Raw genomic sequence first — 144,179 nt, 5'->3', positions numbered from 1 at the left:
CCAAAACTTGCAACTGAGAATGACAGGTATAGTTCTTTCAGTTTTTTCATTTTTTTACCCTGTCCTCAGTCCTCCGTCATAGTTGGTATCACAGGACAAGTTTTTTTAATGGAGGTACAAATTAATGACTTTTTAGATGGTTTAAGCCAATTGGTTATCATTCCAACTTGCCTGACAGGTATTAACTGACTATTGACAAATGTCCCTCAAGATTTTTCTTTTAAACTGTGGTCTACCAGTATAGTACGTACTCAAGGAAAGGATAGAATTTGTTGAGTCTCTGGCAAATAAAATAGATTTACAGACACAAGATGCTGAGCCACATTGCTAAACGTGATACTGTGACAGAGGACAATCTATGGAATACTGTTTGCCAGTGGTCGAAGGTCTGAGTCAACAGAAATATTCTCTACCTCTCTCCTGATCTAGATGAATAGTGCCATTATAGGTTAATAAATTATAACACCTGATGATACGATTTCAGCACATTAATCTCTCTACATTCACATTCAAGATAAAATGGGGATACACATTTTCTAATTGGGAATTTCTAAATCAACAGTTATTCTGCAAAAGGAGCTATGTTAAGAAATGAATTTGGGTGGTTGGCAGAAAGCAAAATTATGCCTGGAAGAGCTTACAAATCACAAAGGAAAGCAATCACCTAATTTCTGTTGAGTGAGTAGCAGTTTAGCAAGATAAACACCACACTGTATCAATTTATACATGATTAAAACAAGGAAAATGATGAGAGAAATGCATGGAGTATAATGAAAGGTTATGAAACACCGGAATATTAATTCTAGGGTAAATAAATAGTGGATTTTTCTCTGAGCACAGTGCCTAACATGAGACTAATCACAATACAAAGAGTAAAATTATTATCCAGTTCCTGTGAAAAAAAGTCACAGTTTTGCCATTAACTGAATGGCAATGTGTCAGGTACCTTTACAAAATTTTAGCATACTCTCCAGCTGTGAAGTTAATCCACACCTGAAAAGATCTACAAGTCTAGCTCTGCTAGATAAATTAAATCCAGTAAAAAACTAACTGAGAGGTGAGTTGTTTCACAGACACAGATGTCTCTCTCACAGTTCATACAGACAGGTGAGCACATATTAAAGAATTACATTTCCAGAGTCAAATTAACTATGAGCTGAAGATTCAGGACTTCCAAAGTTTGATTACTAAGAAACTGTTTTAAAGCCATGCCCATTGTCAGACTGTCCCCATACTCACACAGATACATATTTGCACACATGGACTAATATAACTTTTCTTAATTCTGTAAGATTTTTAATTAGAAAATAAATGGGAAAGAAAACTAAGAAGAAGGAATACTTCACAATAGGATCAAGGTCCCAGAGCTGTGAAGAAAAACATATTTTCATAAATCAAGTTTGAATATTGATTTAAAGTTTAGAATATTCTTTTCTTTCACTAAAACTATATCCAGTTTTTTTTAATGAAGACGTAACCACTGAAATTTCAAAAAGTTTCTTGAAAGAAAACCAAATTTTACTTGGTTTGGTCATTTTACTTCAGGGTTCATAGCATCTCTAAATAATCACTTCATACAACACATAAACTCTTTAAAACAGAGACCTACCTCGTAAAAATGGGCCTCTGTCTTTGCAGTGGTGTTTCTGTGCATCGTTAGCTCTCACAGCAACCAAAGTTTACATAGGATTCCTCAAGGACAAATGATGTAAAGGGCAGCAGCATTGTTAATCTGAGGGTTATGGATAAGGATTGCTATATTCACTAAGTTTAAGAGACCTCTCACTTAACTTTTTTCAGTCGTTCCTCACAGAATGTTTTCAATACACCGAACACGCTTTAAAAAAAAATGCTATGAGCCCCTAGAGGCCACAGTGCAGTAGAAACAGAGACTAGATTTTTTTGCCTAGGAAGAAGAGTAGACAAAGTACAAAGCAAGAAGGTAAAAAAGCATCATAAAGAAGTTTTCATGCCCTTGTCAATCTGAATCTCTGATTAACAACTTCTTGTATTTTCCAGTTCTGGTACTACAAAGGAAAGTGAAATTATCTGGATTTTGTGCTTTTCCTTTAATGGTAATAATGTAATCTCACTAAGACAGTTTTCTTGTAAGCGTTTGAACTATCCTGTCAATGTTAATCTATCTAGCTATATGTCCCGAAGAAAGAACCATGTCTGTATGACCTTGCACAAGAATGTTCATGCTTTTCACCATACCCGTAGATACTTTAAGTCTGTCTCGAGACTTTTAAGCCCTGCTCTCCTGTACTGAACAGCTTCTGTCCTTGTCCAATTGAATGTATCTCACTGAAGGAGAAAATATAAGAAAATAATGGCCCTTAACTTAAAGTCAAGAAAGCACTTGGCCATACGATTTCTGCTAATTAGAGCACAGATTATTTCTGAGCACTTGCCTGTTTTTGGTCACAAACCCCTGGTGCCTACACAAGCAGAAGAAGCAACAGTTGAGTGCTAGTGACAGTTGAGTAGTTGGTGTTTTCTCTGCTAGATGTCAGCAATGGTTGCTATCTGATTGCTGCAAGCAATGTTTTCCAAACAGTAGGCAAAATCCTGTCTCTGCAGATTTCAATAGTAAAACTCAGCTGACTTCAATAGGCTCAGAATTTCATTTACTGACACTGTTTTTTAAAACTCAGAATTTGCCAGAGGCCAACAGTCCTTCAGAGAAAAATAAGTTTTAAAAAAATGTAGAACAAGAAGGAAAAATCCATTTCTTTCCTAGTAGCTAAAAATCTTTCAGTGCAATGAGTACAAGAGCAAATAATCTTTCTCACTGTATCTTAAGGGAGTTTTTAGTGTATATGAAATGCAATCTCTCTTTGGATCACAACAGCCTCTTCATTGCATCCAGTCAAGAGCTGCTTTTCCTATATATGCCATTGGATGATTCATTATAAATGTTGTCTTGGAGTCTGATGCTGTTGATAGCTCCACTTCCCACCAGTAAAACTTCCTTCAATCAGGGAGATTAAGGTTTTGACTCTCTCTTAGTGAAAGTGCGTTTACCTTTCTAACACCTCTAGTCTAACTATAAAAAATATTAAAATTATCGTTAATGAGGTAAGACTAAGTGAACAAATTTAAAAAGACATCACTCGCACTGTCACAAAACACAAGATCCAAGACACTGACAGTCTCTAGTAAGTCCCATGACGACTGGTTAGAATGGCAATAGATACTGATCATCTGGAGAAAGAGGTATGAACATATATCTCAGCAAAATTTGTATTTTTAGGTGATGCAGACATCTTTGATGTAAATTTTTAAAATGTAAATGGAATTCATGCCAAAAAAAGACTAAATACTTCCTCCTCATTCTTCTTCAAATATCACTACAACATCTGTGATTAAAACAATTTGATAATGCAGACCTCCATATGTTTGGGGGTTTTTGTTAATATTAATGACATAATATCATCCATTACTTAGCTTTAAAATGTTCTATATGGTTTATAAGAAGTTAGAACATTAGACAAGGCAAAGTTACTACAACTTTACCAGTTTCTGCCTCTAAGGCAGAAATAAAGGCATTAAAGTTTTCTTCATTACCCTATGTTGGCTGTATTTTCCACCATGGGTTTTGAGTACATTACAAGGTAAATGCAAAGAACTTATCCCTGAAAAGATACTATTTATCTATAAAATTGTATTTTTAATAGCCCAGTGTTTGGTTGGGCAAGTATTTTCATGGGATCATAATGTGGGATTGTTAATGTAGAACACATTTTGTTCCCCTCTTTGAACATGGTAGGATAGATTTTCTTCATTTTTAAAAATAATTTTTTATTTTCATTCAATAAATATGGAATTGTTGCTTAACTTGATGTTAACATTTAATTCTTTCCAATTACGTATTTCTGCCATGCATAAAATTGATTAATTAATAAAAAATATAAATAACAGCAAATGTAAAAATCAACAATTTTCACATGAATATTTCTGTTTCATTTCATGTTAGGATTTCCGTGGTTTAATTGTATGCTCATAAGCACAGAATGCAACAGGTTTCATAATTAATTTTACATGATATGCTAGGCTGCAGTCTTAACATATCTTAGGAAACACTTAACATTACTTGCTTAATAATTTTCCTCTCAAGAATTTAAATTTCTTCTAATTCCTGAGTTTATTCATGCAAAGGAGACTATAGAAAAAAGTCAAACAAATGCACTCAATTTTTTTTTTACATGATCTACTCTAATTCCACAAGTCAAAACAAGAAGATGAAACAAAACAACAAAAGAAAGCATAAAATCATCATTAAAAGATAGGAGGAAAAATAATATCATATACATGATTTTGGGTAGTTCTCCAACCATAATCCTCAACATCAAGTAGTACTTAAAGATTCTGTAGGGAAGTGGTTTCCAAAATGCCTGGATTGTCATGATACTGTGTTTGAATTCTAACTATTACTCATTTCAGTTAGGCTCAGTTTCAGGAAATCTGAGAAGCTTTGAAACATATGTGCTTACACTGCTAACTGTTTTTCCCCCCACCCTCCGCCTCTTCCTTTCATTATCTTCTCCCCACAATCTTTTCTTCATTTCCCTTGACTTCATTCAGCTTTCTCATGCTGGCATTCATAATGAATAAATTCACTGGTACAGCTAGGAATATATTACTATTGAATATTCCCTGCAGCAAAGTTCCATCAAAATTGCTTATCACTGACAGATGCCCACTCAGAGATGCAAAACTACCTAACTCAGTTCTCCCTTTCCTACCCAGTTTTGTGATATGTGAATGAAAATGGATATGGGAGGATGACAACCTTTGCCTCTAAGGTACAAATCTCTTAAGAGTTGTAATTATTTTGATTCCCATCCAGGCTGCTGGAAGTTTACCTATTTCATATGTGCTGGCATTCACCAGCCAGTAAAAATAAGGCCAGCTTGAATAACCTCATTGTTTGAACTGCTTTCCAAAATTAGTACTCTCAGGACATTCTTTTGAAAAACAGGAAGGAGATGGGAAATAACACTCTCAAACTGTATTAATAGATCTTGTTTCACTTGTGTTCACACACACACGCACACACACATATGCACACTCTGTGCAACCCGAGCACTTTCTCTAGTGATGGATTCACTTCTTTGCCTCCTCCGGTTTTTTATATAAGATAGGAAAATGCTTCAACTGCTAGCATCACTAAACCACATTATTGAAAATTTGGCCATCACACCACAGATGCAGTGTTTCAAGTGTGATACTAATGTCAAAAGACCTGTTGCTCTTAGCAGACGGCAAGGCATTTGGGATGTGCTGGTGAAAGCTTGCACATGACTTCTGCCTCTGAGAAATCAAGAGGATGGATGTACCTTTGCACTCTGCTCGTTTATGACTGCAGATTGTTCTTGGATGCCTGCAGGGGTATACAGAACATTCACCAAGTCACCAGCAAACATGGACTTCTTAAACAGTTATCCATGCTATAACACCCAATAACTGGGCAGGGTTTCAGGCAGTCTTCCCAGCATTCACTGATGTATGACCTTTGATATGGTCCCCTACTACATCCTTCTCTCTAAATTGGAGACAGATGGATGTGATTGACAAACTGTTTGCTGGATGTTAATTGGTTGGATTGTCACATCCTGATAATGGCTCAATATCCCACTGATCTCCAGATCCACATGGAGATCAGCATCAAGTGGTGTCCCACAGGGGTCTGTACTGCTAATATCTTAAAATTTGCTTAATATCTTGACCAGTGATGTGAAGTGGGACTGAGCGTATCCTCAGCAATTCACAAATGACATCAAGCTCATGAAGGACAGGATGCTATTTCAGACTCTAAAAAGCTCAGGAAGTAGGCCCTTCTACAGGAACAAGTGTAAAATCCTGCACTGGCGTTGGGGCAACCCCTGCTATCAATAGAGGCTGTGGGAGAAATGTATTGAGAGCAGCTCTGCCAAGGACTGGTGACTGAATAGCTGGACGTGACCCAGCCATGTGCACCTGCAGCCTGGAAAGCCAATTGTATCCTGGGCTGCATCCAAAGCAGCATGGGCAGAAGGGCAAAGGAGGGGATTCTGACCCTCTGCTCTGCTCTGCTGAGACCCCACCTGCAGTGCTGCATCTAAAGGAACTTAAAAGAAAGACGGGAACAGAATTTTTAGCATGACCTGTTTAATAGGACTAGAGGTAATGCGTTTAAACTGGAAAAGGGCAAATTCAGTCTAGATATAAGGAAGAAGTTTTTTACAATGGGTGCAGTGAAACAGTTATCCAGAGAGGTAGTGGATACTCCAATCCTGGAAACATTCACAGATGGGTTGGATGGGGTTCTGAGCAACTTGACCAAGTTTTAGATGTTCCTGCTCATTGCAGGGGGGGCAGGCTTGGTGATGTTTAAAGGTTCCTTCCAACTGAAACTATTCTATGATTCTGAGTGTTCATGGAAGTACAATACACATCCCTGCTGTGAGGCACAACCTAGACCCTGCTTGTAAGTGAAGTAGAGGTATGAAAAACTGGTTTATTGAAACTTAAAGGAAGAGAAGCTCAATCCTGCAAGTGTGTCAATCGAGTCTACTGCCACTACTTGGCAAATTTGAACTGCTTTGTATTTTTTGGGAAGGAGGCTAACAAAGTGAGACTTCTACCTGTTTTTATTATATACAAACCACATGAAATCTGCTGAAATTAGATCCATTTTCCCCCGAGATTCAGAAACTAACCACATACTGTCTTTCTTATTTTATATCAAGACTGCAGAGCAAAGAGCTGTCTCCAAAGAAAACAAGGTGTCAATAGTTTTTTTACTCTACTATAGAGGCTGAGTCGTAATGGGAAGAAGTACCTTTTTGCACTAAAGTGTTTTGCATGACCTCCCTCTTTAACTAATCATTTCTAGGAAACAGACAGGACTGCTATAACATCCACAAATCCCCACTGCAAAATAGATCCCATCTCCACTTTTTTTCTATTCCAAATTTTTCCTCTTTCTTCAAAGCCAGACATGTGATGTAAACTGAAGCAAGAAAACCTACATGTATTCTACATCTATCTTGTGAAAAGCACTGAATTCTGCACACTTTTAACACTGTTGGTTGCAGCATGCTGTGTACCTGGGTTCAAAGTGAAATTTGTACTTTTGTTCTCTTGCCAGTACTTTTGATCTATTCCAGAAGACTATTGCATCCTTCTTTGCCACTGTATGTCTCCAGCATGCTGTGTATATTTGAGCTTGGAAAAAAAACATAATTTAATATGAGTATGGAAGAGAGAGAAAAAGAGACTTTACAAAGCATTGTTCTGGGCTTACAGTGCTGAGGAGACAAAAAATAGGCATACATGAGCTCTTCCATTGGTTATATTAAAGACAGTTTAAAACACAGTCCTCCAGACCAATTTTTTGCAAGCAAAAAATGTTGAAAACTACTGAAAACAACTTTCTCTTTCCCACTCCATTTCTCTCCTTTCTTCCCCTCCCCCATTAGCACCCCTACGCCATTAATTCAGCTCAAAGATATTTTGCACAGGTGTTTATGTAACTGTGATACACTGGGAAAATTCCAACTCAAATTGATTCAGCTCAAAGACCTCCTAACCACACTTCCATCAGCACAGTGGGGTGGTCTAGATCCATAGTAAATGGCCAGTTCAAGAAATTCTGCAGACTTTCTCTAACCTCCTAAACCAGGCTGCTTAGCACTGGTGTGCATCAATGAATCCATTGCTGGTAATGAATTTCCCGTTACGAAAAATATTGGACTGTTGAAGCAAGCAGGGCAAAACCCTAAGTGACCGTCTTGCTGTTTCTTTTCCCTGTGGTTTGCTTGGAAAACACATCTCCAATTGTTTTACCATAAGCTAAGTTGGTTCAATGAGCTGCCACTAGACAATTTTAAAATGGTTGAGAAGGTTTTAAGTTTCAGCTATTTAAAAATATTACTTTGTAAGGTTGCAAAAAATTAACATCTAGAAACAAAGTTAGTTTGTATAGAAAAGGTATTTATTTAACATTATAAATGCTAAATGCTGAATCATTTTTTGACGTGAAATAAAAAAAAAATATTTGGGGAAATTGCTCTCTTGGCAAAGTTACATACATTCATTTAAAACAAAGGATCATTTAAAAGCAAAATAAAGGAATCTGTGGTGCACATAGTCATTGAGAGTCTTTGGCTGTAAATTCTCCTCCCTTTTCTCTGTGGAAGCACATGTCTTTGCCTGCTGTTCATCAGCCTTGATTTTGATGGGGTGATTTTTAGTCAGCTGTCTCTATCATTTTGGCGCAGACAAAAATCCTTTAAAAAATGTTGCACTTCATCAAAGTGTATCATGAGACTTCACGGTCATTATCTCAATGGTTGCTCTGATGTGCTACAATTGGCAGGGCCACAGACGGTGGGGGGTGTATTAGAAGCAAACCAGTGTTTCATGTGGAAAGCTGGCAAGCCTCTCCAAGCTTCTGTCAACAACTCAGCGGTCTGATCCGATGCACTGAGTGCTGATTATGTTCTTGTTTCTGTAGGAAGTAAACAAGAAAATGAATTCCACAGCACAACACAGCCTCTTTGTATCTTTAAAATGGCGCGGCTGGAAACCAGCCAGCCTCGTTGAAAGTTTGGCCATTTGTGTCATCAGGGCCCTGGTACTGATGGAGGCTTTGATTACAGCTTGGATCCAGCACGGAGACCTTTCACGGACAACCACTCAGCAAATAAAGGCATTGATAGGTTGTTGGGTCAATTTAGCCATAAGGGCGTAGAGCAAAGTCTTTTTGAAAAGACTAATGGATTAGCTACCCAACCAGTCCCACTGTAGGGCCTTATTTCTCAAGTAACTTCATGACTGCTTTCCAGCTTGGCAGGGACTCTCTTCCTCTAAAGCTAGCTCCAGTGTGTTCTTGTTATCAATAGTGCAGCTCAAAGGATTAGACACAAAGAGCTTTACAATTTAATGAAAACAGCTGTTGAAACAACAATTAAGGCAAACAATAGTTTGCATGAAAAACTATTAATTATGCAAAGTTATGCAGAAAGTAGAATACTCTTTTATTCATAACCACCTAATGTGACTGACAGAAAGTTAGACACCTTCTCCACTGTCTATTTAAATGTTTCAGCAAGTGGTGTTGCTTATAACAATATTCACCATTTTTTGCTTTGTTAACATTTGAGCAGTTAATGGTTCAGGGCCTATGAATTCTCTGTAGTATGACTACAGCAGGAACAAGTAAAACAGTAATCTAACAGCTAATATTTCATGTTGAGGCAGTACTGATCTCTGAAGTTTACAGCACTACTTTACTAGGAGCAGTTCTTCACAAAAGCAGTATGCCATATTGATATTTCCATGTACTTCTCCTTTTTCTGATCCCTTTACACACTATCTTCCATCACATGCCTTTGTGGTGATGCCTTGAAGGCAGGCACTTGGTCAAATCACTCACCACATGTTACTTCAGCAGTATCTACTTGACACCCCCTTCCCACCTTCAGTGAAGGGCTAGCCCCCTGTCTCCTTGTCTTCCTTCTCACTGACTCTCAGAAATTCATTGCTTCTCTATTTGCAGTCTCCATCCTTGACTAGCAGTGCTGAGAAATGACTCACAGTCTTTTGAATACAGTATGTTCCACATCTTGCCTCCTTCCAGCACCTTGAGCCACCGTACCAAGAAGTCCTATTTAAAATGTTATTAGCTTTGCAGATATAAATACTGTCTTATGCTTCCAACTACTGTTTATTTCAGCAGCCAGTTAATTGGCATGCTCTAACACCCTTATTAAGCCAACTTGAAAATATTGCTTCAGAATGCCTTGGGAATATAACTAATTTCATGCTAGAACCTAATAAGTAGGATCTGACACTCTTTCATATCTTCAGTAATCCATTAGGTGACTGTAACTTCTTTCAGTGACTGGATGAAAGCTTTATTAGTCATAGGGTCTCTACTCCAAATACATCACCGGAATTTAGTACAGTATCAGCACTAAAATGCAATTTCTGAATTTCTGACTAAATAGACTTTTAGTGATGTCCCAGAATGTAGTTTCAGATATCTACTTTAAAAGCTTTCTGCTAAACAGGATTATAATTCTATTTGAACATTTATTTTTGTTTCCTTGAGCAGTTTTAACTTAACAACAAATATATAGCCGTGACACAAATAAAATATAAAATATAAAATATAAAATATAAAATATAAAATATAAAATATAAAATATAAAATATAAAATATAAAATATAAAATAAAATAAAATAAAATAAAATAAAATAAAATAAAATAAAATAAAATAATTCCATACTGAATCAGCTCCTCAAACGATACAAAAATAATTGTGCCACATTATTTACGAATCTCATACAATATTTCAATCAATGTCCTGAAAAGCTACTTCCTACTAAAACCCAGTGCACTTGCTTCCCTCCTCCACCTCATCTGCTGAACGTCTTACTTCTTTCTTTTTTTCCTTTCAGTTCCATAAAGTAAGGATTTTTTTGTCCATACTGACTGATGCCTAAAAGTGGGATCTTCTGTTCTGCAGCGGACTGTGAAAGTTCATTAGCACATTTGCCGGCAATAATCCAGCTAATGTATATTTGTTCAAAATCTCAAAAATAAATTTATCATGAGGAAATGCAAGCTCATTTTCCGTTACAAAGTTAGATGGAAAAAAAAATGTCCTATACAGCATGATGCAATTTATATTTTTCACTAGAGACTTCTAAACAGCATCTGAAATTTGAAAGCAATTACGACAGTTATCCAGACGTGATTTTTCAATCATTTTGGTGGGTATTTTTTTAATTTAAAAAATTTCTTCAGCAGCTCTTATTCAGTGATACTTCTCATAGCTGTCATGCTGGCACAGCGTTCCTTTCTCTTCATTAGTCATTCAGCTCATGGAGCTTAATTGGACAAGGCTAGAGCGAATTTGACAAACATCACAGCAGCAGAAAAAGCAATCACTCTTTCAAGATGAAAATTTGTTTGATGTCTTACTGTGTAACTCATTTACTCTCCTTGGGTATTATGTGACCTGAATGTTAATCAGCCATTGATTGGCTTTTCTCCGTGGACAGTCACATAGCAGGAATATTAATGGACTGGGACTGGTAGCGGTACTGGTAGGCAACCTTTGGATTGGCTGCCAGGTTAAGATAGGGAGATAAGTGGGTGCTTGATGAACACTTGACAGAACTTCACAGAAAATTAAGGCCCTAAAATAGCATGAGAAAGTCTTGTCAAATCAAGCATGATTATCATTGAATGCTTAAGGAATTCATCATCTGCATGAAATTGATACACTTCAGTACCAGCAGGCCCTGCAGTCAGCAGGGACTCATCAGACTTTTATTTATATGTGTTCACCAAATCACATTAATTCTGAGAGCTAAAACATGCTAAGGATGAAGGTTATTTTCTGTTCAATCTAATTTATCTCTGACAATAATCGTCACTAATAATATGTCAAATTAGATTGCAGTCATTTTATGCATGCATGCTGATTTGGAAAATAGTGTTAAACCATCCCATAGTAATTAACAATTGCTAAAGGTGTGCAGGGCTTAAAGTCATCAGCTTATCTAGATAGAAAATTACATTTTATAGAAGGGATTTATAGATACGTATCCTTATCTGACTCTGAATATAAATTACAACCTGTAAAAGTAGATGTAATTTTTTATTAAGCAATTAGGGCTAATAATCTTTGAAAGAGGTGTGTTCCTCACTCCAAATTATTTTGGGCCAAATTCTGCTACTCTAGAAATGGAAAGGAGTTATACCATTGCTTTGTTAGAATGAATGATTCCTCGTTCTTCATATTTTCTTTTTTCTCCTTTTTGTGTGGGTTAACTTTCTAAACATTTACTAACAGTTTCTAGCTTTTAGTACAGATTTAGCAAGGTTTTGCAAGTAATTATACACAAGTCTATTCAGTGTACAAGCATTAACGGCAGCAGTTGTACAGTAATTACATGTATTATAACAATGCACATTCCACAACATCTGCCAGTGTTATTAATTTAATACATTCTGATCTTGATGCGATACTGGTGGGTGGGGGTTGTTGGTGGTAATGTTATTGGGTTTTGCTGCTATTTTTTTTCTTTTAGATGAAAGCAAGATCAGAAATTGTGCATATTAACCCACCTAGAATCCCCTATTCTTAAGGAATCATTAAAACAAAAAATTGCTTCTGCTGAAATGCTGTTAATGGTTCTTTTTTTCACAGTAGGTATTTCATGGTACTGATTGCTTTAATAATACTTTTACAGTCTCTTGACTTATTAAGTATTACTGTATTGCAAAATACTTCATTTAAAACTGTCTACCTGGTAATGAAGTTGTAAGGGAACACTTATATCCTTTTTGGCTGTTTTCTGCACTCACACATACATGCACAAAAGCATGCTTTGGCATACAGAATTACATTTTAAAAATAAGAGAAAAATAATCTGTTGTTTCTTATTTTCCCTACTCTAATCTCTCGTGATCCTGGTACTGCCTGTCTCTCTCTTTGGAGACCTCTTTATTGATTAAATGAATCTGCTCGAAAGGCTCGTTCCCAGGCTCTTTGATCTAATCCGATCTGATCTTATCCGATCACTTCAGCAGGACATTGGGGAATTAACAATAAGCAGCTTTACCACAAGTGTTTAATAACTCAACACAATCTCCTTATGGCTCCGAGCTGCTCATGTTCTCATCCAGTCAACGGCTCGCGGTGTAACAGATTGGACATCCCTCTGAACCTGAGGAATTTTCATGCACTGTGAAACTAATCGCTTCAAGTTCCTTCATAAATCACACAAAGCAGATTTCAGCATCTTAACAAATTGAAAAAAAAAAAAAAGGGAAAAAGGAATGGGGGGAGGAATTCATCCACTGAGCTAAGGACTTGGAAGGGGTACGAGGAGGGGAGGAGGTATAATCTAAATTCTGTCATCTTATTTAATGTGTTTCTCATCTGCTTAACTTTCACAAGCATAAAATAATTCAGGCAGACTAAAGCTTTACAACCCTTCAAGCCCACACTGACCTTATTTTTTCCTTCCTGTGTGATGGAAAACATGTGGTTGCTGCAGCAGTTGCATTATTTTGTCCCTGTAAAAATCCCTGAGTTTGCTGTTGGCATGAAATTAGGTAGGTAGCAACATAGCACAGACAGGCACGGTATTTTAATTTCCCATTGCAGGTGGCTACTAACAGTGAATGGTTGAGCAGATGGGATGCCTTGATGCTGACAGGAGAATCAAGGTTACTATTTTGAAATTCAAAAGCAGTAGTACATCCAAAATGGATCCAGTGTGAGAACTGTTTAGCCCTTGCACCTTTTCATGTCACAATCCTCCAGACATATAGAGTTTTATTTCTACTTTCTGTGTACCAGAAGGAGAATCAGCCATTAACATTTGGGTTGTCCAACCCTAAACAGAATCAGAGAATTAGCTGAGATTGAGAAGAATCAAGGAGTCCAGCTCCTGGCCCTGCACTGCACCATCCTCGAGTCACACCATGTGTCTGAGAACACTGACCAAACACTTGAATGCTGTCAGGTTGGTCCTGTGACCGCTGCCCTGGGAAGTTGTTTCATGCCCAAACGCTCTAGGGTGAAGAATCTTTTTCTATCATCCAGCCTAAACATTGCCTGACAGCTTCAGGTCATTCCCTCTGGTCCTGTCACTGGGTACGGGAACCACAGAGGAGAGATCAATACTTGTATCTTCTCTTTCCCCCTTGAAGAAGATGCAACTGTGATGAGACTTCCTCTCAGTCTCTTCTTCTCCAGGCTGAACAGATGAAGTGAGGCTTCCCCACAAGGCCCTTCACAGTCTTTGTTGCCCTCGTTTTGATGTTCTTTAACAGTTTAATGTCTTTCTCATATTGTGACTCCCAAACCAGCCCCAGCACTGGAGGTGAGGCTGCCCCAGCTCAGAGCAGAGCAGGACAATCCCCTCCCTTGCCCGGCTGTGATGCTGTGCCTGATGTCCCCCAGGACAGGGTTGTCCCCCCTGGCTCCAGGGCACTGCTGACTCAGGTTCACCTTGCCATCGACCAGGACCCCCAGGTGCCTTTCCATGGCACTGCTCTCCAGCATCCCATTCCCCAGCCTGTCCATACATCCAGGGTTGTCCCCTCACTGGTGCAGAATCCAGCACTTTGCCCTGCTGAACTTCACATGGTTGGTGATTGCCCAGACCCCTGATTTATCAGGGTCTCTCTTGCAGGGCCTCCGTGCCCTCAGGGGAGTCAACACTTCTACCAATTTTGCATCATCTGCAAATTTGCTCAGTATTCCTTCCAGTCCTGTTGTGCTGGCTGTGCTGTCTTTCAGCATTTTCAGTATTTACAAGAAAAATCTGCGTAACTTTAGGTTTTGTGATTATACCAGCTACCTCTTTGAGGATGCTTGAATGAATTTCATCATGCCACATAGGGATTCAACTGAAGCAGTGAAAAAAAAAAAAAAAAATCACTAGTCAAATGTTGGAACTGGGTCTTTTAGACCCAGGAACAAGGCCTTCAAAAATCTGGCAGTTTTGTTGTACAGCCAATGCATGTGGCCAATGCCTTTGGGATTCCATTAAGCAAGTTTAGCATTTATCCAATGCTTAAAAATTAAGTTCACTAAGTCCCTTTGCACAATTGTGAAGAGTCCTACACAGTAAACAAAAAGTATTAACAATACAAACATAGATATCAAATTAGATTCATCTGGAAATATATAAACCTGATTTCAACAGTTTTATTAGAGTTTTAAGGAGACATGGAAGGTGTTTGATAATTGGTTTTTCTGCCAACATATTTGGCAGAATAACCTGGCTTTGCAATGCAGGTTCTAAATAGTACCAACTGTAAAAGTAGCCTTTAATTTCATGGTTTCTTTGGAAAGCAGTCATCTACTGTCAGGAAGTTCCTTGCCATATTTCTTAACACTTCACGTTACTCTACAGTATGGTTATAAATGAGAATGGATGTCTAACCACAGTATCTCAGATTGCTCAGACTAACTAGAAATTCTAAAATTATAGAAGATGCAGTTCATTTTCAGCTAACGTATTTGAAATTCAATTTTTAAATTCAAACATAGTTATGATCTTCAAACACAATTCAATTATTCTCTTACATCATAAAAAACTTACAAAAGAACAATCTCACTTATAAAGAAAAATCAGAGTATCTCCATAAAGGATTTAAGGGCAATTGCAAATCTTTTTTATCTGTAGTCCAATCAAGAAGCATTAAGGAAGGCTTGAAGGCTATGCATGTCTAGTTGAATTCATCTGAATCTTTGAAATTATGGTAATAAATGGAAAAATCTTCTATAAATAGAGTTTTGTTCGATACATACAGAATTGCTTTCCTCCTATGAACAATGTTTCTTGTCTGGTTAATGCCATGGGACTATCATGTTTGGGTCCTTTAACTTCTCTTTCTTGCTCAGTAGTAAGCACCAGACACCAGAGACTTCTTCACTCAGTATTCACTCAACTTTCATATCAAGCAGTGATGATGGCAAAGTCATGGACAACTTTGGTGAGAGTTATTATGTGTTGATCATTTGAAAATCAACCATAGTAATCCAAAAATATTGTGGGCTATTCTTGGATGATTTCTGGAAACCAGTCCAAGGAAGAAACAAAACCCAGTGTAGCTTCTTAAATTAATTTAGATGGAAATATTTTCCTAGCAATGAAGTAATATTTATAGAATTGATATTCTATACAGTTGCTCCAATAGGGGAGTTAATTCTGTTGCTGTTGTTCTTGGAGCTCACTGGGATTAAATATTGATTTATACCATTTACTCCTAAAAATTTCCAGAAATGTTTCATTTGACAGCTGGATTTTTCAAAATTCAACAATTAACATGGCTGACTTGTGTATGTGACCATATGAACAATTTGTTTCACTATCCTCCTTCATCCAAATATCCGCAAAAAGGCCACTAAACTTGGAAAATAATTCTGAAAAATATTGTTGTATGACTGTCAGTTTGAGGCTTAACATTTTCATACAAAGCAGCTTTTTCAGAACACTTGTTTGATTGAGGCATTGTTGTGTCACAGGAAGAACAAAAGTTAATTTTAATGAACTTTTGCATGCCGTTGCAAAACTATTTCTTCTCTTGACATCACAGCTGCTGTGGTTCTTTACAACCTAAAGCCAACTAGCTTGGGTAGCATACCTGTTGTACCATTTTCCCCTAAGGTGCTGGATTGTGATTCTGTAGACAGCTTGTGAACCTTGCGGTTTTGTGAAACCAGAGCATGAAAGTCCGAAAAAGGCCAGCAGCTCAACAGGAATGTTGGACACCTCAAGAATGAAAGACTGAAGTGCTACTCACATGACTTCCATGCTTCCTTGAAGAACTGAGCCACAAACCTCTTTTGTGTTTACATTTTCTACACAAAATATGTCTATTATAATTCAGAAATAGTATAACTTTATGGATTATTTTCCCATCCATATTTTGTTGGGGTTTTTTTTTTTCTTTTTGTTTAGTTTTTTTTTTTTAGATTAACCCATCCATTTTACATTCCAGATGTTGAACTATGTGTAGTCATTTTGGGGCTTAACTTTTATTTTTCAAAAATTCCAGGGAGACAGTAATGCTGATTTTTCAACACTATGTTTGTAGCTGTTTGATGCAGCATGACTCCACGGTTATGTCACTTTTATGTCTTTCAGAATCATAATAATCAGATCTTCTTTGGTATTCCCATGAAGGACTGTAATGGGAATGGATGCTTGCCTTTAACTGGCTTCCCTCTTGGCTTGCTACAAAAAGGATGAAAGAAGACCCAGAATTTTGCCTTAGTGTGAGTGTCAAATGTTACTTGGAGCATTACACTCCAAAATTATACCAAGGTTAAAGACATCAGTCTATGGGTAAATCTGCGTACTTAGCCGCACAGGCTGACATAAAGATAAGAAACACACTCTGCTCATAAAGCTGAGTTATCAGAGAATGTGGAGAAAGGATAAATGTTTAGACCTTTATCATGCTCATTGCACAGTCTCTTGGTATCTAAGAGAAATATGTCAGGATAAAGACCATGACTGATAGCCAGTACTCTGAAACAAAGTAACTTTAAAGCCTATTAGTCATTATAGAAATCCTCTTTGCATAAAGTAGTGTAAGAGTAGGAAAGAAAACTAAAGGTCTTCACAATTTTTACCATTTTCTGTTCCTACTTCCAAGACCAAGAGCTTTGATTGCACTAACAAATCAAACTTTTATATGGATACATTAAAAATAAATAGAACCCTGACAGAACCTAAGACTGTATTTTTTATGTAAGACTAAGGCTAAGAGAAAATCACAGAGAGCAGATATCAGTCATAGCTCTTTAATGACCATCTGAAGGCAATTAAGATCTCTAAGGATGAAAAATGTATGAGAAATAAGTGCAGAAGTATTCAGAATTTATCCATTTTTACTGACTTTATGCAGAAGCTTTCCGACCTTCACCTAGGGCTGCATACTAGCATATTGCAATGGATAGGGCAAATCATGAACTGCAAAGTATGAAGCAGTGACATACAGTGATATTATAGATGAAACTGAGTCAATGCAGTGCCATCACTTCCCTGCAGCACAGTCTGTCAGTAAGCAGGTTATCTTGCAAGATACCACATTGTCTGTGTTGGCACAACGCATCTTTGATGGCACAGGCTCTCCTTGCAGAGCTTGTTATTTCTCCATAGGAAAGTACAGTAATTTCACGAATACAAGCCGCAGCAATTTGACAAAAATTTTGGTGGAAACCCGGAAGTGTGGCTAATAGTCGGGGGCGGCTAATCTGTGAATAATTTTCTGACATTTACAACCCCAGACATGCCAGCCAGGGTGCCGAGCAAAGCACCTGCCAGTAAAAGCCAGCATTCCGCGATTGTTACAGTGTTACTGTGTTGCCCTGGCTCCCTGTAGGTAGCACGGGGCGGGGGGAGAGAGGCGGGAGAGCTCTCTTCTTCCCTCCTCTGCCGCAGCCCAGGGGAGGACGGGGGGGGGGGGGGGGGGGGCGCCGCCATTGCCACGGCCCGGGGAGCCGACAGGGGCCCTGCGCCGCCATTGCTGCAGCTCCGGGAGCCGACGGGAACCCCGCGCAGCCATTGCCGTGGCCCGGGGAGGGGGGGGAAGTGCACGCCGCCATTGCCGCGACCCGGGGAGGGGGGGGAAGTGCGCACCGCCATTGTCGCGGCTCAGGGACGGGGTGGAAGTGCCCGCCACCATTGCCGCGGCTCGGGGAGCCGATGGGAGACCCGCGCAGCCATTGCCGCGGCTCGGGGAGGAGGCGGGGTGCTTTGTCCGTGCCCGCCACTGGCGCCACGGGCGGGGGAAAGCTCCGTCCCCGCCCACCGCCGCTGCCGTAGGAGCGGGGGAAGCTCCGTCCCTGCCTGCCACCGCGGGGCAGCGCCGACCCAGGGTGACCGAGCCCAGTGGCAGTGGCGGCCGGCCCCGAGCGGCAGCACTGGGCTGGGCCACCTGGCCCCGTCAGCAGCCCCTAGCGGGCCGAGCCTGCACAGCCTTAGCTCAGCCAGTAAACCCCACCCTCCCGCGGTTCTGTTACTAATTGCACGCGGGTCCTCGCTGCGAACGACAGATGCGGCTTATTTATGGACAAAAACCGAAATATTTGCCGACACCCAGAGATGCGGCTTATACTCAGTGCGGCTTGTATTCGTGAATTTACTGTAATAGGGTATAAAACCCAATAATACTTCAGGCTCTGTAGCAATAAAAATACATTTCTATAATGTAAAGTATCATTAAATTAGATGTGCTTCAAAACAGAACACCAGGTTTCATTGTCAATTGCTTTAGTTTTAGAAATGCAGCATTGTAGGCTATTTCCTTTTTTCTAGGTCACCAAATAGGTATTTTCAAAGAGCATACATTGTAACTATGCAATGAGTACCTAAAACCTAAATTCAAAGAAGCAGGTCTGTTCATATCACAAATGGTAATGAATGGTACTTAGGACTTAGCGCTGAGTACTTGAGAAAACCATGAACTATGCCACTACTTTTCAAAATTTTTCTCTATGCCAGGCTTGGACATCCAGAGTACTATGTTATGTTTGTTTATATTTTCATTTTTATTAACTTTATTCCACTGCTGACATCAATGAGCTCCAATGTTTTCAACTGAGGCATTTATCTGGTCAGTAAGTTCAAACTTCTTTAGTCTTTAAAAGGACAGAAATCATGGTACTTGGGTGTTAGCCTAATGCCTGTTAAGTTATCTAAGCAAATTCTTTGGGAAGTGTAGGCCAGATCTTTTTAAAGGTGTCTAGATGCCAAAAAATATGGTAGAAATAACCATATCCTACAGGGACCTTGCAGTGATGAAATTACTCTGTCCAACATTTCTACAGAAAGGTTAGTCTCCTATGCTTTCCACATAGACAGTAGAGAGGGGCAACTCTAGATTGTCATTCCTTTCGCTTTTTTTGCAATAATTTTGCAATAATTTAGATGCCTCATCTTCTAGAAGTTCCAACTTCACTCCATTGTCCCTCAGAGGTTGCCAGCTAAGAGTCTGACACTTGCACCATAAGCCATCTAGGGTGAGCCACGTCTTCCCCTTGGTGTTTGCGTGCATTGCTTGATGCAAAAGAAAATCTACAAATCACTGTGTATGTATCCTGCTGTGCTTACACACTCTCAAATTCTGAGTCCTTGCACACTGGGTAAAAATTGTTTCTACTCTGCTGTGTCCACAGCTGGAGTACTTACAAAGTTCACAAATTATTACAACATGTAAACACATGCTTAACTTCAAATACTGCAAAAAGCCTTCATTCCTGGCAGGCTGCTGCTATCCATAAGTAAAAGGGCATACTGTGTTATTAAAAAAATGCTTCCCAAATGAAAGCCACAAATTGGAAAAGAAGACTTTAAAATAAAAGTGCATACATTTTGTCTGTTTTTGAAATATTGCCAGACTAAATCATTAAGTGCAGATCTGGTTGCACAAAGTCTGCAAAATCCAACCACGAAGCCACCACACCAAGGCTGTTGTGCCAAACAAAACACGGCAAACTAGTTATGGTCAATAAAATCTCTAAATTAAATAAATGTTCTTCATGCTTAGAACACTTCCTGATGTCAGGGAAAATGCATATGAGTTTTCATAAATATGGGGAAGTGTGTCAATTTATTAGTTAAAAAAAGTCACAATTCAAGATTGAAAAACAGAAAGAGCAGGTAATCTTTTATCCAGTTTTATAGATTTTTAGTGGTTAAGTTTACATCAGTCAAGATACTCACAGGCTTAAGGTTACTGTTGTAGGCCCAGAATCCTTCTTTTCTGATGAAACTCGAATATAGGGATATAGGAATTATAAGCAGTTTCACTAAATTGTTTGTTTGAAGATACATACATACGTTTGTGTGTGTGAGATCTGGGGAGAAGGCACACAGGCTCACACCTGAGAAAAGAATCAGGTAATCTTCATGTGCCATGATTTATAACAGAAGTACACTGTGTGTTTTCAAAAGACAAGAATTTCCTGTTTCTCCAATAAAATCACATGCCACTGAGAGAGCAAGAAATCTGTTTTGCAGGTGTAATTTCTTTGGACTGGCCCTGGTAAGCAGCAAAGCACCCACACTTGCTCACTGCTCCCTGGCCAGTAGACCAAGAGGAACAGCACAAGGACCAAAATTAAGAAAACTCATGGGTTAAAGAATAAAACCGTTTAATAAATTAAGGAAAGACAAAAAGCAAGCCATGCAAAGGTAATGAATCAATCCCACCTCCCACAAGCACACTGATGCACAGCCACTCTCTGAGTAGCAGGTGTTCCAGAAAACGTAAGATCCCCAAACAACAATTTCTTCTGCTACACCAGCTTTATTGCTGAGCATGACAATACATGGTATGGAATACCCCTTTGGTCAATTTGAGTCAACTGCTCTGACAAGAGAAATCCTTTACATTGTGCAAGGACTACTTTGTAATAGACAAAATAATGGTGGGTTTTCAACAGTGTTTTAGTCCAAAACACAAAGTATAGCACCCTAATGCTTGCTAACAAGAAAGTTGACTCCATCCCAGCCAGACCCATACAAACTCAAGCAGTCACATGGCATACCGTGCAATGCATTCAAATAATTTCTCTCTATAATAACCAGTATCCAGTTGCATTACTTTTATCAGCAATTGTTACTATGTGTCATACTATATGTCACACTCAAAAGGACTCTGGTTTTCTTCAGTGCAATGATACTAGAAAAAACTTCTTTAAAATACTGCTTTGCAATAGATAAACTGTTTATCAGTGTGTTTCACGGATTGCTGCCAGTTACCCAAACTGTAATGATTAAAGGACTGTATTACATTAAACACTGTATCTTTCTTTGGTCAGCTTCAGGAGCACAGACAGCAACGTTTTCCTCACTTGGAAAGGAAACTGAGATCAGTATTCACCTCCTTGTAAAATTCCTGTTCCTGGTAGTCAGAAAGTTGACCTTCCTACCTAAGCAAGACCTTAAAATGGTTAAGAGATTTTTTGGAAGTGACTGGCAACAGAAAATCTACAATTAAGATGATCTTCTTCAGAAAGCTGTTTGCTATGCTAGCTCCAGTAATCAAGGTTGTCATTTCAAATTAAGTTCTTGATTATTCTTGTATAATTTTATACATCATCACAGGTCCAAAAACAAACTGATGATAAAACAGTTTAGTTAAGCAAAATTAACTTTATTGGATAATTTATGCCTCTAGCCCCACCTCCTCCACAACCCAGACACACAGATGCTGCCTTTTTTGAAAAAAAACCAGAAAGCACAGACTTTGTGGGTGATTATATTTTGATCTTGGGAAAGAAATAATTAAAGACTGACTATACATTTAAAATTAGTGTGTTTGATTCTATAAGCCTTTTTGAACTTCACAAAGAAGAATTCTTACAGAGCCAAATAAGCTTCTATAGGCAGGAATTTGTAGGATGGGGCTTTACTAGGTGAATAGTTTCCACACGCACAGTACAAAGATCTATTAACATTTCTTTAAAATCTTCAAAGAGTTAGTGACCAAAACAGACTTTTACAAGCTCCTATGCAATAAACACTATACTCTATTTTAAGGATGAAACTGCTGACAAGCAATATATTAAGCTGCTTCACTCAAGCTAAATTTAATCATACAGCAGTGATCCTTTTACCGTCTTCAGGTAGATTATCACGAAAAAAGGCTGCTATAGCCTTCTTGATATGAAAACCTGAAAAAATGTAATAGCCAATCTTAGAACATCTATTGTATTTTTCAAGAAAAGTTATGAAAATGCTTGTGAAGCATAGTAAAATTTCTCTGTGGTGCTTGGAAGATAATTGCCACAAGACTTTTAAAGTTTTTGACTTCTCTTTGCCTTCATTTTGGAATGAAAAATAGAAATTGTATAAATATTTATGAATTGAAACCCTGAAGAAAAAAAATATTAGGCTGTGATATGCCAAAATATTCAAATTAGTCTCTCTTCCTCTGGTTATCCATCCATTGGTTACGTGTGTTGTCTTTACAACGATTTCTATTCAATGGTCATTTTGACTTGAAAGTAAGGATATTTCTGAGGAAATCTGTGGTCAATTTTCTATGAAAAATCTTCAGATTCAAAATGAAAATGCTACAGTGAGGAGGAAAACCCCTGCATTTTAAAGCAAATCCAATTTTATCCATCAGAGATTTGAAATGGACATTACATTAATGGCACAATAAAGGCCACTATACCTCACCTGCACCTGTATGTAAGAAATTATTTTCTGAGAGCACATATTATAGAAGTTCTTCAGAGGTTAGTAAAATTCATACATTTTTAAGCATATCTTGTACCTGCAATCCCCCGAAACAAAGCCTGTTCTTTTGCAAGCAATTTAGTTTTATGCATGGTTTGCAAAAGATACACAGAAACTTCACACAAGCTATTGCAGCCTATTTTTAAATTAATTTCAGATGAAGTGTGTTTTAAAAATAGTTTGTGTAGGCATATAATTTGAAGATAAGTTATGAAGTAAAAGAGAGAACCTTTCAGGGAAGATTCATTAGAAAATCTGAAGTGCACAACTTTCTTGAATATCTGTTTCCAAAATATTGCCAACTACAATCTTTTGTGACTAGCTACTAATTCTATAACCAAGAGTCTATTTTAAATCATCCATGTCAAATGCTGATTTCCTATAATCTGTAGAAAACAGAGCTAAGGATTTATCTTGAAGTTACTCTTCTGAGAAGAAAAAACAAATCAGAAAACAATGAGTACTAGTGTTTTTTAATACATATTCTGTCATCTTAACCTTGTCCTTATGTCTATTGAAATCGTACAGAGAGGAAAATGTTTGGAATAGTTATTTCATTTGCTGCTTTGCAAAAATCAGGAGAGGTAAAGAAATATTAGCAAATTAACCTTTTCTGCAGTATATTCATGTAGAACTGCAATGGAAACTCCTGGATCTGTTGTAATCTCCCTTTTGTATGTGGAGGGAAAATAATTCAAATTACTTTCAGTAGGAAAATTGTTTGCACATTTTTCTGCAAACTTCGATCACTCTGTATGAGGTGGTATTGTGATCCAGTTCATCATCTGATCTAAACTTCAAATGATTGCAAAGATTTTTTTGATTCCTCAGTGAAAGGAATTATGTGTAAATCAGCCCTCTAAGGAATCCACAGCTATTGCAGAAGTTTTTTTATTCCATTATTCCAATGCAATAACTTCCCTGCTGTTACTTCAGACATTGTAAATAATTTTAGTTCTTTTACAGTAATTGGAAACTTATGCAATTTTGTGGTTTAATATTGCATATGTAAATATAGGCTAATTGAAATTTCCAACTAATAAATGTTCCTAATATAATATTCATAAATCCAGGATATTTCATACAAATATTTGGCCACATATAAGAATCTGAATTAAATTTTGGTTTGAATTAAAAAAAAATCCTTCATTTTATTGAATTAGGCTTAAAATGTCATACTAGACATTGGAAAAGTGAATGAATTCACAGAGAAAGATTAAGACAACTATAATATCAGAAAATGCATAATTGTATTGCTATTCTTCAGTCTTATTAACAATTTATACCATAAAAATTTACCTCTGGATAAGAAACTACAATGTTTGGTGATGGCAAAACAGAATCATATTTTCCACGTCAATGTTTCAAATTATTATTTTTATTTTAAAATAGGAACATAACATCATGAAACTGTAAGTCCACTGCACTGTTTCGTATACTGTACGCTTAGGAAGAAGCGCTGTTTCATGACAACCATCAGACAACTTTATCAATAAGCACAAAAAGCCACTAACACTGTAAACACAAATGTGCCCTATCGCTTAAGACAGCCTTTCCATCACTGCCCACAGGGAGTTGGTAACTGCAGGTGTCTTCTCCACACTGAGAGCCCCAGGTAACAGTGCTCAGAGTTTCTGCAAGAGAACTAGCTGAAATAATAATTTCAGCTGGGTGAATAAGACATTAACCAGGCAGCTGAGATGTTTGAATGGGGTGGAGGAACAAAAACGAGTATAAAGTGGAGACATATTTGTGTCAATAGTGTTAACTGTAAAGCAAAATGACAACTGTGGCACAGCTTTATGCATGTTTCCCTGTTGTTTCTCCTGTCAAATGTGTTGAAAGGTGATACAGATCCTACAATATTGATGTAATTATGAAAAATATCTAAAGGGACATGCTAGGGATCTTGAAAGCTCACCTGTGCACCAAGAGCATATGGTTTTTTAAAATCGCTCTATATTCTTTGAATGGGTTACAGTATTTGATTAGTAGATACTTTTAGTAAGCCAGCCTTTGACATCTCACTGGGAGGTGCAACATGGCTGGCTGTGACTTTGCAATGGCACAATACTTCTAGTCATATACCCTCTGGTGTTTCTTCCCCATAGCCACATCAAAAAAAGTGGTGAAGAATTATTTGACTTTTCTCTGAAACACTTTCTATGACTGAATTCTCTCAATTTGATCTGTTGCTGGCTTCCACACCACAGAAAAAAATTAACTTACATCTGTACAGACATAAGGGTTGTGTTTGTGTACACAGACCTTTTTCACATCCTTCTTCCCAGATAGCCTGACTTTTTTTTACTCCTTAATGCACACGGCTTTGAGATGTCAGTTATCTGCCAAAAGCTGAAGACTTGCCCAAGCCGACTTTGGCTAGCAAATTAGTCAGCATGTGTTTCTACTACGTATGCCATTTGGTTTAATTAGGTTTAATTAACAAGTGCTTGTGTCTGTTGTAGGAGACAATGGCTATCTAGTGAAGGCTTATTTATTGGCAACATATGGTATTTCGGTGAATGATTGTTAGAAGAACTATAATGAACCATTTAAAAGAACTTGTTCAGTTCAGATTTGGAACACTAAAAAGATTTTTCGATGTCTTCACAGTTCTTATTTCTTTGAAAATGGGCCTGGTGTTTCTTTCAGCTTGTTGTGACCTAAAGAGATACGAGGTGGGAAGAAACTGTCATAATATTGCATTATTTCAGCAAAATCTTGCATGTAATACAACAGAGTAAAAAAACCTAAAAACATAATAGTAGTATTGAAAAATAACATAATTTTTAAAACTTACTAGAATTCCCACTTTGTATTCTAGTGTAGTTATGTGATAACCAAAGAAACAGGATCTGCACTTCAAAAAACACAAAAATTTAGCATTAACTTTAGGTAACTTGTAAAGCAGGATAGAGTTAGAAATGTACACTCATGGACTTTATACATGCACAGACAACAACAACAACAGTTAAAAAGATTTGCCACAAAAATTTATCTAAGAGAAAAAAAGCAAATCCCACATAATAAAAGATGCTGGTCTAAGCAAACATGGGCTTTGTAATAGAATGCTTTTTAATAGGATTGGCCAGTAAAAACACAAATTCAGAACAATAGTTTTGCCATTAAAGTTAATCTTCTGATACAGGGTCGATGCTGACAGTATTTCTGTCTGGATTTTAGCTAGGAGCTCATTGGCAGTTTAACCACCTCTGAACAAAAATCCTTATTCTTTCATGGAATTATCTTGAATTTTGCTGGAAACAAAACTCTTTCCTTTTATTACTTCTTTGAATTCTTGTTTTCAGGCCTATACTTGCAAACCAACAATGGAAAAAAGAGCAACACCAGTCCTGGCACCCCTTCGGCATAAAGTGGCACACAAAGTGAATTTACAGGCTTCTGAGAGGTTGCCGTATAAATGGAAATTTCCAGGACAAAATTTTAATTCTGAATTAGTGTTCTCAGCATCAATCCCACGTCTAATATTACTGAGGGGACTCTACACCATTCCCTTCCTCACCCCTCAGATAAGGAATGATACATCTCTTATTGTTAGGCAGCTTTCATAGCTCCTTTTTCCCTGGAGGAGTCAGGACCAGGAAGTTATATTATACAGCTTCATGTCATTGCCAGGGATGGGGTAAAGGGAATCTCTTCCAGAAAGAAGGGTCCCTTTAATTGAGTAAACATGGCAAAGGGAGCAGAGGAGGACCCCACTTCAAAGCAATCACTTGTTCACCTATCCTGTAGATTTCATTATTGATTGTGTTGTTGCTGCTGCTACCTTTCTTATCTCATTGCTGTTTCCAGTATATTGGTATTATCTCAACCCATGATCTTTACCTTTTCTATCACCAGCTCTGCTCTTCAGCATGCCACATCGAGAAGGGGAAAAGGAGAGGGGGGAGAGAGTGAAGGGGAGTGAGACTGAGGGGGAGAGATATGTAGAAACAACATTTGTAAGCCACTACAGAGACAAATAAGATACATCAGTTATGAGGGACTGTATGGTTCAGGAATGTTGTAATAGAACAAATACTCAGCCAATTTAAAGTTGAAGTGTGGAAAAAGACAGACCAGAAGTCCTGTGTGACCATTTCCATAGAAGTGTTTTATCAGTATATAATTTAAAAAGAAATGTCACAAAACTTCTAATTCATTGGTATTTAACCAAGACTGGCAGAGCCAGATAGCATTTCAGCTTCTAAGAAAATATTATAAAATACTCAGAGTGTGTAAAAGCTCACTAAATTAAGTTTTATAATGCTAGCAATATGCTTTCAAGAGGAAAAAGGAGGGACTATTTTTTGACTAACTAAAATGTTATTACTTAAATGCAGCTCATAGGACAAAGTTGATTTAAAATTATCCAGTCTTTCAGTACCTGAATGATTCACATGAAGTTTGTATATTCAGGGCCAATGCAGCCTTAATACATCCCCATAGAAATCAGTGATATTATATCTCCTACACTGAATTTGATTTCCATATATACTTTCCTGCTTCAACAGTAGGTCAACTGCTTGGTTCGTACTGCAATCATGAAAAATATAAACAAGCATATTAAGGAAGTTGAACAGTGTTTTTTTGGAGGAGAGTATTTCCAACATTACCTTTGTTATTGGGCCTCCGCATGTACTGTTGGTGAAATCCGGGAAAATCTGGGGTACCAGTTTCTACCCAGAAAATGTGGACATTAGACAGGATTCCTCATCAAAGTTTTATGAGTAGGCTTATAACAAAATGCCTTCTCAAAATAAAAGTTTGCTAATAATATGGTAGACAAGAACAGCTCACCAGCTCTGATACAACAGTTCATTTGTTGGCCAAGGCCTACGTGAACAAGAGAAGTCTTGTGAAATATATTCATATTTGTGGAAGGCTAAGATGCATCTTCCCAGAAATGCTGCTGTGGTTATGAAATAGTATTTCATCAGAAGATGCAGAAATACTTAGAGAGCTTGAAACGTACCTAGGATCTTTTATAATCCACCCCAAGAATGGCAAGGTAAAATGAAATATGTATAAGAATTATACTTGAAAGCAACATTATAGTAATATTAGAGTGGAAATTCTGCTTGTCCAAAGAAGTAAAGAAGTGCCAAGTCAAGCTTCTCACTGAAAGCATGATGGTGTCCCTCATTACTTCTGAAGTACATGACTGTTTTAATTATTTATGATTTTCTAATATACGCACCAAGTGAAGTCTCATAATGTAATGATTGACAAGGAAAAAAGGTGCTCCTTCCTGCCCTATAGCCTGTGAACATTGTGTCATTGTGACCTTTCGCATATGCTGAAGCAGAGAAGGTAGAAATAAAGCACCCTCACAAATCCTCTATGAGAATAGATATGAAATTCTCACGACTGGTACACAACTGAAACAGTGCTATGCTGGAAAAACAGGGGATGACATTCTTCTCTTTCTCTCTCCCCTCTATTCCTGCAATGCACTTAAGAGACTCTGGCTTTCCCAGATGTCTCAGGAAAAGGCTAATGCCCTCAGCTGTGGATGTAGGTGTTCCTTGCAAGAAAAATAGCCTCTCAATCCAACAGCTAAGCAGTAGGCTGAGATACAAATTAAGGCATCAAGCTGCCCTGAAATTTCCCTATGTCCAGGTTCAGGCAGCTGTGTTTTCTCTCTAGGTTTCTCCATAGGCCTCACACTTCGTTTGTGTTGTACCAGTAGCTGCAATGCATAACACAAAACTGCATATTCACCAAGTACATGGTGTAAGCCCAAGGGCTGTCAAAAGTCCCAAATCTCCATACGAACTGTGGCCCCAGCTCAGGGCCAGGCCATACCCCTACACAATTCAACGAGGCATCACACTGCAGTATGAGCAAGGCTTCAGTTGCAGTTGAAATGGTGGAAAATGTGGCTGAAAAATATTGGAACAATTTTTAAATTCAGAATGCCCTTTAAATCATTCTCCTTCCTACATTCTTCAAAGTCCCTCTGACTGTGGCCTTCATCTTAGCATCAAGAATTAGATTGCACAGAGCCAAGATTAGCCTTGTCATAGTGAAAAATAACCATCTGGCAGTCCTGATACAGTATAACAGTGTTCTGATCAGAAAAGAAACAATACATTTTCACTATGGACAGCTAGTCTCATATATAATACCATTACTCTGCTAAAAAGTAGCTTTAATTGTTGTCACTTCCCCTAGAAGGATCAATGACATTTTTCCATGAGAAAGTGGGTGGTGACAAACTTGAAGGGGTGTGTGCAATGACATTTAAATTTTGTCCCTCTATTCAAAAGTCTCTTTGCCTGCAGAAAATTATTAAAAAATCTGTATTTTTATAGTATCTGCCAGAAATTCATTCCCAGGTGTCAGCTATCTGATTCAAAGCAGTATTTCTGTTTGCCACTCCTCTTCTGAACATGTCACACAGTAAGAAAAGCACTACTGCTGACATGACCCTGATAGGCTGACATACAAACAGAAACGAAAATTATGATGTTCAGTCTCCTGTACATTGCCAGAATGCCCTTATAATGGCACTACTCAGACTGGGTGTTTGCTGTGGAAAGGAAACGAAGGGGTTTGCTCTATGTCTTCCATAGGAGTACCTTCACATTTTCTCTGATGTAAAGTGACTTTCAAAAGTTGTTTTAAACAGCATGACAATGAAGAAACTACTTTCCTTCTATGCAGTGAGACAAATAAAAATTGCACAAGAGAAAAATCTCCTTAACATTCTTAAACTACTTCTTGTAGGCCATAAAATGCAAAAACATACATGTGCAGATAAAAAGTAATTATAGAAAGAGTAGTTTATTATATTATTCATCAGATAATATACTATTCATCAGATTTTCAACTGCATAGGCCTTTAATTTCCAACACAACATCTGTTGCAGTAAAAGCTGGTGTTAAAAAGCAATGACCTTCAGCTGGGCAGAGCTTTAGGCTCCACGCAGTAGCTGACCAACTAATGCAAAATCATCAAAAGACAAAGTCAGAATAGACATAAGAATAACTCAGAATTCCTTTTCCTCTCCTATTTCTTTTCCATTTTAAAATAATTTCACTCCTCCATAAAGTTTAATAAAGATAACCTCCTAATTACATTATAACTACACACTTTTGCCCTTGTTTTGCCACTGGATTTCATAAAAATGGTTGATCTGGATGTCAACAGTATTGTCAATTCTAGTAGAGCTTACACAGCCTTTCTTCATCATATGCATTGCAGAATTGTCCATGACAGCAGGATATGGAATTTTGTCATGAATTTTGTTTGTGCGGTTCATGGAAAGACACTAAGAGCAAGCCTACCTCTCCCTTTTCTTCCCCCACATTGCATCTTCCACACTGATCAGATTTTATTTCTTTGTTAAAAGAGACAAAATATTCCAGGAAGGAAGAATGCAAAGTCTAATTTCAGTTTGCAAGCCTCTGTGAGTCTTGTTTTTTCTTTCTGATGTTGTGTCTCCTCTCCTCTCCTCTCCTCTCCTCTCCTCTCCTCTCCTCTCCTCTCCTCTCCTCTCCTCTCCTCTCCTCTCCCCTCCCCTCCCCTCCCCTCCTCTCCTCTCCTCTCCTCTCCCCTCCCCTCCCCTCCCCTCCCCTCCCCTCCCCTCCCCTCCCCTCCTCTCCCCTCCCCTCCTCTCCTCTCCCCTCCCCTCCCCTCCCCTCCCCTCCTCTCCTCTCCTCTCCTCTCCTCTCCTCTCCTCTCCTCTCCTCTCCTCTCCTCTCCTCTCCTCTCCTCTCCTCTCCTCTCCTCTCCTCTCCTCTCCTCTCCTCTCCTCTCCTCTCCTCTCCTCTCCTCTCCTCTCCTCTCCTCTCCTCTCCTCTCCTCTCCTCTCCTCTCCTCTCCTCTCCTCTCCTCTCCTCTCCTCTCCTCTCCTCTCCTCTCCTCTCCTCTCCTCTCCTCTCCTCTCCATCTTACAACAAATATAAACAGAGATATATTATTACTAATAAAAAGCTTTGAGCAGCAAGGAAGTTAATTGTTTTTTGTATGAAGGCAGGTTTTTTAAAAACAATGTTTACTCACAGAAGCAGATTACTGGAAATGAGAGTCAGGTAATTGTTTCTCTCAGTGGTAAACATGAATTACTACTTTGTTTCCAAAGGAGTTTCATACACCCTTTAAAAGTTGAATGGCAGGTCAGGTGAAATGCAATATGGAGAAGATAGAAAAGCTCTTTGTTGATTTTAAGCTTAGTTGAGAAGACAAAGAGACAAAAGAGCCATGGGTTGACATCAGACATGCATGATGCAGGAACATTAGTCATGCAAACAAGGCAACCTGAAAGGATTACTAAGATAAATTATACCCTAGCTATCACCATCTGAAAATCTGAAAGAAAATATTCTATTTAAACATCAAATCTCACGTTCCACAAACAAAAGATAAAAGTTGACAATCTAGATAATAAACCATATTCTTGTAGTTACGCTGCTGGTTAAAAAGGAAGGCGATCCATGCTCCAGGTTTTGCAGTAGCAATCATCTGCCTACTTGTGGACATTTCACTTTTAATTAAGACATAATTATTTTCCTTGCACTAACAAACAGTTTGGGTCTGAAATTTCAGGTACAAAACCTCCAAATAATCAGTTTTGCCTAGTCATAAGACTTGTTCTCCAGACCTTAACCAGCTCCATTGCCCTTTTGTGGACATGCCCCAGGTCTTTGTGTCTCTTGTTATGAGGGCCCAGAACTGAACACAGGATTGAAGGTGTGCCTCACCATTGCTGTGTATGGAGGCATGAGCCCTTACCTAATTCTGATGGCCACGCTGTGTTGGATACAACCTGGGAGCCTCGTGTCATTGGCCTTGGTCCATGGATCTATTCTGGCCTAGAGCTTTCCTTCCTCCAGCAGATCAACGTCTGACTTGGAGTCATCTGCAACCTGTATAGGAGGCCACTTCATCATCTTGGTCAGTATCTGCAGTCTGACAGATTTACCACAAGAAACCAAGGCTGGTTTTCTGCCAGCCATGTGCCTGAGTACGTACTGCTCCTAAGCCTTCTCCTGCACTATGAGAAATTTATCAATATTTTGGTGATGGACCTGACATCTTCCATCCACATGTACAGTAATTTCACGACCAAAAGGCGCACCGGACTATAAGGCGCACCCCCCGGGAGCCGGCACATTTCGCAACTTTGTAGATCAGGTAAGGTGCACCGGACTTTTTTTATGAAGTGAGGCTCCGCCCCCAGCTCCCCTTGTGCGCTTGCTGGCTGAGGCCCCGCCTCAACCTGGTAGCCTGCCTGTACCTGGTGGGGCCGGGCTATGCTCGCCACCACTCTGTGCAGCGTCCCCAGGGCCTCGGTGCTCCACGAGTTCCCTGGCGCTCCAGGTGTCACGCGCCCCCTTGGCGTACCGGGAACCCCGCACTGCCAGTGCACTCCGGGAGTCCCCTGGCGCTCTGGGTGACCCGATGCTGGCACGCTTGCCTCGTGCCGCCGCTGCCCCAATTCCGGTGGCTTTCGCCCTCCCAGTGCGGCAGCCGCCCCAATTCCAGCGGCTTTCCCCCTCCCTGCCCCGTGGGGCCTCCTCCCCGATGGTGGCAGGCCCACCCCGCACGTGGGACGCCCCGATGCCAGCAGGCCCGCCCCACACGGGGGACACCCCAATGCCGGCGGGCTTGCACTTCCGGGGTGACAAATGTCACAACTCTGTACATCAGATAAGGTGCACCAGACTATAAGGCGCACTTCCAGTTTTGGGGGAAAATTTTAGTCAAAAGGGTGTGCCTTATAGTCGTGAAATTACTGTATTTCTGCTTTTTGAGGACTGCCTACACAGTCTCCAGTTAGTTAGGACTTACCTGTCCTCTCTGCACAAACCCTTCCAAGTCTTAAGAGGTGTTTCCACCTAATAGGAAGGGCCTACAGGCACATGCCTCACCTTGCCTATTCAGCCACCAGCCACCTGTGGATTTTCAGCATGTTTTTTATTTTTCATAGTCTCCTTACTTGACAGCCACTGCTTGGAAATTTTCACAGAAATCTCCCCCCACAGGGGACTGCAACTGGGAGGCATGCTTGTGACCAAAGTGAAGAAGTGGGTACTCAGCTTTGTTGAAACTCATCCCACTGCCTTGGCCCATCAATGCAGCCTGTGCAGATCCTCTGCAGACCCTGCTGGCAGATCAACGCTCTCCTCTGCAAACTGTCTGAGGGTGCTCTTGATTCTGCTTGTTCAGGTCATCAATAAAGATATTAAATAGAACTGGCTTCAACACTGAGCCCTGGGGAGCCCCACTAGTGAGCGGTTGTCAGCTCAGCTCTGGTAATTCCATTCACCTACACCCTGGCCCAGGTGTGGGACACCCAGTCAGTGGTTTTTTTTTTTTGCAAAGAGTGAACTCATCCAAGACATGGGCTGCCTGTTCTCCAGGAGAATACTGTGGGTGAGAGAATCCTTTCAAGGCTTTACTGAAGTCCAGGTAGACCGCGTCCATAGCCTTTCCCTCCTTTACTAGTAAGGAATATAGCATGCTATAAAAGAAGCATGGTGTACTTCCTCAGAAATAACTTACTTTGCTATTTTGTTGCTTTTAAATGTTTCCTTCTACTTATAATAAGAAAAAAAAAGAGAGAGAGAGAGAAACCTTCTTTTTCTACATTAAAGCAAGTGGATCTTTTCAACTGGAAACCTTGAACAACGGCAAAAAAAATCTTCAAAATTGTATGGAAGACATGGAAGCAACCTATGTTTTCAATCAAAATATTTACTTCTAGAAGACTTTGCCCATGAAATGCTGTAGATTTTCTACAGTTAATGTCCTTCTTGGGCTACTGCATAGGAGACATTGCAATCTTTCTGTGTTACTATGTCATTCCTGGTATTTCCTCATATTAATGTGCATCAATGGTTCTCACATGCAACGATAACTCAAGGGAATATAATAATTTCAGAGAAGTTTACCAGACCACATTAATATTAAAAAAAACAAAACAAAACAAAACAAAACAAACCACCCAGAAACCTTTAGGAAAAGAGATATTTTTGAAAATAATTTTTCAATTGTAAGTGCTTTCAACTTTCACAATGTTCATATCTGCTGGTAGGTATAATGGAAACAGGTTATAAAGAACCAATGGCATCACAAAGATGCAGAATTTCAATGTCTCATCAATTTGGATGCACTTGCACTTCTCTAACAAGCCATCGTGTGGGTTTTGGTGGTGTTTTTTATTTGTGTTTAATTTAATTTTTTGGTTGGGGTTTTGTTCAGTTGTTTGCAGGTTTTTTGGCTTTGTTTATTTTTATAGTAAAGAGACTGAAAGTAGTTGATTTCTAAAAGACAAGGAAGTAAATTTAAGGTAGAAGCAATAATGCAGCAGAAAACACAATCAAGATTGTTGAATACTGGAAGCTGTGATCATTTGTTGACCGATCTAAATTCCAGTTGAGACTACTATATAAAGTGTCAGTCCTAAGGAAACATCGTATGTGATTGACAAAGAGGGGTTTTTGCCCACCAAAAATAATCGGAATATTCAGACTTTCTTAGGGACAGACTAGGTCCTTGCTTTTGCTCAGTATACTACATTTCAGATGCCAGAAACTAGATGAAGAAGGATACCTGGTAAAGGTTCAAAAGAGTGTCATGGTAGACAGAGTATTGTCAAAGTGAAAGATAATTAATCTGACTTCTACCACATAACAGCAACTCACAGCCACTGGGTTTGTGTTCTTATTTAAGACAAGCTTATTAATTCCTACTAAGATACATCACAGGTCTAAGAAACCTGAGTCAAGATTTATAAAATGGCTAATATGAAAAAAAATCCAGAAGTTACTTTTATGAATAATGTAGGACCTGAACTACAGCATAAAGTAAATCACATTAAATAAGTTTTATCATTTCAAACATACATACAAACATGTAGAAAAGCCTGTGACTTGCTGTTTATGAGAAAGCTCAAGATATATTTGATTTAAAATGTAGATTGATTGATTTTTTTTTTATACTTTCCATAGTTTTTAATACTTAAGCGTAGATAACACAGAGCTTTTCAATATATATAAACCAAACAATGCACTCTGTATAGAAATGTAGGATTGTGCTCCCCAAACTACTATGACTTCTAGCAAAAGATTGTTTTTGGCTAAAGATTAGGAGAAACTCCACCAGAAAGAAAACACAGCTTATGACCACACATTATCAGTGTCACATGTGGTAGTTAGCATCATATCCATTTGTCTGTGGATGTGGCTCCTTCCTTTTGGAGTTACTGCAGTTCTATCAGATCTATTAGATGTTTAAGAGCACAAAGCTGTGATTTGTGTTTCTTGGAGTTCTTTCTTCTCATATGGGCTTAGTTGCTAAATCTCTGGGTATACTAGATGCTTCTTACTATTTTTTAAGTTGCATCTGTTTTCTGTCATGAACTTCTGACTAAAATCTTAATATTTGACAAAAACAAGTAACCAAAAGATATCTTTGTGGTTACATCTGACTACACACCCCAAATTTTTTATGAAGTAAATGAAATTGGGGCAGTACAGGCAGTACAGAGGAACCTGCACAGAACTGTCCTACATCAAAAACAATATTATGCAGATACCAGATGAAAGTATCAGATAATAGCATTCCCCTTGACACAAGGAGGAGGAAATCACTGGCAGTCTTCCTTTAACAGAAATGTCAACACCACTCTCTTCTGAAAAGCAAGTTTTTCTTCTTGGTGCACCTCTTGGCTATCCCTGTATTTTGTAGAAAGCTGAGAGATATTCCCAAAGGCTGTTGTTGGCCCCTGTTGGTGCTTGTCGGCACTTTATCGTGTCGTGCTAGTGCCATTTCAGCAGTTTGCATTGATCAATAAAGTATGATTGCTATTCCTGTATTTCAGCAGTTGTAAATGCCAAATGAAAAATTCAACTACATGAAAAATTCAATGTTTTGACAGTTGTTTTTTTCCAGTGGAGGTCTGAGTGTGCTCTTTGAAAATTATATTAATATATCACTACCACCCAATTATATTTCTTCAATTCTTCAAGGTTTTGCGGTTATTACAGCAAGTTCCTTATTGCGATAGGTTGAACTACTTCACCTTACTCCAGAAGGGATCTCAGTATACTACAAGCAGCCACAGAATATTTTTTCCTAGCAGAAGCACTTCAAGGACTTCAAGTTTCTGCCAAAATATTTAGCACATGGTAGATAATAAGATCTAAATGAGATAGCAAGGACACTGGAAGTGACCTAGTTGTGACCACTAATTGCAAGTGGGCCCCTTTACTGTTTTTTAGCATGCTACCAGTTCCATCTTAAATCCTTTCCACAAGCCATGTGAGCATAGAACCATATATTTTGAAGAAGAATCTTAGGGTTTGTGAAGAACAGTTTGGTCACATGAATCTTTGCTTTTGCCCCTTAAATCACATCTTTGATGACATGGAAGAAAAATATAAATTCAGTAATTTCATGATTACAAGCCACACCGATTATAAGCCACATTTCTGGGGTGTCAGCAATGTTTCATTTTTCCTCCATAAATAAGCCACACTGGATTATTAGCCACACTGTCGTTCGCAGCAAGGATCCATGTGCAACTTTCACGACGTTGCCAAGTAGTAACAGAATTGCGGGATCACAGGGTTTATGGCTTGGCCCTGCTCAGGTAAGCTGCCAGGGAGCAGCCCCAGCCCCACTCACTGCTGCTGCCTGGAGGCAGGGGAGTGGCGTGCCCAGCCGGTGTCGCCGGGAAGCGGGAGAGGGGCATGCACAGCCGGTGCCGCTGTGAAGAGGGAGAGGGGTGTGCCTGGCTGCTGCCGCCAGGAAGAGGGAGAGGGGCGTGCCCGGCCGGCGCCTCTGCCGCGCCCCCTGGGGCCAGACAGCGCTGCCGCTGCGCTGCCACTGCCCCGCTGCCACCTGGGGCCGGGTGGGCTCCACCTTGGCTCGGGGCTGCTGCTGCTCGAACTTCCCAGTTGGGAAATTTCCAAAATTTATTCATATATAAGCCGCTCCTGAATGCAAGCTGCACTTCCGGTTTGGGAGCAAAATTTTAGTCAAAATGGTGCGGCTTATAATCGTGAAATTACTGTATGTTCCTACAAAGATCACACAATAATCAGGTAATTGAAGCTAAAACCTAGGCACTTTGCAAAATACTCCAAAGCAATTATTTAAAAAGTACTTTAAAGAAGTACTCAGGGGTTTTTAGCCAACGTTTTTATTGCATTCTAGTTGAAAGAGATACAGTCCCAAAATAGATTCTAAGAGGTTTCTTTTAGGGGAAAAGAGAAATCAAAAGGGATAAACTCCAACCTTATTACTGTGACTGCTTCCCTCCAATAACACCTATGGAACCCTGCTACTCAATTTACAGACTACAGACTTCTTTGTCTTCTGCCAAAAGACCTTCTCTCAAAAGGAGGGAACTTTTCACAGGGAGCTGTAGCTGGATCTTTAAGTTCTTACTGAACTGGAAAGAATCACTGGACATAACCAGCCCTATCCTCACCGACAAAACCCCTTTAGTCCTTAAGATACCCACGGATAAAGGGTTGGGTTTACCAATAGCAGAGAAATGACTGGGCCCAACCTACTTGTAATAAAATAATAACTCCATTTGACTTTTTCTTAAAATATCTTTGACACATGAATATTCAGCAGATTTATGTAAAAGATTAGTTTTAAGTGGTAACACAAAAACAGACACTTTCATCTAGACTGACTAAAACAAAATTTTGAATTAGAATATTTTTAATGTAAGGAAAAAAGTTATTTGATTAATTTATTCTTTGCTTCACAGAAACATTCTGACTTCCCTTTAAAGTAAATGCGATAGACATCAAGCCAGACTTTTTTCCCAATCTGGAATTACAAGACTGGATGAAACAGGGTTTCATATTTGTGGCTGTTTTTACCCTGAAACCTGGGAGTGTTACTTGGTATGTTAAATAAAGAAGCCAACCAATGATTATTTTGTGGGACCAAACCAACACCACTGTACACGTGAAGTGGTGTAGGATTATCTGAATTTATTGGCTCCAGTGTTCTTTTATAAAACTTGAAGACTACATCACAGTGGAAGATTTTGGATTCCCCTGGTGAACCACTAGCACTTTCATTTTGTTGTGCAACAGCTGAAGAGAAAGATGTAACCTCTCAGTATGTCCTGTCATCATTTTCTGCAGCCTTGAAAGACACATCTATTCCCCATCTCACCAGTAAGTAGGCAGCAGAGGTAATTCAAATGGGAAAAGAGACAATGGTGTGGGAAAAAGAGCATCATGTATTCTAAAAACAGTAACGGAGAGTTTTAAATTAAAATAGAAAATACAGATATATCACTATCCTCCATGAGCTCCAACACTAGTCTGGCAAATGCAAAATCTTCACTATACAAAAATCTTTGCTCTTGGTGACCAGACCCGGTGGGAACGACATGTAAGATATCTACAATGTACCTAGACAATGTAACAATCTATTCTCACGCTCTCCTTCAGCCAGGATGAAGATAAGTTCACAGCTTGTTTGCTTCCAATCTATAAATGTAAAACATCATGTCAGCCTCCCATCTAATAAGCCAAAGGACCAAGTATATTTATCAACTAGAAAATCCTTTTCAAGAAAACACATGCAAAATCTTTTTGTAATTTCTTCTATTCTGCATAAATTGATCACAAATCCCATCTCCATACTTATGAAACATCTTTTGATTTGTGATACATTTGTTTGTGTCAATGCATGCGAATGTGCAGATTTGTGTGTACAGAGGAAAAGTGGAACCACAGTCTCATATTTAAAAACACAGGTGTTAAAACTCACCTGACTGAATCATATAGCCCCAGAAATGGACAGAGTGACTTGTAAGAAAAAAATCCACAAAATGTCTAAAGCACAACTTTGAATTAGTTAATATGGTGTCATTTTTACAGCTCAGTTTGCATTCAATAAAATCAAATTGTTTAATAAAAGGAAGCAATATATGTTGCCTTACTTTTGTTAAAGCTTTAGAAAAAAATAGAAACAGGAACTCAATCTGCAAGAAGAATGTTCCACCATCTCCTTATCATATGATAAAAAGTTGAGGTCTTTTGGACTCTTAATTGCAGAATTATCTCCAGGACCCTTTTTCCTCTTAAGATATCAAAAAATATTTATTATTTAATTTAAATTATTCTCCATGTATCTATTTGGTGGTAAAAGCTACGTTAATATGTCTATTTCACAGATATTCACATTTGCAAACAGATGATCTAAATGAAGGTGATATTCCTTCCAGCAGACTGTTTGCATTTATCAACGTCATGCCAATACTTCCAGTGTGTTTTAACACTTTTTTTCAGGTGCTAGTTGCAGTTTGCCATTTATACTAAAGAACAGAAGATACAAAATGCTGAAAACAGAAGACAACAGTATTTCCTAGCATCTGATGCTCTTAAAAGGAACATTTCTAACCAGACTGTTAACATGCATTTGAATAATGGTTTGGAACGGGAAAAGAAAGAAAAAAAAGTGAAGTTATTTTGGCTTGGCTTCAATGGATCATGGCATAAAGTGAAAGTTTAACACCTCTGGATCAGGTTCCCTTCCCAACTTTTCAGGTTCACTGAATGCCCTGCCTGGGAATGAAACAGATCCGTAGTTCTTATCTTATGGTGTTGTATATGTATATGTTTATATAGATGTAATTACGTGTATATGTACATACATATATATAGATATATATACGCATAAACAACTTTCTGACTTACTGAAGGACAATACATCGTTATTTTCAAAATAATCAAGAAACAAAATTATATCCTGTATCATACAATATTTTATGTCTTATCCATGATTTTGCTACACTTAATGCCCTAAATAATACCTGTGAGTTGACTTTTTTGCTCAGTTAATGCAAGAGAAAGCTGGGAATAACATTTATACATTTTTATATTATTTCATATGTTCAGGATATTTATAAAATATATTTTTCCAGAAAATTTGAGAAAGCAAATAAATTCATTTTTTCATTCAAGTGATGTATCTTATTCCTAAGCAGGCAACTAATAGTCACATACTAGATAGAAGATATAGATCAATCAGAGGCTCAAGGTAGTACAATCTGCCTTCTATAAAGGAAAAATCTCCCTGGATTGGCCAGATGATAGTAGCCCAGTTCTCTGTAATAATTTCCCACTCAGTAGGAAAATATCTAACCAGGTCTAAGACACTATATAAAGGTTTCTCAAATGTTTTCAATGGCAAAAAAATAATAATCCAACAAAGCAAATATCTAAGGCAGTGCATAAAGATAAATTAAACTCTATTTTCCACTCTCTCATGTTTTTCAAATACTTACTACACCAATAAATGTTTTCTTCATTTTTACTGGAGATTTACTGTAGATGTCTTGCAATGATATATAAAAATTCAGGGCACTATCAATATAATCAGCTGATTGATTTGAAGATTTATATTTTTTAAATGCTGCTATATTCCCTTTAGAAAACTATGTGAAATAACAAATCCAAACAAATGAATGAGAAACTGAACCAAACCAAACAATAAGAACCCAACCCTCTCCCAACCCTCCCAAAAACAACCTCCCAAAAACAAAAATAAAAACAAAAAAAACCAAAATCAAAAACCCAATAAAACCTCACCCAAACAAAAGCAAGTAACAGGACATCTTTAGAAATAGGTTTTTTTTTTTGTGAACTCAAGAGCTGCTTATAAATATTTTCTAGTACAGTATTCTAGATAAACCATGTTCTAGCACTTCTTTGTGCAAGTAAGTAAACCAGTCCCAGATGTTCTTCATAGGCCAAAGAAGAAGATATTAATGTAGAGCAGTAAAATTATGAAAGACCTTAAAATAAGAAAGAGTGGACAAAGAGGGGCAAATATTCCCTACAGTAAAATTCTACACCCAGCAATACTTCTGCAATTGCCCAGGTTCCTTGAAAAGAAAGCTATGCTTCACAGTTAGATTAACATAGGTGATTCTGGATGATTGCTTTTCTCTCTGAGACAAAGGAAAATTCTCAGTGTATCTTAGAGCATTCAGTATATTTTACTGAAAATAAAACATGTTAGACACCTAGGATGAAATCCTATCTCATCTGAAATGAATGGGGCCCGTTGAATGCATAGAGCCCTATAGTTAGCCCTGTGCCTCATTCGTTGAAAGTCTTTCATGCTTTATGACTCAGGGGATGGGGACACACATCAGCTTGACTTATGCTACTAAACAAAGTAGGATAATGTGTAAGGCAGAGAAAGACAATGAGGTTTATGGCTGTGCTGCAGTTGGCAGCCCACATTCAAGGGAAACCACTAGAAGACAACCATCCCGGTGCAATAATCCGTAAATGACCTGCTGTACTCCTTGGGCCTTTTGTGAAGTGTCCGACAGCTTGGGATAGAAGTAAATTGGAATAGAAGTAAACATATTTCTCTCTCCTATTGTTTTCAAACACAGGGGCAAAATATGCCAGGCTTTGTTGAGCAATTTGCTTGTGGGGAGTTTCACTCAATTGAGAATTCAGAAATTGTCTTGTGGTTTGGCTGGCTAGTTCAGAGAGAAACAACCAATACTCAAAACTTATTTAAAGACATGTGGGACCTTGTCTGCACCATCTGACCAGACCAGCAGGAGCCCTATGTGAATCACTTTAAGAAAAATCCTTTAGAACACAGCCTCTTCACTTCCCATAATACCTCAGACTAAGACAATTAAACAACCCATGATCTTTTTTTCTCCCTACATTTATTAGCTTTCTTTTTCCTCCCAGTGAAATTGATAGCTTAAGAAAAGAAAATGTATAGCCCTCTAATTCAAACTAGGTGTGATTGAGACAGGCATTCAGGGGACTTTATACATTCAGACACATCAGAATTTATAAGAAACGCAGGCAAAATCAAGTTCCTAATAAAATAATGTGAATAAAACCAAAAAGAACAAACCTTTACCATATTAATTAAATGAATTAAATACCTCTGCTCTTTTAGAGGAGCTTTATAGAAGTAACTGCTCTTCACTGCAGGTAGAACATTTCTCTTGAAAATTGAATGCCATATTCTGAACTGATTTATAAGACTGTAGAATTTATCACACAAAATGTGTGCAGGAAATACCCTAAATGTTTACATCATCCCTTTGTTAGAAATGTTTCTCATCTTGGTTGACTCAAGAAAAATCTAGAGGAAAGAAAAGAATTGAAGTGAAAAGAAAGAGAGGAGAGGAGAGGAGAGGAGAGGAGAGGAGAGGAGAGGAGAGGAGAGGAGAGGAGAGGAGAGGAGAGGAGAGGAGAGGAGAGGAGAGGAGAGGAGAGGAGAGGAGAGGAGAGGAGAGGAGAGGAGAGGAGAGGAGAGGAGAGGAGAGGAGAGGAGAGGAGAGGAGAGGAGAGGAGAGGAGAGGAGAGGAGAGGAGAGGAGAGATTTCACTTGCAGATGTGAAAAGAATCGATAAAAGTCCTCTTGTATTGTCCTATCACCTTCAGAGACTAATAATATATGTCCTTCATTTAAGTGAAACACCTTATTCAAAAACAAAATATGGGCAATATAAGAATACTTACTTCAGTGTATAATAATGCCTCGTGCTGCATGTGCACCTCCATTCCTGCATGCTTGTGCTGCTTATTCTCTGCCTTATGGAGTTTACATGGGTGAGATTAGCAAACTATTTCATTGCAAAATTAATGAAGATATAATGGTTTCACTTATGAGATTCAGTCTGTTCCCAAAGTACAATCTACTGCCAGTTTTAGGGCACAGACATTCTCCTGAGTTATGCTCTGAGGTCATGTTGCATTCAGATTTTCTTCTGCATGGATGCTACTTAACTCAGACCACCGAGCACCTGAGCATGCATAAGCATATTAACAGACAGTAAAACTACAGCAGAAAATGTGAGAGGATGGGTAGAAAACGTCTTACTACCAACTATTGAATTTATAAGAGTAAATTATGAATATGTGCAATATTTTTTATTGCTTTTGAACTCAGGAGGACAGAAGGAAAATCCTTCTTGTGCAGAAGATACACACAAACCCAACCAAACAATAAAAAAATCCAACAGAGACCAGAAACAATGAAACACAACCCCTCCCTCTCCCCACCATCCCCTCCACACTCAAGCAATGTTCAACATCCCACCTATACCGTACTTATTAGGTCTCTTGTTTTCAAAAGATATCCTTCCAGTGACTTTGGCTGCTCTCTTCTCAACAAACAATATCAACTCTTCATCATGTTTTCTTACTGATAAATATTCAGATATTTGGACTGCTAACCATGATTATTCTATTGCCTATGTAATCATGATGTGGTTTTCTGCAATAGAAGGTATATGAGTATTTTAAAGGAAGTAATATGTAATTGGAATTGAAAGGGGTGGATCTATTTTTCCTTACCTTACCTTACTTTTTACTGAGTGATGTTAATGATTATGAGCGTGTCAGTGTATCAGAATAGATGCAAAGTAGCAAGACATGCCTTTTTGATTGGATGCTTCAAGTGGATATTCACTTGAGCACTGAGTAGATGATACATATTAGTGACAAATTTATGCGTATGTCAAATGGTACAAAATTATTATTTTGTATTTTGGAAAATGGATATACTCTATTAATAATCACAGTTTTCATTACATGTTAGCCCCTCAGGATATAAACTGAGACTCCTGCATTGAATGTAGTGGAAGGCCACTGTAAGTAGAAAAACAGAGAGGTAGACAGTGCTGGATGACTCAGGCAGTTATTTATTTTCTTTTTATGCTCCGAGCAACTGTTACTGTTTGCAATATTGCCTGAAGTTCAATGGTGTTTTACTAAGGAAATTTCCACATTTGTTAAGAACTGTATCACAGTGGTACTGAAACATTCCCTCCCAATTTAATTCCCCTCCATAGTTCTCCTCCCTATCACTACCATCACTATCCTTGTGTAGCAACTGTTTTCACATAATTTCCCCACTTCTCATTGGGTGCTAAGAGACATATTTGATAATTCCATTCCCTCAAGAATATGGGAGCATGGGGAAAGTTGGAAACAGACTTAATGCCTTTTTGCCACCAGTGCTGGAAGAGCACCTCCACAGATGCTGCAGCCGTAGCACACCAGCACATTACAGCATTTGCATTATCAAGAGACAGCAGGACAGGACGATCTGCTCTCATCTAGACTCTAACAGACTAAAATCTGAGGTCAGGCGTAGAAGGTTGGTATAACAGCAGCTCATACAGTGTTTATAACTTCAATAGGCAAAAACTTCTTCTGAAGGACTGGGAGGCAGAATTATTACAGGAAACAGCTGCCAAATTCTAGTCAGCTTTCAGCTGAATCTGCTTCCTGTTGGTTGACAGAGAACCATGGCTCCACACCCAATATTTCTGAACCATATCTGTACTTTAAAGAATCCTAAAGGCTGCTGCTTTCATCTGTGGAGAACAGATACTAGGGTGAAGGATAGAGCTTCACGTACCCTAGCAGCAGCAAGTTAGTTGATGTTCCAAATACTGAAATACCAATGCACTTGGAACCATCCTTCCCTCTCACACAATCCTTCTTTTTGAACAATGAAACTTCCATTAGCCATTTCAACAAATGGTTTGAAAGCATCATTTCCACAAGACTATTTGCCTCAATGCTATTTCCCCTGCAGCTTTAAGTCTAAGGGTCTTTGGTGATCTGCAGACTCTTTCTAATGTTATTGACAGCTTAGGGGGGAAAAAACTCCATTCAATTCTGTCAAAATACTACATATATGGAACCAAAACAGGATGGAAAAGTTTTAGTATTTTGCCAAGAGAGGAAAAATAGTATACCACAACTAGTCCACTGAAGTGCAATGATTAACTGTACCCTTGTGGCAACTTTCCGTTTTAGGTAGCTCCCGAAAAGGGGGATAAAACTTCTACACTTGCATGGCGTCATTGGTAAAAATACATGTGTTTTGCATATGTGTATCACACACAACCTACTATTCTGTACGCATGGGCCTGATCTGGTGAAGTCTGACAAAAAGACATCTCTTTTCAAGCAAGTATTGACATGGACTTCAAAGGAACTATTTCCAGGAGTAAAACTTTGTCGTGTGTGTGATGACAGGATCAGGGAGCTGGTATGATCATGCGCTCTCATTTACTGTACAAAATACACACACACACTTCTCCTTTAGTTGTCACCTCCTGCAATGGAGGCCTCATTCTGCTGTGGGCTGAAGTGTGATACACTGGCAAGTGGTCTTTATTAGAAAGGTCATTGACACTGTCAAGTACCCTTTGAAAGGTGACATTGCACCTAGAAGGTTATCAGGCCAGAGCCATGAAGTCTACAACAATTTCTCTGTCAATATTGTAAACAGGTAATACATCTGACCTCTTTTTGGACTTAACAAAACACAGATGAATAAAGTTCTGTGCCTCTTTCACCCTTCCGTCATCCATGTATACACTCTCCTCTCCCCAAGCTTTGTCTTGAAGTACCCTGCAGAAATAGTGAAGTTGAGAAAGAGCTACTTTAATTATAAGTACCACAGTAATGAATTCAAGTACACTCATTTATCTTAAAGGGCTTCCCCATCTGTCTCTAAAGTATGCTCAAAAATGCTGCGTATTTAATAACATGAATGCTGTGAATTTAACACATTTTAGTTTTAAGCACTCCATTTTGTACAACTGAATTTTGACTAAAGCAGCAGATTGGGGGTGGAGGGGGGAGTGCGTGTGGGGACTCTGTGTGTGTGTGTGCGTGCATGTGTGTATGCCTGTATGCGCATGTGTGTGGTCTCTTCCTAATTTATTTGCACTTCAACCCACTGGGATCAAGCTGCAATCCCTGTAGGCAAAAGGAGATTAGGCAAAGCGACTGACTGTTTTTTCCCAGACACAGAAGGGAAAGCGACTTCTCAAGTACCGCAAGTTTTTCTGGCCACTGTACAAATTGTTCCTTAGTATGGAGAGTTTCCAAAAGACCTAATTAGCAACTTGCTACAAACATTTCTTTGCATTAGCTAATGATCCGGCTACACTTGTAAGCAAACAGTACCAACATATCTAATCAATGCAGAAAACCAACAGAATGCCTATTAAACATCTGGATGTAATTTTCTAGTTAGACTTAGAACAAAATGAAAACATATGCAGGCTTCTTTGATCTATGCCTCAACAAAGAAATTCTCGATAAAAAAAACCACAGTGGCCAGTCAATGTGTCGTTTTCATAAAGCCTGGTCATTTCTTTTCAAATGTTCCTGGTTTAATTTTTTTGGTTTCCTGCAATCTCTAATTTTACCATATTGTGTGAAGCCAAAAGGGATTCTTTGGATCTGATTCTATTTGAGGTTTTACTGCTGCACAATCTGCTACTGACTTGTTTTTGGTTTTTTTTTTTTTTTGTTTTGTTTTGTTTTTTGTTGTTTTTTTAAATTCAGCTTGGGGATTTTTTAAGGCTGAAGGAATAAGGAAAGTGAATACAGTCATGATAGTAAAATGACCTAGTGCACCTTTTTGAACATTCTTGCCTACAAGGAAAGCTACTAATTAAAAAGAAATCAAGTTACTAAGAGGGTATGCAATGGCTATTAGCCAAAAGACAGTAAATAATTAGGAATGTAATTGCTTTACTCTGCTCATATCATTTGCACTTCACAAATAAATAAATATTTTAAAAGTGATATTGTTTTGCATGCCCTTATAATAATTATTATTCTTTCAACTGTATAGACAGTCACTACTATACCACATGTACTGTATGATTCAGGGTGGTTTTTTTCTCTTTCACCTGCACCACACTGGCATCAAAAACAAACCACACCCTAAAACAATCCAACCATGTACATTTACACATGCATGTTTTTCTTACAGGTGAAAATCCAGTGATCCATCTAAAACTTTGAAAGCATAAACTCTATTGAATTTTAGAATTGCTTCCTCCATTGACTTGCTCTCACTATATAGAGAGTAGAAGAGTGGGACAAATCACACTAGATTGTTTACTGCCCATCTGCAGCTAACACCTAGTGATTAACATTATCAACATCTTTGTTTTATGTGCCAGTTTGCACAAAGTTAAAAATATTGTTCGTAAATAGTATTGTGAACAGTAAAGGAAAAAATAATAAAAAATGCATTAGACAAAACATCATACAATATATATTTTTGCTAAAGAATGGGTGCTACATCTAAAATCCTTTCAGTATTTTGGGAGCTACATCTAAAATCCTTTCAGTATTTTAACCTACAAGAGTGGATTTTTTTCACTCAAAGCTCCAAGTGCCTCCAGTGAGAATTTTCAGTATATAGCCAGTTTAGGATTAGGCCCTTTTCTTTATGAGGTAGGAAGACAACACAAAATTTTTTACAGTAAAAAACAACTGATTTCAAACAACAGCGTAAAATGAATAACTGGACAGAATGGTTGGGGGGGTTAATACTGAAGGAAATATTTTTGTTTTTGAAACATGAGACAGATATTTAAAAGCAAGTCTTTTTAATCCAGTTGGAGAACTGTGTAGAGTACATACAGTATTGTGGCAGAATGATCTGGTATAAAATGCTACCTAGCTGAATACAACATGCTTAGCCATATTTTGCTGCCTTTCTACTGTGTACATAGTGAATATTGCCATGGAATGAGAATGTTCAGTTTCCTGGAATTAATCCAGATTTATACCCATCCAACAAAAATATATTTTTTTAATGTTTTAATGAGCCAATGATGATGCATTATAAATTAGTTATACATCTGATAATGTTGGTTATTATTCCTGCTATGTAATGTCAGTAGCTCTCATTGGAAAAAAAAAAAAAACAGTGCATTTGATTCTGCTTCTGCTTGTACAGCTCTTCTATCTCAAATATAATGGATAAGATTCAAAATGCCCCTAAGTGTCTGATTCCAGAATCAAAGTAGGTTAAAAGCACTTGCTAATAAGAACCAGGAAAACAGAGATTTTCTCTTTCTGTTAAAACATGCCCTGGACGTTTTAATGTTGACAAATACAGGTAACAAGACATTTCAACTTTCATGTAGGTGAGCAATTAAGAAAAAAACAAACCCCTTTTGTTTATGTTCCAAAACACAGTGTTGTTTTAATGTCATATCTGTCAAAATCTCATTAACAACTTGTGCCAGCAGGTTAAGCAAAGTACAGTGAAAGTTAGGTAAGTGTTACATTATTATAGACTCCATAGCTACTAGGTACACACAGAGTATATAATCATAGTTTGCATTTTTATGGCACCTTTCATCTGAAGATCTAAGTACTTTAATAAGCATTAAGTAATGAAGCTTTCCATTGCCATGAACAGAGCAGTGAGTTGGCTTGTCCAAGACAAGGGAAAAGCTGGGAACAGAATGCAGAATTTTTAGCTTTGCTTATGCAGGTGGAAGACCAGACAAGTTTACACTTCTGTCCTGGGAAGCACAATCTATCAAAGCTCACTATCAAGGATACTTTGCCTCATCTCTTACAAACCATTAAAAGCCCACATATTTATTTACGCATTCCCCAGAATGTATGCACATATGCAACATATACATAAACAGAAACATGTATACATGTACACCTATAGGTACAGACACCATTAAATGCAGAGATACAGATGTACACAGACATGCACAGAGACGTAGATGTATCAGTGCTCACTGACAATACTCAGCAGTCCTGGAATGAAGTCCAAACTTTCCATTTCCTTTCAGAAAAAACTGTCTCAGTTTCACTCCCTTTTGTGTTGGATGTTTTTCAGTAAAACTGGGAATACCAAATATTCTGGGAATAATAATGGGACGTTATCACTCTGAATGAGGAAAGCTTTACCTTGATATTGCAAAACAATAAATTTCCTATAAAAATTTAAACACAGACTGCTCATTCTTTAGGATACAAGATGAAGCACAACACAAATTCTAAGAAAGTAATCTGCATCTAATAGAAAGATTAGTGGGGAATCATAAGAAAATGCAGATTATAACATTACCCTTACCGTGTTTAAAAGAATGCAATTCAACATTCTAAGACCCCTTTTTAGATAGCACACAAGTGTATACCAACAGGAAAAGCGTGTCTTAAAGCACTATTTTAAGTCGAAGGGCATTTCACACTTCATTGTGGAATTCTGCTATGAAAAAGGTGCTTGCGAATAGAGGACACGTTTTGAAGTTTACTTCCCACTGCAAGCTATGTCACCATTGCTGTCTCCTCAGCAAGCACACGCAGTCTGTGGAATTTGTTTGACCCTCATCTATCTCAAGTGGGCCTATAAACCAAAGTTATTGACAGTTTTCCTCTCTCAGGCCCCTCTTAGAGAGAAGCCAGTTTTCCCCAAAGGACAACTTCCGTCTGATCAGAGGGTCATTCCAACCAACGCAGCAGTTGGTGTGCTCTGAGCCCCGCAAGCACGCGGGATGGCTCAGCCTAGTGCTCTCGGCGTTTTCCGCGGCGCATTGTCAGCAGGTGCCACGGCCCCGCCGCTGTCGCCCGCCCAACGAGAAGGGCCGCCCGCCGCACTGCCAGCGCGGGGCGCCGTGCCGTATGGGGCGGCGCGGAGAGCGGTGCGGTGTGGGGCGCGGTGCGGGCAATGCGGGGTGGGCAGTGTCGGCGCGCTGCGGGCAATCCGGGGTGCGGGGCGGGCAGTGCCGGGCCCGGTGCGGGCAGTGCAGTGCGGGGAGGGGCAGTGCAGTTCGGGGCGGGCAGTGCAGTGCGGAGCGCCGTGCGAGCAATGCCGGGCCCGCTGCGGAGCCGCCTCAGGCCCGCGGCTCCAGCACAGGCAGTGGAGGGGCGCGCGCAGGCGCCGCGCGGCCCCCACCGCAGCCCCGCCCGCCCCGCGCGCGGACCCCACGTTACTTTGATGGACAGCTCGGCCTCCCCGCTCTCCTTCCCGCCGACCTTCCCCGCCCCCCCGCGGAGCCGCGCGCCCCGCGCCCTCCCATTGGCCAGCTCCGAGCGCTCCCGCCGCTCCTCCCCAAAAACGCTTCCCAGCGAAAGGCGAGAGGCGGCGCGACTGCGACTCTTGCCATTGGCCCGCGGCGCCGCCGCGCGTCACGGCCCCACGTTGGCAGCGGCGCCAGCGATTGGGCGGCCTCCCCCCCGCGCGGGGGCGTGGGCGGGGCCGCGCGGCTGGTTAGCCGGCGGAGTGTGAAACCGCGTGCTAATGTAAGCGGCGCGGGCGAGCTCGGCGTGTCCAGCTCGGCCACGGCCGCGCTCAGGTCCCGCCGAGCGCCGCCCGCCAGGCCGCCGCCTCGGCTTCCCCTTGCCCTTGGCCGGCGCGGAGGGGACGGGGCAAAGGAAGCCGGTGGTGTTCCCGTCCGCTCGGATTCGGATTTTTCAGCTGGAGAGAACTTTATCCTGGGTCGACGAGGAGCGGCGGGCCACCGCGGAGGAGAACGAGGATGAGGATGCTGCTGCTGATGATGTCGCCGCGATGTATCGCGTTCGGGGGGCTCTGGTGAGACACGCAGCTCCCAGATACGCGCCCGCCTGTAGGAGGCTGTAGCGGTGCCGTTGCACGAAGGAGCTTCCCGTCTGATTTAAACCTCAAACGGACGCTTTCCTTTCTATATTTTTTTTTTCCTTAAATCTTCCCCAGCGGAGCTTGTTGCTTGGACGCTAAGGCCAGCGAGCATCTTGAGGGGTTTGCTTTCCTTTTGTTCTAGGGACTTCTCTGCAACTAGCGAAGAGTCTGTTCTGCGAGTGTGGTACCCTTTCCTCTGCCCTCCAGCGTTTCGTGCATGTGCTATTGGAGCTGCTCCGATCGGGGACGGCTGTGCAAGAGCCCCCGCCCGCCTCCTTCCTCCTCCTCCTCCTCCTGCCTTGCTCCCTTGTTCATCGCTCTGTGTCTTGCCGGTGTTTTGGCCCCTGCGCCGACGCCTGGGACCAACGCGTTCCTCACTGGAGACTTTTTTTCGTCCCCTTGGCTTACGACGGTCCCACCGCCGACACTGCGACCCTCTTCCGCAGGCTGGATTTTTCCCCTTTTGACAAGGGGCAGAAGTGGAGAGAGGAGTCGCCTCCGCTCGGGGTTTCCGGCCTTACAGTCGCCTCGACCACTTGCGAGTCCGTGAAAGGGATTATTCGCTCCCGCTGAGGGGCGGCTGTCGCCTCCCCCCGTGCCCCGTCGGGTCCCGTCCCACCGCGCCCGGCCGTTGCGGGCGCCGCCCGCCGGTCGAAGCGCCGCCGAAGGAGCGCGGAGTGTGGTGACCGTCCCAAGCGCGGCCCGTCCGCCTTTCCCGGGCACATTCGGCCCTCCTTGGAACGACAGCAACAAAGGACGCCGCGGCTGGGGGATGTCCCCGCGGCGGGGGCACTGAGCCGCGCCTCGCCCCGCTGCTGCCCGCGGCGGCGGAGGGAAGGCGGCCGGCGGGTGTCGCCGCTCCCGTCCCCTTGGCGCACCGGGTGTGAAGCCGGGGCAGGGCGGGGAGTCTCGCCGCGAGAACCGCGCTGTGAGAGAGACCCGCCGCGCCGGAGCCATGTTCCCCCAGAGCCGGCACCCCGTAAGTACGGCTTGGGCCGCCGCTCCGCGGGGCCGGGGCGCACCTCTGGCTGGCTTGCTCGGCTGGACCTGGGGGAAGGGAGAGGACGGCGCCCTCACAAGTTCATTCCCTCCGGGGTAGAGCGGCTCACCCTGCCTGCCGGAGCGAGCCCCCTCTACTTTCTGTTGCATGGGTAACTTAATTGCCTTGGGAAGGACGGCGGGGGGTCGCTGCCGGGCCGGGCAGCATCCGCCGAGCATTGCTCCGGGAATGGGGCTGGCTGTGGCTCCGCGCCGGGGGTCGGTGGGGAGGAGCCGGCACGCCCCGCTTTCGTGTAGACGGCGGCAGCAGGCGCGGGTGGGTCGGAGCAGGAGCGCGGTTAACTTCGGCCCACCGCAGATGAGGGACGGGAAGGTGGGTAACAAGTGCGCAGCGCCCCGGGGCAGGGGCGGGCCGGGCCGGGCGCTCTCTCCATCCCTCCCCTCCGGCCCGGCCGCGATGGGCAGCGCCGCCTCTTCTTCCCTACGGGGCGGCCGTGCAGTGTCTGAACGTGCATCTCTCTCCCGTGCCGCCACCGCGCCAGACCCCGCACCAGGCTGCGGGCCAGCCTTTCAAATTCACCATCCCGGAGTCGCTGGACCGCATCAAAGAAGAGTTCCAGTTCCTGCAGGCGCAGTACCACAGGTGAGCGCCGGCGGGCCGCCCCGGGACCAGGGACTAGCTGCCGGTCCCCGGCCGGGCTCGGGGGGCTGCAGCGAACGGGCGCGTCCAGGCGGTGGCGTGCGGCGTCGCGGCGGAGCCCCGCGAGGGTCCCCGACGGCCCCGAGCGGAGCGGGCAGCCCCGGTCCCGCGGGCGGGGCCTTCTGCAGCGCGTACGGGGGAGACTGCCCTGCCCTGAGCGGGCCCATGCTTCCCGGACTGCTGAGGAAGCTGGGCAGCCGAAATTGGAGCGATTGAAAACATACACTTTGTCCTGGGAGCCCATATGTGGGGAGGGGTCATTCCAGTGTATCAAGAGAAGACCCGCGCCAATTCTGTGGCACAGCGCGTTAAGGAGACTGCTTCTCACGTTTGCTCGTTTGCCTGTGGTGTAAATACAAAAATTATTAAAATGCCACAGGTGTCCTGTGGTTAAGAGCCAGGGAGGACGATTAAAGCACACAAGTACTTAAACCAGTAACAAAGTTTACCAGAATCCATGGAAGTTGTGGGATGTGCTCCTTGTTGCTGCTGCTCCCTTCAGAAATTCTTTGTGGGTGTGCTGCTGAATTCCTTCCAGAGATTTAGGTAGAGGTTCTTTCTGACTCTGGGCATCTGGTGTTAAGAAACACTAATCATTGATTTTGTACTTTTGTGCACGTGGAGTATTTAGAGAGGAGTAAAAGCTTTACAGGTTTCCCAGTCAGGAGTCGTTTGGTTTTAGTTATTCTTCCTCTTCCTTTATCTATAATACTGTATTCTTATCAAAAATCACTAACTAGCTTAAGCCATTTATTGCTTAAGAAATACAATGTAAACTCTAAACATGTGATTTTGTAGCTGTGAGTGAAAAATGCTGCTTGCACACTAACTGTTCCATAGGCTCCTCACAAGTGTCATTAAAAAAAATCCAGTGTGATAGAAAACAAAGGAAATGTTGAGGCTCTCAGGGAAAATACTTAGAGTTAAATCACTGCTTGTAATGAGATGTACAAGTGCCAAATGCAAGTTATTTTTGTTTACAAAAGCAAAAATGGGAAAGAAACTTGCTGGTAAATGATAGTCAGAATTACCAGTTTTCAAGCACTGGGCAGGGTAACATTTGCTAGAATGTATTTAAGGTAAGAATTATTCTCAAGTTGTAATTGTAAACGTGAGCAATGTTACTTAGCATTCATTTACTAAATACTGTATAGTAAGAAATGCCTCTATTTTATCTTTTTTACTTCTGAAAACTACTTCAGAGAAATTCAGACCCTATTCTAACTTGTAAGTTGCAGCACTTAATAGCAGCTCAAATAGCAGTCAAAGTATGAAGAGTAGGTATGTGTAGATTCTGTAGACAGTTCAGGCCTCATACATGAATTGTTCTTTAAATTTCTTCTTTGGCCTTTTTATTTCAAGTATGAGTTAAGTCTTCTATATTGCAAGTTAGTTCATGAGTTTTGTATTTTGACAGAAGCTGCTAATTAAAAAAAATAGGGAGTGTAGATGTCAAAGAAAAAGTGTTACATTAAAACATGATCTATTTTGTAGCCTTAAATTGGAATGTGAGAAACTGGCAAGTGAAAAGACGGAAATGCAGAGGCATTATGTGATGGTAAGTATATTTATCTTTATTTCAGTACATATCTCCTATTAATACACTATAGGTCAGCATCAGAAAATAATGTATACTCGTTTATTTGCAGTACTATGAAATGTCGTATGGATTAAACATTGAAATGCACAAACAGGTAAGACATTTTGTTTTCTAAGCCACAAAATCTTCAATCTGTCTGGTGCATTTAAATGTAGCTGTGGTGTTTATGCTTAGATGACTGTATCGTGTCTTAATCAATAGCCTGTTTTGTAGCCTGATTAGTAGACCTTTGCCTACCTCCTGTCAGATGAGGTGTAGATTGGGTTAAGCAGCAATGCCTTTTTTGGTATTGGTCCTGAAAGACTTTGGCATAATTAGGAAAGGTCTTGTATCTGTGGTTTTAAAAATGAAGTTCAGTACTTTACAAGTTTTGGGTTTTTGGGGGTGGTGTTTTTTTTTGTTGTTGTTGTTCGTTTGTTTTGCTACTGGTAGAGGCTCTGACATGAAGAACTGATCCTATGTCTGTGTAGCATATGTAGTCATAGTTACTCAAATCCCTGCCTTATAAAGGTATGAAGAGATTAGTGACTTGGAAAGCTCTAGTTATGACTATGAGTTTGCAAGTTCCCATAAAATTCACACTTATGACCACTATAATGGTGAATAAAAAGAGTATTGAACTGGAACAAGACACTAAGGACCTCATAAGAGAAGAAAAGCTAAATGATTGCACAGCCCAGAGGACCCTCAATTGAGTAGTCATTGTCTGCCAAATAAAGCATTAATGGCAGGGTGTAAGTATTCTGTAGATATGCTGACATTCACTTTTTCATCAAGATCCTAGTACAATAAGTCTTTCAGAAATCTATGGCCTCTTAAAAAAATTATCATTAGATGAAGTTGCACAGTTGGACACATTTCAAAGTGCAACAATACAATTCTTTCTTGATGTGTATGTGCTATTTCATCTAAAACTCTTGTTTCATTAAATTAAAGAGCATGGCTGACCGGCTAGGGCACAGCGAAGAAATTGATTAGTTCAGGCTTCAGATCTTCAGTATATTCAAAGACATTCATTAAGCAAGTGAATTACGGAGTTGAATTTTGCTTTTGTAACTCTGAACTCTTTGAATTTTTTTGTTTGTTTGTTTTGTTTTCCCCTAAAAATACTATATTTGGTAAGGTGGCATTTTAATTCCATTCTATCTGCAAATCTGGGTAGGTATTCTTTGGGGTTTTGGAGATATGCTTGTTTCAATTCAAAATCCCTTTAAAAGGAGTTGTATCATGACAACCTTTTTTGTTTGTTTTTGGTTTTCTTTTTTTTAATAATACACCAAATAACCAGATGGAACAGCAAGCTTAGTATTTGGCTTACATCTGAACTGTAGCTTAACTAATTTTCTTGTGGCTACTGTTCTAGAAGAATGTCAGTTTTTCTGTGAAGTGGCTCTTTATGATTTTGAGGCATTTTTTCCTTCCATTTTTTTCTCTTCAACTTCTTGGCATACTGTGATCTGTGAGAAAACCAATATATGTATAGGAAGCTCATTTGCTGAGAGATTGATGTTATCTTCAGAAGGTCTTTGGAGAGAATGTGTGATTTCAGTTAGTGTACTAGGAATTAATTTTAGATAAAATCAATTAAATCCACAGGATTAAAGTGAGTGAGAACTAAGGTTTCCACTTTGACCTTAACATATGTATAAAGGTTTAATGTTCTGTATGTATGGCAATTAGAATTATGTACCCAGTAGGCAGCTGATGCTTCGGAAGCTTTTAAGATTTATGACAGAGCATTATATCTGTGTTAGTTGGGAAGAGTAGTGCACACTTGCTCAGTGTGTGCTGTTAAGAAAAGAATAGGCTTTTGAAGGTATAAATGCATTTCTCTGGATGTGAGTCTCAGATACTATGCTTTTACATGTTAAGTAAATCTGATTTCTGGTAAAAGTAGCACCTTCGTGTTAAAGGCTATTGGTTTAGATGCCTGCAGTGAGAATGCCAAATGGTGTTGCAGTTCAGTATGTAGGTGGCCTTAGATTACAGAAAGCAAAAAAAAAAAAAAAAAAACCAAAAAAAAAAACCTAACAATGACATTCTTCTGAATTTCCACTGCTAACGATAAGTTCTGAGGAGGCTTTTGACAGATAGTAATCATAATTCTTATTAACCGGTGACGTCTACCCCCAAGGGTGTAGCCAGGCTCAAATTGATGCTTTTTGCTGGCTGATCACCAACATGGCCTAAGTGCTCATTATGTTGTAGAAAGGGCCTTTGGAGCTCTCATTACGTTTGACAGGAATTCTCTCTAGGGGAAAACTGGGCATTAGCTAGACTCCTGACAGGCTGAAATTATTCCTGCTTTATGGCTTATAACCAAAAGCTAGCAAGGCGTCATCAGGGGACATGAAAAATTGTCGTTTCTGACAACATCTTTGTTACTGGAAAATGCAGTGATGGGGAAATTCTCCAGTGAACAAACTTTAACATTTTTAAGGTCTTCCTCCTATTTGGATGCTGCACTTGCTCTGTGTGAAACTCCTCAGACTGGTTAGGCTGCTGTTTGAAAAACAAAATTACACTGCAACTGAGCTTATTTATGGAGTGTGGTGTGTACATCGCTGTTAAGGTACAGTCACTTAGATAAAATGAAGTACTTGCAGCTAGCCTGCATGTAAATGAGTTTGAGTTCTTGTACTGATGGATTTGTGTCAGCAGTTCTCTTCATTTAGTTTAGTAATCGGTTATAATTTAACTAAAATAAAGTTAGTCAATACTTGAATGTTGTTATAAACAGACTTAACTGAGGTGAACTTTGCATACACAAGCATGCTCTACTGGCAGAGCTTTTCACTTGAATATGTTGCATTTAAGTCCAGAAATGGCCATGGAAAGGCTTCCCTCACAAATCTAACTCAGACCCTTTACAGTGTCTAACTGCATGATATGTGCTTAAATCAAGGTGCTGCTGCGTTTCAACCTGCAGACTGAATAGTGGTCAGGAAATCATCTTTTTGACACATTTGTGTCTGGTTTAGATTTAGTTTTGTTTCCTTCTTTTTCTGCGTAGTTTTTAAACTTCTTTAATTTAGAAATTCCAGAGATTTTTTCTTAAGAGCATGTTTTATGTAGACACTTATACCACATTCTTAGAAATTATTTTAGGGTGAGTAGTTACAGACCAAGTTTTGCATTCCTGGAACAGAAACAACCACCTGAGGATTTGTTTAGGTAGATGTGGGTTGATTTAGATGTTGTTTTCATATGTGTCAAGGCAGAATGAATAAGAACAGTGTGTGGTCTTCAGTTTCTTTTCTGTGTTATACTGCCCAAGTGAGATTTTCCCCAATATGACATCTGTGTCTTGCAAAGCAGATGAATCAACTACTGGTGCCAAGATGAAGAGTTGGTTGGGTGTTAAAATCCTGCTGTACTTAGATTTGCTGCCCTTGGCTCCTAGGGCACTGTGTCTTTATTTTCACCCGCTCTGCTTGTCATCTTCTGTCATAAGTCAGAAGATAAGGTTTCCTGTGCATTTAATGTCTAGATTGGTTAGGTGCAAGATTATCTTTTGTTCGTTGGCAGGCAGCCACAGGAAAAAAATCATCAGTGCTGAACCATGTGCTAGACTTATAAAGTACTGCTGTGTCTGGGTTTCTGCAACAGTTACGGCAAGGTTTCCTTCTCTTTGGGCGGGTCTTTTTGATCTCTGTGACCTGCCTGGAGGCAGACCTGTCGTTCAGTAGCTTGCCTGTTATAGAAAAGTATACAAACTCCAAAGCTGTGTTGGGTTAACCAGTTGTACAGGAGTTACATGTCCGTTTTATCCTGGGCTGTTCTGTGGAATCATTACTAATGCTTCATGGCAAAGGACAAAGTCTTCTAATGATATCTCATTAGAACATCAGTCTTCAGGAGAGGGTTAAACAGGAGGGAATTAAGGAGCTTAGTTAGCTCTCTGCAGCTCTTGAGTAGGATGGCTTTGCTGTTGAAAGGGATTTAAAGAATAAATTAATTTTCTTATTTTTTCCTACATTTTAATTATTGGAATGAAAAACTCCTTAAGGTTTTGATGGTGTGCAGTGAATGTTTCAAGAGCATTTTACAGTTGGCACAGCCACAAAAGACAGGCAAAAACCGTTTTTATTTAAAAGATAAAATGGTAGGATTGATTGTGACAGTATTTTTCTCTGAAAAAAAATGTACTTATTCTACAAATATTTGGTTTCTAAATAAGTACAGTTGTGTCAGCAGCCTAGCCATTTCAACCACAAATAGAGTTGCCAATTTGAAAGAGAAGAAAAGACTGGAGTAATTACCTCAACTTTCGTGACTTTTGAACCATGTTTCAAGCTCGAGGCCAACATTATTGTGAAGGAGTTATCTGACAGATTTGGGGCACTGTGAAGTACATCTCCATGTGGCTCTCGCATAACTGTGTTGTCAGATACCATCTATTATGTCAGCTCCATATAGAATCTAATTCAAAAGTGTGTCACAGTGTAAACACTGTACATATGTTAAATAGTGCCCGATCACCTCTCATTTTAGATTTAAATCTGCCAGATTTCAGGTTCCTCACCGAGCTGCAGCGAGCAACACTATTCCTACCAGCTACATTGTTATGCTCCCCTTGCATTGCTAGAGCTGGCGTTGCAGAGTCTGCTTGATGTACTTTGCCTATCTGTTCAGTTGTGGGGAAGGAAAAAAATAGTAAAAAAAGTTCTGGTAACTTTCAGGGTAAGGAGAAGAGTAAGAGTGGAGATGCTTTTTGAATGTGCAATATCCTTTTGTCGCAACAGATTTTGTGGGGAAAGCTTAATGTTTTTCCTCCTTCTGCTGGTTGTTATACCAAATCATGCTGAGCATTTGAATTCTCTTTCGTCCGTCTCTACTTAAGTGTTTGCAGCAAAGTGCTAAAATTGCAGTGTTTCCTGTGCAGAATGGAAAATGAGGGTCCTTTAGACTTGATAGATCACCATTGGCATACAATAAAAGCCTTTAAAATCAATTTTGGATCAACTGGCACTTATCAGAAGACTGCATAGTACCTACTTTAAAAATGATAACAGCTTTGAATGAAACTAATGAAATTACTTTTCCACTTGGGGTAAGATTAAAAGATATCTAATGGCAATTATGTTGAACACTACTATTATCACTTTTTGCATCCCACTTCTGAGTTGGATTCTTGAGTGTAGGTATTTGAACAATAGTTGGCTTGCATAGTTCCTCTCGGGGGAAAAACAAAAGCAGGGAGAATTCATAATTTTGTCAACATTTAATTGTCAAAACAGCTAGTTTAAGAGATTAGTCCTTATCATTACTTGGAGGCTATGGCTTTTAAAGTTCTTGCAAGCTGATCCTGTAGTCAAGCTGAATTTAGAACCTGTGTTCTTGTAAGTATCAAATTTCTGCTTAAAACAGTTTTCTGGAGGTAATATTGTGTGACATGCAACACTTTCTAGTGTTTGACCTGCCCTTATTGTGAAGAATTTTATCCTTCACCAACTGGGAGTTTGCCTTTCCGCACTGGTAACCATTGTGTGCCTTTTGTTCTTCTATTGTGCACCTCTGAGAAGGAACTGACATAGTCCTCTCCATAATCACTTGTCAGCAGTGAGGTCTCGTCTCCTATAAATCCCCTTCTTTCTGATCAAATCTATTTTCTCCCTGGTATGATGTGTGCTCTGATTGCCTGATCATCTTACTGGCGGCACTTAGAGACTTGCTCCAGTTTAGCAACATCTTTCTCCTTGCCAAAACAGAAAGGAAAATTATTTGAGTCTGCCAGTTGGTTACAGTCATTCTCCTGTGTCCTCTCATGAGGTGTAGCCTTCATCAGCATGAGTGTGGGGCTGATGCATATTCAACTTGTTCTCCAGAGCCCTCCTCTGTGAAACTGCTCTCTATGTGTTTCCACCATTGCTGTGCTGTTGTGGGGAGAAAGTTGTTCCTGATTTTGGACAACCCCCCACCTTTGTTTGCTTTGAACCTGGTTTCCACTGTCTTTATTTGATGGCCACTGCTTCTCAGGACTGAAGCTGTTGGTGCTGCATCTTCAATGGAGTCAGAAGGTTAATACCTTTTGCAGCCCATCTGACTCCTTTTCAGGTTGGGCAGTCCCAGATTAAACAGTTGTGTAGCTTTCTTTGAGCACTTTCCTTGCTTTTCACTCAACCTTTTTTAATTTTTAACTTAGACTTTTAAAATAAAGAAACTAGAACTATATGTAGTTCTCAGGATGCTGTTAATCCATTATTACCATATTTTTCTGTTTTCTGGATGTTTTTTGTTTGTTTTCTTACTTTTTATTTATTCTTCAGTAAAATTTCCGAGTTTTACCTTTTGACTGCCATGAAATTCTGAACTGCTGGAGACTCCTTTCACGTTTGAGTTCTTGCTCATGAATGGTAATTCTAAGCTCAGGAGCCATCATTTTACATGGCTAGGGATATCTAGTGTGTGAAAATTTTATGTACAATTTAATGTAAATTTTATGTACAATTGCTTCATTGTCCATTTGCTCTTGTAAGATCTTTGCAGTTCTTTAACCATTACTTTCACTTTCTTACGGATAAAAGAATGTACTTCCATTTCCTTGCAGCCTTTGTATTTACTTTCTTTCTAATTCTATGGAGCAAGTTTTCTTACTTGCCGGTTGCTGTCTTTTCCAGGCTGTGCTGCTGATCATATTAGTAAAACAGGTTGCAGTAAAGGCCCCTGTGAAACTCCACCAGTGAACTGTTTCTGGCATAGTGCTGGAGGTGATTGAAAATTGGATTAGAGCTTGCTGAAATCGAGTTTAATCTTAACCGAACTCTAGTTAAATCAGGTTAGACTTAAAAATCTGTTATTTCCCGAGGTTGTTTCTTTTAAGAAAGAAGCACTAGTGCTGTACAAGCAAATAAAAACCTCCAAGAAACAAAACCTTAAAATACTGCAAATCTGTGAAATAATGCTCTAAGCCTTTTTTTATTCCAATTTCACTTGAAAACTTTGTGATTATATTTTCAAGTTAGAGATTTTAATATTGGTTTCCATAGGTTTATATGAATCCTGACAGCATCAAGGTAGGCTGTTTGGGTTTCTTTTGTTTGGAGTGTTGAGTCTTATTTCAGTTGTTAGCAAGCCTACTTATAAAATACGCTTCTGATATGGGGAATCAGTTCAGGAAATGAATGTGTTTGAGTGTCCCTGAATGTTTTTTGTAATGATAATAATCTGTGTCTAATGAGAAATTGCAGAATCTGTTGGGAGAGTCTAGTTGCTAGTTTGGGATTGGCTAAGTTGCTCCCACCTTTTCTTTGTTTTTCAGAACATTTTCTCCTTGTGAACAAATTAGCACTGATGATTAAATTACAGATTAAAGTTTTTTGAGGGATGTAGGGTAAGCTTTGTGTCAGGGCTGCCTGTCTGAAAGTATTTTGTGCTTCTTACAGGATCTGTTGAGCTAACTAGCTTTTTTGGCTATGTGAACAAAACAGAAAACTGAGGTTAAATTGTGTTTTGGTTTAAGACTTCTTAGTTTGTTTGCGTTTTTGTTTTTTGGGGTTTTTTTTTGGTTTTTTTTGTCCCTCTCCCTCAGCAACATGGATGTTCTCTTTTTCTTCTTTGGTCTTTTTTTCTTTGTCTTGAACCTTTTTGATGTTTGTGTAAACAGTTGGTCAAAGTAACTTACTTGTAAGGTGACCAGTCACTGTATTGACAAGAACAGACACAATAGAAAGCTGCATTAGAAGGCAAGCCGTTGAGATTTGCAGTAAATATATTATAGGACACAAGTGCATTGCCGATACTGCTTGTTTAGCAGTTTGCAAGGGCAATGGTAGTATGGATTTTTGAATTAGAAGGGAAGGGCTGATCTTTCTGTGTGCTGGAACATCTAGTTGATGGCTGAGGATAAAATTGATTTAGAGAACAGAATGCTACCATCTCTATTTGTGGCATTTTAAAGGCTTCTGTGGATTAGCAAGCAAAAACAAAAGATAGCTATCATTTTGGAGAATGGGAGCAAGAATGGGTATGCTTGCTGAGCTGCATCTTGATAAGATATTAAGTCTATGAGAACCTGCTTTTATTAGCTCAAGAAAAAGAAAGGACATCTGAAACCGAGTGGGCTATATGATCTCTGAAAATCCATCTATTTATGAATTTGTTTTTAGTGTTCTAAACCCCTTGAAATGCTGTGCTCTCTGCTTCAAGATATGATCTCAGCTTTAAGTATAGAAATTTGAATTAAGCTGGGGAGGATAACTCTATACTTTCTTGGAAAAAATGACTTAGAGAAAGATCCTTCTTCTGTCCTTTTCTCCAACAGTTTCTATTTACCACAAAGTTTTTTGTTTCAAAATAAGGTAAAGCATTACTCTTTCTTTAAGGTGTAAAGTCATTCTGAATTGCTGTTGTTGTGACTGGTTATAAGATTTCCAGCCAATGCTTTTTGGACAGTAAACTAGGCTAGCTGTCTGTAGCCTCAGATGGTGACTATAAATTGTCAGTTAAATAAATGCAAAATTTTCAGCAAGACCTATGGAAAGCTTTTAGGTTGTTTCTTCCAACTGAAATATGAGCTCTAGAATCACATCGCTAGCAGGATACCTAGTACCTCACTGTGTCCTCCTAGCAGGATCAGCTATACCAGTGTCATTGCTGATAGGATGTTTGTTCTATATGTCAGCAAAGACTTCAACAGTAGTGGCAACCCTCAAGCTCTTCAGGTAGCAGATTGCTTTTATGTCCTTGCTGTTGAAGTGCATCTTCAGTTACAATTTCAATCTTTTCTGTTGTAGCTTCAGCTATTTGCTATGCATTTGCTTCACCCTAAAAAAGGAGAGCAAATAATTCCCCTGCCTTTCCAGAACCATACTGCATTCCTCTAAAGTCAAGTGTTCATTCTCTGAATGGTGTTGCCCAGCTGAAGTACAGTACTCCAGGGGAGGAAATGCCATGCTGAGTGGCACAGAAGGTTTACTCAGAATATGGCTTACTGCGGAGGCAGCCTTTTCTGCAACAACCTGCTATTGACTTATGTTCAACTTCTGATCCTCTGTGACCGAGAGATTCATTCCTAAGACCCATTATTTCCTTTTCTTTTATGTTGCTGTCTAGGCAAGCTATGGGCCTTTATCCTGATCCTTTTTACTTTTCAGTCCATTTTTCCATTCACTGTAAAGTGAGTTCTGAAGCTGTTCTCCAGCATATTCTGTCTTTCTCAGCTTGAAACTCTTGCAAATTGAGGATTAGGGTAAATGAAGAGATCTTTATACTTGTTAATGGGAAGCACTAAAAAATACTGGACCCATCATGAATGCAGAACTTCTTAGTTTAAAAAAATCTTCCTAAATGATTTTATCCATACATAGTTTAGTAATCAAGCAGTTTTATCCTTGTTCCCATGAAGTTTTTGCTGTGCTGCTCGTGTTGTTCCCTAATAATGCTATGACTGTGAGATTCTTAGCTGAGATGTTAACATCATCTGCCTCTCTTATCTGTAATTGCTTTATCTTTTTGAACTTTGCGTAATTCTGGAGTTTTCTGCTGAAAAAATTTTGAGCTGTGTTTTTAAAATCTGTTTCACTTAAATTTTTGTGGATAAGAGGCTTTTTAATGCCTAAAATTGAGTATTTAAGCTGGAGTTCTTTGCTGTTTCATTTACTGTGTTTTGTTAGGCACTGTCCTCTCAGTTTCCTATCCGTTTGTCTTTTGTGGCTCTGCAAGGTGTCCACTATCTGCTCAGTCTTCACTAATGTGCTTTTTGTGTTTCATCAGATCTAGTCAATATTAAGGTATTTTGCATGGAACTCTCCCTCACATTTCTTTGCAGTTATATGCCTTGGAATGTTTACCTGGAATAGAGGCTAGGCAAGATTAGGAGAATAGAAGTGGGTATTTATTAAAGGTCTTCAATAGGTACACCTTAGGCAGTCAGAAACCTCCCAGAGGGGCTACACTCCAGATGGACCATGGTCATGGGTGTTTCAGACAGGTATAAGTTTAGTCCATTTACATATCAGGGATTAATTGTCCAATTACAGCTTCAGGTAATGTAGTAATATACCCCCAGTTTGCCCTCCTCCCCCACCCTAGCTCACTTTTGTTTATACTTTTCAGGGTCTGAGGCAGTAGGGTGTCCTACTTGAGTTTCAGGCCTAGAGGAGTTGTTTTGTCTGACAAAAATGTGAAGACAATAATTAACACTCCATATAGAGTTTAGAGTTATACACTAAAGCAGTACAGGATTTGAAAAATATAAAAGCTAAAATCCTAAGGCTTCAGTTTAAGATGCAGTGTTGACCTCACATAACTAGTAATTTATAATTAATGATTTGTAATGATTCTAATATAGTTTAGATGCATGCAAAAAAACATGAACTTTCTGGCCCTCTTGATCTCCCTTGGCCATATCTTCCCTTTTCTAAATGAGGTGATCAAACCTGACTATTCCAATATGCAAACAGAAGCCTTGGTTGTTTCTTGCTACTGGCATATATGTTCATGTGCTGTATATGTTTATATAGCCTTACTGAATTTAGTTTCCACTTCATGTATGCTTTCCTGTTGGTGTGAAGTCAGTGAAGAATCTGGGACTTAGTCTCGGTGCAATTCCATGCTTCCTGTTTTTCATCTCTCCCTTCCCTTCCACCTCCATATGTAGATCTATTAACTGTCATCCATGCCCTTAATATTGTTTGTAAAAGAAAATGTTGTCTCTTCATAATGCCGTCTGATCTCCCTTGTCAGAGCAGATCCTACAAAGCTGACAGTACTAGCTGGGATGTACTTTTCTGAAGTTTTACTTGGTTTTCATTTCCTTCCTTTCCCAATCATTATAAATTCCAGTGATTTCAGTCTTAATCAAATTTCTTTCTATTTGGGCAGATTCAGTGCACTCTTGTTTATTAGAATACAATTTAAATGGTCTTTTTACTATAAGCAACAAAATATATAAAAAGATAATAAAATGACAAGGAATTTGCTGTCATGTTGCCAAAGTTTTGTTGAAAGATCTGGGAACATTTTTCCCTACAGAATGAAAATATCCCTTATGTTCATTCACCTTCCTTGCAAATCCTGTGTGGTGGGTAGTTCCACTAGTTGCTGTCAAAGGAGTTGTCAATCCTTTTAGCTTGTTATTCATTAGTGACTCACCTGATGGCACCTGAAGCATTGATAGGAATACGTGTTTAAATTGTTTTTCTAACTTGGTAGATTTTTTTGAAACTGAGCTGTGAATATACTAAGTATTTAAAAATGGTGTAACTATGTTTAAAGTAGAGTAGTACACGACTTAGTTGGTATACTTAATTTGATAGTTATTTCTAATGTCTGATTGTAGTATAGTGATTAGTTTTTTCCCCCCCCATAATTCAGACCCTTTTTAAATATTTCTCTTTTGTTAGATGGCATGCTTATTGTTCTAGTAAATAAATTCTAGTCCTATTGCTCTTGCAGTCTTACTTGAATGTTGGTAAGGATGGAATCCTGACTGGGAGCTTTGTTATTGACTTGTATGCTGTAAACGTATGTGCTTGGTTTGAGGAACTTAATGCTCTAATTTTTTAGAAACTGTTATTCCAGGTACTTCAGCACTGTAAAAGCCTTGACTTTCTGTCCCAATCAAGTGTATCAGTGTGACAAGTACTGAAAAGATATTTGCAGAAATTCCAATGTGGCTTAAGGGAGTGAGAGCGAAATAGGAAGTAGTTTTAAAATAACATCCTAAACTAAATTAAGAGCCACTGGTGCCCTTTGCTGGTAGGAGTGTAGCAGTTAGATATACTTTTTATGCTTTTTATGCTCTTTTATCTTTCTGTTCTGTTTCCTCCTTGTTACTGTGTAGCGCAGTGTTGTTCTGTTGTCCAGAGTAAATCAAGTTCTTACTGACCTTAAAGATAATACTGCAAAGTGTGCTGGATAATTTTGGAGACCATGGTGCTTACAGAGCAACATAACTCTTTAGAGTGTAATCAGATGAGAAGAGGGGAACTCATCGATAGCTTATGTTTCTCCCCAAAACCTCTGCTCCCATCTTGGTTCTGCAGATACTTTGGTCTGTTCTGCTCTGAGTTTATTTAGCTCCCTGATGTAGTGGTCTACTAAGCTAGCCCTTTCCCACTTTGTATTATAGAAATGTTTTCTGCCTGACTAGTTGTTGAGATGTTTGCCAGGTCTCTAGGTGGTTTAAAGAAATAGTGTCCCTGGTGGCAAAGACCTCTTCTGGATTGGAGTCAGCCTTTGATTCGCTCAGCATCTCGTGGAATCTAAATAAAAGTGGGAACTCTGTGTCCTGGAAAACGGCTTGAAAGTAAAACAAAGCTGTGTGCTCACTTGGGAGATTTAAATACTTCTATGTGTATTTAAGGTTAGCTTAGGCTTGGAAACTAAACAATGGAACTAAAATTTAGATAAACGCACCTTCTGTAGTTGTGAGTGCTTAAGCAAGATGGGCTGAAGTTAGATTAAAGGAGAAATGTAGTAACTGCCCTTTTAACCAAGTTTAAGAAGAGTCTTGACATAGTGAAGATATGTGAAAGGAGCACTTTGACATACTGACAGCAGAGTCTGTGTTGCCAGATGGCTTTGTTTCAACAGGATTTACAGCTGTAAATGGGATGGGCAGTTGTGTACAGTGCTTCACTGAGAGTTACAGCCTCTCTATTATTATAAAGCATTGAAATTAGACATCTGAAATATATCCAGTCACTTTACAGTTGAATGGGATCCAAATCTGTAGTAGATATTTGGCAAGTGTAGCTGTTTTGTGCATCATATGTAGCTTATGTTGAAATTAATGTGACCTTTCTGTAATTTAAACGAACATCTAAGAGGATTCAGATAAAAGTAGTTTAGGCACTGAATTAAAACCCTCTAACTTCACTTTGGAAACTATGTAGCATTCTGTGGCTTTAAAATTTTGAATTTTTATTCTGTTAATATTTCTGCTACTTCTTCCTTTCTCCACTTCTACTTGTGATATGGTAGTGTTTTGTGTTTTTCATTGCTAAAGATTTTTCATCCCAGTCTTCTGGGGTTTTAATATCATCTTGTGGGTGACTGATCTCACAATTAAAATGAGTAGTTCAAATGTGAGGGAGAAGGAAAACTGTGTTTATTAATTATATGTTGTACTAAACTGAAATTTATGCCCAAAACAGAGAGATTATTTCTGTTGCTGAAATGAACGCTACCCATTGCTTCTTGTCAGATTGAATATCAAGTATCTGTTGAGAACAAACCTTTCTATTCCTTCCTATTGGTGAGAGTATTAGTGATGACAGTGTTTATAATTTAAAATACAGTTGGAAGGTCGACTTCCACAGTTTGTCACAGGTTGGTTAATACAGCAGTAAAGGGGAGATGGATGTGGCTAGTTGTGCAAGTCTATTACTCAGGAGGCCTGTAAATTTGATTGGCTGCTGCAGTTCTTCCAGAATCATTGGATTTGAGAGCAATAGAAAGATAAGATATCCAATTAACCAAATGATTTGCAGGGGTAGCCAACGTTGTCATGGAAACGCACGTTGGAGCAAATTAAATTTTGAGCAATAAAATAATCTTAAAGCACGTCTGGGAACAAGAAAATTTGGCAGTGGCATTTACCTGAATTGAATCTTAGCTTGACACGCTGTTGTTTGACATTGATATACTATGGGGGCCTAAACTTTTAAATGGCATGTTGCCTTTATTTTTTTTCCTTTTGCAGCCATTGCCAAAATGGAATGTAGTGTATTAATTTTAAATAAAAGGGCATTCATAATATATGCATATCTCTGTGCTCAACCTGGATTCAATAACTCATGAACAGCAAAGTTCACAGAATGCTAGCCTTAATCATTTGAAGCTTTTGAGTGTTTAAGTTTTGAGATTTAATTACGACTCCAACACCTCCTCATCCCCTGAATTCTTAGCAAAAAAATTTTGGAGATGCTAGAGTCTTGCCTACAGCAAGTAATAACAAAACATGCAGAAAGTTAAGCACAGCGAAATATGTCTTTTTCTGTAATTGCTCTCTGAATGTGTGTGCTTTCTGTTTTTTTTAAGATCTTGATCACAAAAAGAATAAGGGCTTTATCATTTAAGTGCACTGCTTGTTTAAATAATTCTGTTGGAAAAAATTGAAACACTAAACAGATATTAAACTTCAGCATGAGACTAAAATATGCAATTTCTTACTGCATTTCACAAGTCTGTGGGTATTAGAATTTCTGGCTTGCAACAGGGATTAAAAAAAAATGGTCAACCATGCCCCATAAAGAGGGCTTTTATTCACATACCTTACAGACAGAGGAGATGAAAACTGGGCTGAGGTCAAGCCATTTGCAGCATTCTCATAGGCTTCGATTTTCTTCTCATCTCCACCACAGATAATCTCAAATGATTCAGTAATGACCAAAAGTGCAACACTGACCTTTCCTCCCCAGTGGATTACTGTGTTACATGCTGTAAATGGCAGGAAGTCCATTTTGTCCTTCCAGGAGGAATTCAGTGTTGTACTTGGCTTTCTAAGTCTTGAAAGTGTAAGCAGAGGCAGAGTGCTTAAGAATTACCTTCTAAAGGTTTTGTGAATGTGTTTTAACAGAATATTCCTTTCTGTGCATTAAAGACTGATTCTTTTGCTTGAAGGGAATGAATTAGGACATGCTTCTTTGGTATTACCAGAACATTGGCGTTTTTAGCTTTACTTTTAATCATGTTGTCTAAAGCTGTATTTTTCTGAATTTATTATAAATTTGATTTTCAAAATTTGATCAAAATAATAGCATAAAGAAAAATGTAATAAATAAGAATATATAAACCCATCCTTCAGAGCTGGTGCTTTCAGATCTGATCTAACTTTGTGATACTGGAAGTTCAGTGCAGGAAAGAATAACAAGTTTCTGACATAAAATGGACATTTTTAGCTAAACATTGCTTTGTAAAATAAAATCTGTACACCTTTGAATCTCGGCAATAATAATGGGACAGCTGTTGCAGAGCAAGTGATTGCTAAAATTAATGTGTTGTAAGATTTAATTTGTCTTAAATCACCATGGATGCTCTAGCTGAAGTTACTGTTGGGATATGTATTGGTAGATGCTGGTTGGAGCAAACCCAAAATTATTCCTGTCAGAACCTCTGAAGCTGAAAGGAGATTAACTAATTCTCCTCAGAGGAGCTCTGTGTTCTTCACTCAGAAGTTAAACTGCTGGTTCCCATAAACTAGAGTTTCTTACATTAGAGCTAAAATACATGAGTGTTTGTTATGCTGTGAAATGGAATTTGGATATTTGTGTTATACATCCTTTTAATTTCATTGCAAAAATCTGTAGTTTTCGAGAAAATGTGGTGATTTAGGTATGATATTTTATGTGGAGCTTTGGAAAGTACAGGTTATCAAAAAGCAAAATTATCTGGAGTAGACTCATGTAAAGGAAAACTTTACTTAGATGTGAAAAAATGCTCTTTTCTAACAATGCGGAAGGAAAACAAAATTCAGTTCTACAAACAAGCTTAAGTCCATAGTAAAATGCCTTATTTAAATGAGTGCTATATTTAGTGACTAATCTGGCTGCTTTGTTCTTAGTCATTATGTTAAGAATTCACTTTAACAAGTGGGCAAGACAAACTTAAGTACAAACACTTGAGTTTGGCAATGGTTAGGTCAAAACATTTAAGTCCTTAACTAAATGGAACAGAGGCAAAAAAATTGCACAAGTGAAGTGAAAAAAATCCATCAACTCAACTTCATTTTACAAAATGCAGCTGAATTGCTTCTTGTTAATTTTTAATGATACTTCAGAAAGGAGGGTAGCGCTTCAGTCAGGGGTCTGACAAGCTAGTCATTTGCAAATAAATCAAAAGACAATCATTACAGCAGCAAGTTTTGTAGTTTTGTTATTCTTTGATGGGCCTCACACTCAAGTTCTCTATTAAAAATGAATGTATTCAAGAGGCTCTGCATTAAGAACACAAACAATTAAGGGCACTTCAGATGCTTTGCTAAGAGCTGCCGTAGAACTCAGAGGACTTTCATAAGAGGTGCAGGCTTTGGTAGCCTGTTTTACCAAGGAGCCACAGAACATGGGCAATTAGTCATGTTTGTCTATGTTTGAGCAGCTTTCTGCAAAGTTTCCTTTGTTCTTCATCCTTAGGACCTCTCTACATGTCTCAAGATTAGCAGTTAGATAATAGTTAGGTTATATTCCAAGGCCTCTAGAAAGAGGAGATAAGTACCTTTTTTTTTACAACTTTCAAATTCATGAGCCCCGAGTCTGTAGGCTTACTCTAATGACACCAGTTACTGATGTCTAGGAAACTGTCCTTGACTCTTTCAGAAAGAGGTTTTGCTAGCCAGAATGAATGTGTATACACTCGCAGGCACATGCACATGCATACTCAAGGGTATTTCACCTTAAGTAGCAAACGTCCATTGTCTATTGAACTGTTGCATTTACATTTAAAGTAACAAATGTCCCTTTTTCTCAATTCTGAAAGCAACCTCTTGCAACTTCTGATCAGCAAAATGAATTATGCATTGCAACCTAACTTTCATTACTTGTTAGACAACAAAAATATTTAACATGTTTGCAAATGAAAATATTTTTTAATTAATATTAGAGGACAGCAAACAGGAGGTGCATGAAACTGCATAGTTGCTAAGTAATTTCATGACTATAAGGCGCACCTCCGGGAGTCAGCAAATTTCACAACTGTACATTATATAAGGCGCACCAGACTATAAGGCGCACTTTTTTTTTGCCGTGAAGATCCATGCGGTGCGCAACAAAGTAACGAATTAGTAACGGAATCCCACGATCGTGGAGTTTACTGGCAGGTGCTCAATTTGCAAATGTTTTTCACAGGTTGGTGTAGCCTTTAAATGCAGCCCCAAGCGCCCTCCCCGTGCGTGGGGCCCGGCACTCCCGCCCACCCTCAGCTGGCGAGGCAGGGCTCAGGGCGGCCGTGGCTCGTGGCCACCGCAGTTCGGGGTGGCTCGGGGCTGCCGCGGCTCGGGGCAGCCATGGCTTACACCTTGGGGTTGCTGTGGTTCCGGGTGGCTTGGGGTGGCGCGCAGCTCCTGCTGGCCGGGGGCTGCCCAGTCCCACCCCACCTCACAACTCGGCTCATGGCTCGCACTTCCGGGTTGGCAAATTTCGCAACTTTGTACATTATATGAGGCACACCGGACTATAAGGCACACTTCTGGATTTGGACCAAAATTTTAGTCAAAAGGGTGCACCTTATAGCTGTGAAATTACTGTACTTGAAATGTATGTGAGAACTTAGGCAAACTACCTTTTAAATGCAAGCAGACATTTTTTGTGATTAATAGAATAGACCTTCCAGTTTTCAGTGTAGATGTCTCTTAACTGGCACTTGTAACAACAGCAGGAAATCTCAAAATAAGCTTACTTTGTGGCATGTTCATATAAGTTTATCTAGAACTGTAATTGAATTAAGGTTACTGTTCATACATGGTCATCAGTGATGTCCAGCTTTGGTGAAGACAAACTATGAAGAATACACTTTTTTTTTTTCTGTTCTGATGCTAAATCAGGTATGATAGTACTGAGACAATAACTTTAACAGAAGATTGGTGTAGAAAAGGGGAAAGTTGATTATGCCCTCATTTTTTAGAAAAGTAAATTAAAGAAAACATCTAACTGACCTTCATTGGAAGTCAGTTATAACCTAATGCACATGATACTGCGTTCTTTTATGTTACTGTTGATGCCATGTATGCTATATTATTACAGTGAAGCTCAGATATTTGGGGCTTGGGGCAAAAAAATCCAACAATATGCACAACTTACTTGCTTTACAGACTCTACTAAAAATAGGATTGCAACAATAATAACATTTACATTAGAATACGGAGACTTTTGTGTAGACCATACAGGCCAAAGAACTTTTCAGTAGACACCAAGTGAGTTTCTTTATTTTATTCTTTCTCTATCCCCTCTTGCCACCTGTTATGATTCATACTTGTTTCTGCCTGAAAAACAAAGTTAATCCCATTGGTCTAGGGCAATTAAGTCCTTGGATCCTAGACATCTTAGCTAAACATCAGCCAAACAGATTGCTGTGCAACAGACTGCCTTTCCACAGCTGATGTACTCTGCTTTCTGGTGAGATATACTAGGTATATGGAAAAATACAGTAATTTCACGATTATAAGCCGCACTGAGTATAAGCCGTACTTCTGGGTTTCAGCAACTTTTTGGTTCTTTGTCCATACATAAGCCGCACCTGATTATAAGCCGCATGTTGCAATACAGAGTGTGATAAAAGGTATCTGTTCTATCACCATCTGTTGAGGGTGGGGACAGTGATCCTTATCTCAATGGTAGATAATCTGCTAACGGGCCATCCATTGAAACCAGGCAGGGCATTGTTCTTTATCTTTTCACACCCCATCCTTCCTCCAGGGAGTCATTGTCTGCTAATGGCCCATTGAGTCCCACTGTGTGACTGATAAAATTACTGCATCCCATTGAAAGTTGCTCCAGCCAGGGGGAAGAGCCCAACATTTCTTACCAAGATAAAAACAGAGGCTTTGGGACACTAAGGTAGCCCCTTTCTCCACTGGACTCCAGAGGAAAACTGGATTTCTCCACATCACCACTGAACCTCCAGAGGGAAACTGCACATTGTACAGGAGCACTGCTCCAACTGAGCCACATCTGTCACTGCAGGAGGATGCAGCCACCATGGAATGGGACTGCTGCCAACACCCTGCCTGACGGGGTGTCAGGTTGTACTCTGACTTTGTCGGGGTTTGGAGTTTGTTTCTTTGTAGTACTATATTTCTATTTTGATTTCCCTAGAAAAGAACTGTTATTCCTAATTCCCATATCTTTGCCTGAAAGCCCCTTGATTTCAAAATTGTAATAATTTGGAGAGAGGGTGTTTACATTCTCCATTTCAAAGAGAAGTTCCTGCCTTTCTCAGCAGACACCTGTCCTCCAAACTAAAACAGCAACTTTTTGTTCTTTGTCCTTATATAAGCCGCACCTGATTATAAGCCACACTGTGGGTTCGGACCAAAATTTTAGTCAAAATGGTGCGGCTTATAATCGTGAAATTACTGTACTCATTAGAACATGTGTTTGGTTTTTTATTTTCCTTTAACAGAGAAATACCAACAGATTTGGTAATAGTTAAGTCTGATCAACTGGTAACTTCCAAGTATTGACTTTGCTATTATGTTTATAGCGCTAGTACTAAAGGCTAATAATGGAATTGTAAATATTTTATGGTTGTAACCCAGACAGAATAGAAAAGACCACTGTGGTACTCTGTGAAATGACAGCTGTTTCAGTTGAGAATAGTTTCACCTTGTTGCGCGGGATAGAGATTTCCTGTAAAGCAACTGTCACTTCATTGCCCTTAGTTAAGGGAAACCTTTTAATCCTAGAAAGAAACCATCTCAGAACTTCTTTGGAAGCTTCTGCAAAACTTTACAGAGTGGGTGTGTCAAATATCAGGCTTTGGTCAGGTGGAGTGCTTCATGTCAAGAGAGATGAAGAGTTTTACAGGTCTAGGTGCCATCATGTATTTTCCCCCTGTCTGTCAGAGGTTGGGAAGGAGGTGTTAAAGCTTGCTAATTATATTTAGGTCCAAAGCCACCTGTCTCCTGAGATGTAAAACTAGAGGGTGGATTTTCTATCCCAATTATTATGTGACTGGTGTATAAAGACCAACATATCACTGTGTTGTCTTAAAAAACCTCAGAATTATGGGAAGGTTCAGGAAGAGGCTTGGCAGAGAGTTAACAGTTTTAGTCTGACTTGAGTTTATCTTTGCGCAGCTTTAATACATGTTAATTTCATAGAAGGCCTAATGGGTCGCAGTAGTTACTGCTTTTTTTCTTCTATCTTGAAACATAAAAAAAACCCCAACTAACCAAGAAATATCTTTATGGGTTAATTGTACAACAGAGAATGATAGGAGCTGTTCACTGTCTTTTACATAAGCTGTGATCTTGTCCTATTGCTGATTGTGTTTTTGAGCAACTGTGCTGCAGTGGCTGAAATAGCTTTAAGGAAGGCTGAGGAAATTGTATAGGTATCGTGAGGGTTAATTACAATGGTGGTTTTGAATTATGGGCAGATGTATAGTCCTGAAAGGCTGTAAACACAGATAACACTGAGTAATGAGAGAAAAAGATCGCTTTACCCTATCAGGAATCCAGTTTTGGGCTGACATGCCAAAATAGATACAGAAGTACAAGACATATATAAAGCTGTTGAAAAGTGGAACTCAAACTTGTTGTCCTGCTGTAATCTCTGCTGATTTCACTGAAGGATTGTTTCGTTCTTTACTTGTTCCTAACCTTGTTCTCCTGCTGTTCATGGCTTCACAAATTTACCATTATAGACTGTCACATTTTCTGATCTGATTCTTTTTCCTTGTTTGCATTATTTTAATTCTCTTTCAATATGGCTTTTAGAAGTCTGTACTTTTTGTCTCCATTCTTTCTCACTTTTGTTTTTAGTATTTCTTTTGTATTCCCAGTGGTACATTTATCGTTTTACCTTTTAATAGGTAGATAAAATTGATCATGAAAGAAGCATTTTTCTTCTACGCCTGTTGCCTTAATGTTATGCTGCTTGATAATTTGAGTAATAATAAATCTACCTTTTAAAAGGCTTTGTCTTGGAGTTAATGGATTTCAAAAATGCTCTGCTTATTAATGAACTATATACAAGGACCAGATTTGTGCCTAAATGTGTATACAGATTAGGTACTTTAGACATGGCAGATGTCCTAGAGTAGCTAACAAAATCTCTTTCCTTGTCTGGCCTTATATAATTAATATTTATATTTGCACTAGTATGAAAAATGGGTAATATTTCTTGTTACTTTCCTCACTGTCTGAACTTAATATAATCCTGTATACTAGATAATATCTGTCAAACCCCCTAAAATGCAATTTTTAATCAAAATACTTTTCTTCTGTAGACAGAAATTGCGAAGAGATTGAATACAATTTGTGCACAAGTCATCCCATTTTTGTCTCAGGAAGTAAGTAAAACTGTTCAGCTGTTAAAGTGCAATTATGTTGTTTTTCTGTTTGCAAATTAGCTAGTTTTAAGATGTTAATTTTATCACAATACACAAATGTAAGGAACATCTGTTATAGCTGAAGTGTGCAAAAACCCCCTGCTAATTTGGTCTAACAAATCTGAGTTCAAACTAGTGACAATGGCTCAGCCTCATTCATTGCCTGAGGAGAGTGAGAGTCTGTAAAATAGTAGCACTACAAGAAAGTGCTTTCATTTCTAATCATAGTGATTGTTTATTAGATATTCAGTAGTCAAGTGTAGATCTAGTGAAATAAGCATGCTTATGTTCTCTACATAATTTATGTCAAAGGTGAGTGTTTAGCTCATATGCAAAGCACTATTTAAATTTGTAAACCTACATTTACTGAGAATGACTGATTTTAGCATGTTGTGGGCAACTGCTGTTACATTTTGAAGCTTGTTATTTTCAAATTCTACATTTGTGCAGAGAGTATTTGTAATTCTTGATTTCAGTGGTCAGTTTTCCCCGTTTGAAGTTTCAGTTGGTTTTGCTATGTGGGCAAAGTCTATAAGTGTTAAAATTGAAACTAAGGTAAAGATGACATTGTTGTCCTGTCAGCTCAATTAAAAATGATTATTCATTTGCCAAAAAGCTAATAATGAAGGGATGTAGGGTAAGAGATAAGCTGGCTGCCTTCAGGTCTCTTCTTTCCTTTTGAACAAGTGAAAAATAGGGCATTGTTACCTTTTACCTGCATGAGAAGTCTTGCAAAGCGTAGTGTGGGCTTCTGCAGACAAACTGATTATTCAAGTATTTGTGATCCTGATTTGATATGGTGTGGTAATACCTTAAAACTAATGCTTCCTTATACCCCTTCTTCTTTCAACAGCATCAGCAACAAGTGGCCCAAGCTGTAGAACGTGCCAAGCAAGTGACCATGGCTGAACTGAATGCCATCATCGGGGTACGTGGCCTTCCAGGTCTACCTCCTACAGTGTGTATAACTTGCTTTCATATCTTACTGCTTTGCTATTTTTAAAATAAACTTCATGTTTTTATATCTGATGTGTTTTGATGCCAAGTGTTGCTGAAGTGTTTTTACTTCACACATATTTTAGCAGAGATAAAGGTAATAGTTTGCTTTGTCAAAGCATAATTTTGTCCAGCAGTGCTGCATGTAACAAAACTTTTTCTGCAAGAAGTGTAGTTTTAGGAGAGTTGCTTGTTTATTTATGGGTATTGTATGTCAGTTGAGCTACATACTTTTTCCTCATGCTTTTTGTGACGCTTGAGTTCTTGGAGCTTATACAACTATTCATTCTTCTTTCTTTCCCTTTCTTGTGAATCTTTCATGAATTTTAAATTAGCAAGCTACTGAATAGAAACTTCACTTGCTTTTGAAGTAGTATTAATTGTCTGACACAGTGTTCTAATAGCCTTTCACTAAGAATGTGCTTTTAAATATGCTAAAAAAGTTAATACTACTTGCTTGTGACTGGTTGTCAATCACAAGTAATTTGCTTTGTATTAATGAACTTTTTGAACCATACATTCCTTCCACTGTATGAGTTCATTTCCCCTGCCACTAAGTCTGGAATATTTCTCATGTTTTCTGCCCTTCCGACTAAGTGAAAGAAGTAGCCGAAACAAAAACCTGTCCTTTCTGATTTTATTCATATGTGAGCGCCTTGAGTGGATTCAAATTACTCATTTATCAATTTATGTTAATTGCTTGTGAGAAGATGCCCTGCTGGTCTTTATAGTTCCCTCAGACACTTTGTAATGATAATTAGACATGCTGCTGTACGGATTAACAGTGCCATAGTCCAATGACGTCTACAGACAATGGAACCAGTTAATCCATCTGTGCTTAAAATTACATCCCAACTGGAGATGGAAAAAAAAAATAGGAGTGAGGGAGGATTAAAAGAATGAGCCTCAGCTTGAAAATGCTCCTTTCATCAGTTTCTCAATTGCAGATCTGCAGTTGGTTTGCCTGTGGTAAGCTATTGGCAGTCAATTAGGTGAAATAAACTGGGAGGGTGACCTTCATTTCCTTTTAATAGCTTTTCCTCCCTGAAATGGGGAACTTCAGTGGATTTTCAGCTTAAATTTTATTCAAGCTGCTTTATTACACTTGACAGATTAGCTTTGCATAAACATACCCCCCCTTCAAATCTGTGCTGTTTTTCCTTCATATCAAATTTTGACTGTTACTTAGTTGATTTGCTAATCACATCTTAGAAGCCCACACAATTACATCTGTATTTGTCAGAATCTCTTCTAAGCTTTGCTTGTGTAATGAATTAGTTTATGAATACCTGATTTGATCTTTGAAATACACCACATGTACTTTTGTGGTATTCGATTAGCAAAGATTAAGGAACCGTACTTTCCTGCATTTTTTAAAATGAATTGCTTCTTAAGGATGAAAATGGAATGGAAAAACCTTCCTTATGAACTTGTTTTAAAGAAGAGTTTATGCAATAAAAGGAAACATATTTTAATATGTTTTAAAATATTCTTTCTTGCCTTAAAATAGTGCTAGTTAGACAAACCAAATTTTGCTGTCTCAAGCCATGTCATCTATTTCTTTTTAAAAGTCTGCACAACAATCTTAAAAGCCATAGGATCTACAAGTACTACATGCAATTAAGAACTTCAGGGGTTTTGGGGGAGCAGGGAGGGAAACTCTTTGGAAACAGGAGTAGTAGGCTCTACTGTTTTTGTTTTATGATTATCTAAGTTTTACCTGAAGAAATACATTGCTGTGTCTTATGGAAGACTTCTGAATGATGCCATACCATACAAATCCAAAACTGTAAGTGAGGAAATTAACATTCTGGGCACAAAATTTTGTTGACCATGTAGATGCATGCATTTATGTAGTGCCAAAATTAGATGTATGTCCCAGTGATCTTTTACAGTCTTATTAATCAATAGTTACCTTGTGCCACACAATAAGTTTCATGCTCTGACATATGCTTGGTTTTGTTTGAAAGGGATGGTGTATGTCCTGGAAAATCTGAATAGCATAAAATCAGGCTGACAATTCAGTGGACCTTTGCTCCCCCTCACTGAGCACTCAGGGTGTCAAGCCCTTTTCCCAGAGGGGAGGACACATCAGAAGCCTGTCTGTTCCTACAAGCGGCAGCTGCACCGAGGGTGAGCACAGCACAGTTTGATAGCAGCTGTCAGTATTGTTCAGGGGCCCAACTTAGTGTAAAGAACAATGGAAGGGCCATGCTGCTAAAGTGCAGTGTCTTTCAAGATAAGAAAAGATATAGCAATTTAACGGTTTAGACACCTATTATGGGCATGAAAGATCATCAGACTTCTTTTCAGGGTGCAAATGGGCTGGACCAATCTGTAACAGTAGAAGATGCAATTGTGGGGCTTCTGGTGCCGCACTACCTAAAACACATGCATATGATAATTCTTGAGGATAGGAGGGAAATTTCATTTGGGTAGTTGATAGTAACTTGCCTGGTTTCTCTTGACTAAATAAAATTTTGCATGTTTGCCAGGATTTGCCTTTCCCCGCCCCCTACTTCCTTTTGTCATTAAGAGCAGATTGTTTCCTGACACCAGATGATTCAAGAGTTTCCAAACTGACTTCCTTCAGTTAGAGCAATTCCTGTTACTCCTGTGAAATGTGTGAATTCTGGAAGGGAACAAAGACTTTTTAATTACTGGGGAAAATATTTTGAAATAGAGAATTATTTTGGACTATATTTATTTTATACTTTTTATTTCCATTTGGAAAGAAGGAAGCGTATTAGAGGACAGACTATGAGGATAGAGAATTACATTCTCACAGGACTGGGATTTTTCAGAGAATTTTCCTACAAAATCAAAAGTCAGGCTTTGGAATAGGTGTATATTAAGCACATACAAAAAGGAATGAATAAATTGACACATTTTTCTAAGGAAGTAATATTGTTGGACTCAGTGAGCTTGCAAGCAGTGCTAATCCTCTGTGTTGATTAAAATTCTTACTTTAGGAAAAAACCCTGGATGATGTTTGGTTATTAACAGTCATACTCCTAGCCTTATATTTCTCCTACATGTTCTTGAAGGCTGTTACTTTTACACACTAGCAGTGCGGCTTAAACGATCTCCTTTCAATTTCTTTTTTTAAATAACATCATTTAATATTATATTAGAGTAGATTGAAGTAGCAATTTTGCTAGATAAATAATGAACAAAGCAGAAACCCTAACTAAAAGGATAAGTGCCCCCATTAACTCCTTGGCATTGCTGCAACTGCAGGCAGTGTCCACTTCTGTGGTTAAGAAAGAATCTAGATCATGGTATGAAAGAATTAAGTAGACTATTATGGTTTGACTTGAAGGGTTGTTTTGGCTTCTTTGTGGGTGGTTTGGGGTTTTTTGTGTTTTGTTTCATTGTTTGCTTGTTTGTTTGTGGGATTGTTTTCTTGTGATATGTCTAGAAAATAGCAATCCATTTTAGGGAGTATAAGATAAATTGGTATGTCTAGGTGCGAACAACACAAGATTAGATTTACTTTCTAATCAGTAAACTAGTTTTATGAATAGAATATGCAAATATCTGAGAAGTACATGCAACAAGCTCGAAACTTTCTTCAGTGTTGCATTTTTGATGCATGATTTTGGCATACCCCTGAGAAGCCAGGTATGTTTTATTTTTCCTTTTGAGGTAGGTTGCTAATGGTTTAGTGAAATATGTATCTTTTGGACTGACAGTGCTCTGGAGACAGATTGAGTTGTTGGCCTCCGAGAGGCCTCTCCACTGTTGCATGAGGTGATTGGCTAAAGGATTAGCAAAATGTGGGATTATTTTTTCTCTCTTGGCTGTGGTTGCCAGCTATCTCTGGGATTGTAGTGTGTGAAGCTTAAGAGGATGAGGTTAACCTCTTGAGGGTTTATTCTTATGAGTGTGTAGTTAATCCTTAGAAAGCCTATAAATAACTAGGCTGTGTGTTTTATTATAAAATAGAAATACAGACTAGAGCAGAAATGAATGCAGAATTTAGTGCAAGGGAAGAGCTAAGCAGCTGTAGCATTACTTCAGATCCTTCTCAGCCATGATCTGCATTATGTGCTGAGGGAGGGGAAATTGCCTAGTTCTTTTAAATTAAATAAAATGAGATCTAGTGAGCATAAGACACTCTCCTCACTTTTAATATAAACTCCATAACCCCAGGCCTAAATTAGTGAGAGCTCTATTGTGCAGCAACATCCTGGGTTATTCTTCATATTTAAGAACACATAGAAACCTTAATGTTTTGCTAGGATTCATGGTAGCTATTTTAGAATAGCTTTTAAAAATCCTAAAATACTTCTAGAAAGGCTCCCAACTTAGTTTACCAGTTTAAATTAGATAGCAAGGGAAGAAGGTACTTGTCAGCAGGATAGTATTCTCAAAATACCAATCCCCAAACAATGGTCACATTTTTACTGTTGGTGCCACTAAGCTTGGAAGAAAAATAAGGAGGTGGTATTGATGTGTGTCAATAGCTTGATGTGCTCAAAAGAGAAAATGTGGGAGAAGGTGTGTAAAATATGAAAGAATGGGGTTAACCAAACTTGGTTTCCTCTTAACACCCCAGCCCCACACACCCACTCTCTGTGGACTGATGTGAAATGGAGAATCTTGGAGCAGCAATCTAGAGCAAGGCAGTACCTAAACAAGACAGTTTTCTGCAAGAAGAAGGTATTACCAGTCATTTTGGAGAGGGCAAAATTACATGCAAAAGTTGAATGGAATTAAATTGCAGGCCAGACCTCCCTTGTCTTTCAAGGCTTCATGTGGGGTGAATGGAAAAAGCTTCACCTTGGATCTTGACCAAAAAGAAACACAAAAGAACTTCAGGTGGCTCTCATCAAGATCTAGTATCTAAACTACAAGTCAAAGGTGAGACTAAGAATACAATTACAAATTTGTGAAGCCTAAGAGCTTTCAGGAAAGGCATGAAAGTATGACAGTTGAACAAAAATATTGTTAGCTGGTGCTAAAACCTAAAGATCTGCAGCTGCAACTGTGAATGCAGAGACAAGGTGGATTCTTAGGAGATAACGTGTGAGGTACCAAATGTGAGGTTTTTTTGGATTTTTTTTTTTCCTGAGTGCGTGTTGGGGGTATGGTGTGGACACTTGGAATGCTGTAGACCATCTGTAGATGGTCTGTTTTGCAGCAGTGGTGAATGGTAACTTTGGAAAAACGTGTTTGTGGTAATAGTGAACAAAAGAAATTCTAATTGGAACATGTGATTTCAGGAAGGGTTAGATAGAAGGATTTGATATTGAAGAGTTGGTTGATTTACTTTGTGCACTTGGCTCCAAATGATTTGGTTTTTTAGACTAGTTTAGGAAGAATGGTTTTGGTGGAATATAAGGGACTGAAGGTGGATACAGATGCTGGAATAATGCAGTTGAAAGCAAGAATTTGCAGAATGTGGTTGCAGCAGTGTATGTATGTATTCATATATGTAACTGGCACAGAGGGTAAGTTATTTAATCCTAGAGGAAAGTATTACTTCCTCTGGAAAGTGATTCAGAATAACTGACCTTGTTTGAAGATAGAGTGGATAATATTAATAAAAACGAAGTTATTAAGTCAAAAGAGATAAAATGAAGAGATGTATGTACAGTAATTTCACAATTTTAAGCCGCACCTGATTATAAGGTGCACATTACAATACAGAGAGTGATAAAAAGTATCTATTCTATCACCATCTGTTGAGGGTGGGGGCAGTGATCCTTATCTCCATGGCAGATATTCTGCTAATGGGCCATCCACTGAAACCAGGTGGGGCTGTGTTCTTTATATTTTCACAACCCATCCTTCCTCCAGGGAGTAATTTTCTGCTAATGGCCCATTGAGTCCCACTGGGTGACTGATAAAATTACTGCATCCCATTGGAAGTTGCTCCAACCAGGGGGAAGAGCCCAACATTTCTTACCAAGATAAAACCAGAGGTTTTGGGACACTAAGGTAACCCCTTTCTCCACTGGACTCCAGAGGGAAACCGGATTCCTCCACATCACCACTGGACCTCCGGAGGGAAACTGCACCTTCTACAGGAGCACTGCTCCCACTGAATCACATCTGTCACTGCAGGAGGATGCAGCCATCATTTAATGGGACTGCTACCAACACCCTGCCTGATGGGGTGTCAGGTTGTACTCGACTTTTTCAGGGCTTAGGGTTTGTTCCTTTGTACTACTGTATTTCCATTTTAATTTCCCTAGAAAAGAACTGTTATTCCTAATTCCCATATTTTTGCCTGAGAGCCCCTTGATTTCAAAATTCTAATAATTTGGAGGGAGGGGGTTTACATTCTCCATTTCAAAGAGAAGCTCCTGCCTTTCTCAGCAGACACCTGTCCTCCAAACTAAAACAGCAACTTTTCATTCTTTGTCCTTATGTAAGCCGCACCTGATTATAAGCTGCACTTCTGGGTTCGGACCAAAATTTTAGTCAAAATGGTGTGGCTTATAATCATGAAATTACTGTAATTTTTCTCTTAAAAATGTCTGCTTTGCTTTCATACTTAGTGAAATAGGTGGGGGAATTGGAGTAGATAAAGAGTCAGTAGGCTGAGATTAAATGTGATATAACCTTTAGTACTTGTCTGGAAAGTAATTAGAAATATGGTTTGGAGGAGGAAGGAGTTGGGTGGGAGAGGTGAATTAGTTGGTACAGACAAAAGAAAAATTCAGCTTGGACTGCATACGAAGAGAAATGAAATGTAAAGAAGTTAGCTGAGTAAAGGACAAATTTGGGATGGTTATGTTCATGGAGTTGTCCCATTCCGGTGTGAGTAGGAGTAAAGAAGGTTATTGGGAGAGGCGGCACAGAGCAGCGGCGACCATGCCCCCATGCCTGCGGGCCCGCGGCACCACCCCTGCCGGCTACAGGCGGGCCTGGAGGCCAATGGCTGCCGGGTTGAGGTGGGGCCTTGGCAGGAAACCACGCAGGGGGAGCTGGGGGTGGAGCCTTGCTGCAAAAAAAAGTGCGCCCTATAGTACGGTGCATCTTTATATGATCCACAAAGTTGCGAATTTTGCCGACTCCCCAGGGGTGCGCCTTATAGTCCAGTGTGCCTTATGGTCGTGAAATTACTGTATCTGATAACATTTATAAAGAGAGAAGAGCTAACTGGCTCTTCAGATTGAAGAGCAGCAGTAGTGAGGAAGTAAAAGCAAGAATTAGCAAAAGTGCTTAAATGTAAGTTGAGCAGTAATCGTTGTTTGGTATATCAAAGTCATTATGGAATGTAGAGAAAACATACAAGATTCTGGTCTTGGCTTGCAATACTAAACAAAGATTGATGTAATGCTTTTCTTTTGACTGTCGTATTTTTCATTTTTTGGTGTCTCTGAAGTGTTTTTGTAGTTAGTAGTGGCTGGGACAAAAGGATGGTGAGTATAATTTCAAATCTTCTATTTGACTTCTGGATTTTAATTTACCAGAAAGCCTTTGCTACTTAATAATGTCTTTCATGTTTAGCAAGAGTTAAATTTCTGGAGACTAAAAGAGCCTGGAAGGAAAATAAATACTTTTTAAGATAATCATACGTCATTAATAAAACCCTCTAGAGTAATATCTGTAAGTCATTTCCAAATTGGTGCATGCTTGAACTAGTTGTTTTTGGCATCTGTGCAGTAGGAGCATGCTTTTGAAGTGTTGTTGGATGGTGCTGGTATGCTAACAGTAGTTAAAAAGGCAAATACATAGATTTGAGTTTAGAAGGTGAGTAATAGCAGGAATTTATGGTTGCTGCAGAAATGAAATGTGCTGGCAGTTTCTGCAGAGCAGAAGCAGTGTGTGCTGACAGCTTCATTCTAGAGACTTCAGGCTTGCGTCTGAGCCTTCAGAGAAGGCAATATGTACTTGTCTAAAATTAAAGAAGAGCTTTGTTCTTGAGCTGACTTAGACTGACAGTGACAGAGGAATGTGAATGGTTTCAGAAAACCAGTCTTTGTCTTGTCTGGACCAGGAGATTTTAAGGTCATCTTCTGTGACTTTTAGACTGTGGTTCTGAATTTGTTACTTTGTTTTTGAGTCTGGGAAGTCCTTTGGTGTAGACCATGTTTTCCCAAGCAAGGATAATTTTTTCTGTGGTGACTCTGACTCTACTCTTACTGTTCTGTGGCATCTTTTTTTCAAAAGACTTGTCTGGCTCTTCCATTGTGACAATCCTTTTCTCCTGGTTGCCTTCAACTTTCCTGTTTATCCCTTATTTCTTCAGAATTTGACTGAAGAAAAGAAAAAAAAAAAAAAAGCAAAGCCATGATTTCATTTAAGTTAAAACAAGGCAAATAACATAATTCATACAAGAGTCCTTAAAAACATGGTCATCTGATTTATTTGGTTTTTGGGGGGTTTTTTGGTGGTTTTTTGTTTGTTTTTGGTTGTTTTTTTTTTTTTTTTTTTTTTTTGCTATGAAGTGTTTGAGACAGGAATTGTTCTTAAACAAGCCCTGGAATACACTTTTTTAATATATGCACACACACACCAAAGTGTGTTCTACATACTTTACAAAGTATTTCTACCTACTTTTATGTAGAAGTGATAAACAGTTGATACATATGTAACATACACAGAACAGTATATATAATACATGTGTTGTATGTAACGATGTATTAGTGATAATATGTAAAATATTGTGTATATACCACATAAAATGGGCTAATACATAAAAGGTTATACTAGCAAAAGGTCTTCTTTGGTTTGTGGGCTGCTCATGTCGCTGTACTCATGCTTCAGTGGATCTGCATGTGGTAAAACCTACAGGGTTTTAGGTTGACTTGCATCGCCTTAAAGCACAGAGGAAGGCAGAAATCCCTTTTCTGTGGGCAGAAACCTTTGTGTGGGTGCAGCTATAGTTAGAGGAGTGTTAATGTGCCTTAGGAAGATGTCACTGAACTGGAAGAATTCCATCTGCTGGCCATGCCCTGCATCCTTGCGGCAGGGCTCTGCCTGCATGCAGTGGGATGATCCACAGAGCCTCCTCAGCATGGAGAGGCTGCTAGTGCAGACCTACTCTGGTGAAAACACCAGTCCTGCTGGCAGTGCTACATAATTATTCCCACTATGATAATGGGAAATCCTGCCATTTAAAAATTATCACTTAAAAATTGTTAAATAGTTAACTGCTGATCACTTTAGTGGAAAAAACAGCTGATGGGCTTATTTACTGGGTGTGGTAGTGAATCATTTGGGTGGGGTCACCTGTGATTTACTGTTTACAAAAGTGAACTGAAGTGTCTTATCTCTTATCTTTTTAATTCTAATGCCTGGGCTTGCCCTCAAAGATGCCAAAAGGAAAGGCAGTGAAACCTACAGTAATTTCACGAATACAAGCCGCACCAATTTGACCAAAAGTTTGGTGGAAACCTGGAAGTGCGGCTAATATTCGAGGGCGGCTAATACATAAACAAAATTCTAAAATCTGCCAACACGGAAGTGAGAGCCCGTGGCAGCCCCAAGCCAAGCTGGAGCCCGGCCGGCCCTGGCTGAGGTGGGAAAGCCTGGCAGAGGCGGGGCCAGCAGTGCGGGGGGCGGACGGCTGAGCCTGAGCCAGCAGGGCAGGGCAGGGGGGGCGGCAGAGCCCGGGCCAGCAGGGCGGGGGAGCCCGGGAGAACTGGGGCTAGCAGTGCAGGGGAGCATGGCAGAAGCAGGAAGGCCGGCGGGTGGGGCTGCCTGGCAGCGGGGGAAGCCCAGCAGAATCGGGACCAGCAGCGGGGGGGAGCCCGGCGGTGCGGGGGCCTGCAGTGCCGGCCAGGGCGAGCAAACGCGGCGGTGGTGCAGACGGGAGGGGGCGGCCGGCGAGCCTGGCGGCGGCCACCCCGCCAGCAGAACCTGGCAGCGGCGGCAGCCCTGCCGGCCGGGCGAGTAAACATGGCGCGGGGCGGCCGGCATGCCTGGCGGCGGCGGCAGCGGCTGGCCCGCCGGCAGGGCGACTAAACGCAGCGGCGGGGCGGCCGGCATGCCTGCCAGCGGCGGCAGCGGCCGGCCCGCCGGCAGGGCGACTAAACGCAGCGGCGGGGCGGCCGGCATGCCTGCCAGCGGCGGCAGCGGCCGGCCCACCGGCAGGGCGACTAAACGCAGTGGCGGGGCGGCCGGCATGCCTGCCAGCGGCGGCAGTGGCTGGCCCGCCGGCAGGGCGAGCAAACGCGGCAGCGAGGCGGTGCTGACGGGAGAGGGGGGCCAGTGAGCCCGGCGGCGGCTGCAGCACCACCCAGCCGGCACCGTCGGCAACCATGAGCGGGCCGGGCCTTCCTGGCCCCGCCCCGAGCCAGTAAAGCCCGCTATGCCGCGATCCTGTTACTAATTGGCCAATTTGTGAAAGCTGCGCACGGATTCTCGCGACGAACGAAAGTGCGGCTAATATTCGGGGTGCGGCTTATCTATTGACAAAGACAGCAACATTGTCGAGGCACCGGAAGTGCGGCTTATAATCCGTGCGGCTTGTATTCGTGAAACTACTGTACCTGTTCAAAGTAAGACAGGTGGCTCAGTGAAGAAAGAGTTGCTGCTCAGATTAGAACTAAGGGAAAGATAAGAATCCTTTCTTCCTTGGGATGTGTAGTGGTAAGGTGGAATCTAATCAATGGTTAATAAGTTACCTTTGAATATTAATTTTTTAATGCTTTTTAAATGATATTGGGAAGCATTGAAAACCTGTTTCTTAGTTTTGTAGGTGTGAAGCTGCAGTATTAAAATTTAAGAGTGGGATCTCGTGGTTCAGCAAAAGTACTGTGTGTGTACTGGTACTGGCCATGTAATTAAGAGCAGCCCAAGCCTTTCTGGTGTTGAAAGACTTATTTTTTCTCTTCACATTGAGAAAATACAAGATTTCTCATAAAAGTGGAAAATATTTCAGAATGCAGGCCAAAGAATGCATGTACAGAATCAGAATCAAAGAATGGGTATGGTTTGATGGGACCACTGGGGGACATCTGGTCCAACCTGCTCAAGCCAGGTCATCCCAGAGCACATGGCACAGTACTGTGTCCAGATGGTTCTTGAATATCTCCCTTGACGGAGACTCCAAAACCTTTCTTGGCAACCTGTGCCAGTGCTCAGTCACCTGCATGGTAAAGAAGCTATTCCTTATGTTCAAATGGAGCTTCCTGTGCATCAGTTTGTGCCCATTGCTTCTTGTTCTATTGCTCAACACTCTGAGCAGAGCCTGGGTCCACCATCTTCTCTCCCTGCATATACTCACAGACAATGATGAGTACCCATCTGTCATCTCTTCTAGAGACTGAAGAAGCCCAGCTCTCTCAACCTTTTGTCATATGAGAGGTGTTCCGTTTCCCTAATCCCCTTAACTTCACTAGGCTTCACTATGACTGAGTGGAGGGGCAGGAGTCCTGCCAGTAGACGGCTTGCCCTGCTGGCAGTGCTCTTCCTAATGCATCCCAAAACACCATTGGCTTTCCTGGCACACTGCTGGCTCATGGACAGCTTCTTGTCCACCAGAACCCCCAAGTCCTTCTCCTCAAAGCTGCTTTCCAGCAGATCAGACCCAGTCTGTGCTGGTACCTGGGGTTATTCCTACCCAGGTGCAGGATCCTGCATTTCTCCTTGTTGGATTTCACATGGTTTATCTCTCTATCCTTCTGAGGCCCTTCTGACAGGCTACACTCTGGTGTGTTGGCCACTGCTCCCAGCTTTGTGCTCTCAGTGACCTGCTGAGGAGGCTTCTGTTCTGTTGTCTGAGTCACTGATAAACAGGTTAAACAATGCAGGGGTTATTTTAAACCTTGGGGTACAGGCTTCCAGCTAGGCTTCATGTTGTTTTGAAGTGGCTTCATGGATTACTTTGAGCATGTCACTGGACTTTCTGTACCTTGTTTCTTTTCTTTTAATAGTTAAAGTGACACAAGGGCTTACTGTACTTATAATCACTGTATCCGTGGGGCACAGAGATACAACTTCTCTGTTTTATTTCAGTTACGTTAGAGCTAAAATTAAATGATGAAAAAAAGGACTGTTTGAGGAATGTGTATGGCAAACTACCTTTCTGTTTTATGAGAGGCAATTTATGCAACCCTTTACTGCCTAAAAATGTTATTGTGCAATTGGCACTTATTAGTTTGGTTGCGTTGTCTGAACAAGCGAACACAGGAAATCAGAAAAACTTTGAAGAGTCTTCTGTTCAGAAATCTAACAAACTTGAGTTAACTTACAGTAGTTTCACGAATACAAGCCACACGGATTATAAGCCGCACCCCTGGTGCCTCGACAATGTTGCTGTCTTTGTCAATAGATAAGCCGCACCCCGAATATTAGCCGCACTTTCGTTCGTCGCGAGAATCCGTGCGCAGCTTTCACAAATTGGCCAATTAGTAACAGGATCGCGGCATAGCGGGCTTTACTGGCTCGGGGCGGGGCCAGGAAGGCTCGGCCCGCTCATGGTTGCCGACGGGGCCGGCCGGGTGGTGCTGCAGCTGCCGCCGGGCTCACTGGCCCCCCTCTCCCGTCAGCACTGCCCCGCCGCTGCGTTTACGTACTCGCCCTGCCGGCGGGCCAGCCACTGCCGCCGCTGGCAGGCATGCTGGCCGCCTCGCCACTGCGTTGTTTACGTAGTCGCCCTGCCGGCGGGCCAGCCACTGCCGCCGCTGGCAGGCATGCCGGCCGCCTCGCCGCTGCGTTGTTTACGTAGTCGCCCTGCCGGCGGGCCAGCCACTGCCGCCGCTGGCAGGCATGCCGGCCGCCTCGCCGCTGCGTTGTTTACGTACTCGCCCTGCCGGCGGGCCAGCCACTGCCGCCGCCGCCAGGCTCGGCGGCCGCCCCGCGCCATGTTAGCTCGCCCAGCCGGCAGGGCTGCCGCCGCTGCCAGGCTCTGCTGGCGGGGCGGCCGCCGCCAGGCTCGCCGGCCGCCCCCTCCCGTCTGCACTGCCGCCGCGTTTGCTCGCCCTGGCCGGCACTGCAGGCCCCCGCACTGCCGGGCTCCCCCCCGCTGCTGGCCCTGATTCTGCTGGGCTTTCCCCGCTGCCAGGCAGCCCCACCCGCCGGCCTTCCTGCTTCTGCCATGCTCCCCTGCACTGCTAGCCCCAGTTCTCCCGGGCTCCCCCGCCCTGCTGGCCCGGGCTCTACCGCCCCCCCGCCCCGCCCTGCTGGCTCAGGCTCAGCCGCCCGCCCCCACACTGCTGGCCCCGCCTCTGCCAGGCTTTCCCACCTCAGCCAGGGCCGCCTGGGCTCCAGCTTGGCTTGGGGCTGCCGCGGGCTCTCACTTCCGTGTTGGCAGCTTTTAGAATTTTGTTAATGTATTAGCCGCCCCGGAATATTGGCCGCACTTCCGGGTTTCCACCAAACTTTTGGTCAAATTGGTGCGGCTTGTATTCGTGAAATTACTGTATATCTTCTTTGTGACTTGGATATTTGCTTTTTTTCCTGACATAAATTCTCTTCCCGGTAAAGTTGTGGGATTTCGTTTGCTTTTTGTGGGAGTGGAAAATCAATGTGAGGACCCTGACACTACCTGATACATCTCCTTTAATAAAGCATGAAAAAGAAACAAGATTTTACCCATGAGAGAGTTGGGCCTTTAAATAATGCCACTGCCACACAAATTCTGTATGTATGAAATACCCGGCTTTGAATAGCTTTTGCCAACGTTGTCCTTTTATGGACTTAAATTTCTGTAGCACAATGACATTTCATGTGGTTTATGGGTAAAGGAGACTTGCTGAAGACACTATTCTTTGTTTCTGAAGGGACATTCTCTTCCCACGTTAGGCACTGTGGCTTGTTCGCATAAGAAGTTGTTGGAAAACTATCCTACAAACCCACATTCTTGGCTCTTTAGCTAGACATGCAGTGGTGGGCACTTTAAAGTTTGTTTATTCTTGTAGAGTTTGGCTTTCTTCCTATCAGAATAAAGGATTTAGAAGATGAGGAAACAAGGAAACTAATTTGACCAGAATAAATATTTCAAAGGAAGTAGTTAATTATAGTACTGCCTAACTCATTTTTCTAAAACTTGTTTTAATGGGAAGACAACAGTAAGCAGTAAGAATTGGCACATGATCTAGTGGCAGGCCTGTCAGTAGCAGGGGGGCTACAAAGATTATTAAGGAATTGGAACACCTCACTTATGAGGAAAGGTTTACAGACTTGGGCTTGTTCAGCCTCGAAAAGAGGTGATTGAGAGGAGTCCTCATTGATGTCTGTCATTATCTGAAGGGAGGGTGTCAGAGGATGGATCCAGGCTCTGCTGGGTGGTGCCGAGCAATAGGACAAGAGGCAACAAGCAAAAACTGATGCACAGGACGTTTCATTTGAATATGAGGATGAACTTCTTTACTTTGTGGGTGACCTAGTGCTGCAACAGATTGTCCTGTGAGGCTTTGGAGTCTCCCTCACTGGAGATATTCAAGAAGTGTCTGTGCTGTGTGCTGTGGGATGACCTGGTCTGAGCAGGCAGGTTGGACCAGATGTCCCCCTGTGGTCCCTTCAAAACCTCAGGCATTCTGTGATTCTGCAGCTTGTGAATCATGAAATTGGTAATGTTGGAAAACACTGCTGGAGGTCATCTGATTGACTTGCCTGTGCTCCAACAGGACCGCTTAAGGGCCAGTTAAGCAGGACCATGTCCCTAAAACTTTTGGATGTGTTCAAGGATGGAAACTTCAAAGCTCCCTGGGTAACCTGTCCAAGGGCTCGATCAAAAATGAGTGTGTTTGAATGTTCAAGACGAACCTCCCATGTTTTAGTTTGCACCCATGGCCTCTTGTCTGGTCATTGGACCATACAGTAGTGGGCTACAAAGGTAAGGGACTGGGTACGTCCTATAAGGAGGGGCTGGGAGACCTGGGACTATTTAGCCATCTCTAAATATATTGTTGGATACTCTCTGTTTTGTTCATGTCTCTTGTGAGGATAAACACAGAATAGGACATAGTTATCCAACTGTCGTTTCAACAGTGATAGGTAGAGAAGAAGGATCCCCTCCCTAGACCTGCTGGCAATACTTTGTTTAATGCATCCCAGAATGCGATTCAGCTGCTTTTCCATATTGCTACTGGCTTGTGCAGCCATATGGTATAGAAGGACGTTTTCTGCAAAGCTGCTTTCTAGCTGTGTGGACCCCAACATACATAAATTTATGGGATTGTTGCTCCTGGTATAGGATGTTGCACTTGCCCTTGTTGGATGTCATGAGATTCCTGTGAGTCCATTTTTCCAGCCTGTTGAGATCTCTGTGAATGTTATTATAGCTGTCTGGTGTATCAGCCACTTCTCATAGCTGTGTACTGTCAGCAAAAGAAAGCAAACTCAGACCTTAAGTTTTGTAAATTGCTGCAGTATTGCTGCTGAATATTAGGGTTGAAATAGGTCAGAAGGAAGTGTCTTGTGGGAATTATTAACACATTTTGTGTGGTAATATTATCAAGGAAAAAGAAACATGTAGAAACATCAAGAAGGAAACATGACAACTGCTGCTGCCAAAGCAGTTCTGGGAAATAGAGCAGTGATTATTTGATATTTCACTAATAAATCTATTTACATATGATACAAAGGATTGCATTGGGAGAAACATTCAAAGATCAAACCCAACCCCTCTGCCATGGGCAGGCACACCATCCACAAGGCAGGTTGCTCAAAATCCCATCCAATCGGACTTTGAGCACTTCCATGGATGGGGTATCCAGTGTCTGACCGCCCACAACATAAAAGGTTTTGTCATTGTGTCCAACGTAAATTTACAATCATTCAGTGTAAAACCACAGCCTCTTGCTCTGTAGCTACAGTCCTGGTAAAAAGTTTCTTTCCATTTTCTTACAGACCCATTTGTATATAAAGACCACAGTAAAGTGTCCCTGGAGCCTTCAGGCTGAACTACCCTAACTTTGTGTTTTTTAATTAGGAAAGGTGTTCTAGCCCTCTTGAGTAATTTTTGTGCGTCTTCTCAGAACCTACTGTAACAGGTTAATGTCTTTTTTGCGCTCTGGACCCCAGAGCATGACATGGTACTCCAGTAGTCATCATCTCATGATGTAAAGGGAAGAAGAGGGACAAATCACTTTCTTTGAGCTGCTGGCTAAATTCTTTTGGTGCAGCCCAGGACACTGTTGATTTTCTGGGCAGATGCAATAATCCAATGATTTATCTTCTAACACCCACCAGTCCTTTTTGGCAGGACCATTCCCAAGCACTTCATCCCCCAGTCTAGGAATTGTCTTAGCTCAATTGCCAGACATTGCATTTGACCTTGCATCCTTATGAGATGGTCCCACTTCTCAGGCCGGTCAAGGTCCATCTCTATGTCACCCCTTCCCTTAAGTGAATCAATTGCGCTGCACAGCTTTGTGTCATCTCCAAACTTGCAGAGGACACAGTCAGTCCCATTACCTGTGTTATTGATGAAGATGTCGGTCACATTTTGCACTCCTGAGGGACACCACTAGTTAATGCTTTCCACAGAGATGTGAAGTTGTTGACTCTTTGGGTCAAGTTTCATTGACTCTTCACATGCAGTCGTCCATCCAGTTCCTCATCCATATAATAATCCATCCGTCAATGCACTATTTCTTTGAATGGCAAGAATGGACCATATCAAAGTCATGCCAGAAGTCTTAAATAGATAGTGCCTTTTATTCTTCCCTTGTCCATGGATAGAGTCACTTTTGTAGAAGAATGTGAACGTATTCTTCCAAGCGATTGTTTGTTGTCCTGAGATGTTTTCTTGCCTATAGCTGAAATACTCTTTAGAAAGTACTTACAGAAATTTAAATGTAAGTATTAATTAATGGCTTAGAGTGTCTTTTGAGTTTGCTTATGCCAAATTTGACTGCTGGTGCTGTGGGTTGTGCATGCAGGGTTTTTGCTGTTTTTTAGGATGAGGGAAAAAAAGGGATGTGACAGGAGCATAGTCTTGAGTTACTTCCTTTTTTTGAAAGGTTGTATTTTCAGTACTGGTTTTAAGAATATTTCTAAATAGTGAGGGAAAAGATTATTCCTTGATCAACTACCTCTATGTGCTCAGACAGTGGCCCTCTTGTGTTTGTTGGCCATGCATATTTGATGCAGGCTCTCACTTCCTTATGAAATTAAAAGAAGCAAATGAAAAACTGGAAGATGTCCCTTTGGAAAGGAAGAGAATATGATAATGTAACTGCACACAGTAATGCATGTTTTTCTCTCATGTCTTTCTGTCTGCCTGAGTTGAACAAAACATTTCTTCTGATTTACTAAAGTTGTCATGAAGTATTGTCCTTTACGTTTTAGGTCTCTAAATGACTTATGTTTTCCAGATATTTTTTCAGAACACCTCTGTGGAGCTTGAGCATCTGTTCATCATCATCATCAGCAGCTAATTGTTGATAGTATTACTGATGCCAGTGCTGATAAGATTTTGGAAAAAAAAATTCTGTGTTTATTTAGAAAAGCACAAGAGAAGACAACTATTTTCCATTGTTCATTTATAATCACAACTGAATTTTTAATTCAGTTCTTTTTCAAGAGATACAGAAGATACATCATACATCTGTTTAACAACAGAAGAATGCTCTAAGTGCTTAATGACAAGGACTAAAAATCATATATTTAAGTGAAAAAGGTTGTAAAGTAAAATAACATTTTTGATTTTACTCAAAAAACAGAGTGAAATCAACAGAGCTGCTTTAAGGTGAGGAGTGGGGTCATAGGAGCTTGTTCTCTATCCTTATAGGCAAGGAGCCTAAGGGAGATTTGTCACTAAGGGAGATATGTCAGAAAGACATACTAACTCTGTCTTTGGAAGTCTTTGTCAGAGATTGAAAATGTAATTCCACATTTAAAGTCCTGATTAAAAATCTCTTCATAGCTAGACTTTGCCTACAATGTGGGAGATAAAAAGCTGTACTACCTTTAATATTGTTAGGAGGTGCTTCCTTGGTGACACTAATGCTGTTTTTTATATGCCAAGTTTTGGGTCCTTATGGTTTGGTTATGGAGATGCTGGGGAATAAAAATCTGAGGCAATAAAACATACATCTAAACAGTATAGTAATATGAGTTTGTAATTCCTTTTCTACCATTGCAAATATGGAGAACTTCTGGGTTTGCAACAAAATGGTTGATGAACTACCGATATTTTAAAAATCACTGCTCTGGCTAATTATCTTAAGTGCAGTCACTTAAGTATGCATCATTGCACTCTTCTATACCTCCCCACTTTCCTCTAACAGTGGACACAGCCTTTGCTCTGCAAGTAATGATAATAATTGGTACTAAGACAGACCTGTTACTCATCCTTTTTTTGAACACATTTCTTATGGCAGATGTCTAGTTTTTAATTAACTGCTAATGAACATGCCTAGTAGACCATGGTACTGCTACCAGCCTACTCCGTTTTATATCTCACTACTGCTAAGCTCTTAAAAGGTTACAGAGCAGGCATTAGTGTCTTTGAAGTGATGGGAAAGTGATTATATGCATAACATAATTGTTTGTAGGATCTACTATGGCAAATGTTTAGTTACTAAATGCATCTGGTGAACATTGCTGTTATCCCTCTCCCTGGTCTTTTTTCTTCCTTTGTGTGCAGCACATATTCCTTTTTCCCTTCTACAAAGATAATATGCTTTTTAAAATTAAGTTTTTTTAAAATAAAAAGAATATGAACTTCTGGAAAAGATAATCTTTATGGATGATCCCTCATCTCTCAGGGAGAGCTTGAAACCCATTATGAATAAATGATATATAAACAATAAATCCATATATTAAAGTCCTAAACAGCAAAGAACATCAGATAATAAACATGAAATCATAACATAACTTTTGTGGCTTAAAAGACCATGATCAGGATTTCAGTCTTAAGTCAGTTTCATATAGTGCTGTATTTATGGATCTTTGTGTGCCATGCCTGTAAGTAACCATTTTCAAAGCTATAAAAATGTGCAGAGCAGCTTTGCCATGCACTTGGAGCTCTCACGTCACACCTTGCCCATTGCTCCCCACAATCTGGTGAACACAGCCCTCCCACTCTCAGCTTCAGAAACTTTTATAGAGCATTAATCTGTTCCTTGTTTCTTAGGCTTTCATAATGTGTTGTGTGTAGGCTACACATCAGAGCCAGGGCAATGGTAGGTAATGTGCCCCTAATAATTTCTAAAATGTTAACCTATACTGCCTGAAATCAAGTGGGTTAACTTGTTTGCTAATTGAACCAAGCCAGGAGAGGGATGAATAAGGGTTATCTTCCTACACTTCCCAAATGGTAGGGACAAGAATGGAAACAATTTAAGTTTTGTTCCCTGTTTTGACTTTCCCCTGGTCACGCTGCAAAAGAAGCTAGTTTGAGTTTATTGTCAGAGAAGGCAGGAGGCTTTTCTCCATGAAACCAGTTTGGAAGCAATAAATTGCTTTTTATTCTTAGGCAGTTTCACACCAAGACTGGATAATGTGGGGTGATAGTGCAGCTGGGGACAAGGAAGACAAATGCCAACAGTGCTGCAGAGTCCTACTGATTTATTGCTTCTGAGCTAGAGCTCAGATGACTGACCTGGCTGAAGTGGTCAATGAGGAAGGAGGCTGCCAAAATATTAGGTTACCACCTGTTTTGAGGAAATGTGCCAGAAACTACTTAAGTCTTGTTAAAATCTGTGGAGAGGGAAGTCGTATTGTTCTTTAGAAACTGGATGCAAAAAACAAAACCCCCAAACCAAACATCTGCAGTCCTGTCAGACCATACAGTGCTCATTACTGGTAGTTCTTCAGTCAAGTGAAGCTTCACTAGCAAAAGCTGATTGACATTGTAGAAAGTGGTCTACTTCAAAATAATGCTTCCTTCAAAATGTTGCCATTTGTGTTGTTGTAAAAATGTTAAATTAGAAGAATGAGAAGTACTTCTCTTTTACCTTGTATTTTAAACATACTAAAAAGAGCGGTGGTCAGGTGTATATTTTGAAGTGTAGATTAGCATGGCTTTTTATGGATTTTATAAATTCCTGGTATGTGGTGTCAGAAAGATTTGGTAAACATGTGGCTTTATAGAATTGACTGAATGGATTGTGGTAAATTTAAAGATTGCCCTGTATATCAAAGTATAGGTAAATGATTGCTGCATTTGGGATAGCAGAAAAGTGAGAAATTAGCAATTGCAGTCCAGAGTTCTTGAATGTCAGCCCCTGTTTCTTCACAATTTTATAAGCATCTCAAGGCATGTCTTGGGATGGAGTTATGAGAAATAAAAGTGTAGGAGTTCAGTAGTTATATATGCAAATAGTAATAATTTAATTCATTCATATACTGGTAGATGTTATGCAGGTATTGTTGACAGTTTGTCTTGAAAAGTCTTCACACCTAAAGAAACAGATAAAATATTTCTGCATTATTTTGAGGTTTTTTTGGAGTGATGGGTGAAATATTGGAAGCTGTAGTCCAGGTAGGATTTCAGTAGTGCCAGCAGTACTGTAGCAATTTTACATGCTATTACAGGACCACTAGCATTCACCTTGTCAAGCTTGAGTTCATTGTATTCAGATATATATTTATTTGTCTCATTTTCGATCTCATAAATTGGATGGAACTCTAGCTTTTTCCTGGTATCTGCCTTGAGCAGAGGAGAGTGGAGAGTGTCCAAGGTGGAGAGGATTGGTCTGTTCATGTGCCCAGACACAAGAAAGCAGAAGAGACAGGCAGAGTATCTGTTAACCTGGAGCAGATTATGGCCACTATGATTAAGATAAAGGTCGTTTTGAAGTTTCATTTTCTAAAAATAACCTGTGCTGAGCGTTTTGGACAAACTAAATGTATGGCTGAACTTGATAAACATTAATAAAAGCATGAAAGTTTTAGAAAATAGCTTAATATTTAAACTATGGGGAAGACATTCTAATGTAAAAATTCTGTTTCTAAAATTGTTTGCAGATTATTTTGGCAGATTGGTTACAGGGTTGTATGTCCACTTATTATGATTTTGATCTTGCAAACTCCTTTTAAAACAGGTGGAGGTATTAATTAATACCATGTTTCTTGTTGAGAATTCCATGCTATCTAAAATACTTGGATTTTCAGCTCAAAGCTGGTTCCTAAACAGAGTGTTATGTCATAACTAATTTCCCCTCTTTCCCCTTAAAACCTTGGCTAAGATAAAATGCAAATTAAACTTTACTAAATATGAATTTCAGCACTTTTTTTTTTTTGCCTTTTTTAATATTTAGGATAGAAATGTGCTTGCTGCTTCCAAATTGGGGGAAGAGAGGGATGTGAGTTTAAATCAATCTTGCCACTGAAACTTTTTTTTTGCAGAGCAGTGGTAAGGCTTTGTCTAGAATGGGAACGGTGTTTGGTTCTTCTGCTGCTGTTCTTTGTTAGCAGCCAGAGATGCTGTGGCAGGCAGTAGCTGCCCAAAACAAGCTATAGGTGCTGAACTTGCTCGTCGGGCTGCAAAATAAGTATCCAGCTAGCTTTTTTGGGACATGAGCAGAGTTGTCCTCAGACAGCACAATACAATGCAGTGTATATAGTGTGGTGGGTTAAAGGGGTGGGGCTAGATTAAGAATAAACAAATAAATGTGAAAATCCACTGTAGATTCTCAGTAATTAACCAACCTTCTGCCTTATCCTTCCCAAACTATGTGCTGTACGTTGTTCTTCTGGGGATGATGATACCACTGGGAACAGCAGCAGCAGTTGCAGGCTCAGCATCTCTCCCATGGTCATGGACCTCCAGTGCCTCTAACGCCGCATCCATCAGGACTTCAGCCTCCAGGAATCCCTCCACTTGGAAGCAGTGCTGGCCTTCTTGCCCTCTCCAGTGCTTTGGGTGGGCAGTCTCACTTGGCAATAAAAGATGACAAGAAGCATCACGATGCAGACCACCACAGAGGTGAGAGGCATGGCAGGCCTGATTAGGACATTGTCAAATTTGCACATTGCTGCAAATGTGCATCTCTAAAGAATTCAAGTTATATAGAATGAGAAAAAATTGTTGGCAAACTTTTAAATGTCTGCATATAAACTACAGAAGCAATATGCAGCTTGGTTTTTTTCAATATTTTAAAGGGGATCACTAGGTGTCACCTGCTCTGTACTTTTCAGGGCCTTTTGACATCCTGGTTAAATGCTCAGTTGTAATAGCAGTGACCTGCACCAAATGGTGGAAAATTGTTAAACTGCATAATGGTGATTTTTTTCAAAGAAAATAATGTTGTTAAATGGGTGGGTGGGAAGGTAGGGGGAACAAGAAGTTACATTTTTAAGTGAATGTGTTCAAACAAAAGATTTAGATAATTGCATCTGTTACTTTAGTTTCATAAGCCTAAATTCTAATACTTAGTTAAATATTGGGCAAAATTGCACTTGACTAATTTTTGAAAAGAAAATAGTTTATTCTGTCATGAAATAAAACTAGGCTTTGTGTATGGTTAAGCTGTAAATCATGTTTACAAAATACTGTAATTTTCAGGAAATCACTGTATTAGGAATGTGCAATGACTTATATAAATAAAAGCCATTTTAAAACTGTTTGTGGCTTGTGTTCTAATTTTTCCCCCCTTTTTTATTTCTGTTCTTGCCTCTGTGTCTGAACGGGCATGTCTGTCCATTTCTTGGTTACTGCGGGAGTAGACAGAGAGCCAGGCACAGTAAGTACCAACATTCCTGCCAATGTTTCCATTCCCAGTAATGTAATTATCAGATGTTGTGCTGTTTGTCTGTTTTGTCTTCCTTTTAGTTATTTTCCTGATACAAAGTGTGTGTGTTTTCTGTTGTGATATGTCTTGGTTTATGCAGAACACCAGATAATTTGTTTGATGGACTGCATGAAGGAGTTTTGTTTCTGAGCAGAATGCTTTTAGGTAAACTTGAACTTTTTCTTATTGGAGGCAGAAAGGGGGCATGTAGCTGCAAATGAAAAAGAGCATTACAAATACAGTATTTTTAGCCCAGAGTTAAGATTTTTAATCTCTAGGATTTTCAGGAATTAGAGTTGGAGAACAGGTGAGAAATTAAAGTGTGAGAATTTTAAATGTGTCATGACGGTCTTTGGCCCTAGGAGGCTTTTTTAACTGCATCTGTTTAAGCCATACTAATGTCATTACTGCTTATTTTGTGCTTCAGGTATTACTCCTACAGCAATACTTTTTTCCCCATAGAAATAAGCTGTAATAGAATTGGCCTTTTCAGAAAAGCCCTCTAAAGAACTACTTGCTGCTTTTCATGCTGCTTTGTTTTGAGTGATATTGCTGTTTTAATCTGTTAGAGATGGTGATGTGCAACTGAATGTCAATTCAAATAACAAAGCTTATTGTGCTTGTTTATGTCAGCCCTGAATTTTGTTCCTTTCCTCAATTAGAAAAGATAAGAACTAGGAAAAGTTATTTGACAGATAGCTGTACAGTACTAAATTTCTAACTTTTATTGCTGCATATGTAATATATATACAAGGCCTGCTTGACAGTTATGTACTGTAAACTATCTCGTGTCTTTTGCAGCAGCATTTTAGTTTTTGGTTACTAAGCAAGAAGCATTCATTTCAGGTTGCTTAATTTTATTAATGGCAGCGTATCTGCAGAAACACCTTTAATCTCGTTTTTTATGAAGTCTCTGACTTATTTAGGACTTTTTGCTGTGTTTGGGACATACTTCTTTGAGTGCTGATAGTTGACTGCAGGAATCCCTGGCCATTGATGGCTTTTTTTAATTCGGTTGTTGTTTTCTGTTCTTGTCCTGGTCCCAGCTTCCCCTGCCCTGTCCATCATGTAATTTGGTCACGAGTTTGAGTTCAAAATCAGATGCTTAGCATTGTGAAATTTGGACTCTGAATTCATCTTGTAGCTGAGAATAGTTCTTGCCTATGGAAGGAGAACCATCAAAAATTAAACCTGGCTTTTGTGTCATGGAAGAGAGTTTCAGGATCACTTGCTTAGTTTACTGTAGAGGTAAATTTTACTTAAACTATTTAAAATTGATGCTTCTGTTACTTCTGTATCCATATGTCTAACTGATGATTGCTTTATTATCTGAAGCAGACTGTTTTTATGCTGGGTTTATCAGAAATTAACCTTTAAATAATTTGAGGCTTTAGGCTTTATATCATAATGGAATTTTGCCATGTGGATATATTGAGTTTTGGATACTCTGGTCATTCTAGTTTCTTTTTGGACTCAGTGTAGGATAGTACTGTGTAGCTAACTTAAACTTTAATACCTGAATACAGGTGAACTTGAACTTAGAATTGTTTAAATACAGTGTTACATCAAAATCATGATTTAACAGTAATGGATACCTTCAGTGAAAGAATAATTCAAAATTCAATTCAATAATTCAATTAAGTTCAACTCTGTGGCCAAAATGATCAACTGGGAATTACAGGCTTGTTAAACTTCTCTAATTCTTTTGTATTTTTAATGGATTTTTTAAAATATAAAATACATTTTTAAGGATAATAGGAAATGGATCTCACCTACACAAGGGATAGCAGCATGTCTGGTTATGTGTGGTTGAAATCGCTTTATAACGTCTGGATCATCAAGATAAAATCAATTTTGATTTCAGAATAACATTTTAAAACTAATGGTGCTGTTAAAAATCATGACAGGCATGCTTTCTCATCCAAGACACCAAACCCCATACTGTTTGTAAGTTACCAAAATTCACCATGATGTTCGGTATTACTGTGCAGATCTACATCAGATTCCCATCAAATATGTCTAGCATGACCATTGAGCACTATCAGTAGAAGCTAACAGCTTGAAATGTTGAAGTTTGAAAAGTTAAAATTTAGTGCTTGTCTATGGGGTTTTAAATTGAGTTTTTGTGACATAACATTGAGTTAAAACATATTGTGACAGATTGGAATATATTAATTTTATAATTAGATTTGGATTTTTTTAAGTCTTCTTAAATAAATAAGCAGTCACAAACTTTTATGTACTGTATGTCTAGAAATACACCAAAATTATTGAAATCTTTGTATTTATAAGTTAATATAAAGGCATGGTTTCATTATTTTTATTTTGACCAGTGTAACTGATTTTGTTATATCTAAATAGCAAGGGCTACATTTTTCTTTCATATATATGCTCAAGTTCCTGAAAGTAAAATGGAGAAAAGTTTATTTGTAAATGCATGTTTGTGTAATGTGTAGCAAATAAGATAGTAATAAGGTGTACTTACTACAGGAATGCTAAAACTGTTTTGTCAGATTTGAATTGCATGCCTATGTAGGTAATGACTGATGTATCTCTAACCATCCAAACTGGGTCCTGTTATTGTGCAAATGCAGGCATCCCTCCTAATGTGGCAAATTCTGGCTACAGATAGTGAAGCCAGCCTGAGAAAGCAAGTTTTGCAACTGAAACAGAAAGCTTTAAGAGAGATCAGTATAAAAGCATGTTGATGTCCTCTTTATTTTCTTTAGGAAACATACTTGCAGTATTTTTGCAAAACTTGTTGTAGATGTTCATTTATCACTTGTCTTCCCACTTATCTAGTATCCTGTTTGGACAGCACAGAAATGCACTCTGTTGTAACAGTAGTGGCTTTTAGACAGTGAAATCTTACTTCATTGTGTTCTTAGGATTTATATTAGTTGTTGTTTATCTTTTGTCCTCATGAAAAACACTGAGTTTATTTTCTAAGACTTAGGAAGTATTCATAAATTTTCCTGGACATCTTTTTGCCTTCATTGTGGAGCATAAAGGTTGCTATTGTTTTGAAAAGCAAATGGTCTTTTCCTACAGCAGAAAAATATCCTGTGCCATGAGCTCTCTATCCTGTTCTTGATCTCCCAGTCTTGCAGAAGGGGGGCCATGAACAACTGAATGCTAGTTTTTGGAAGATATTATGTGAAAGCTTCTTTTGTTTTGTGTTTTAATTCTTTTAATGGGAGGAGAAAATTCATAAAAGTAGTTATATGGAAGTTTAGGGTACTGATCAGCCTAGCACAAGTATGTTTCTTGGACATTTTGAAGAAAGAATGACTCCAGACTACTGCAGAGGTGGTGGCTTATATGTAAGAGCTGTGAGTTGCTATGTTGCAGTTTAGTTTGTAGCTAATGGAAGGCAGCATTAAGTTTGATGACAAAGCACAATGGGATAGAGGTGATCTGGTAAGAATTTTTATGCGTACCTCGATTTTAACAAACATTAGCTTGAAAATACTGAAATGAACCTATTTGTTGTTAATGTCTGATGTCTTCTGATGAAAATCAATATAACTTAAAATGGTGCTTAAAAAGAGGGTGAAGTCAAGTAGTTTTCCATCAGGAGTAATTTGACACCAAACCTACTGACTTCATAAGTCAGCTTTTGGGGTCTTGACGTGCATGTTTGCAATAAGCATATTGAACAAATTGAAGTTAATGATTGTGGAGTGGAATAGCTTTGAGTGCAATCTTCTTTTGTCTGTCTGGGGGATACTAAAGTCCATCTTCCATCATCTACTGTATTCCTGTCAGTGAGTCCTAACAAAGAGCAGCTGATGTTTTGGGTGATGTTGTTAACTTGATTCTGTTTTGCCTACTCAGGAAGGAATTGCACCTGTTCCTGTGTCCTTGTGCATATCTGTGGGTAGCACTTGTGTGTGGTGCAGCGGCAGGGCAGACATCCCAGACATGGTTAGATAAAATAAACACAGAAGCTCTACTGGGCAAAGCAGGCAAGCCCAAGTTGTTAGCTGTGGTAACTGTCTATGGTGGCTGTTCTTGGCATGGATGTACAGCAAGTCAGGGAATGACCAAGCACAGAACAAGCCTACATATGTGCATATCTGTGGGGGAAAGGGGAGTGAGAGGACTAGAGCTCAGCGCTAGAGATCTGAATTGAGATCAGATATAGTTGAACCATGTGCACAGATGTAATGTAAATGCTGTTATTTAGTTGCTGTAATGATCAGAATAAAGTCAGTTGTCAGTTGTGTATGTACTACTTATGAATTGTCTGTACTGTATTTTAAGTGGGATAATGGGATAAATGAGATACTGTGTGCTCTCAGCCTGTACCTCTGGCACACGTAGTTGGGGTTTGGAAGTGGTTCCCGAGGGGAGCAGTATGGCAGTCAAAGAGGTGCATTTGAATAATGTGCATTATATTCCTAGCAGGGGACCTGCCTTCCTTCAGTTCATCACGACTAGGTTTTTGTTTTGCATTTAGCTTCTGGTGGTGTCAGTATTTGACTTCTGCTGGCAGAAGAGTTACTTGAGGATCACAAGTGGCCTGTTGTACAGAGTTTATGCGGTCTGGTAATTCTGACAGGAAGCAGTGCTACATTAACCTTTTTATTTTCTTTAGGGACTTAATTGAAGAAAAGTGCTTTATGTGTATAAAGCAAATGATTGAAAGAGAAGGAAAACACATAAAACTGATTTTGATCACTTGCTCTTATCTGGGCTTCATAATTTGCAATTTCAAATTACCAATGCAATTAAGGATTACCAATGCAATCCTTAAAAAATTGAACTCTTAAGTATGAAAGAAATATCCTCAGTCATGTGTCTAATCTGTTGAAATTAAAACAAAATAAAAATTTGTGCCATACAGTTTCTCTTTAAGATATAAACTATACTTGTATACATCTTTTTGCCCTCTCTGCATAAACTGATTATTATAAAAGATCTATCCCATCTGAAAATCTCTGTAAAATTATTTAAAAAAATATAGCCATAATAAAAATTATTGTCCCACTTTTGCAAATAAGTCTGTTGTTAGTAGACCTAGTTAGGAGAACTAAAGAGAATACTCTTTAAAAGAGAAGATAATGAGACTCTAATATTGTGAAGCTGTTGCTTCTGGCTGACCCTGTTTGATAGTAGACATACAGCAAATAAAAACTCTGCCAGAGCTGAAATAGAGAAAGATGTCTTTTAGTATGCAGTTCCCTGTACCTTAACACTTACAAGGAAGAGAGATATCAATAGCCCAAGGCTTATATCATCTCTTTACCAGTGCTTGTTAGTATTTTAATTTATTCACTTTTTTCAGTGTTCTAGATTTACGATTAGCACTACTTCTAAATATTTTCACATTGTAAAATGAGATTTTACGTATTGGGTAGTTTGAATTATGGACCTAGCTTACAGTAGCAAGCTGTTTTTTCTTTATCTGATTTTAGTCACAGTTGTTAGAACTTTTTTCAACTTCTGTGGGAAACAAAACAGGAACTTTTTAATTTTTGAGTTTACTGCTAGAATTTTGCCATAAAAAGAGCACAATCTTTTTTGCAATTTCTGATGCAACTGTTGGGAAATGAGCTGCTTCTAGCATGGATGCTCTGATCACAGAGAACAGTAGTTTAAATTAATGCAGTAGGTTATAGAAAGGTGATGTAAATATGACCATTGGGCATAGGTTTTGCAGAATAGGCTTGTGATATAATTGCATGTTCATGTGAGGAAACATCAGTCTTTTGGGGAAAAAACAAATCTAATAATCTTTGTTTGGCATTTAGGACACACTGAGCGCTAGGATTTCCTACATTGTTTCACAGTTTTGAAATTCTACAAGACAAATACTATGAAATATTGTCTGTATTGTCTAGGTAGACCTAATAAGAAAAAACAAACAAACAAAACAACCCTCCCCAAAAACCAGCGATCGTAGTTATGCCTATAGGTTGTCAAATTTTGCAAGCTGTAACTCCAAATAGCAGGTTTGGTAATTTTTTTCCAGATGTTGCCTCTTTGCCACCTTTCTGCTATTCATAATTTTTTTTCTATAATTAAAGCAAGGAGCTGACTTTATTCTCTACTGCACTTATTTAATTGTTTTAATCTAAACTCTTCTGCAGTAAAATAGGTATTTTAAATTATTTTTATTAAGGAAAGTATCTCTTAACTAAATGACTTTCTTCCTGAAGAGGAAAACATCTTTTGTCAAGTTTGAATTGACTCCTTGCTTCTTAAGGTGTTTCTGCTACTACAAACACGATGGATTCAACATTAAGATGTTGAAAATTAGTCTTAATGGTTTTCAGACTAGTGAATCCCTGAATTTGTGTGCATCTGGAAGGAAATAAGGGGTTAAATTCCGAATGTATTTGTCAAGGCAATTAGTTCAATGATCCAACAAGCCCACCTTTTAGCTACAAAACATTTCGGTAAAGATGTTATTTTGAGCTTCTTTATACTGAATTTCAATAGACCCTCCTATATGCTTTATGTAAGCCCTTTGGCATTTGTTTAGCTTGAATAGTCATGAATAAAAGACCTTAGAGTTGGCTTTAAAGTGCAGCTTCTGAATTAGGAAAAAGAGGATTCAGATTGCCTTATGTACCCTGCTTCCTTGTCCTTCTCCTTGGGGCTAAACATTTGTGTCTGAGCAAAACTACCTTGATGTCTTCAGGTTTTAAAGGGGAAGCTATTCAGTGCACAATTCACTGGCTATTTGTATATGTTTATGATACATTACAAGTAAATATCTCTGTCTCTTGGGAAGATCTAAATATGTCGTTTGAGGGCTTACACTGAAGTACATGTTGGTATTAGACTTCTCTTGAGAGAGATACGTGTGTGGATGTAAGTGCATGTTTACTTATATATTTATGTGAGCCTATATTTATTTATCTAAGCATGTACTTGGCTTTTAGGATCTAGGCTTACCAGGTCTTTGTGAAAGGAGGTTTTTTTCTCAACCCATTCAGTATTGTTCACAGCATTAACACATCAGTGAACAAATTGCCCTCTTGCATATGCTAATCCTGCACTTAAAAGAACTCATTGTAACACATTTTAATGCTTTAGCTGGAACTGAGATGGAGATGGGATTTGGGAATCACAGGCATATCAAATTGTCATGTGACTGAAAAATGTCTAAAATGCTCTTTGGGTCAACAGTTTGTACTTAGCATAACTTAGCATGAATGAAAGCAGTCCATGTAGTTTGAGGAAAAGATTAGTCTTTGCTTTTGTCTTTGTGTGTGTGTGTGTGTGTGTGTGTATTGGCCTCAGTTTTTCAGATCAAGTCTGATTAAGCAACACTTTAGCCTTAATTTCACACTAGTAGTGAATGTTATGCTGGGAGTAAAAATATTTGATCTTTGTTTGCAATACATTTGTTGAAGGAACCCAATTGGAGTTTACTCCAGCTAACAATTGATTACTGCATAACCGTATTCAACAAATACTTGTTATTTTAGGCATTGAAGGCAAGCTGCTATTAGTCTGTCCATACCTGTAGGTGTACATACCAAAGTCTCATCAATCTATGATGTTCTAAAAGTGACTGATCAATCAGATTATGTAGTAAATCTCTTTTATTACAAGGAATCTGAATATTAAAAAATAATAAAATCACTGTTACTTGCTCATGAATAAACTGCAAGGCTGCTTCTTCCCCTAAACAATAAATTCAGTTGAATTAATTGGTTAAATAAATGGTGACTGACAAGTGAACTAAACTTTTGATAAGTTCAACAATGAAGAGCCAAGCTTCTTAGAATGCATGAAGCTGTACATGCTTGCCTGGAGGACTTTGTTTTGAATTAAATTGAATTAAAGACTAAGTAGGTATCACATTTCTAAAGCATCTATCGCAAGTGTTCGAATTTTTAAGAATATATGAAGGAATCATAAAAGGAGTTTTTGATTGACCTTGTTTTTTGTCTTTACAGAGTAATTCTCTGTTGGTCCCCGACAGTCTAAGAAGCACAGATAAACGCAGGAATGGCCCTGAATATGCCAATGACATCAAAAAGAGAAAGGTGGATGATAAGGATTCCAGCCACTATGTAAGCAAATCTGTGTCAAGGAAATGATTAATTTATTTGCACATACTGTGCTTGTATGAGGAGTAAAAGAGCTGTGAAGCACAAGGCAACTTTTTTTTGGCTGAAGTAGTACATGAATATATATGCCAGAGAGACACAAGATTCAAACTGTGAGAAGAAAAGTGACTCAGTAGTTTGGGATAGTCCTCAATAGGAGTAGCTGTTTGGGATTCATGTGTGCCCTGGGGCATTTTTCAGAGTTTGAGTGACATTCTTTCTGAACTGCTCTAGAAACTGTAGGTTTGTTTGTAGTGGAGGATTTAATTATTGAGAGGGGTTTGGTAAATTTTAATGATAAGAAGGTATTACGGTGCGGAGTTTTAATTACCATTACAAATTGCATATGTTGTCAGGCTGTACCAGCTTACTGAAGTTTAGTTTTGGCTGATATGGCAATTTCAGCAGAAAGCCAATTGAAGTATTGAAAGTTCAGGGTTTTGTGTTCTGCATTTTTTACTACCTTGCTTGTTTCTTGATTTCAAAGAGACAATGGATGTGAACATCAGAAGGTTCATATAGGCTTTTGACTTCAAGTCTAAATGCTCAGCCAAAACACAGGATGGTACTTGAACAGGCCTAAGAGACTAGGGCTGGTGTGAGAGAGCACTGAAAAGCAAAATTTTAATTTAATAGGACATACTGTACTTTGACATAGTAGTAATGTGGCAAATTATCTGGTTTATGTGATTCACATCACTAATTAGTTCTTGGTTACTGAAACCCAAGAGAAAATTAGGGACCATTTTATTTTCTCAGTATTTGGTAGGGTAATTTTAATTTCTCTCCACTTGGATAATATCTTTGAGCAGGTATTAGATATTTCAGTGCTGTTAGTGGTTTTACAAGTTGTATTTCCACCACTTTCTAATAATAATAATGTTTTGATTACGAAAAGATTTGGCAAACTTCCCCCTGTTACTCCCTTAACTTTAAGGGTTTGATACTCTACTGGCATTTTTCATTTTAAATATTTGGAGGTTAAGCATTCTTAAGATAAACTTGATATAAAAAAGAAGAAAAATCTTAACTTTCTTGGTTTTCTTTTGTTTCTACTGTAAAGAAATGTAAAGGATGCTATTGCACAGTAGAAGCAGTTTTTAATCCACATTTTAAATATATTTCTACCCACTGTTTGGTTGAAATGGATTTTACAGCTAACGACAGCATCAAACTAAACAATGGAGCAAAAGAAGGATATTTGAAAATTCCAGATTTATTGTAATCTTGAAGATGATTTTTTCTTTTTTTTTTTGATGATCCACCAATTGAGCAAATACAGAGCTGCTGATTTTGAGATCATTTTAGATGAATCCCTTATAGGGACAAGGAAATACTGCATTTGTCAAAAGGGGAATAAATGATTTGTAGGACCTGTAGCTTTTGGAATAAGTATGAAAAGCGAATTTTTTTTTCCCTTTTTAACTTTTGACTAATTTTCATATTTTAACTTTTGACTACAGTAATTTCACGATTACAAGCCGCACTGACTATAAGCCGCATCGCCGGATGTTGGCAAACATTTCGTTCTTTGTCCATACACAAGCCGCACCTGAGTATAAGCCGCTCTGTCGTTCGCAGTGAGGACCCGCATGCAACAAAGTTGCCAAATAGTAACAGAATCGTGGGATCGGGGCGAGGGTTTACTGACTCGGCTTGGGCTGTGAGGGCTCGGCCCGCTTGGGGTGGCCCAGCTCGGTGCTGCCACTCAGCGGGGCCGCTCGGGGCTGGCCGCCACCTCTGGGCTCGCTCACCCTGGCCTGGCACTGCCCCACGGTGGCAGGAGGTGACGGGAGCCCGGTGGCACCCATGGCGGTGGTGGCAGGAGGAGAAGGAGCGCCTCCGCTCCTGCAGTGGCAGGCAGGAGGGAGCCCTCTGCCTCCCTCCCGAGCCGCGGGGCTGGCAGCACAGAGCCCCTGCCTCCCCCGGGCTGTGGGGGAGGAGGGAAGGAGGGAGCTCCCCTGCCTCCCTCCCAGTCCTGCGCTGCCAGCAGGGATCCCGGCTCCACCCGCTGCGCAACAGAGTAACCAATGTGTAACAATCGCGTAAAGCCGGGTTTTACTGGCCAGTGCTGGGCTCAGCACCTCGGTTTGCTCTTCTGGGGTTGGAAATACCAGAAAATTATTCACATATTAGCTGCCCCTGAGTGTAAGCCGCATTTCTGGTGTGGGAGCAAAATTTTAGTCAAAATGGTGCGGCTTGTAATCGTGAAATTACTGTCATATTCATATTAGTACCCATGTAATTTCAGTGTGTGACTTTACTAATAAGTGTGATATCAGTAGAAGTTACAGGCGATGCCTTTGATAATTTCAGAAAATTTCTATTTATTAGGATGACAAAGTCAGTGGGTTCACGTAAACATTACTTTGCAACTAATTTTGCCCTTCTCCAGAGGATCATTTCTGTCAAACAAGTGTCCACTCTCCCACACTCTCCCACCTGTTCTAGAACTCTGGGTGCTTCATACTTCTCAAGACGTGGCAGATAACTAGAGCTAAAGCTTTCATGTCCTTCATTTGCACCTGTTGATTGGATAGCTTCCTGAGCAGCAAATACAGTGACCATTCTGTTTCCAGTGGCACTCCTGGATCCCTAATATGTTTGTGATATTTCTTGGAGCAAGATTTATCTGTTAACAGAAAGGAAGGGTTTAAACTATCTGTTGTTTAGGTTTTTTTTTTTTTTTCCAGTTGGATTTTGGGGGTTTTTTGTTGGTTGGTTGGTTTGGGGTGTTTTGGGTGGCTTGTTTTTGTTTTGTTTTTTTAAAACACTGTGGCCTAAAGTGAAAGGAAAGATCTAGTATTATATGTGAAAGCTCAGACAGTTTGGAAGCAAAAGATGGAAGAGAGTTGAGCAATCTTGTATATCTGCTTTGTTTGCATAGAAGCTGTTTAACTAAATGTACTTCTACTGGAAACATCAAACTTGTTCCCGCAAAAATTTAAAGTTTTCACTTACTTGCTTTCTTTGATTCTGAGTAAAGACTTGCTTCTGGTTGAAAGACTCTCTGGTACGGTGGAAATCACTAGACCTCTGTGAATCAGAATGTTTCTGCTGGGGCATCCTGACCTCTGTTGGAGTGAGGGACCAGGAGGCACTAAAGCAACAGCAGTCATTAGTAGGCCAGCTCAGGTGAACATAAATCTAAGTGAAACAGGCAAAATGCAGCTTGAAAAGCTGCAGCAGAACATTTCTGTTTAGGAGCGTCCAAGTATTTTACTTTTCTTGGGCAGAAATGTTGAAATGCCTTGGCATTTCTGAAGTTTTTTCTTTCCAGAACTTTTGATTTCAAAACTTGCCTTTCTGAAAAAAGGGGGAAAATGTTACTACCACTTTAAGGGAGAGGATTCATCAAGCAGGCCAAAAAACTCCATTTTTCTGAGATCTGTTTTTTTGATGTTTTTCCAGGTATGCACAAGCAATACTTTCTCTAAATTAACACAAAAATAGTGTATGAACAGAGTACCTTTCTCTTTTAGGAGTAGTGATAGCACTGTTTACGATGGTAATAAGGAGGGGTTTTGGACCATCTTGCACTGATGGTGAGATTCCCATCTTTCAACCGTTATAGCAGAAAGAAGGTGTTGTTTTTCTGTTTTAATTGTTCTCCCTATTGCTAATCCCTTAATGAAGAGCTGTTTGTTTTTTGTTTGGGAAAAACAAAAAGTGTCTGAGTAGATGCATAGTCTTTCTGTCTGGGCTCTTACTGCACTAATTGAAATGAACACTATATTTATTTATTTTTAATAGGACAGTGATGGGGACAAGAGTGACGATAACTTGGTTGTAGATGTATCCAATGAGGTAACTTTTTTCATTTTTGTAGTCTTGACGTTTGCCCAAAGGTGAAGGGAAAAGTACATTTAGTTGTTAGAAGAAAAATAATCCTCTGTGTGGATATGTTAAAATATTCACAGCTTCTCCTCTTTATTAGTATTGTATCTTCCTCTGAGCTTTATCTAGTTGCCTTCTTAGGTTTTCCTTCTGCTGCTCTGTCTGGGTCTATTTTCCCCACAGTTAACACTCTGACACTTCATAGCTGTTCCGTAGTGTAGAGGGTTGTGGGGAAGTACATGTGGAAGGCTGAGGTTTTCAAACTACTGTCTTCAAATGAAAGAGGAAGATAGTATCTAATATTGTATTTCATAGTGGGACTGTTATTTAAAAAATTACCTTAAAAATTTCCCTGTATTTTAATCTCCTACAATAAAGACATTTTCCAGAAATGTTGTTTTTTTTAGAATTAAGTTAGTTTACAAGATTTTCCAGAGATTGTAGTCCAGTTCCAGAGATTTTTCTCCAGGGCTGAGATTTGATAATGGCATCAAGGTAAAGGGAGGGGTGCTCCCTTTTCTTTGTCTTTTATTTTATATAAGATACAGATCTAGGAAGCCTGAATATGGTAGTGAGGTTCTTCAGGTCTATGAAAATCGCAGGGAGAGAAGCTGGTAGGGAGGTGCCCTCAGAAGCTCGAGGTGCCCAAACAATGTCAGCCAAGTAGAAAAACAGGTGTCCCACTAGTGATTTTAGTAATCCTTTCAGAAGGTCAGCTTACAATGAAACTACTCAATAATCAGTCAGTAGACTTATTGCCCTTTTGTGAGATGTGATTTCTCCCTGGTGCTATTCTTATGATCCAAAGGAGCGTGGAGAACCTGCAGAGCTCTGATAGCATTCTAACTCACAGGGCTGGCTATTTCAAATTAAAGTAAATGCACAGAGTGTCTCTGGAACAAAGAAAAATAATCACCTGAGAGGTGATTTCAATTTTCCTGTAGATGTAAGGGGCAAGGCAATTACAGATGATGTTTAGCAAAAATGTGACAGCTATTATGGCATATAAAGATCCCAGTACGGGCTATTCCACTTAAGAGTTGGACTCGATGATCCTTGTGGGTCTCTTCCAACTCAAAATACTCTGCGTAATCTGTGAAGGCATGTGTCTGCCTCTTCCTCTGAAGGTAGAGATGAGCAAGGTCTTCATCACCTAAAAGAGGTTATTGAAATGTTTATCTAAACTCTCAGAGCATGGAGAATATACATGCTAAAAACAGTGTCAAGTTACTGCAGTTTCTCTTGGTCTTCCTTGCTTCTACCACATTTTCCATACTTGCTTTAGTTTGTACTTAGATATGCTTTGCAAGATCTGTGCTTGAAAACAATGTATGATTACATGTAGTGTAAAATAAAAACAGATTGCTTATTATATGACTTCTCTGGGCTGATGAAGGGATTTCGGCTTTTTTCCTATAAAGATAACAAAATGTCTTGTCATTTGCACTTACTGCTTCAATTCGTCTAGTTTGGCTTTTTTTTTTTTTCCCCATAGTCTCCTTAGTGGTGTCTGTGTACCAGTTTATGACACGGTTCTACGCTGTTCTTCCCTTCCCATTGTTTTAGGATCCTTCTTCCCCAAGGGCAAGTCCCACTCATTCACCACGTGAAAACGGTATAGATAAAACCCGCCTGCTGAAGAAGGATGCCTCCAGCAGTCCAGCATCTACGGCCTCTTCAGGAAGTTCCACTTCCCTCAAATCCAAAGAAATGGGTCTGGTAGGTAGACGTCTGTGGTCCAGATAGTCTTCTTTCTTGTAAAATCTAATTCTCCACTCTTCTGCAGCTACTCGTGGCACAAATTATCTGGCATTAAACATTTGAGGCTGAAATTTGCTACTGTTTTTCCAGATCTTTAAAGTATTATTGAGCTTTCCTCCTCAGCAGTATTTTCTGGCTTGTTACAATTTTTTGTTTCCTACATTTCTGTCAAATGAGTTGCAAATTTATTACGATGAAGAAGAGTTGCTTAAGCATTGGTTTGGGTTTTTGTGGAAGCAATAACTTATGGTTTAATGTGGCCTATATATATATAGTCAATAAGTTCTTCAGGCTTTTGTTAAACTCTTGTAAAGAAGCTGTTAATCCTTGGAGACTTTGTCTGGTAGTATCACTAATCATTTGATCTGATACTCTGTAACTTCTGTGTCATGGTTTTTTTTGATACTATCAACTACTGTGGTATTTTGTTTTTGTAGTTAGATTTTCTGTGTCAAGTAATAATTGAGATATTAATGATTTCAAACTAAAATAGTTTTGTAATACATACTGTATTTTTTTTTAAGAAAAAAATTAGCTCAGGCATTCGTTTTTTATGTCAGTAGAAGAGGGAAAAATAACTTTCTACATTTCTTATTTTAATTTTGGCAGCAGTCAAAAAGGTCAACATTTCTCTCTCACGAGTTAATGTTGTCAGCATTGTGTGGATTTATGAAAATTGGCTGAGGGACTAGGTAGTAGGTGCCCAGCATCCCAGCTGCTGTTGTGATAAATTGTATAATATGGCCTGGATTAAAAATAATACTCATTTAATTTGTTTAATGATACCAGCATGAAAAAGCCAGCACGCCTGTTCTGAAATCCAGCACACCAACTCCTCGAGGTGATGTGCCAACCCCAGGCACTAGTGCAACTCCAGGACTCCGTCCAGGCCTTGGCAAACCTCCAACAATGGACCCTCTGGTTAACCAAGCTGGTAAATGCATTACCTCATGTGTTTTTATGGTTCCAAAATTAATCTTTTTTTACACATGTGACTGTTAACTAAATATATTGCTTTGTTCTTGGTATCAAGAGAGGGCTTGATGAGAAGCAGATGTTTGGATTATCAGGAGTTTGAATGTCTTTCTGTCTCTAGTCTTCTTTGTTTACTTTTGTCTTTATCTTTTTTTGCAAATAATCCAGAGACCGAATGCAATATAAAAAGACTTCTCAGAAGTTTCTGGTACTTATTCTGCTTGCAATCTCTTCCACAGTCTTTGTCTGAGTCTACTAATATTTGCTGCAGTGCACAGCTTGACAAATGCTGGGGGAAGTTTACTTTTGCTATTCAGGCTGGTACACACAGTTGCTTCAGACATGAGCTGTGTAAACCATGTCTGTCAGCTTTACTGCTTAATTTGGCAAAGAAGAGATTAGTGTAAACAGGGGAATATTACAGAAATGGAAATTGGTAATGCTAGAAGAGATTGCTAGAAGTAATCAGCAAGTTCAGACTCCAGTAGATCTTATTTACACTGAAAAGAGCTGGTGGTACTGACAGATTATGGCAATGTTTCTTGACAGTGTGTGAGAGGGTTAGCTGAGGTATTTTGAGGTATTTTAGGGGAGAGAAAAAAGGGCTTCTTTCCTGTATGCAGGAGTACTTAAATAAACCCACTTAATTTCATTATTCCATAGCTGCAGGTTTGCGGACACCGCTGGCAGTACCAGGACCGTACCCTGCTCCGTTTGGAATGGTACCTCATGCTGGCATGAATGGAGAGCTAACCAGTCCAGGGGCAGCCTATGCCAGTCTGCACAATATGTCACCCCAGATGAGTGCTGCTGCTGCTGCAGCTGCCGTAGTTGCGTATGGAAGATCTCCTATGGTAGGCCATACGTTGCATGCAGTCCCAGTCCTGTGAGTTGTGGTTCACTGAGAAAAGCTACATGCTTCATTTAGCACTGCAGAATCCCCAGCTCATAACAGTGCCAGAGGCTTGACAGCTTCACTGTGTGCTTCACTGCATGCTTCACTTTCCTGTGTGGCTGAAGAAACAAATTTGCACCTTGAAAACAAAGAATCTCAGTGTATTAATGTATGTTTTCTTTTTGTCCTTCATCAGGGCTTTAACTGATGAATAAATGGCAAAAAATTATTTTGTGCTGCTGTAAATGAAAAAGTAGTTTTGATAGACACAAAGGAACTCACTGTAACTGTGGACATCTGCTTTTTTGTTGTTGAACCACATTTGTGTTCCATATAGACATTATAAATTATCCTTGAAGTATGTAAAAGTGTTTTTATTGGGGTCTCTGTCCCTGTATTTAGTTGGCATTTTTTTTGTGGAAATCAACTTGAGAAGTTGGTCAGTACCTATTTTGGAGTTCTGAGATCAGGTGTGTTAAGAATAGTTGCTGCTGTGGTAAGTAAATGGAACCTGGTAGTTATAGTGGCTGTCACACAAAATAACGTGGGGGCCTGATTCTGAAAACATGAACTTGATGGCAGCTCTCTGCATAGACAAACTTACCTGCTTGTAAATTTTGCAAAACTGGATTTATGCTTGTCAACTTCACATTATTGTTTGTATGACCATTTTTTCAAACTGGTAAACAGGGCTTTTATCTGAAAACATACAAATTTTAAATAGCCCACACCCTCTTTTTAAAGCAATAACAATGTTTTTTCTTGTATAATGTTCAGAAGAAAAACTAAGTCTTTTTGGTCCAAAATTTCTGCTTGGATTATTTGGTAAATTTATTCAGGATATAAAAATTCAGTGGGATTGCAGTATGTAAAGAGAATGAAGGTTTTTTTAAGCTGTGGACAATGTGTGTCTGTGAGAGATCTCTCAGCTGCTGTGCCCACACAGGGCACTGTGGAGGCAGTGAGATCCTAGCTGGGGCCCAGAGCTACTTTCCAGCACCACACCGTGCCAGCCTGAGTATGTGCTAGCTCTCTCAGGAGTAAAGAGCACTGGCATGTCTTGGTGCTGACATGGACTCTAATTCCAGGGCTCTCCCTGCTAACCAGGCCTGCTGGACTATGGTCAGTGGTGTGAAAGCATAATAAATTATTTTCTGCTTTCATATGAGTACTTCTATCAGAAGTGTGCTCAGGAAAAAGGTCTGGGTTTTGCCCCCCAGTGGAGGATGATGCAATTATCTGATACTGTGTGTAAAAGCCACATTTTGGTTAAATGCATTGCATCTTGGGAATGGAGAAAAGAGACTTGCTGAAAAATGGATGAGAAATTCCAAGTGTGAGATTAATTCACTTTTTGTTGTCAGGTTGGGTTTGATCCTCCTCCTCACATGAGAGTACCTGGAATCCCTCCAAATCTAGCAGGGATTCCTGGGGGAAAACCGTAAGTAACTTTTAACATTTTGGTAACATCTGCAATGTTTAGAGGGAATGGGGTTATATTTGTCAGTGAACAGGGATTTCAAAGGGAATAGTGTCTGTTTGTTTCTAAGAGGGTGTTTTGGACTTCTCCAGGTAAAACCTGCAGCATAAAAGCTCTCAAATGGTAGTTGTCATATCCCAAAACAGGTGTGAATATACCTATTTCCCAGGAAAAAGTTGTTGAAGGAATACTTAAAGGATTTTTTTTTATTTCATTCTTTTTGGGGAAAGTTGAGGAGACTACAATTAAATGGTAAATAGTGCTAAGATGTGTTAGATAAAAATATATTGAAACTAAAATTTGCACTGCACTGAGGATAAATGTGTATTGCAAACTTGCAGACTCCTTGTCTGGCACTTGTTTTATCAGGCATAGGAGTCTGCTACCATTGACAGTGGGTATCTGCAGCAGTTACTTTAGCAATAGATTACACACACCTTACATAATGGAGCAAGCTGTTTAGAACTTTTGTGTGAGTGCAGCTGGAGAGCAAAAGGATGTTGAAGAAGTTGTGGAGCAGGTAATATGTAGATGTAGAAGATTTTCTATAATAAGTTCTTTTTATTTAAAAGTTTTAGTCATTGGCGAAGCAGTTATTAAATTAAATGCTTCTGTGATACTGTGACTTACTGAAGTTTCAATAAAATAAATTCAGTAGCATACATTAAATGTTTCAGTATTTTGGCTTTTGTCGACCATTAACCTTGAACTTAACCAGTGAAGTAGACTCATGAGCACGTATAACTTCTGAAAATATAGAATTAATATATAGGTATTTCTGGACAAGTAGCCTGTGCTGGTAACGACAGAGCAAATGTAACTCACTGTTTTTCTGGAGAGAATGAGGCAGAGAGAACTCCAACAGTTTTTTCAGCACTGTTAGAATCTGTTCTTTGTTCACACTTGGCAGTCAGTCCTGACCTCTCTTTCAACAGGAACTTGCAATCAGAGTAGTTTCTCTCTACCTAGGTACTTATATAATTTTGAAACTTATTTAACATGTTTCACTTTCTGTGCAGGATATTCATGTTGCATAATGTCTATTTTCCAATCTAAATTTAATTTTCCCTTTTGCAGTACGTATTTCTGTTTGCTTTGATTTTGGACTCCTCTTAGTAACTAATGATGTCTTGTAATGTCAGTCTTGCAAAGATCCTTGAAAGGGTGCCAGATTACAGACAAAAATTGTCTTCTGATCTTTTCATATAACAATAGTAAAGCAGCAGACTTAGTTTCGAAAGCCATCCTGCATGTGTTTTCGTGGTCATTCACCATGCCTCTGGGTTTAGCTATCTGTTGACAGTGTGAGAAACCTGTTAAATCTTGGTTGTACTTGAAGTTGGTGGTGTGTTGACAAGATTAGTGAAGTGAGGGCTCAATGAGTTGGTGTTGTGTAGCAAATGTGGTGCATTTAAATTTAGTGCAGTAAGGATCAGGTTTTGTACTCAAAACTCAAATTCTTGCTGACTTTCATAGAATTTGGCATACTCAAATAAAATGCTTTTGAAAACCACATAAATGAGTGACTCTAAGTTTTTACTTCTAAACAAGTTACTCAGAAACTTTCAATGACATATTTCATTATTAATGCCTTGCATTAATATTGTTATCTAGTGAAACCTATTTTTGTTCAATCAAAATTTTTTTGTGGTTGACTTCTAGTTGTTACACTGTTCAAGACAAAAAGACAGCCTATGTATACTGATTTACTTTGTATCCTGGTAATTTAGCTAAATTACTGTCGAGGGGGGAAGCTGTGTGGGGGTTGCTTGGGTTTTTTTAATGTTTTTACCAGTTTATTCACACTGCTTAATATACTGCCTGCTTTGATACATACTCTCCAGTCTCCATTTAATGTGTCATACAATGTTTGGGTTTTTTGTGGCCATGTTACTTGTACATTTTTTCTAAAATTGCTTCTTTGCTTATCTTAGCGAAGCAAACCTAAAATTCCATAAACTTATGGAATTGTCTTTCCATTGACAGCTACAAAACAATCTCATGCTTTAGTCTTGATTGGCTAGATGCTATCTGCCACCTGCAGCATTGACATGTACCTTACCTGCTTCATGTTTTTCTCCTGTGTTTTCTGTACAGAGCAGATATAATAGTGAAAACTGGTGGAGTATGCCTTGTTTACTTTAAAGTCAGCCCTTTTCTTGAGTGCAGATACGGTGACATATTGAATTTATTAGATGCGAAGTTTTACTGAGTCTTGTTGCAAGTGGTACAGAGAATTTTCAAATTGAACTATGGAATCCCCACTCATATGTGTATGCTTTAGGCTGCATATTTTTATCTATGGCTATGCTTATGCTGTTTTTTCACCCAAGAGAAAATTATGTTCCCTTCTTTCTAAAGGACAGACACTTCTGATAGCACCCAGGTTTTTTTAACCCTTGTATGTTCTGAGATCTGTTAATGATCTGCTTGTTAGAAAAATATGTGGCTCATTAAAAACCCACTTGGACATGAAGATGTGGTGTGTGAGTCCTGAACTCTTTTGTTTTGGTGCATTTAAATTATGACCTGGACTGTAAGTTTTTGTTGTGTTGTTCTAATATGTTTTTGGTTTTTTGTTTTTTTGGTTTTTTTTTTTTTTTTTTTTTTGTGTTGCATAGTCTTTGTAACAAGTACTTATCTTTTAATATTCTGTAGCTGCTAAATTACAGAATTCACGAATACAAGCCGCACTGAGTATAAGCCGCATCTCTGGGTGTTGGCAAATATTTCGGTTTTTGTCCATAAATAAGCTGCACCCGAATATAAGCCGCTCTGTTGTTCGCAGCGAGGACCCGCGTGCAATTAGTAACAGAACCGCGGGAGGGCGGGGTTTACTGGCTGAGCTAAGGCTGTGCAGGCTCGGCCCTCTAGGGGCTGCTGATGGGGCCAGGTGGCCCAGCCCGGTGCTGCCACTCGGGGCCACCCGCCGCTGCCACTGGGCTCGGTCACCCCGGGTCGGCGCTGCCCCGCGGTGGCAGGCAGGGACGGAGCTTCCCCCGCTCCTGCGGCGGCGGGCGGGGACGGAGCTTTCCCGCGCCCGTGGCGCCGGTGGCGGGAGCGGACAAAGCACCCCGCCTCCTCCCCGGGCCGCGGCAATGGCAGCGTGCACTTCTTCCCCCCTCCCTGGGCCGCGGCAATGGCTGCGCGAGGCTCCCGTCGGCTCCCGGAGCCGTGGCAATGGCGGCGCCCCCCCCCGTCCTCCCCGGGCCGTGGCAATGGAGGCGCAGGGCCCCCGTCGGCTCCCCGAGCCGCGGCAATGGCGGCACGCTCCCCCCCCCTCCTCCCCGGGCCGTGGCAATGACGGCGCAGCCCCCCACCCGTCCTCCCCTGGGCTGCGGCAGAGGGGGGAAGAAGAGAGCTCTCCCGCCTCTCTCCCCGCCCCCCGTGCTGCCTGCAGGGAGCCAGGGCAACACCGTAACACTGTAACAATTGCGGAATGCCGGCTTTTACTGGCAGGTGCTTGGCTCGGCGCCCTGGCTGGCACGTCTGGGGTTGTAAATGTCAGAAAATTATTCACAGATTAGCCGCCCCCGACTATTAGCCGCCCTTCCGGGTTTCCACCAAAATTTTTGTCAAATTGCTGCGGCTTGTATTCGTGAAATTACTGTAACCTTCTTATGGATTTCTGGTTTATGTGAACCATGCCTTCTAATAGTTGGATTGTGGACTAAATACAGAGTTTCAAGATTAGTGGTAAGATTTATGCCCACAGTACTGCTTCCCTGGTGTCTAAAATTCTGAATTAATGATAGTATTGAGGACAAATATATTTCTCAGCATGTTTTCCCGGGCAGTGAAAAGAGCTGAAAACATATGTTTCTCATTTTGTTAGGAAAGGGAAATTTTACGTGGTAAATGTTAAATCTTTCTCCTTCTACTTATAAGCTGACTTCATTGTGTTTTTGGAGAGGTGTACTGTATTCTTTTGGAATCGCTTGATTTCAGTTCTTTTCTGTTCTTCAGGTCTTCATACTTTTACAGTGAATGTACAATGAGAGATATTGTAAAGGAAGGCTAATTTTACTGTATTATAGGAGATTAAGGACTGTGTGCATCCCTGCCATTTACCTCTAAATAGAATTATTTGGTGGCATGTATGGAGATGAAAATTCAGTAATTTCTGTACAAATACCTCTATCCTTTTTTCTTGGCATTTTGTTGTATGTGATGAAACAACACATTCCAATACTCTCTGTTTCTTGTGATAACTACAATTAAAAATGAGCTGGAGTGCAAAGAAAAGCTGAAAGCAAAATGCAGTCATGAGTGGAAGGAACTTTTTGCTTCTATACTTTGCTCTTGGGGTTATTGTGCTAGTCAAAAAAGTCTACTTGAATTGAAGGGATTAATTGGAAGTTTTTGATTTTCCTTTAAGGCATGGTACTTTAGGCAGGAATTGTACAGATTGCATTTGTACATCAATCTGAATATTTAGAGTAGCTGGCAGGTAGTTTACTTAATTTGCTATATTCATGGGTAGTGAATTAATTATCCTGAATTGTCCTCAGCGTGTCAGATGATACTTGCTGAAAACTTATTTTGAAATTGGAGAATTAAGCTGAGAAACTGGTTTGTATTAGTATCACTTAATCATGTTGCTGTGCATAGGAACTCTGCAGTTTCTCACTAGTGCTTTGACATACATGAGAGAAGTAATTCAGAAGACTATTTCCATTATTCAGAAATAATATAAGTGACAGTATACTATTTCTCAGAACTCTGCTAAGTAAAAAGCACAGAAGTTTGTCTTGTAATTGTTCTTGTCATAATATTCAGTCAATTACAAGTGTATATTTACATATTACTTGATATATACTTAGCTTATATTAAATATAATTGCATTTTTATAAGATAATTTTCTCTGTTTGTTGTTAGCCCAACACAAGGAAGGACTCTTCCTTTGACCAAAGAGGGATAATCATGGAATCCATTATAGGATAACCATCTTTCATACAGGCAGAATACTCTGAGTGAGACAGAAAACTGTGCTAGTCACGAGACTGAGCAGCATTTTCTGGCATACATGGTCAGTTCTACAAGAAAAATGGGTGGTCAAATGGTGCGTGTTAAGAAATCCTGAGCTTTAGGGGCCTCAAGAATTTGCCAGATTTTGCTGTTTACTCTTTTGAGGTTAGATAATGAAAATTCTTGTCATTTTTGAGAACTGAGGCCTGTGAGTATGTCTGGAGCATTAAAAATTGAGTCTTCTGTAGATGTAGAACTGTAAGTACAGTCCTTCCCAGAAGTAGCAGGATCTCTCTCATGGTAGCCTGATGAAGAGGAGGCCAAGGGCTGCAGTGACTGAGCTGCAAATAGTCATTTATACTGCTGTCCAGCCCTGCATTCTTCTGGAGACAGACACTTTCCTTGTCCAGGATAGTCAGTCTGGCAAAAGATGCAAGCCTTTCCAAGGTTAAAAAGGACTGTGTAACAAAAGTTACAGTAATTTCACGCGTATAAGCCCCACCCTTTTGACTAAAATTTTGGTCCGAACCCGGAAGTGCGCCTTATACCCCGACACACCTTATATATGGACAAAGTTCAGAAATTTGCCAACCTGGAAGTGTGAGCCTGCGGCAGCCCCGAGCCGAACCCGCCTGGCCCCGAGCGGGCCCGGGGCCGCTCCCTAGCAGCAACCCTGAGCACGTCCGAGCCAGTAAACCCCACGATCGCACGATTCCATTACTAATTCTTTACTTTGTTGAGTGCAGAACCTCGCTGTAAAAAAAAAGCACACGTTATACGCCAGCACGCCTTATATATGGACAAAGTTCGGAAATTTGCCGACACCCGCAAGTGTACCTTATACTCATGAAATTACTGTATACTATAATACTAGCAGATACAAGTAACTAGACTACCATACTGTGGTGATGTTAGCATTACATGCCACATATATTCAAGCAAACAGGAGCATTTAGTGTTTTGCGTGCTTGTTCGGCAGAGGGATTTGGCAAAATGTAGCCATTTTTTTTCTAGGGTGGATTGCTGATAACTTGCACTGCAGAAAAAGCTATCTTGACTAGTAAGAAACTATCACTAGTCTGTTTGTTAAGCCATTAAACTCGGTCATCCTGCATCCTGATCAACCACTCTTAGAAGCAAATGCTAAAAAAGAGTGACTGCTTCTATGATTAGTATAGCCCCACTTTAAACATAGACATGATTAAAAATACACTTGGTAGTATTCTGATGTTTCAAAGCGTAAGAGTCATTACAATTCTACAGTAAACAGGAAGTGCTTGAAAAATGTTTCTATTGTCTTCCTCACACCCCATTTCAGCAAGAACTGAGGAGTATGCAGGAGAACTGAGGAGTCTGTGTATGCACCTAAGCATTTCAAAACACGAATTATTTAGGTATTTTGAATTGAACAGAACATTTAATCTGTAACCTTCAAATAAAAAAAAGTCATGAACAAACAGATTATTCGCCTTGGACATGCTGGAAATACTGACTAATACATGCTTAATTGTTTTGCTTCAGCCCATGATAAAAGCAAGGGCGGGCTGAAACTTCAAAGTTGTACTGTTCTGTGTACTCTTACTGCTAAAAAATACTCTGCAACTGACTTTGATCTGGAGCCCAGCATGGGGCCAAGCTTTTCAGTGTCTTAAATGCTGTTACTCTTATGTTGGATCCTGTTGATGAACCTGAGCAGTTCAGCCTCAAGCAGTCTGTTGCCATTCCTGTTTTGCTTCCTCTCCTGTCCTGTGTCTGATCTGTTTAGTGAATAGCTACTTTGGGACAGTTTTGTCTCCATTCTTCTTCACAGAAAGGAATGGGTTTCTAGTTAAGCTTTTATCATTACTGTAATTCTTCATACAAAGAGCCAGAAAGGGTCCCATGGGACAAAATCCATTTGATAAACTGTGTGCCTTGTGTACAGGTAAGGGAGTGAACATTCCATTTCCTTTCCTATCTTACATTTCCCATTCCTTACAATTCTGTGACAAAAAAGACGTCACCTTTTGCACTTGCTCATCCTCTATTTTTGTGTATTCTCTGAGCAAGCTTTCTGCTTATATGTCCAACCATGAATCATGAATGAGTACAGGAATTGCATACATGTGCACTAGTAGTTTCTCTTCTGTTTAAGAGCAGTTACTGTTAACCAGTTTCTACCCTTCACTTAAGAAAAAACTGATATTGCATGGGTTGACTGTTTCCAGCCTTACTTTCTGTGTGAAAGAGCTGTAAAGTTCTTTCATCTCTCGTCATGCTTTTTTAAAGGAATACCTTACGCCAAGGAGCAGAGCAGCGTCAGTGGATTTGTGATATCTGTTCCAGAACCAGGCATCTTTCTTCATTTCAAACTGTGTGATACTTGGGAGCGTATAATAAAATACCTTGAAAATACTAGCTTATTATTCAGAACAGAAGATTTAAAAGAAATATCTATTGTTGGGTTGGGTTCTTGGAAGATGGATGTGATACTAATAGTTGAGCTACAGTGATTGAAGATTTCTGAAGAAGAAAGTAGATTTGGAAAAGAAAGTGAAGTTCTGAACAAAAGAATGTATTAGTAAAAGGAATGTTTTGGTAGTGAGATGGCAGCTCATTAGTAAAAAAAAAGAATACTCATCTCTCGCCATTTTTTAATTTATTCTGACTTCTTGAAGTATGCTGTTGATGTAACAAGAGCATTAAAAGCATGAGCTATGGATGCACTTACAACAGAAGTTACAGAAAAGGAGCTCATTAATATAGCAAACAAACAAGCCTTTTAAAATAGTATTTTCATTATTAGTTTAAATTAGCAAATGAAGAACACCCCTGGACCTAAAGCTTTTACTAGCTGGTGTTTGCGCCCTTGTCCTTGAGTAGAGCTGACTTTAAACTTTTCAGTGACCATGAAAAAATAATTTCATGCGCTTTCCCTGAGGAGTGTTTTTATTCAGTGCTAGAATGTCACTTCCTCAACCCTCAGTTCCCATGAACATGAAATCATTCAATGAATACAAATAAAAGGTATTTCTGAAGTGCCAAAAGTACCTGGTAAACTGAGCCTTTCAGGTTTTTCAATATACTTATTCAAGAAAGCATAATTATGAGAAGATGATATCACCTTCCTGATGAAATTTGTGTGCAACATTCTGTGTTTCTATTTTCTGTCTAAAGTACTACTTTCCAGCTGGAAAGAGGGACATATAAGCACAGCCAGTGGAGATGTCAAAGATGAGGTGCAGGAATCAAGTAAAACTTTGGCTTGTGGTACTGCAAGGCAACAGGTGTAACCCTCATGGAAGGATGAGAGTAGTGCCTGGTGAAGGATTGCTACTGTAGGACTTGTGGTGATGAGACTTGGAACTGCTATACATACAACCCAGGGGCTGAAAAGTCTTTAGATTATCTGAGTGGCTGAGGGATAGCAACCATGGCCTTGGTCTGTACAGTTATGGGTGGAATTTAACCTGCTTCCCCATTACACAAATAATTCAGCTGAGGCAAGCTGAAAATTTCTGCTATGAATCCTTGTCTCCTTCTGAGGTCTCATCTGCCTGTATTACTTGGCTTATTACTGTAGCTCTGATTTTCATAAGATGACTGGCAAAGAACTAAGATTAAAAATACTGTGTTTTTCTTGCAGTTTTCTTGTAGTTCTGTAATGGCTGATTTTTAAAATTGTTTTGTCTTCTCTCTTTCCCTTCCCCAAAAGAGCCTACTCCTTTCATGTTACTGCAGATGGCCAGATGCAGCCAGTTCCTTTCCCTCCTGATGCCCTCATTGGCCCAGGAATCCCTCGCCATGCCCGTCAGATCAACACCCTGAACCACGGGGAAGTTGTGTGTGCAGTTACCATCAGCAACCCCACGAGACACGTGTACACAGGTGGGAAGGGCTGTGTCAAGGTTTGGGACATCAGCCAGCCTGGGAACAAGAGCCCTGTCTCTCAGCTGGACTGTCTGGTAGGTGAACAGGATAGCTGCCCTTGTTTGGATTTTGTTCATATTAGAAGGAAATAGCAGGCAGATCTGTTTCCTGGTATCCTTTTTTTTTTTTTTTTTAATACTTAACGGTGTTAGAGGGAATAGTGCTGGTTTGTTTAGTGATAATTATCACTGAGGGTCAAATAACAGATCAGATTTCTGAATAGAATGTGTCTATCATGTTTTGAATAAAACATGATTTTTTTTTTTCGTTTTCTAGTTAGACTGATATTTTTTGTGCATGAGTTTAAAAGGAAAATAGCTTGTCTTATGCAGGGCTGTAGAAAATCTTCATAGGTCTTTCACTCACACAAGCAGTGAAAACCTTATTTTTGTAAAGGGATAGCAGCCACATACTGAAATAATGTGACACAGTGCCAAAGGATACGCTTAAGTTTTGCTATGATTTTTGTTCATGATCCACTAGTTATACATATAGACTGGTTATTTTCATATGTGCAGAGTACAAAAGGAACTGGGTGCAAAAGTATAGCTAGCTGAAAAGCTAACTCAAAAATGGTAATAGCTCAATAAGAGATCTTTCTCACTAGAAGCAGCACAGAGGTTTGTGCAGTGTTAACTGAAAAGACTTAATGTTGTCAAGCACAGCAATATGTATTGTAAATGAAAATTCTAGCTTCAGTGTAGATCCAGTTAAATGTGATGAGGGTTTTTTGGGGTTTTTGACCCTTTATCCTATCTTTACTGCTATCATTTTGTAATTGCCTAGTAGTAATAGTGAAGTTGAATAGGTATTCTGTTCTGGCAGGTATCTGTCTGGATGCAGAGCCTTCATTTTAGTTATGGAACAGTAATGACTTATTAAGTCAACATTTTCACTGTCCTACTTACTGCTCCTTTGCTGAAAATTAAAAAATAATAGTAGGAATGCAGTTAGATAATTCTTGCAATTTTTTTTCCTATATTTTGAGTTACAGATCTTAATCATCAATTTTGTAAAAAACTGTTTTCAGCCAAACAAAATAGTAATAAGGAAAGGTAGAAATGTCTTCTGTCACTAACTCTCCCACAGTATCTCTCAAATCAACAATAGTATCACAAATGAGAGATCAATATGTACAATAAGAAACGTTGAAAAACAAAGGACCAACATTAATATGGGACCAATACAGGAATCTTAATTTTTCAACTTTAATACTGTGAATGCAAAATAGTATTTGAAAGAAAAACTCAAAAATCTGAAGGGCATGAGACTAGAATGACATTTTCATTGGGGCTGTTAAATGCCAAATGAAAGGTCATTTGCTGTAATATTTCTATTGTTGGTGACCTTCACTGATGGAGTACATTTGCAGAAAAGCAAACTTACTTTGGCTCTGCTTTTGTGTAATGAGATAGAAAACTTGCCATTCGTCACGTTTGAAACAGAGTAGACTGTGGAAGCAGGACTCTGCAGTTTTAATTTCTGCAGCTGCAGTTTCTAAGTAGTGGTGAGAAGGGGGTGTTTCCAACCTTTTAGGATCTGCTGGGTCTTCTACAGTACTTTGGTAATGGAAAATGTACCAAACAAGTTTGAAACTTTGATGCATTCAGAATTATATTAGTGGTCATTAATGGCAGGCATGTAACTGAGGTGATTTGTGTTGTACAGAACAGAGATAACTACATCCGCTCCTGTAAATTGCTGCCCGATGGATGCACCCTGATTGTTGGTGGGGAAGCCAGCACATTATCCATTTGGGACCTGGCAGCTCCAACTCCTCGTATAAAAGCTGAGCTGACATCCTCAGCACCTGCCTGCTATGCTCTGGCTATCAGCCCTGATTCCAAGGTGTGCTTTTCCTGCTGCAGTGATGGGAACATTGCAGTGTGGGATCTGCACAATCAGACATTGGTCAGGTGAGTAGTTGTTTACAAAAAATTTTAATAGAAGTTACTCTTTGGACGGCTACATAAATATTTATCTCGCTGAATAGGGTTTATGACAGCAAAGTAAATAGTGTCTCTTATTCAAAGGTGTGCTTTACACCCAAGCTGGGCAGAAACCAGTTTTGTTAGCTTTAGCCTAGTATTGGAAGATGTGCTTTCAGGGTTGGTCCATAACCTACTGTAGTCAGTGTAAAAGCTCCTGCAGGTCTCTATTATTTGAGAATGGTCTGCAGGTTTCTGCAAGCAGCATTCTTGCTGGTATGTTACTGGTATGGACTGAACGTGTCTTTTAGTTGCTTTGAGGTTTGTTGTTTTCCTTTGTCTTGTTAAGTAATAAAGAGTACAGTAAATTCAAGCCGCACTGAGTATAAGCCGCATCTCTGGGTGTTGGCAAATATTTCGTTTTTTGTCCATAAATAAGCCACACCCGAGTACAAACCACTCTGTCGTTTGCAGCGAGGACCCGCGTACAACAAAGTTGCCAAATAGTAACAGAACGGCGGCAGGGTGGGGTTTACTGCCTCGGCTCGGGCTGTGCAGGCTCGGCCCGCTCGGGGCTGCCGACGGGGCCAGGTGGCCCAGCCTGGCGCTGCCGCTCGGTGGGGCTGCTCGGGTCCGCCGCCGCTGCCACTAGACTCGGTCACCACGGCCCGGCGCTGCCCTGTGGTGGCAGGCAGGGACGGAGCCCCCCACCACCTCCCAGAGCCGCAGCAGTGGCGGCCCGGGTCCCCTGCCACCTCCCCGAGCCGCGGCAGTGGCGACCCGGGTCCCCCGCCACCTCCCCGAGCCGCAGCAGTGGCGGCCTGGGTCCCCCACCACCTCCCCGAGCCACGGCAGTGGCAGCCCGGGTCCCCCGCCGCTCCCAGAGCCACGGCAGTGACGGCCCGGGTCCCCGCCGGCTCCCAGAGCCGCGGCAATGGTGGCGTGGGGCCCCCCCTGTCTCTCCCTCCTCTCTCCCCACCCCCCGTGCTGCCTGCAGGCAGCCAGGCTCCACCCACGGTGTAACAGAGTAGCAATTTGTAACAATCGCGAAATGCCGACTTTGCAGCTACTCGGCTCAACACTCTGGCTGGCACTTCTGAGGTTGTAAATGTCAGAAAATTATTCACATATTAGCTGCTCCTGATTATTAGCCGCATTTCCGGTTTAGGAGCAAAATCTTAGTCAAATTGGTGCGGCTTGTATTCGTAAAACTACTGTACTTTCAATTCTGATTTAGTGATGGTAAGTAACAAAATTAATCTTACAAAAGTGATTGAAAGGGTGGATCCTCTCAGTTCTTTAGGAAAGCATAGGGGCTTACTATAAAATAAATTTAGTTTATGTTTATCAAAGTAATGGTGGCTTACAATATTTTGAGAAGAGACAGTCTAATCTGGGAAAGGTCATGATACATTGAAAGTTCTGAACACAAAACCCAGAGAGTATGCTTAGTCTACTGTGTTTCAGTTAAAATTACTGTATATCCATAATTTGCTGAAAATTACATACAGAGAGTTGCATATTAATGTGCATGCAAATTTTTACTTCCTGTTGAACCTTTAGGTCAATAAATAAATTTGATCAATTTATTGGCCAAGGTCAATCAATTTTAGTTCTATGAAGTTTTTACTTTGTCATATGCATGCTTAGAGTGTAAAGGTACACTCTGTGACATCTATGCACATCTATGAACATCTTGCATTTTAAATGTTTGCTCTATGTGCACACTGATCTTGCTGGTTGATAACACATGGAATTTTGAGACCAGAGCGACTAAACAAAATGTTCCGTGTGACCTTTCTGTGGCAGCTCTTGGTGATTCATACCCTTCGTTCCCAAGCTAGTTGTCTTTTCTCCACCCGCCCTCCACCTTTCACACTGAGGCCTAGGATTTTGCTGAAGCTATTTGCTGATGAAAAATGCAGGACCCTCAGAATGCTTTTGCCAAAGGATTAAGAAAAACCTGAGATGACCTTCTGGTTGCTGAAAGCTGAGAGTTGCTAATGAGAATGTTGTAAAACAAACTGCACCATTTAGATTTTTCCAATCTCCTGCCACAGAGAATGCAACTTTGTGACTCAGCAATGCTTGTGTTTAACTATCTGGAACTCTATCTGGATCCCTTTCTATTAGTGTATCTGCTTGTTATTTATCTTCTTGACTTGCAGCCAAAGAAAAATACAGAAGCTGTTTTCTAAAATTGGAGTTTTTGTTCTCTGACCGCTTTGATTTAATCTGAGTTGTCCTTAGTGGTTTTAGTGGTAGTTACTGTGCTTTAATATTCTCACAAATGATTTTGGTTTTGGGGGGTTTTTGTTGTTTTGTTTTACTTTTTCAAAACCTGATAGGAAATATTTGACTTTATTCAGCTAGCCATGATGCAGTTCATTCCTCTAGCACCTGGAAAATGTTTTTGTAATACTGGTATTTAATGCTCAGTGAGAGGGAGGGGTCGATTCTTGCTCATCATCAGACACAGAACAGATGACACATGCACAGAGTCCAAAACTAACACCACAACAGTGTTTACCTTGAGCTCTGGCAGGAAATCATTATTCAATCTGGTTTGTTTTATCAGGCAATTCCAGGGCCACACAGATGGAGCCAGCTGTATTGACATTTCTAATGATGGTACCAAGCTCTGGACAGGAGGTTTGGATAACACTGTCAGATCCTGGGACTTGAGAGAAGGGAGACAGCTCCAACAGCATGACTTCACATCACAGGTAACTGGATTTTCCTACAGCTTGTGGCAATGTGTGGGGTGGGAAGGAAAGCCTTAGGATCAAAGTTAAGGCTGAGCCCAGTAGAACTGGCAGATTGTTGCCTCTCTTTCCTTTTGAAGCTTTCTTATGTGCTTAGATTACACAAGAAAATTACAGCCTAACACTCCTCTTTTCCTAATTTTCTAAGTTAATATGTAAAAACAGGGGTTATTTAGTTACTCAAATTTTGAACTGCAGTTTTGCTATTGAACTATGTGAATTTGCCCTTAACTCTCTCCATCTCCTTCTCCCAAATAATTTTAACTTCAGAAAAAAATTGTCTGTAGGAAAAAAATTTAAAAGGTGTAAATATGGTTTAATTTTCAGATATTTTCTCTTGGTTATTGTCCTACTGGTGAATGGCTAGCTGTGGGAATGGAGAGCAGCAATGTCGAAGTGCTACATGTAAATAAACCAGACAAGTATCAACTGCACCTTCATGAAAGCTGTGTATTGTCACTCAAGTTTGCTTACTGTGGTAAGTTGCCCTGAACATGGAATTGGAGGTCAGGGCTGTTAATTTTGCTGGTTATTTGTTTCATAGTCATTAGTTATTACATCTCAGTTTCTTAAGTAATGCGTAAATACTTCTGTTTTATGAATTCAAATGCACTTCTCTACAAACAACCATCTGTTTGTCTAGAGGCTGTTGTGAGGATTAATTCATGTGCAAAGAGCTATTTCTCTTTGAAGAGTTTAGGAATTTCCTAGCATGTAACACGCTACAAATGCACTGAGCATCCACATTGATTGTAAGCAAAAATACTGTGTTGATTAGTAGTAAGAGCTTTTATAAGGGTAATTAGTTAACAGATTTCATTGATGTGAATCGAAAACCCAGAATTTGTCAGATGTCTCTTGCATGTTTCTGTAATCCTTCTGGTTTATATTCTAGGTAAATGGTTTGTGAGTACTGGGAAAGATAACCTCCTTAATGCATGGAGAACTCCTTATGGAGCTAGTATCTTCCAGGTGAGGATGATATTGCTTTTAATTAAAAATAATAAAAGAGTGGATTCATGTTCATGTGATCTACCTAAAAAGAGATGATGAAATGAGGGTAAACAGACTTCTTTTTAATAATGCTATATATTTCTATTTTACTTCTAGTCCAAAGAATCTTCATCAGTACTTAGCTGTGACATCTCTGTGGATGATAAGTACATTGTCACTGGCTCTGGAGACAAAAAGGCTACAGTCTATGAAGTTATCTACTGAAAAATACGACGGGGATATTCTTTTAGTGGTTGAACTGGGCCAAAATTGTTTGTAGAAGTAGAAAGGGGTTGAATTTTTGAAAGGAACAAAAGTGTTGAGGTTCCAGACCTTGCCATGAATCTACTCCGATTTTTCAAAATAGAAGGCAGCATCCAGCAACTAAGTATTGGCTACGTGGACCAGACGGAACAGAGAGGCAAGATGGACTAACGTAGCCTAGGTTTTTGACATCATTTTTAAAAGCCAAGTCTACTGAACAATGTTGGAGCCTTTTATTTTTTTTTTCCTTTTTGTGACCTCATGCAAATTTTTCGCATTGCCTGAATATGGGGGATAAATACCTTTCTGTTCCTTGAAGCTCAAGTTGCATTCTGTCCTGTGTAGAGCAGCAGTGTCTCAGATGAACTTGTTTCCTGGTTTTGCATCTTGTGATATGTTTTTGTATTTTTGTTGAGGGTCAAACATTTGTATAAATTGTAAATATATTTAGTTTACTACAGTAAAGGCTTTAGTACCAAGAACCAGTCTTCCCTCTTGTCCCCTCCCTGCTTGCCCTGCTTATTTAAAATTAAAAACCTTTTGGGGATATAAGTACCTTTTTAGAAGCAAAAGCAAACACTATGTATAGTTTGAAAATGGTGTCTTATTCTTTATAACTTCTTAGATTCCTTTATCATACTTCAAAGTAGTTGATTTGACATACTAGGGTATCAAGTCCAGTAGATATTGTCTGGTTCTACAGAAAACTTAAAGGCAGTTTTGTACTAATTATAGTGTAAATATAAAAATTGAACATTTCATAAAGCTGTTCAGTTTAAGTTTGTTCTGATGTCCCATGTATATGTTCTTTGGCAGATACAGTAATATGTGCCTGATCATAACTCATTTGGTCATTCCTCTAGAAGAGGACATGACTTCCCTGTCCTTTTTTCCCCAGCTGAAAAGAATTCATGTGAGACTGCATTTCAACTAAGTACATCAGAGCCTTTATTCGTTATATAAGGATGTCTGTGATTAGATAAGCTAGCTAAGTTGCATCCTTCATGTTTTACAGAGAAGTGGTAGTTAATGACCATTTCCTTTTTAAAGTCTTGTCTATACTCAGATACTCAGGTAAATTTAACTAAATTACCAAAAGTGTGAGTTTTACAGGGGATTGCTTAAAGATGTTAAATACTTGCAGTGTTGCAAGTGAAGTGAATTAACCTAAACTGAGTTAAACTTGCTTCTTAATTTCTTGTGAGAATATTGACAAAGGAATATTTTGATTTTTAACTAATCCACTCTACAAATTAATTAGAATTAATTTTCCTGAGTGTCCCACGTTACACAGGCCTGTAGGCTCTATGTATTCATGCTGAGCAATCTTGAGTCCTTTCCATTGTCACATTACTGTGTGACATCTGTGATGAGCCATGATAAGCAGCCAGTTACCAAAGCTATGCATCTTCAAGTTTTCTTGGTGTACTCAAGAGCAATGGATGAAGAGAGAATGTGTTCATTCTATTTAACTATTATTTTTTCAGTCTAATGTGTTCTACCACTGTGTACTAGACAGCAGACTTTGCTGTTGCACTGGTGAGAGCTGTACATTTCCTATATTCTGTAATTTGGTTAGAATTTTTGTCACTAATGGAGAGCGCAGATGAACAGAACGATATCTTTGAACAGCTAATTTAGATTACGCAAACTGGCAGGCAGAAGAAGAGATGCTTTCTCATTTTGCTAGCGTTTGACAATGGCCTGTGTCCCTGCTCTTTCAAGGACACATAGCTGGGAAGAAACATGCTTGACTGACAGATGCGTTGATTGGATAAGGAGTTTTTCATATGGGGGCAAATTTTATCTAAGTTTCTAGTCTGAAGATACACAGGTTTTCTTTTCAATTTATATGACCATTCTACTGAAACCATTTTATAGCATCTAGAACTGTAATAGCCTTAATGTATTAACATTGCATTCGGAATGTAAAATGTTACACATTCAGGATAATCTGGTTTCCTAGACATTTAAAATTAGCATTTTATCAGTATGTATCCATATATATCTTTGTTGAGTTGCTGATTTGTATCTGTATGAAAATGACAGACTGCTTTAGATACTGGTCATGTTGCTTTCAGACATAGTGGGGCAAAAAGCAGAATCATCAGACTTTTCAAAGAATTAACTATATTTGCTACACTGAAGTACTGGAATGTTCTATACCATTTTTAAAAGGGAAAGTTTTAAAACAAGAGAATTTACAAGATTACTTGATTTTTACACTTTTCATATTGAAATTTCTCTGAATATCTGGCTCTGGTGGTGATCATTGACTTTAGCAGCACTGGCAAATTTGCTTTATTTGGATCTTTTGGATTTTTGCCAAGCTACTATCACTTTAGCTTTTACTTTATTGATATCCTTTTGCTGTTCTCTGAAGTCAGTATCAGAGGAACCAAGAATGCAAGTATTCTAACGCATCCATATAAATTATTTTTAAAAACCCTCAAGTGTAATTGGTCTGCTATATGTTGTGACATAGTACTTGCTAGTAAGATCACATTCTTGTCAATCGGGAGGTTCAAAATCATACTATCAGGAAAATCATAAAATACCTTGTTTTCTTGGGAATGCAGTGTGTCAGAGAAGTTATGGAATCAGAAATTTCTGCATGTGAATTTACTTCATCATATTTGTACCATATATTTCTTGATTGTAATTAGGAAATTAATTACTTTTTTCTCCCCATCATATCTACTTCTAACCTTGGGTCTAAAAATTAGTGGATGCATCAGAAAGCTACTGGAGGCATCATCCATAGCTGTGGATGAGTAGTTCTCTCCATTTGTTGTTTCAGATTTCACGTAATGTTTATAAAACATTGTGAGTTTTTTCACTTGTCAGACAGCAAAGCATATTCTACTTGCAGATGTAGTGTTTAATGAAAAGATAGATTTGCTGAACTCTTAGCATGTCTGTTTACGCATTTACCTGAAGATGTATAACTTGTGAAGCTTAAAACTTCTGTAAGTTCTTGTAGCCCTGTGTAAAGTAGTGGGTGGAAATAATTGCTTATTGAATGAAGAAACAGACCAACCAAGATCAGCAGTAACAGAAAAGGCACTGGGAAAACCATGTGGGAAGAAGTGAACCAGTAACCATTACATAGGTAATTAACTTTTTTTTTTTGGGGGGGGGGGGGGGTCAATTTAATTACAGCCCTAAGATTCCTTTGGTTAGCCCCTTTTTGGGACAGTCTTTGTGTGCTGGGTGGCCTTCAGTATTCAGAGAAGTCTGAATGCCACTTTCGCAAATGCTAGTCTGGATAGAAGCAGGGAGTCCTTACAAAAGACATTTTGGATGTCAGTGCAAACAATAGCTGATGAAGAGGGGATTTGTGGTAATACCAATTCAAATGAACAAAATCCTTTGCTGACTTTAATATGTATATTTTGTATATGTGCACTTGGCATAGCCCTTCACAAATCAATTGTGCAGAAAGTCATGATATCGTTCTACACAATGTATTTTTCAATGGGTCAGATTTTCTTTTTGATTATAATTCCAAGCAATGGTAGTTCCTCATGTTAGTCCACAAACCACTGGTACCTGAGAGAGAATTCTCATCTACATTAGTTCTTTCTAACTCACTTGGCATTTCAAAGGCTTTCGTTCCCTTAAAGGAAAACAGGAACACTAAATGAACATAACTTTCATAGACTGTTACAACAAGTGTTATTTTTTTTAAATAAATGTCAGTGTAAAAGCTGTCATCTCATGCAAAGTACTGTGTATGAATGATTGACCATAGTTTTTGGGTCACATTTTTGCATTGATGGTACAACTAGAATTTCAGAAGCTTCGAAGTTACTCAAGTAACTCTAACTCAGATTGACAAATTGATTTTTGGTTTTGGTGTTTAATTCTTGATAGGTTTTTTTTTTGTTTCTTATTTTGTGGAATGACTGGCCCGCTTAGGGGTCCATGGGATTATGTAGTCTAGTTAGATTAGCCTATCATATTTTCTATTGTATTGGTGCAATTTTGAGTAGATGGGGAAATTCCACCATTCTGTTAAGTAAGAAAGGTGAGTTTTGAAGTTTTTGGGCTAAGGAGGAGTACTGACTTCTGATTTCGCACTACTGATAGAGTGTTTACCCCTTAAATCATTTCACTGGATAATCTGGAATTACTCCAATTCTGCTGTCTCCTTGAAGAGTTTTGTTATTTTCTCCTGCCACAAGTACACAGTAAGAATTTGAGAATATAGCTCTATCTAAGACTTCAGTAAATTCAATCTGTCCTCCCAGACAGACATACTTTATTTTGTAATGGAGAAGGTGAAGCATGTCAGAGTTGAACCTGACAAACACCAGAATGCAAGAGAGTTCATGACAGGAAATTCATAGACAGAATCACTTTGGTTAGAAAAGCCCTCCAACATTATCTAGTCCAACCTTTGACTGAACATCACATGTAAGCTAAACCATAGCATTATGTGCTGCATCCAGTCATTTCTTGAACCTGTGGGATGGGTGACCTCTCTGGGCAGCCTGCTCCAATACTTGACAACTTTATCCGTGAGAAGATTCTTCCTGAGGTCCAACCTGAACCTCCCCTGGCTCAGCTTAGAGTTGTTCTGTGACTAAGAGGAGAGGCCAAGTGACACCCAACTTGCTACAACGTCATTCCAGGGAGTTCTAGAGTGATGAATTCTCACCTGAGCCTTTTCTCCAGGCTAAACAACCCCAGCTCCCACAGCCACCCCTTAAAAGACTTGTGCGCCAGACCCTGAACACACCTCAATGTCCTTGTCGTGAGTGGTCTGAAACTGAATACAGGATCTGAGGTTCAGCCTTTCCAGTGACAAGGACAGGGAAAATCTAGGCCCTAGTCCTGCTGACACAAGCCATTATTGCTGTCACAAACCAGGACACCGCTGGCCATCTTGGCCACTTAGGCATTCTGCAGGACAAGGGAAAATGAGAACAAAGAGACACATACATTTTAGGTGTAATCTAACATGCAATGTACTTAATTCACCTAGAATGAGATTTCAGAGTGAAATTTCACTGACTTCTGTTTCTCTGTGAAGTTGTTCAAATGTTTCTGCATAGTTACTCAAGGACACTTGAGTTGTGTCCACTGGAATTGGACATTTCATTGATATCCATAAACATCTAATCATCTCATCCTAAGAGGAAAGGTAGTTAACTCACAGCCAGTTCTCAACATTTGCCATTACGTTTTATTTCTGTAGCTCAAGATCTACTTCCAAGCAATTGATAATCCCATTTTCAGCAACATGCTCCCAAATGTCCCATTGCAGCTTAAGTGCTTAGTGCAGTGTGGTAGATTTTTGCTAGGGAAACCAGACATGTAAGCGCTGGATGCTTGAAAAATCTGCCCTATGGGTCTATCTTACTGACATTTCTGAGAAATTTTCCCAGAATTTCTACTCAGCTGTATAGGAGAGCTCAAACACTCACTAAAACATTTTCTAAATCAACAAAATTGTGTTTTGAACATATTTTAAACACACAGTGGGCATGTTGATTTATCTCTTTTTTCTTCTGACATAACTTCAAAAAGTATAAATTGAATACAACAAGAAAGCACGAAGGGAAATCAGCAGAATGAATAATAGTCTTCAGAGGGCAGAATGTGGTTGAAGATGCTGTATCTCAAAGAACCTAATGCTTCTGTGATACATTAATTCTTGAGAGAGCTGGATTTCTATTTCCTTGAGGCTGAAGTGCTGCTCAGAAAACTGAATACCAAAAGCTTTCTGTTGTGGAGACAAATGTTAGTTATCATTTTCAAATTTGAGCAAGGTTTTTTTTGTGGGTTTTGGGGATTTCCTCCCCGTATTTCTTAGATCAGGGTCTCACAGTTCACTTCTGAGAAGCTAACAACAATCCCTACTCTATGCTCTACTATGCACTAGTAAGAATTTAGTTGCCTGTTAATGATACACAGTATACAGGAAAATCTCATTGAATATTTTAAGGGAGAGCTGCATAATGATATTGGGCAGTGTCTGCTATAATGATTTCCCTTAAAAAAGCAAGCACTCAGATATAAGATAGCTGCATTATTCTACACTCATACTTTTATTGTTTATGGAATTCCTGGTTTGGCATAGTTGACTCTTCCTAGAGAATCTGGTGGTTTCTGATGTAAAATTTTGAGATTTTTTCTTTTTTTTCCCCTGTTCTGTAATTTCACATGTGATTTTGCCCATATTTTTGTAAGGCAATGTTGAGTCATAGAAGAGATGCTGCAAGGAACACTAGACATTTCTATTGTGTACAGCTTGGCAAGGATTGCCTTTGTCATGTTCACAGCACAAAGGTATCTCTCAAACCCTGTTTCTATCTGTTTTCTGTCAAAAATGAGTTTGAGGTGAAGATAACACATAGTCTGGAGACTAAGTAGTCAAACATACTGTTATCATTATCCCTTTTGTATACTCTGTCATTAACATAGAAAATGGAGATCATAGCCTGTAAATGCAAACAATAAATGCTGTTTTTCCTTCGAAAACTGATTTTAATGGCAGTTTAAAGAAGTTAACAAGCAGAATGAAGGGGTCATAAATGAAAGTTAACCCATAGCAGTTGGAAACTGAGAATTCCTTGTTGTTTTCCTGGTAGTGAGCCTAATTTGTTTAAAATAAAATCCATCTGCTCATTTCACAGTCTTTTTCACACTTCCTTCAGCGATCCACAGTGGATTACCCCCTTACTTTAAAAACTGTCTGCAATTTGATAAGCTAATGACTCTTATTTTGTGGTTTGTTGTAGCACAAAACTTTGCAGACCAATGAAGATGCCCTTTATTCTTAAAAAATACTCTGCTATTGGTGTTTTTTTTGCAGTTGGACACTATTTTTTTAAAATTAGATTTCAAATAAATATACAACCTGATGGCTTTGCAAATTCAAAGTATTTTCTAATTATTGATTAATCAGCCAAACACTGCTGTTAAGCATGTAAATGTCCTTAATGTCACCTTGGTATTTGTTTAGCATGCCATGCATGCAGCAAAACTTTGGAGTGATTCAATTCTTACAGACACATTAAATTTACTTACTGGAATAAGTTTCCTTTTTCATATAGATATCAGTTTAATAATGTGCTCCTTTGTGTTTCCTCCTGAATATACACTAGATTTCTAGAGATGTTTTAATGAGTTATACATACATAATGCTACTAATTTTTCTCTTGTCTTTCTGATTGTTAATTATGTGAGATGTGTATTTCTGACAGCAGTTGAGTGAATATTCACAAATATATGATATAATTGAATTTTTGAATGTGTACTTCAAGAAGTTTATAGACTTGTATAGATAAATCATAGATTTTCATTTGTCAAATTCAAGATTTTCAACTCCTGATACTCTTGTAATTTTACAAGTGAATCTGTTAAAGGAAATACTTCTGGCTTTTGAATGGTTTTCATAGCTTTTATTATTTGTTTATGTAGATACTCTTCTTTGTTGAGTACAAGTTATTGACCTGGTATAATATTTATAATTCTTCCTGGTTCTTCAGTATTTTATCTAGCTGTAACTTATTAAAAACCACAAATATGAAATGGGGATATTAATGACAAGTGGTTTAAATGTGAGAGTTTCTAAATGCATGTTAGAATATTTCAACATTTTGTTCACTGTAATTTTGCATTTTTTCATTACTTAAGTAATTAAAAAAAATCCTTAGGGTTGAATTATAGTAAAATTTTATACATCTCAGTACTAATTTTGTCTCCCAGTGGACAGCAATAATTTAGATGGGATTGTTTTTACTCTACCTAATTTATTCTTGGGCAGGGGGGAAGGGGAAAAATATTAACCTTACAAATTTTGCTAATTATAATAATTTCATTACTATTAATTGTTTTCAGTAACTTCTATGCCTTCAGATATTTGTTCTTCTATATTTTGAAGAAAACATACAGATATACAGGGTTCTGTAATAGAATGTGTTTACAGTATTTATCCCCTGAGTTAGCTATGACAGTAAGGGGAAGTACAGTGACAGATACCACTTGCAATAGTTGCTAGTGCTATGTGCCTTTGAATAATTTTCTTCAGTTATTAATTTTTTTTGTAATCTTGGGTGAGGTGAGCAGCTTTAAATCAGTTTAATTTCTATCAAAGTGGATATGATAATGCACTCTTAGTGCTTTACTAGTCTTACTAATTTTAAATCTGCAAGGTAGATGCTTGCATGGATCATTTTGAACTGTTTTGACTGTTCAGATTAACTTCTTAGGCTTCAAAATTTGCTATAGAGGGAAAAATTGCCAGTTATATTTGGGAGGGTTTATTGCTTTCATTTTGTACTATATATCGGTGGGACATTTTTACCACAGTAGGTGTGCTCACAGTTTTAATGTTCCCATAGTTTGCTCTGTCTGTTTCATTTGAATTTAGCTTACAAATTAATCCCTTTCCATAGGTGTCTGCTTTGTACCTTAACAAGTATGAAAATAATCAAAATATTGCTGTTTGACAGAGACACTGTATATTTCTCTGTTTCTGATGTGGATATTGTTTAGCAGGGCTTGTCTAGTTAAAAGGCAGTTAAAATAGTAACCACACATGATCTGTGTCTAACTGTCATTCGTAGAAAAAGTGCAACAAAGTGATATGTGGTGATAACAATTCGGAAGGAAAAGAATATGAAATTCAGATAGCAGTTTGAACGATTTACTGATAGCATGGGGCCCAATAACACTACAAAGCTATAAACTCTGTTTTTCTAGATTGCCCAGTTAGGTGGCAGAGATGCAATTTTTCTTTTCTGAAGCCGCCTGCTGCTAGCTAGCTCCATCTCCTGTCACAGCCTATTAGCTCCCCAAGAAAATTGGTGGGAAATTGCCTGCAGATTGTAGGAAATTGCATCTCCAGGCCCTGGAAAAAATGTAGGATAGCACAACACTGATCCTCCCAGAGCAGCTATTAATACAGCAAAAGCTGACCTTTGGCATGGTGTGAAACGACTTTGCTGAATAAAGACTGTATTATGTGTGGTTGAAGGAGGGAAGGAATTATTATCCTAGCTATGCTTGTAGTCAGCCTGCTCCAGGAAGTTTAAGCATTAGTGGTAGGTTTTGCTGCCCCTCAGCTCATCCCCATTGGAAGGTGGGAGAGGACATCTTAAAACTTTATACAAAAATTTCATTGTACTGATGGGCAAAAACCCATTATGTATTTGAATTATGTTAGTACATATCAAATTCAAAGGTTCAGTGACAAAGCTGAAAAGTAATTTATGAAGCTAATTGCAAAAAAAAATTAATAGGTGCCTCTGCTCAGTCAAGTCTTGGTCAGACTAGGAACAACTTTTTGGCTATTTCATTCTATTTGTATATACATATTATACGTTTGGTTTTGGAGAAGTTACAGTGAAAAGGAATTTGTTCTGTAACTGTGAACTGTAAAAAGTCATGGGATACATATTACTTATCATAGATTTTAGCATTAAATTCCTTGCTGCTAGGAAGCTTGCTTCTGTCGTGTTTAAACCGATTCCCATGTGTTCTTTATGGTGTGATACACAGTAAGCTTCATCCTCTGTCATTTCTACTACAGCTATCTTTCTAATTTTGTACTTTACCTCAGTTTTATAGGGCCTTTCAATAAAATGCTTTTCTGTGAATTCTGAGAGAGGGGGTATGTAGAGTTAGTTTGCAATATAAAAATAAATGCCAGCATTTTCTTTGAGCTTGCAATTTTATGTAGTTGATTCAAAGCCTCCTGAGGAAGACATGGTTGTGAATCAGAATGGTGTATTGATCAGAAGCAAGTATAGGAGGGCAGCAGCAGCAGCAGGGAAAAAGTAATTTTGCAATCAAGAGCATTGCTGTTTTCAAACTCATCTGAGATCTCTTGGTAACTGGCAGCTGCCCAGGGACCTAAGTAAGACCAATAGGTTCATTTCCTGTTGTATTAGTGTCCACTGTTGTGAATGAGCTAACAGGGCTTATGAACACTCATACCACTGATTAGAGAAAATTAGTGGCCTGCCTTATGGAGCTGAGGCTGAGGCAGCAGGACAAAAAAGGTATTGCACATAGTTTAAAGCACAGCTGAAGGGGATCAAGAGAACTTCAACTTGTGGGGCTCTCTGGACCACTGTTTTGAATTCTTGTGTTCATGAATGCACACATATGTAGTCTTAAATGCTAATTCATGGAGGCATTGTTTTTCTAAATTAGTTATAGCACCTTTTATGGAAGTAATGCAGTTTAGTGCTGTATGTCTTTTCTTGTAAAACACTAATACAGAAACAGAAGAGCTGTGGTGCTCGAGCCTTTATTCTGTATTAACAATAGCTGTTCATCTTCCAAAGTATTACATACTAATTGCATTCTCAAAATAAACCTTGCCATTGAGTAACAAACTGGGGTTTTTGTATAGTTCAATACATATATTGGAAGAGCAAAGAACGTTTGGAAGACATAGAAAATCTTCCCTATTTAAAGGATACAGAAAATCTGCTCTGACTAATCACTGAATTTGCCTTCACTTGTAGCAAACAGACAAACTAAATTGGGTGATATAGTATTCAGAATTTCATTTCTTCTGGCTGATGGCGCTATGCACGCTGTTGCCTGCATGCATAATCTGGAGGCCAAGCCTATTATTCTACACAGAGCAGGGAGATAGCAAATCATTCAGTATGAAAAGCAGGAGCTTTCTTTTCATAAATTGAAAGCTGCAAGCTCTTGCTTTCTTATGGAAAAAACCAAAATTCAGACTGCTCTGTGAGGAATTTGGAGTGCACCAAAAGCTGCTCTGGACTGTTAGTTGGTTTGAAAGAGGATTGGCAGAGAGGAAAAACAACTCCTGACAAACCAATTCTTGGCCAGCTCTTAATGACTGGAAAAGATGTACAAACCATAAATAGCACACTGTACGCTGTAACAGTTGATGAGCTCCAGCAAAAGACAGCACATTAAACTGTGCTTACTTCCTTTTTCTGTAGTTCAAAGAGAGTTTGTTGTAAGTTCTGGTCAATCTAACATTGGTCAGACCTTGTTATTCATAATGCATAATTGCAGTCACATAACACATCAGAGTAACAAAATCCTTACTCAGCCTGATTTTATTTTTTAATTATCCCTTCCTTGGTAATGCATCTCACTTGCTGTACTAGGAAAATGCAGCTTTCTTTTACCCATCTCTGTTCAGATTTCCAATATTCTAAGTGCAGAACCATGAAATGGTTCTAATTTACTTCAGTATGCTGGTGAACGTTAATTCTTTTTGCTAATGTCACTTTTTCTAGCCTCAGTAAAAATTTTTACATTTTTTTTCTGTTATTCATTGTACCCGGAATCATATTCATAGTCATTCATTGAAACAATTCACAACTTTTTTCAAGTTCTTCATCAATGGCTTTTACTGGGTGTTTAATTTTTATGAAAAAATTGTATCTGAGTATTACTTAATTCTATGATAATATCCTTTCTCCTGCCCCATACCTGTCTGAAACTCTAGCTGAGAGTAAACCAAGTCCCCACCATTTTCTCTTAATAATCTGACAGAGTGAAAAAAAATCCAAAATTACTCAGTCCATTTAGCAAAAAGGCTTTTATTTCTATGAACTCTGTCAACATTTTTATTTTATGTTCTATGAAAAATTCATTTTTCTGATATAAAAAGGCACTAAGAAGTCATATAGCATAACTAAAGCCCTTCTAAAGGTTTTTCATGCTGGGATGGTGCAGGGGTAGGTTGAAATAGGGTGGAGGGAATGAAAATGAAAGGCAAAGCCTCCCTTTTGCACTAGCTGGTCCAATGGCCTTCAAGATAGGGCTAGCAAAGGTTTGGAGGAGCAGAGGTCCTATATTCTGGTGGAATAGTAAAGCTTGGCATGGGGAAGTGTAAGCAACAGGTGCACACTGAGTGCTAGCTGTAGTTTGGTCTCAGTCTTTCCCAGGCAGCCCCAGTGCTGCTGGGGCTAGGGCTGGGGCTGGAGTGCTGGGCAAGGAGCTGAGGGATGAGGAGGTGCAGGAGAGGGACCAGTGTTTGAAGCCTGCTGGAAGAGGGGTTGCTGGAAATTCAGGAGAGAAGAGTGTCAGCAGTGAGAAATTGGGATCAAAAGACTGTGCATAAATCTCTTGTGGATGAGGGTAAGCCCCAAAATTTCTAAATAAATAATTTACAGCCCTGACACCGAGTATTTTTGGGGGTCTGGGCTTCTCCAAAATGGTCCAGAGACAAGTGAAGAAAAAAAAACCAGGAGTGAATGGGTTTGTAGGGTGACCAGTCTTTGGCTGGTCATGGCTGCTTCCACTTGGTGGTTGTCTGCTAATTTAATAGTGAACTTCTCATCTCCCTCACCTCCCTGCAGCAAGCTGCTCTGCAGTGGATTCAAAGCACTTGAGGGGAATCCATTGCACACCCTGGCTCTGCTGCCTTTCTCCAGTCAGGGCAAAGGACTTATCTGGGCTTGTTTACTGGAAAAGAAGGTGACTGTGGATTGGCTTCGAAAAGAACATTGTTTTTCTGCCAGCAGGGAAGAATTTTCCATTTACAGAAGAAATTGAGATGCATTAGAAATAGCACACTTGAGCAGCAATGAAGATGCAACATCAAAAAGGTAAGCCAAGACTCTTAACTTGATTGAAGATATTCAGGTGGAATATTTGTGTTGAACCAAATATAGCAAAGCTGGAAAACACTATTGGTTGTTCTGAGTTTTTCTTAAAACCCTCAGGAAAGAAAGCAGTGGAAGAGGAAATAACCAAGTATGTGTTTATCTATGTGTTTGGTAAGTTCATGAGAAATGGCCTTAGCAACCAGGCAATGGCTTTCAACCAGGTTAAAGTATAATGTGCTTTTGGCAGAGATTTCAGCATTTTTGTTTGCTACAGCTTATTTGCAATTGTTTTAATGAAGACAAGCTGTATCTAAGTACCATCAGAGGTCCTCTCTGATCCCAGGAAAACTTCTTGTAAGGAATTTCACCTTCCTGTTCAGGAAAATACTAAAAACACCTAGTGCAAGTATGTTTATTATTAACTCTTGATCAGTCAAGCTGGAGACTTTGAAACCCGGATATAGAGCAAGAAAAAGATTAAGTATTCCCCCAGATGAAGGCTCTGCCTTTTTTAGCAAGGTATAACTATAGTATGACATTACAAGCTCCTGTTTTGATGTATTACAGGTCCATGTCACAAAATGCTGAACATTGTATGGCATTTTACCACCAAAAAAAAAATCCTTTGATAATCTTACTGAAAATGCTATGATTTTTTTTAAATCTAGCAAATAATACAGAAAATCACAAGTTCAAAATCATTGTAGCTTTTCTAGGTCTGCTACCATAGAAATCCTTTAAAGTAGGTTTTATATTTATGTGAGTTGTTATGCTCATGTATAGTGACAGAATAATGTTCTACCATGTTGCTTTGAAATGGTCCACAATATGTGCTATAGCAGCGTCTTCCCCACTACACTGCTTTTAAAAGTCAAAGACTTATAATAGCAATTTCCCATGCTTTCATCCAAAGCCTGAAAATACACCTCGAGCAAGACATTCAATCAAAAGGAAAATATTGCCAGCTATTTGACTGTCTGTCCAGCTCCTTGGGAGGTAGCTTGCTGCTGCGCCAATGTGAAGAAATTCATATTGCAAAAGCAAAATGAAAGAAAACAGAAATTAAACAATAAGAGCAGTTTCAGCTCTGAGCAATTGTCTGAGTATCCCACAGCAATCAACTTTTCCCTTCTAGAAGAACTATTTTAATTTGATCTTACTTTCACTGATTTGTTTTCTGCTTCAGTTTTGAACTTTCACTAATTTATTTTCTGCTTCAGTTTTGAGCTTTTTAAAGGAAGTGTTTCCTTTTTCCAGTGTCTCTAACCAGAGACTTGAAGGACTTCTCTAACATCTGTAGCTCTTCTATTTTTTTTCCTTTGATGCTTGTTTGTCTTGGGGTTGCACATAAGCAAAATATCCAGTCCTGAGGAATCTATGTGGGGAGTGTATTGGGCTCCTGGACTATTGTCTATGAATGGGTAAATTAGGACTAACCTCTTTAGATGAAACTAGTTAAAAATGGTTTTAAATCTTAATCTGCTGGATGTTGGCAATTTAGGAGGCCACAGTGGGTAGTATCTGGTTGTACTGGCAGAAGGAGTGTTTTTGTCAATTCTGCTAGCTTTGCAGTGAATATCATTTTGTGCAATCAATATGTGCTTGATTTCCTGCTGCGGGTGGAAGGGGGTCATCTCATAACTACCAATTCAGACATTCAGCGGGAAATTTATTAGGGAAAA

At 39.5% G+C, this 144,179-nt stretch overlaps 1 protein-coding gene across 3 annotated transcripts; it reads left to right on the top strand.

The window, feature by feature from the left end:
* The first annotated feature begins 51,072 nt into the window (after positions 1–51,072).
* On the top strand, positions 51,073–136,580 carry TLE1 (TLE family member 1, transcriptional corepressor). 3 transcript variants are annotated; one of them, XM_033085462.1, is made up of 20 exons: positions 51,073–51,197; positions 51,760–51,860; positions 53,412–53,475; positions 53,567–53,611; positions 74,407–74,469; positions 75,362–75,436; positions 97,087–97,288; positions 98,029–98,045; positions 106,010–106,126; positions 109,916–109,969; positions 111,566–111,718; positions 112,550–112,694; positions 113,399–113,589; positions 114,995–115,071; positions 123,773–124,022; positions 125,656–125,903; positions 128,494–128,641; positions 129,008–129,158; positions 129,576–129,652; positions 129,791–136,580. In XM_033085462.1, the coding sequence occupies exons 1-20, from the start codon at positions 51,174–51,176 to the stop codon at positions 129,896–129,898; spliced, it is 2,310 nt and encodes a 769-aa protein (XP_032941353.1). In that variant the 5' UTR covers positions 51,073–51,173; the 3' UTR covers positions 129,899–136,580. The 3 variants fall into 3 exon arrangements, with proteins under 3 accessions (XP_032941353.1, XP_032941352.1, XP_032941351.1); XM_033085461.1 differs by having other exon boundaries at positions 97,084–97,288; XM_033085460.1 differs by having other exon boundaries at positions 75,362–75,466; positions 97,084–97,288.
* The last annotated feature ends 7,599 nt before the right edge of the window (positions 136,581–144,179 follow it).

Source organism: Catharus ustulatus, chromosome Z (genome assembly GCF_009819885.2).
Source record: "Catharus ustulatus isolate bCatUst1 chromosome Z, bCatUst1.pri.v2, whole genome shotgun sequence".
Classification (NCBI taxonomy): domain Eukaryota; kingdom Metazoa; phylum Chordata; class Aves; order Passeriformes; family Turdidae; genus Catharus; species Catharus ustulatus.
The sequence above is the reverse complement of the archived record's forward strand: the minus strand, read 5'-3'. Positions and strand labels throughout refer to the sequence as shown.

Bases quoted from the DNA above. Each gene is read 5' to 3' on its own strand.
- TLE1 (XM_033085460.1), top strand. From the start codon at position 51,174: ATGTTCCCCCAGAGCCGGCACCCC. The intron at 51,861-53,411 runs GTGAGCGCCGGC...TCTATTTTGTAG, and splicing joins CTGCAGGCGCAGTACCACAG to CCTTAAATTGGAATGTGAGA. The intron at 129,159-129,575 runs GTAAGTTGCCCT...TTTATATTCTAG, and splicing joins ACTCAAGTTTGCTTACTGTG to GTAAATGGTTTGTGAGTACT.